This window comes from Colias croceus, chromosome Z, assembly GCF_905220415.1.
Source record: "Colias croceus chromosome Z, ilColCroc2.1".
In the NCBI taxonomy this organism is placed as follows: domain Eukaryota; kingdom Metazoa; phylum Arthropoda; class Insecta; order Lepidoptera; family Pieridae; genus Colias; species Colias croceus.
This window is the reverse complement of record NC_059568.1, coordinates 5,830,030-5,954,868: the sequence shown is the minus strand read 5'-3', so window position 1 is coordinate 5,954,868 and position 124,839 is coordinate 5,830,030. Positions and strand designations below refer to the sequence as shown.

Below are 124,839 nucleotides of genomic sequence, written 5' to 3'. Positions count from 1 at the left end.
AGTGCGTAAGGGCACTAAGGAATCTTAGCAAACAACAGCGACAAAAAGTAAACAATAACAATAAGTAATAATAACACAATATCACATAAAGTATCAATATAAAAATGCAACTTGTATACAAAGCTGACGGACTCGTACAGATTGATTGACGCGATTGACAAACGATCACAAGATGGGCGTCGATTATGGGCATTTTATGCTACTGAATATTGTTTTCAGTATTTTGGGTAATTGTTGGTTTATTAGAGTAATAGATTAATTAAATTTTACTAAAAATGTTTTTGAATTTTATTTTAAACCCCGATTTTATATGAAATAGTGAAAAATAGTAACTTAGGCACGTTTTTTGGTCCAGAACGTTACCTAAGAATATTTTGCTTTTGAAATTAAACTAAAGTTAGAATTGGGTTTTTTTGGCATGTAGTAGCTTAATAATTGTCTTGTCTAGCAAATGAACATAAACTCTAGTTAAAAACGAAATAATTACTTATTGTAACTTGTAACAAATTGTCATGACCGTTACTTTTACGAAATTGAAATACTTAACTTTTATTTTATTAATGAAATAACTAGGGGCAAATCTAGAATTACAATACCAATCAGTACTTGAGAGTGCATTTGTTTCGAAATTATATAAAAAAATATTAATTTTTTTTCACAAAATAAAGAAAAACTATCAAAACTCTTCAATATTTCAGGGGACAGTCACGTATATCTGACCAATCAGTAACGGTCCTGACATAGTAAAGTTGAGGACATACTGGGACTAATTAAGAATGACTACTTAAAGCTCTTACTTGATGTAGTTTTGTAGCTAGCATATTTATCTCATAGTTGACATGCAATTTGTTTTAAATCTAAATTCAGAACAAAAGCAAATTTATAAACCTCAAGTTAAATTTGGCAGGTGGCTAATAAGCAGAGCAATTTTATAGTAAGTACTAAAAATTCTCTCAGTGTATCCATAATATTATGTTTACGCTGTCCTGTTCGTTACTTTTTTGGTCCAGCTAATACGTTACCTACCAGCCATTTGGGGACGAAAAGGACGTAACGGTCGCACATCTTTTCTTAGATTTTTAATCATTTATGTTAAGATAATTGAATATCTTTAATCTATATATAAAACCACAAATAATGTCACCATGTGAAACTACCTTTGTTTTAACATTAACATTACAAAATCGTTCTAGAATCGTGAAACATTTACCGCTCAGTACCTATGAGGTGAAAACTTTGCAAAACGACCGTTACCGCCTCAGAGCAATAAACCTATTATTGCTCTTAGGTTACCGCTCACAACACTGTCAAAAATGAACGCTAAAATGTCTGACACTTCAAATGGCTTCTGACATAGCTCGTGTTCGATTTGGTGTTGCTATTTGTATAAAAAAATTGTGGAAGGTAGAACAAAAACCGAACGAAATTATTGAGCATTTACGGTAACAGTGCAGGACATGTCCAGTTAACAGATACCAAGGGGACACGATTAAAACTAATTTAAAATAATATACATAATTGTATTAAAATGTATTATGAGTTTATTACACTTGAAAACTACAACGAAATAACAATAATTTAAACGTTTGCAGTAAGTAATAAATAGCGAAATTGCTGAGAAATTGTTAAATAAAGATCACATTTCGAAAAGGGGACAGTACTGCAATCCGTAAGATGTCAGTTTTCAGGATTAAATTTTGGAACTTTGGTTTAATTTTCTCATAATATAGTAAAATTAAAACAAGAAATCTTAAGTCATCCTAAACTATTTAAAATTAATTCAACACTTCTAAATCATAAAATCCTGAGTTTATTGCAATTTTTATGTGTGGGACATCCCGTGAATTGGATTGTAGACATTTTGGCGAAAATGCCCTTATATGATTTTCCAACTCTATAATTTTTCAACGTTCGATTTGATGTACACGAATTGCGTAGGTATTATTTTTTTGTGTTATTTTATTTTATTTTTCGTTATATTAAACTAAACAATACTGTTTTTGTTTTAGTAGCGATGTTTAATTTTTATATTTTTGGTATTAATGCCGCCTAAAAATAAAAATATTATGCATTAAAATAATTATTTTTGCTATTTAAACATAAAATACGTAATTCGGAACACAATGAAGTGTCACAGAAATCATCCTAGCTGAAAAGGACTATAGGTACCTATATACTAAAAATAAATATCTATAAGTAAATATTTTGTTATAACTAGCTTTACGCCCGCGGTATCACTAGCGTTTTCAAAGAAAAACCCGCCTAGTTCCCGTTCCCTTGGGATTTCCGGAATAAAAACCTATCCTATTTGTTAAACCAAGTTACCTTTATAATTATGTGTGCTAAATTTCATTGTAATCGGTACAGTAGATAGTATACGATAGAATATAATAACCACGAACATTACATTAATATCATTGTTTTTATTATTCTTGATCTTGACTGACGGCTATAGGTACCTATGTAATAGTTTTTTACCCGACTACGGCAAAGCAAAAGGAGGGTTATGATTTTGACAGGCTATGTATGTATGTATGTATGTATGTATGTTCATCTGTTCCCTCGTAACGTCTTAACTACTTATCAGAATTTGACAAATGACATATCATTAGAAGCGTCTTAATTGTCCGCTGGTTTTAGGCTATATGGGGTTTCACAAAATCTAATGTGGCGTCCTCTATCGGACAAAACATACAAAGTAAAAAAATAAAGTTAAGATAAATATCCCGTGTTTGGTATCATTTGAAAGCGCTTTCCTTGTACATTTTGAATATATATATATTACTAGCATTTGCTCGTGACTTTACCTGTATTCATGGGCTGATTGCATATAATTCACATCTTTTCGTCCATAGCTTCTTTATTAGTTCATCAGTTTAACTTTTGTTAATATTATGCCCCCAAATACACTTTAACACCAAAATAGTACAAATAATATAAAGTGAAAAAACTAAAACCCAACTACGACAATAACCGGCGCTGAAAAAGTATAAAACAAGATTTCAGAATACTGAACTGAACAAAGTTGCTAATGTAGTTGCAAGTAAATGGACACAGTAGACTCAACCAAGATGCCTTCGTTGTAAATTGACAATAATGTCATACAATACTATTCTGAAGTATGCAATATTCCACTATGTAAAGATAAATTTTCATGTTTGGAAAGGCGTAGTCACACGTTGTTGAAGTGCTACGGTAGATAGGTATATTAGGTATGTAACGTGTGACTACGCCTTTCCAAACATGAAAATTTATCTTTACATAGTGGAATATTGCATACTTCAGAATAGTATTGTATGACATTATTGTCAATTTACAACGAAGGCATCTTGGTTGAGTCTACTGTGTCCATTTACTTGCAACTACATTAGCAACTTTGTTCAGTTCAGTATTCTGAAATCTTGTTTTATACTTTTTCAGCGCCGGTTATTGTCGTAGTTGGGTTTTAGTTTTTTCACTTTATATTATACAATAGTGAACCACTAGTGAACTTGCTTTATCGTGTTACCGAATTGTATGGAGGCTCCGTGCGATGTGGCAGAAATGTGATAGCACGTAAAATCAAATGCATACTACACATTATGATGGTTCATTAGATATCGTGTTTCTCATTTGAAAATTGATTAAAGGTTTTGTTGTTTACTGGCTAGCTACAAATTCCGGTATAATGCAAATTATTAGTTCATTAATTATAAATTTATTAGTTATTTATTGATATCTAATTTTACCTACGTGAGTAGTGCGCTGTGCGGCGTTGTTTTTTTTATGAGTGATAGGCCTTATTACGAGCAATAATTCTATGCTAGTGACAAGCCGCACTTTTGCGTTTTTAGGGAGAAAAAAATAAAAACGAAAATCTGAAAAAAATATATTTCTCGGTATTCGGAGGTAGTTTTCCAAAAATAAAAACTGGATAATATGCGCCCAAAGATGCTTTATAAGTCTATATTTATTTAAAATAAATATCTTAGACAGTTACGATTTCAGAATACATTTCAATATTTAACATGAAAAATTCACCTAAACTTTGCCATTTTTTCAAAAAAAAAGTAGGTATAAGAAATTGACACGTGGGTGTTCTACTCTTACATTTTAAATACATCCCTTGATCGATAAATACAATAAACAGCACAGGGAAATTTTTTTGATCTAATGAAACACAGTGCGCTCGTCTAACCCCCTTAGCCAGCGTTTCGCGCGCTATGGAACTTTAAGTATTCCAAAAAAAACTAAGTCTAAAATATGGTACTAGATCCCACCGCAGGTTTAGTGCTACTTAACTTTACACAAATCGCAGGATTAGTGTGATCACTAATAGAACTACCTAAAGGCTAAATGAAATTTAAATGTGGCCAACCGAAATTACACCCGCTTCGACGTCCACCAGCTTTGAAATACAAAATAATTCATCGGTATCCCTAGTAAACAGTTCAGTGGTAGCAAATCCGAAAAACCTACGTATTGAAATCGGTTAAAAACTTAGTTTTAACCATCAGTTCTAGTTCCTCTTGCATAGAGTTTCAAATAATATCTATAGGTACTATTAATAGGTATTATAAAGATTAAAGCTGAAGAGTTTGTTTGTTTGTTTGAACGCGCTTATCTAAGGAACTACAGCTGCGCTCCGCGAAATCACCCACTTGGCTGCGCTCCTAGGTCATCACGCTATGACCAACAGCTGTTGGTCATAGCGTGATGATAATTTATAGCCTACAGCCTTCCTCGAAGAATGGGCTATCTAACACCGAAAGAATTTTTCAAATCGGACCAGTAGTTCCGGAGATTAGCGCGTTCAAGTTTAGTGATCATCGACGCCCACATGCACCCACAATACCAGGGGTATGTCACAGTATGAAATATTGTAATACTGTGGGTATCGCGAGTGTGTTGCCGGCCGGAAGGTACCTAATTATTATCCCAAGTTATAAGCAATTATATTTCTTTTGGAAGAATAAGGATAAAGAATAGTTAAAATAAAATATTGCGTGACGTGAAAAAGTTGAAATTTATAATACATAGTGATTCAATCAAAATTTTAGTTTACAATTTAAAGGCAATTCATTAATTTACAATTCAACCTACCCCATAGGTACCTATGCGGATTATAAATAGAATTAGTACCTACTTATAATTTACAAAAAACACTTAGAAATTTGGTATAGAGATATTTTGATACCCGAGAAAGGACATAGGCTACTTTTTATCCCGGGAAATAGGATAGGTTTTATTCCGACAATCCCACGGGAACGGGAACTACCTATGCGGGTTTTTCTTTGACTGCGCGGGCGAAGCCGCAGGCAGAAAGCTAGTACTATATAATAGGCATGACGAAAGATTTTGAAATCCTCTTCCATAATGTGTGTATACGTTTACTATACAAGAAAAACCCTATATTTCGGTAATATACTTAAATTTAACGAAGATAAAAGCCATTTTTCAAAAAAATATTTATAAACTGTGCCAAAACAGCTCGCAGGTGTCATGGCGTAGGTGTGACGTCACTATTTAGTAAATACGTAATTATTTGTACGCATTGCGAAGAAAATTAAATAAATATTTATTTAATATGTGTTATAGAAACGAATTTCAAAGTTTATAAGTGGTGTGCAGTATTGCAGTGTGAATCCACATAAAAATAATGCTCAAAAATGTGTTAGTAATTATTTCAAGCGAGAAAATAATAAGAAATGATTGTATAAAGTGGGCGCGGAGAACCCCGAAACCACGTATTGTGAATTCGCAAGAAAGAAAGAAGTCGATAAAGCATTCGTGAAACAAAAGAAAATAAATAAAAATGCGTATTCTCAACATATTCATAACAACAAAATACATCTGACGTGAGTTGTTTATTTAAACGTGACGTCAAGCGTGTTTTAGTCAAAATGGCCAACTGCAGAATTTTAATGTTTTATTTTATTGATAATCTCATTAATCTTAATGTTTTTTAGATTTTTAAGTCACTATATTTTATTTATTTAGTATACATTTTCCCTTGAAAACACTAATATTATGATCATTTATGGATACTGTCGTCATGCCTATTGCTTTATAGATAGTTTCGGTGATTCGGTCATTGCACGCTAAAATTTATAAACCAATTTTACTATAATAATGTGTTTCTTGATTACTTTTATGAATTTTTAATGAAATTGATAATGAACACATAGATATCATGTAGTTCATAACAATCTTTATCAATATAGATCAATATCTATCGGGAAAAATTAAGGTAGTATCGCGTATAAAGTGAAAGAAAAATAACAAACAGTAGGTAAACGGAAATCTAGGAGTTCGATACCTCAGCGATCATTGAAAAATTGGGCTAAAAGGAAAGAAAACATGCTACGAATTGAGTTTCGCCGTCGTTTTTTTAGATCATCAGTTACTGTAGGTAGTTACCTACTCTTAAATATCAATAGACCTACTTTTTTTTTAATAGAACAAATACAAAAGCTGATGAGCTTTACTGAAAATATCAATTAATAAAATTATATTCTTTTTATATTAGTACCTAAGTAGGTACCTAATTTATTAATATGTAAATACATTATATAGTTTATGATGATATTCTATACAAAAAAACTCAATTAAAACAATTTTAACCGGGGGCCCTTGTAAGTGGGAGCGAAAATGAAAAAAAAAAAAAAATTTTTTTGGAACAACGTTGTAGCTAGGTTTAGGTAGGTACCTACGGGCTACGTACCTTCAATCATAATCACATGATAATGCAATATTGTAATAACTAATAACAGATATTGTAGTAACACAATTTTACATCAAAATGTATGTTGTTGACAATTATTATTTGATAGCCAGGGCTATTATCACAATATACACTACTTATATATCTGTCAACTGTGCTATTATTTTCAGCGTACAGCTATGTCAAAGACAAAATCTATTCACTTAATTAACTCACATGATATTATTATCTCACATGAGCCGATATTAATTTTCGAATGTCGAAATAGACGATAATATATTTGAAATAATTACCTATTTGTTCGAATTATAAGCCCCATATGCAATTTACATGCCCATGTTTTGTTGGGCTGTCATAATATAGGTAAATGTATATAACTCATATACACGTAGGATGAAATTAGGACATTATGTCACCAATTGGGAAAAATATTGTTTCACTACTTACATTATTTTCCAAGAATCCGTTATTTGTTATGGCAATACCTACATAAATATCAGAAATTATTTTATTGGACGAAGTTTGTTTGTATCATGTTTTCTTATTTAAATCTTATTGATGGCTTCTGGTTTTGGTTCTCATTGATGGTACTTCCTATAAAATGTTCAAGAAAGCATATCGATTTACTACGCCACATTCAACAAATTTGGTAGAAATAAAGTTTCGTTTAAATGTACTTAGATAAAAATAAAACACACAGTGCACTAATATATTATACCTACTTAGAGAAAACTTTTGGTAGACTCCAATAAATTGATGGATGAGGAACATTGGATATGTTTTAGATTTAAGAAAAAGATCTATTTTTATTAAAAAAAGAAGTTCATACGATTTGCAGATTTCGCAAAGCATTATCTACAGAATCAGGAAAAGATTATACCGAAGCTACAAAAATTATGAAGAACTAATATTAATTGTTACAAAAATTAATGTAATAAGTACCTAAACGTACCTTCATGTAAACAGGACCAATACTTACACGTTATGAAAGTAAATGATCGGACAATAATAAAATATCTTTTATAGAAGAACAAAGAATTCATACCTAACATGTTATTAATAGAATTATGGGAGTAAAAATGCAGGAGTTGAAAAAGATAGAAGCAATGTGAAACTAATTGAAAATAGAAGAGGGAAGAAGGCTGATTGGTAATCTTCATTGGTACTCAAAAGAGGAAGGCCATAAATAAGTTGATCAATCATGTAGTACCTAATCATGACTGATGATAAAGACACAGGTAAAAGAAAGTTATATTATTCCTTTGTTGAATAGGAAGAGAATGTTCCACGATTTTCACTAACGAGTGTAGAACTGCCTTAATTTTTTCTCTGACTAATGACTAAACATATTTTGTATTTGATGATGAAATACACCATACTATTAGATAAGGAATTGTTGTGATTTAAGGGGAGGCTCCCTAAATTTTATTCTGAAGCTGTCACACATACAATCAAAATGGAACTTTAGTATATGATTTATTGGGTCTTTTTCTTTCCATGTACAAGACAGTTACGTAATTGTAAAATTTTCACTCGATTCATTTTTTATTCAAAAATTATGCCTTTTTTAAGGATTACTAAATTTTTTAGAAATTTACTTGGACTTTATGTCTAAAATAAATCTTAACAGTATGAAAATATAGTTTACTATCCAATCCCAAGATATTTTTTCTCTAGATCAATTATTACTTTAGTCATAAACGAAATAAGAATTGAGACTTACGAGATTTAGTTTCGAGCTCGAACGCGATCAAAGAGCGCACACTCATTAAGGTTGTGTAATGTGTTAGCGTCTAGCACCGTAGCGGTCTAACCGATCTCTCAGTGCCAAAAAATATGTGAGGGAGCCTCCTCTTAAATAGAATAACGTTTATTGTTGAGGTAAGTATAGAGTAGGAACATCTCAGCCTATTAATATTGTTTTATTATGTGTTAGAGGAGACACAGCTATTCTCAAAGTGCCGGCGGTGTTACGTTACAATAAAATAAAAGCCTTTAGTTGGCATAGTTTTTTACATTTTAATAATTCAATAATAGCTAACAATATGAATATATTTAGCATCAGCTAAATAAAGGTATTCTGATATGAATGTAGTTAATTTTGTGTTGGTCTGGATAAATAGTTGTCATAGCTGGGAAATATCCAATATAACACCTATGGTTAACATTGGAATTCGGATTGTAGATAAAAGCTCGACCTCTATTAATGCAGACAATGGGCAAATTTCAATTTAATTCAAATTTCAGCACATTTTGAATTAATTGTAAAGGAAGTCCAAAATGCAGATTTTGTTATTGGAACACAAAAGTCATTAAATCAATATACCTAATGAGAAAAGTGAAAACTGAATACCTAGGTATTATATCTTTAACTGTGCTGTGTGTTTGAAATATTAGAACTACTATCAACATGTGGTAGGAAAAATAAAACCCCAAATACTTATTTATTTATTAGGTATGTCATTGACTCGTTGGTTGCTTTATAGAAGAAATATATCAAAACCAATCAATCATCCGGCTTTTCTTAAAAAAGTATAGGAACACCCAAGAAATTCTATTTATTCATCACGAAGCTGGTGCGGAATATTCAAGATATACCTAATTAATAGCTCAAACTTTGGGATTGCGCTGTGAGTTGTAGCATGGATAACTTCTTAAAGAAAGGTTGAATCTTGTAAGACATCTGTAACAACGGCGAGCACTATAAGGGAGGCGACTTGTATCACCAAACCAAATTTCGTGGCTATTGCAATACGGCTCCTCCTTTCTCCGCTATTGGTTTCACGCGGGTAAGCTCCGCCAATGACGCCTCGGCTTTCCCCACTCGACGACAAATTATTAAGATTACGTATTTCTTAATCAACAAAACTCTGTATTTCCACACGATTAACATGATAAAAAGCAGCTCACGTATGCCCATGGATAAGCTCTACAATATGCTCGTGACAAGATTTTCTTTTTTTGACATTTTCGTTAATATGAAGGATATAAGTAGCTGAGGCGGCACAAGTTCGGTTCCATGTCCACGCTGAAGAGTCGTTAGTTTGTGTCGACGGCGCCACGCTTCAGTCGTATCGCCGAGCGCTTTTCACGGCTAGAGCTCGGCGCGCTTACACGTCCGCTCGTCCTACGTACACGAAACGCGTTCAAAAGTTTTGCCGCGTTCAAGTGAAAACAATTTCTTTTGACATTTAATCCGGACATGGACATTTCTGAAACCCTTTGTGTTAGAGCTGTGTTTGAGTGAATAAGGATTTTTTTGTTTATTTTTATCGGACTACGGCAGAGGATTTCACTGAGTTTCCCAGGAATCGTTCGAGCTAGGTAAGGAGAAACTTTCTCTTGCGCTTCAAATTTTATAAGCTTCTTACTGTTACAAGTGGCTGCTAGTTTATTTTAGTATCTAGGAATTTATTTGGCTAAAATTAGAGAAACTTTGTTTTCTTAGATACCTTTAAACATATATAGAGTTTTCATTTTATTATCTTTATTTAAGCTTTTCTATTAAATATACATTATACAAGCAAGCCCTTTGGTTTAATATTACATACCTATTGAATAAATTTACTTTATAATTACCTATCACAAAGGTCGTCTTGTCTTTATATTATATTGTAATTATGTTAGTGGGTTAAGCGATTTATATGTGTGTATGTTATTTCGTCGACTTGCATATTCTTCACAACTACGTATTGTCGTACAGTCACCGTTTTTTTTCCTTACGTTTCACTTGAGTAAGAATTTTTTGACATAACTAATCTAGCATAATGTATAGCGTCATGTTACAATGAATGAAATACCGGCAATAATAAAGTTTGTTGACCTTTCATAAAATCTTTTCTTTTGAAATCATTTTGTTTGAAAAGTTGGAAGAATTTAGGGGCGCTGTATATTTACCTAAGCCATCATAAAATAGGTACATACCTATAAATGTTTAATTTTAAAAATAAAGTTACTATATAGAACAGTTAAAAAAATACATATAGGTAGGTAGGTAGCTAACAATTGAAATTTTTTGGTTTCAGCCATTCTTAAAAATGGTAGATACCTACTAGTTACCATTCAAACATTCACACAATTACATTTAAAATAAGATATTGAGAAAAGGAGAATTTTTACTGGACGAAAAAAATTAGATATAAAAAATTAGCGGATATAGACAAAAGAAAAATATATTTATTTGCCAATATGCGGATTACAAAGGTTCATATTTATACGACATGAATACTGCAATAGGTTTGTAGCACTATAAAAAAAGTTAGTTTTAGTTTTCTGTCGTCATATCATTAAGAAATCTTAATTGTATGTATCAGTAACAACTACTTAATACCTACAACATCACGGATAATTCAGTATCGAGGATTCGTTACTTGAAATTAAACAAGTGATAACTGCGTTAAAAACAACCGACTTCAAACTTGCACTTGCAAAATTTACAAATACCTACAGACAAAAATGCTCATAAAATAAAAACTACTGGGCCTATCCGAATAAAATTTTTATGGGACCAATTCGACACCATCCCGCATCGAACAAAAAAAGAATCACGTAAATCGGTTCAGAAACCTCGGAGTAATCGGTGTACATACATAAAAAAAAAAAAAAAAAAAATACCGGCCGAATTGATAACCTCCTCCTTTTTTTTTTGAAGTTGGTTAAAAAGGAAATTGTTACATTGTTACAAAAAGCCTTCCACAATAAATAATAAGTATTATTTTACTTATAATTCTTGGAGTAAAATGTTGTAAGACTTGCAATAATTAGCGATACTTACTCCAAAGTAGTTATAATAAGTTTTCTGATCGATAAAATTGCAACCTATAGGTATGCAAAATATTTTTGATCCGATCCCAGAAATTTCAATGGAAGCGTACACTTTTAATATATTTCATTTCAACGTTGTTTGCACAGAAGATTTATATTTACTTTTTTGAGAAAATACAGGAAATACATTTAGTACATTTATATAAAGTAGGTCGTTGATGTATTGTACATGCAACTTGTAGGAAATAATAGTGAAACGTGAGGATTTGTGCAATCAAATATATTCTCAACTATCTTCCGGCCGCTTTATAACACTTATACAGAAAAATTACATCAGTTTTATACCTATATTGTAATGCAAAATTATAAACTATTTCAAAATTTATTATATTGTATGAAATAGTTTATTATTAATTATTTTATAATTAGTTACCTATTGAGTATTGTTTATTTGATTCTTTTGGAAGATATAGAGTAAGCAAAATTTAAAATAACATGAGTTTGTATCTGCTTAGAATTCTTATTGTAATTTAAAATATACACAACTAGCTTACCGCCCGGCCCGCGGCTTCGCCCGCTTTGTCTAAAACCTAATAAATTATATACTAAAACCTTCTAGTACGAGATCCGGCTGCAGGATTAGTGCGTTCATCGGTTTTTTGCTGAAAACCGAATTTTTATGTATATTTATAATTAGGAGAATATATATCGACTAGGTTGCCAGTCAAAATTTGGCCGCAAGCATGTTTAATTAAAATTTTTCTAATCGATTTTTGGGAAAAAAATTCGTTCACTTGTTTTTTGAATAAAATGTTAGTCTACATCACGGCAAATGATATAAAGATTCAAAAAAATCACGGTTGCCGCTTTTCACCTGGCCGCAACATCTTGGCAGCCTGGTGCAAACAGGTATGATTTCGATTAATTTTTACGTTCATAACGAACATTTATGAATCATATATCAAATTAAAGCTAATTTTTTTCTATTTTTTATCATATATGGTTGCCTAATTAAATCCGGCCGCAAATAAGGGTTGCCGGCTGTTAAAAATTATAAATATTTACGCCTATAGTACACCGACGCATTCTTTTTATGTATATTTAAAATTAAGAGAATATATATCGACTAGGTTGCCAGTCAAAATTTGGCCGCAAGCATGTTTAATTAAAATTTTTCTAATCGATTTTTGGGAAAAAAATTCGTTCACTTGTTTTTTGAATAAAATGTAGTCTACATCACGGCAAATGATATAAAGATTCAAAAAAATCACGGTTGCCGCTTTTCACCTGGCCGCAACATCTTGGCAGCCTGGTGCAAACAGGTATGATTTCGATTCATTTTTACGTTCATAACGTACATTTATGAATCATATATCAAATTAAAGCTAATTTTTTTCTATTTATTATCATATATGGTTGCCTAATTAAATCCGGCCGCAAATAAGGGTTGCCGGCTGTTAAAAATTATAAATATTTACGCCTATTAGTACACCGACGCATTCGCGTGCGACAGCGAAACAACGAGAAAAAGAGAGGATCGGCTGTTAATTATATTAAATAAAAAATAAAAAGGACGATATATTTTCTTTCACTCAACCTTAAATATTCAACATCTCTTTTAAGCTCAGGGTTCATGAAAACAAAAAAATAAAAGTTTATAGAAAAGATGCAAGAAGCAATTTTACGGCACTTACTGTTCGCTTTTCGGTAGCTTTAATTCTAGCGCTTTCGCAACGCAATTTGCTTGACTTGGCGGGGCCCTTCCCATTTATTTATTTACTCACTAACATTTTTGCTTATATGTTTTATATTAGCAATATATAGTATTAAAATAATTTCGACTCATAACCTGAAATATTTTTTTATAAATTTGGTACATTCAATTTCTTTAAAATGAAATGTCTTTCCCCTTTCACAACTCGTAGCAGCAAGGTAGCAGCGGTGAGCGGATTGAATAGATGCAGATGCTGTCTGGATTACCTTTAACTAAATTCTCTTTGAGCATAATACGGCTGTAAATGAGTTTAGAGTTTCTGAAAAATACGTTAGTCAAACATCCGTTGAGACAATTATCGGATTTTGTGAAGACTTACGACATTTGGATAAATGTCTGCTATAGAAAACACATTTTTAATGTAACATTTCAGTTCGAATAATATGTTCGGATCTCGTATTTTACAGCTGAATTATTTTTGTTCGTTATAACAATTAAAATGTAGTTGTTAGTTAGGTAAAGTATTAACTCCTACCTGCAGTTAAATATGTTCAAGTAATAATTGCTAAGTAGGTAGTGTAACGTAAGCGCGCGGGCGATCAAGTTCTCAGTTTATTATACCAATTAGCCAGGGAAAATATAAAAACAATTTTTCGCTATTAATATTGCGATAAATTATAATCGATAGAAATATAATATAAACGTGCAAGTGGCGCGTGTAGGTAATATTGTTTTGTAGTGACATACCATTAATATAAGCCGGTTTAGATTTTCAAAGATTATTATTTACTAGCTCACCCGCAGCTTAACCCGCATAGTTCCCGTTCCCGTGGGATTTCCGGGACAAAACCTATCCTATTTCCCGGGGTAAAAAGTAGCCTATGTCCTTTCTCGGGTATCAAAATATCTCTATACCAAATTTCATGCAAATTGGTTCAGTAGTTATGGCGTGATTGAGTAACAGACAGACAGACAGAGTTACTTTCGCGTTATAATAGATAATATTAGTATGGATAGTATACAACCTATGGATTACTCTAGTATCAAAGGGCTTAATTATTGATGTTTTTACCTAATCCCATTTCTACAACTATCTATTAATCTGATTTATGGAAGTTCATTGTTATTAGATTTTTTACATCTACGTTAATAGATAATAAATATTTAAAAATGATGAGTTTTAGGTACTATGAAATGTTTTCATTTATGCTTATTATTATGGATTTAGTATTAATTAATCTATAGTTAGAAATAAGGACAAGGGCTTTTCCAATAATAATCATAAATAAAAAATGACTAAAATAATTGAAAGTTTTAATTAAAACAATGATTTCAATATTTCCTACTACTTCTGAATAGAATGTCAACAAAAGATTGAATATTATATTATGCTAATACATAATACCCATATGCACATTCACTATTCAAAAAGTTGAACACCACTTTGAATGTGATTCGCAAAATATGGCTATAAAACAAATGAATATGAAATATCACACGGTTAAATACACGGGAAATAATGATTTCGACGAATGTTTACATAATTTAAAATCAAAATTGCCCTTTCTACTTGACAGTCCACAGCGATTCAATAATATAAACTGCAGGCAGGCTGTCGAAAACACGCCTGATTAAAACATTTTTGTGATTCTCATGTTGCTTCTATCTAAATAATATCACGTTAGTTAAAAAACATTGGACCTACCGACAACTTAATAAGGATACTTTTTAATCCATACTAATATTATAAATGCGAAAGTAACTCTGTCTGTCTGTCTGTCTGTTACTCAATCACGCCTTAACTACTGAACCAATTTGCATGGAATTTGGTATAGAGATATTTTGATATCCGAGAAAGGACAAAGGATAGGTTTTATCCCGAAAATCCCACGGGAACGGGAACTATGCGGGTTTTTCTTTGACTGCGCGGGCGATGCCGCGGGTGGAATGCTAGTAAGAAATATATATCTGTAAGGCATAATTCAAATTGCCATAATATTAATTGGTACCATTTTTCTGACAATTATGACGATAAAAATATACTCGTAAATTGGAATCGTTTATAAGGTATTTCCTGGAAATTTATCTTGAAGGGATTCAATATGTAAGTATATTTTATATCGCAAAAGCAAATTGATGAAGCGGAAAGTTTATTTTATTACATACTAGCTTTCCGCCCGCGGCTTCGCCCACTTTGTCTAAAACCTAATAAATTATATACTAAAACCTTCCTCTTGAATCACTCTATCTATTAAAAAAAACCGCATCAAAATCCGTTGCGTAGTTTTAAAGATTTAAGCATACAATGGGACATAGGGACATAGGGACAGAGAAAGCGACTTTGTTTTATATGTAGTGGTTAAATGTATCTATTTTCCTAGAAATACGATGTTTTATTCATATTATATCCATTATGGATTACCAACTGCATATATTGTAGTCATTCCTAGTCATTCAAGTTTGTTTTTAATTAAAAAATATTATAATATATAGATATAGTTGTGCATATTTTGAAAATAATATGCACTATAGTATAATATATTTATGGTAAATTCACATTTCACATTCACAATTCACATTTACTTCACCTATACTTCAAATTTTCGTACCAAACGCACGAGGGATCCCATACTGGCTATTTTTTGTATTGGATTTATGGAAGTTTAAAAGCTAATCCGTTCACCATTAGGGTATGCCACCCGCAACGGTATCTATAGCGTAGGTTGTACATTAACACCGTCGCACTCGACAATCACCGTGGCTCTACAAGCTTACTAGATGGAACATCTCATAAGTAGCCCGTGAAATTTCATAGAATGCATTTTTTAATATTACATTCAATGATAAGTTAAAAAAATAAATTTATACCATGATTAATTTTTTAATGACATAATATTATATTGTATATTAATATTTATATATTTTTTAGTCAAAAGCTGTTTATGTAGGAGGGAAAATTCATTTTCATATGTATTACAACATTTACAACAACTCATTTGCACTGTAGATAGTTAAGCTTTTCGCCGAATGGCATGCGTTAGGAATATTATTTAGGTAATTTGAGTACCCATGAATGAAAGTAGATAGTATAAGTATGTGAATCAACCCTAATTAGTATAACATATGTAAATGTGATTAGAGAGATTAAATTTTGAAAGCATAATAACTGGAAATCAAGTTGACTACTTAAAGTACTAGTAATATGCGATATTTGCGATGGAAAGATGCCCAGAAATTGTATCTATGATAATCAATACGTCTCTCAGGTCGTACCTATAGGTTTTTGTTATTTATTTATACATATATTTTATTTTATTACCTACTATCATACATATGGATCTGTAGACTGGATATTATTACGATAGCGTCATCAAAATTTGCACCAAATCTGACCAGAATTAAAAAAAAAACACATAGTTGGTTACCTACCCCATACCGTGTGTATGAATGGTTTACCAACTCTATTAAAGTTATACTATCTCTATTCGACTATTTGTAAAAAAAGCATCATACAGTCGAATCATCAATCATCATTTTTTTTTGTGAAAAATCGTTGCCGAATTGAGTCTACCTTTTTTGAAGTCGCCTGATAACAAAAAGACGAACGTTATTTTTGCAAAAAAATATGCATGTTCGTTTTTACAAAAAAACGCCTTACAGTGGTTGATCCACCCTTTCAGAATTCACTTAATATTGAAATAGAGGTGTAAGTTTACAAAAAAATACATAGGTACTACGAAATGGACATGGACACAAAAAAAACAGTCGAGTTTAAAATCTCCCTTTTTTGGAGTCGACTACCATTTAGCAACAAAAAGTCGGATTATATTCTTATACCTATATAGGTATGTATATTTCGTTTAAACAAAAACGACGTGTTAATAAGTCGCTTAACAAAAATACCCTTGTTGGCAGAGCCAGTAGCCGATGGCGCGCGGTCGCCCGGCGACTGTCCGCTGAACGTGCGAGCAGGCAGTACGATGAACGACATATCAGCGAGCTCGTACGCAGCTGATTCCCGCAGGATGCAGCTCTTCTCGCACCCACATGTTGGCCATCGAGTAAGTACTTACTATTTCTAGGTTTCGAGAACCTTGCAGAAATACCTATGTAGTACTGGGAACTATTTGTTATGCCGAGGAGTAGGTATCTGATCCGATTATTCAAGCGAAATCATGCATGATATATTCATATTCTCCTGGGAAGGAGCGGTTAAGTACTCGGAGTGCTTCTTCGTTTGAGTACACCTATTCGTAGACATATAACAACAGACAACTACTTGATGCATTTCCCAAGCTAGGAAAACAGACCTGAGCTTTAAAATTTTTAAAGAAGTATTAAAGACTGTTTATTTGAATACGCGGATCATTGAAGTAAGTATTGTAATATTATTTTAGAATGTGTATCTGTTTGTGTTTTAATTTTTTTTTTCAAAAAAAGCACAGACTTTCCCTACCACCTTTAAAAGTAATAAATAATCAAAAATTAATTCGAACCTCGCCTCTCTGGTAGGTAGTTGTTTCCTTTTTGCAGTATTTACATTTTGAAGTTATTATTCTTATCTAAGCGGATAATTGATGTAACAATTTAAAAATAATAAAAAGCCGTTATTGAGTTAAGTGGTTGAAGATAGAGAAATAAGATATCTTACATTTTAATATAAAATCGATATTCTATTTACGTTTATTGCACGTGGGCGTTAAATAAGAAGTTCATATTCAAAGCGCCTTCACTTCCAAAGCACTATTTTGTAAAATTACGTTTACTCAAAGATCCATTTTGATCCAAGTTATCGTTGTACAAAGTAAATTAAAACATGCTACTTGTCTGGTGAAGTTTTCGGGAACGTCGCTTGATTCGCATGTAGCTGAAACCGCGGGAAACAGCTAGGTATAAATTAATTGTAATCTGACAATGGACTGTTACATGTTGGTTACATGTGACTGAGCTAGCGCTGGCTATGGCGCATGTGCATAATGCACTAAAAACTTTTTGCCTGAAAATATCTGCGTTCCTTTTTGGTATAATAAATTCTATCAATGCTGGATTAATTAATTGAATTGATTTGGTTTCAAGGTACTGAAAACTTACTAAAATGTATAATAACCTTTTTAATCCTTATTTTTAACTAGCTTTCCGCCCGCGGCTTCGCCCGCGTTTTAAAGAAAAACCCGTTCCCGTAGGATTTCCGGGATAAAACCTATCCTATGTCCTTTCTCGGGTATCAAAATATCTCTATAACAAATTTCATGCAAATTGGTTCAGTAGTTAAGGCGTGATTGAGTAACAGACAGAGTTACTTTCGCATTTATAATATTAGTATGGATTTGTTTGTTTAGTGTCTTTTTACAAAATATAATTACATAAGGTCGGATTTCAAGGTTAGATATTTTATTTATATTTATGAAAAAACATACTAATCTATATATATTTGAATCACTGAGTGTATCGCAATGGTAATAATAAATAATTAGTATACTTCCATGTTTTTAGATGTAAGAATAACAAATATTATTATGACAATAATATTTACTTTAAAATTTAAAATAACTTTTTGATTAGACACAAAAATAATAAGTCAATAGTTTAAGCAGCTAATTTGTAGCTAATTGGTCCTGAGAAACAGTACTTTAGGATTATTTTTTTCTTGACCTACCTTTTAAACTTTAAAGAACTTACATGCCTTCCTACTGGTTGCCTGGAAGAGATCTCTACTAAATGATAAGGCCTCTAAATACACTAAACTGTTTCTGATTTTTTATTATTTGTCATTTAATAGGTAACTGTTTCTTTAATAACAAATGTCTGAAACCACTACTAGGCTCATCAATGGCAAAAGTTAATCAATTTTAATGTCGAACTCGCTATTATAAGCATTATAAGCATCATACCTTAATAATTAATGATTAAGATCAAAAATCTAATATCATTAATCACGATGATGATCAGGAAGACTGACTTTTATTAATTTTTAATATAATAATAGTTGACTTTTTTCTAAAAATTACAATCCATATACCTATATATAATAAATTGAAAACGTTTCCTCAGAGTGTGAGGTATATAATTTCATAAAATATGTGTACATATAGACATACAACCTCTCGACAGTATACGGATCATATTATATTAACCTTTTATACGCCATGTCTAGAAATATTGTACGTATATTGTATAATGCATTATGCAACTATTTGCAACCCGGTAATATTATTTTACACTTTTGCATAAAGCATTGTTTGCATTTATTTTCTTCATGCTCAATTATTACATTTCCTTTAAGTAGATACATGGCCGTAACGTAGGCGTAAAGCGTATTAAAAATTATTTGCAAATAATGTTTACAAAACAGTATAAAACCTCCCCATAAATAAGTTTAAAATTCGATGCGAAGACTATAATATCTACCTAATAGCAACCCACATAAAATCTATCTATAGGGACTAAATTAATTATTAACAAAATATAATAATAGTTCAGGATACATCGCCCATTTTTGCAAGTGACTACTATCAAGCTAATTTTCCGTTTGTAGCTTTATTTTGATGAGACGCCCAATAATTTCGTGTACGAAGGTCTCGATTGTGGTAGCTAACAGAGATAACAAGGATAAAAATTTTTGATTTGATGGTTCTCAAATATTTATTACTAACTGAATTTTTTTTTTGTTCAATCTCAAGATAATTACCTAAATTATTCGAAAAAATATTTGTCCTACAAAATCTATGGTTGGTTCAAAGAGTCCCCCTTTCCAAAGTGTATCGATAACGAGGTCATCATAAATGATTACTAACAAGCTGATATTTTTGTTTTCACTAAGTTAATGTTTATATAATTCAACAGACATATTGTCCTACAAATTGTGTAATAAATATTTGAGAACCATCAAATCAAAAATTTTTATCCTTGTTATCTCTGTTAGCTACCACAATCGAGAGTTTCGTACACGAAATTATTCGGTGTCTCATCAAAATAAAGCTACAAACGGAAAATCAGCTTGATAGTAGTCACTTGCAAAAATGGGCGATGTATCCTGAACTATAAGACTTGCATTTTCCTGAAATTCTAAGTAGTGATGTCAACGTAAACTCTTCGAGGGTTTCGTAATTCTGCAATAAGACACCGATAATTGCCTTTGTACATATTTCAATGGAACAATTAACGATCAACCGATATTTACTGAAGTGGGGGCGCAAACTTAAAGATGCCGGCCGGTATGTCGCGGCTTTCAATTCTATATACCTACATATATTTTTTTCCAATTGTTTCTTTAACAACAGAAACTACAAAAGTTGCTTTTTAAGTTCTCAAAATAGTAAACTACAGGTAGTTAAATGAAATAAAAAATAAATACTACAGTATAGACTGTAGTATTTATTTTTAAAATTGACGTTTTTGCTCTGGCAAGTAACTATAGACTTGCCAGAGCAAAAACGTCAATTTTAAAACCCATAGAATACCTACAAATAGGTACACTTAAATACAATAAACAAATGAAAACTTAGCCGTGACAATTAACATTCATAAAAATGTTAAGAAAATTTCCATTAAGATGAAAATAACATCAGAAAACTCGACACAAGTGGATGATATTAATGAGGCAAACATCTTGGAATCTGCACAAATCTACTTATGACTAAACAGCTTACGTAGGCACGCTCCTAAGAGGTAGAATTCTTATTTTCACAGCAAGGATCACCTGTTCCGATTTGTATTTTCTATTTATGCTTTGCACGCTTTATAAGTATTAAATCGAGTATCTGAAATGAAGTTTTCCGTTCGATATGCACATGATTAAATCCTGAACTAGACCCATCACGGTTTCGCACGGGCTAAGCCATTTACGAGGCTTAAAAGGGGATATAAACTATCTGTGCGCAAAATAAACGTACAAATTTCCAGGCACATATTAATAATAATAGTATAATGCTAGGTAGGTACTACACAACGTCGTTGTATTTCACAAAGTTTTCCAATGCGAATAACAAATGTTTGGTGATGGAAAGAGCACATGTTTTCATTTACACTATAACAACTTAAGATATTTTGATAAATGAAAACATGAGACACATTGTTGAGAATTTCCAAAAATCTCTGGTATTTAGAATTGAGATTTAACTAATAGTTATAATGAAATAAGTTTCTTATGCCCTGCATGACTATATGCCATGTGTTTATACAAAAATATTAATTTCAGAGAATATCGCTACTTTGCAACTTATGATACTGAAATTGCAAAAAGTATAAAGTTACAAATGTGATCTCGAATTGGACACACATATAAAAAAGATGAATGGATGAAAATTCTGATCATTTTTTAATTTAATAATCCATTATATCATATTTTAAAGTCGAAGATCTTTATCGAAATATATTTCGTACATAGGTAAACATTAGAACATAAGAGCCGAAGTGAAGCGACAGCAGCTTTCTTATTATTATTAGAATAGTATTATCGCCAATCACTATAGCTTCTATATTGAAGAAGAGTGATTATCGCATACATGTATTTGATATTCAGAGCGCGGTAAATGTATGACAACTTTAATAATAATACAACCGCTATGACGTTTCGTGGTCCGAAGCTATCAGCATGAACTTTTGTTATCAAGTGACTTCGTCACTGAAAATTACATCACCGACCTTGTTTATTTGACTTTGCTTGCAAATAACAACGAAAGTATGTATTAAAAATAATTATTTATATGAGTGAAGTGATTTTTATCCTAATCAAATGAGTGTGTCAATGTTTTTATTAGATAATAATATTGTGATGTATATTTTTTATTCGGTTGCTGATTATTATTTTTACATTATGTAAGCAAGTTATAAACTAAGTATATACTTATACAAGAAATGGCGGACGAATACTGTTAAATATATAAGTACTTATAGATATAAATTAAGATATGAACCTGAAAAACATAGCCCGTTAAAATAAAAATTTGTTGCAACGGATTTAAATCATCATCAATATAATATTTTTTATGAAGCAAAGACGCTAGTATTCAAATAATTTGCATAAATCTCCAAAACGAATTCGCTTAATATAAACATATCTTTTCACACATTCGACAGATATCAGAAGCAGTATCGGCAAAATCAAACACGTTATTAAAAACACGTTGAATTTATTACAATCATATAATTATATGGATTTGTTTGAAAACCTATCTATCACCTTAAACTTTGATTATTTATGTTTAATAGATGTGAAATTATAAAAATCTTTCCAAATTTCAGAAAATGCAGTTCGTATGCAGGTATTTTTTTTATTTTGTCATGGTTAGGCTTATGCGCTAAGTGTGTAGGTATATCATTTTCAAATAACAGTATTATAAGGTTGTTTCGCCAAATATTCGTTTTATAGATTTGTTTCATGAAAAAAAAAAACTTTTTGGTCTAAAGAATAAAGAAGGAAAATTTAAATATTTCGCGACACATATGTAGTAGAAACATAACAATAATTTGTGATAAATCCATAAAAATAGCAGTAGGTTATTAAAGATTTTGATTCGCGGGTTAAGAGGGACGTGACAGGTCAAACACTGATTACGGTATACTTGAGTTCATATATCGCCTTGTTATTATCAGGGTTTAGAGAAAAATCTTAACAATAATACCGTCCACGCCTTTTATACGCTTGATTGTAATAAATAAGTATCATACCATGTCTTATTAAGAATATATATTTTTTTTACAACAGTTAAAATGAAATGTTATATTCTGGAGGCGAGACAGACACAGGCCCAATTAAAAATTATCTGTAATTAGCACTTTGTTTTGTGCATTCGTTTTAATTATTGTTGACCTATCGATTTGGAAACTGTTATGTTGTGAAGATAATTGCTTCGTTTCAAACATTTATAGTTTATTTATGTATTTGCAGATTCTTTGTCTGCATTTGAAGTTATCACAGTAATATAAAGACGGTAGTCGATCATTTCTATTTATATGTATATGAAAAAAGAAGTGTGCATTTAGGACCTATAAAATGAGTAGGTACACTAGCTGACTCTATAATATTATGATGCCACCGATCTGCCACGAATTCAGTTTGGACTTGGCGTTCATAATGTAGGCATTTAAATTATTATATTACAGTTGATAATTAAGTAACGGTAATATGAAAAACCCCTTGACACTGGCACCAATATGAAAATTCAAATGATTAAGTGAAGAATTACTTTATCAGTCGACCGTGACACAAGTTCATCTTGAGACGAAATAGATCGTTAATAAGATATCAGCTATTTACGACTTAAAGTGATTAAAAAATTAAATGATGAAATAAAGAGCAAAACAATATCAATAAATTTATCTATATTATATAAACGTAAATAATAAATAGAATAAATATAGACATAGTTATTAATAATATTTATGAACATCAAATGCTTTATATCCCATCGCTTATTCTAACCTCAATTGTTGCAATAGGTACCTTTAGCGATAACAAACTAAGAATATTGTTGACAAACAATGGATTTGTATTTTATCATAAAAATATTACAACTACGAGACGATTATTAAATGTTCGACGTACAAATATAAACACTTGAGTTTATTTTTATCGTAGCCAATCAACACGTCACGAATATGGTAAAATGTTGGTCAAAGGCAGCCTTTGTTCGAACGGAACTAAGCTGGTGTCGATTTGATAAAATATAGCTTCTGTATAAGAAAAAATTAAAGTATGTTCTGCAAGTCGCGCTGCGTTTGCATAATACGAACTTATGTTTGAGCGATGCAGGGCTACCAAAATTGAGATTTTAACAAGTTTTAGTTATTGAAACTAATACCCAATACCTAATGTTCGATTGTTATTTACAATATCCACAATTATAGTGTATGTATAAATTTCCAGTTAAAACGAAACCAAAATTATCGAATGTTACTCATTAACGCATGCCACTCTCTAAATTTCTATTCGTGTTTAAAAATGTAACTGAATCAGCTTTGAAGCTCATTCATGCAAACGTAACACATATAAGTACCTAGTTAGAGATGCTTTCGGTATTAGTAAGGATTACTGCCACTGAAGACGAGAGAGCTTTGCTATACTTGGATGACAAGCAATTAGTATATTATATACATTTATGATTTTAACTTTAAATTTGCCTACTATTTAAATTAAATTTCAGTTAATAAGTACCTATTCGTCTTTAAATCTATATTTAAATAGAGTAACGCCGATAAGATTACATTGTTTATTCTTTTAATTTATATGACCAATCTTTATGTAGGTACACTTTTTTCATATTATACTTTATAACATTAAATACAATGCAAAACATACCTACAACAGTACAAAAATATTATCAACGCGAGAAACAATCAATATTTTATAATTTTAATATTATTAGTTATAAACAAAAAAAATGAATGTAAAGGCAGCCCTAGTTTGTGTAACTCAGCTGGCCAGAGCACGCGGCCGGGCGACTCAAATGGCTCCCTGTAATTCGAGCCGTTCTGTGACAAATGTGAAAAGTATTGCATTTTTTTAAGTGTGCCGTGCTCGACTGCCGTCAGAGCCGGTCTCCCGTTTCATGATTGCTCACCATATAATTCGTCGTCTGCAATTTGTAACACTGGTCAACAATGATTTGGTTGCCCTGGATATGAAAGTGGTTTCGAATAATTTAATGCATATTATACATAAAACTGTTAATGGTTTTGGTAGATTGGCTCTAGTTTTTTTAAATCCTTATTTTCTTATTAGACTCTAAAACGCAGCATGAAATAGAAGGTGTATTTGTTTAACATCATTTATTTATTAGTTTTTACTTATTGTTTTGTTTATGTTTTTGATTAATTAAAATGGATATGAAAATAGAGAAAAATCATTAAAACTTATGAAATAGTACAAGAAAATATATTTTATAAGCTTCTCTTCTATAGTTATTTTAGGGACAATCGTTTCTTAAGGACCATCAGCAATCATCAGTTGACGATCCCATGTACCCTGATACCTTTATTCCATAATTTTTAGTTATTTTTGGATGCGTTCTGCCTGTTTCTTAAAGAAATTTCCCAGATTTACTGGAAATATATCCAGGAGACTGTGGGGAAAGTATACCTTGATGTTCGTATCTTCGCTCATAAAATATTGAGTTTTTCAACACCTGTTGCGCAATTGCTATATAATTTGGTCCTTTAAATTTACCTTAAATTTACTAATACTATGCCTCTCCATAGTTCACATTCAATTAATTTTGTTAATTTTTCATCTTTTATCAATTTTCGACACGTCCGTCCTGTAGGGCCGTCGGGTATTCTTCTTATACTTCTAGATTCCCTCAAAGGCCTAAATTCCCATTTTTATTAATTATTCCCAATGCATTTGCTTTGCTTGATCCCATTAATAAAAACATCAAGGGAATTTGGTGTATCCACTTTGCTGACCATTGTGCTACTCGGTTTTTTCAACTCAATACAAACCGAACCGTTGTTGTTCATTAAAATGATTTTTTTAGATAAACTATTAATTATCCTCATATTCTATAGTCAGTTTTATAGAATAGGGTTATGTCTGAGCGAAGAAATGTGCAGAAAACGTAATTCACCAAAAAAATAAACACTTGTTAGCAACCCGTACTCTAAATAGCCGTAAGAAAATTAAACATATGAAAATCCACATTTAAAAAAAACTAGAGCCAATTGAATAATTTTAATGACTACATTCGCAAACTGGGTAGTTGAATTATATAAATCTGTAGAAATATCCAGGGCAACAACAAAAATTTTTTTTTTGTTGAGCTGTGTAATCGATAATCATTTTGTTTAGTTGTGATTTTATTTTAACAGCCTGTGTAGCGAAATTATATTCGCCAGGTATATACCTAGCATTTGAGGTGCCACTGCAGATGGAGAGCCCTTGTATCTTGTCTATGAATAGCATTATGTTTCTACTAAAAACTGGAGAATGGAAGCTTATTACCTAGTTTACGTATACTAATTGCTAAGTGCTACATTGTGAAAGTTATATTAATTTAATCCCGACTATTATTTTACAAATGAACATAAATTTATTAACTAACTAGCTGCTCCACGCGGTTTCACCCCCGTTGCTCCACTCCTGTTGGCCGTAGCGTGATGATATATAGCCTATAACCTTCCTCGATAAATGGGCTATCTAACACCGAAAGAATTTTTCAAATCGGACCAGTAGTTCCAGAGATTAGCGCGTTCAAACAAACAAACATACATACAAACAAACAAACAAACTCTCTCAACTCATCGGTACTTTAATGTAACGTTATCCGTGCATATTGGATAGATTTTAGAATTGGCCAACATCTATTTTTCATACCCCTAAATGATAAGAGTAAGGCAGAACATAGTGTGACGGGACAGTAAATTGTTGGTCAACATATAAAAAATAGATACTTTTCTGACTGTAGGTAGTATTATTCATTAGATGTTTTCAATTGAGACAGATAAACTTTCTTTTGGTATAAGGTCCTGATACTGTATAACCATAGAAATGTAAATAACAAGACATGTTATTTAGATTTCTATGTGTAGTTATAACCAATAACCATAGTGCCATTATTTAATTTTCATATATCAATATTACGAGCAAATAAACTAACATTGAACTAAAAATTGTGAATTACTCCGCAACAATTTTTCTATTAACCAAATAAACGCCGAAAAAAAAATAACCATAAAAATCAGAAGAGGAACTGCGGAATTTTAATATTTCTGTTTACAAATTGCACAAATTTACTAAAATATTTAATATAGTTTAACCGAACAATGGATGCGAAATCCTTTAATGGATTGGATTATTGTTCTTGATACACAAGAAGAGTGTTTTTCCGCGATGTCGTTTCTATTTAGTTGTGCTTTCTCAGCTTATAGTTCTCCATAAATAAAAATATTGGAATAAAAATGCGAAAAGTGTAAAGGTGTAAGACATTGACAAGAAGTCAATTGAGAATTTGCCCTAGGTTAGCTACTATTATGTATTCTGTGCCCTAGGGTTAAACCTACTCGTAGACTAGTTTTAATAATTATTATATCAATAATTACATTAGTAAATATACTCCTGCAGATTGATGGAACTTAAGAATAAAATTTCTTACTTGGATTCTTAACTAAAACATTATTAATTTTCTATCTAGTATTCCAGTTCAGTTACAAACCTATCATTTTAAAGTACTTTACAATAAGCAATAATAAATAATCACATTTTAAAAATAAACAGCTGCCAAACGTAAATTGTATTGTTAACATTATCAAACCTAGCTCCATTCAATTTTCTGATGCAAATGAACTGCAACTTTAATAAGGTTTATCTGTAAAAACAACTTCAATTAAGTTTGATTTTGTAGTTCCAGAGTTCATTTGAAATAATTATGGTCATGTTATAAAGCATAATATTTCGGTTTATAATGGTTACTTAGTTTTTAAACCGTTGTTCCCAATTATGTTCGACGGAAGGCTCTCAATTCTTTCACAGTTTACTCAAGTCTTGCGTATTTTTTCTTTAATAAGTTCTTTACTGTATAAAATATGTTGGAACCTACCTAGTTCACAGTAGAAATATAAGACTCCGGAACAGTCTGGCTCTGGTTTGGCTCTTTAAAATTCATCGCTTTTTATTGACTGTTGAAAAAGTTTAAGTATAAAATATAAAAGTGATAGGTAACATGAAACGTAGAGGTTTTGTTGGTAAAACATGTATAAATGAAAATAAATTTGATACTGTTATTTTGTTGTTATTACATAGATAACTACTTACATTTAAGCTGATGTATGATAAACATTTTGGTTACCTTTAAACTCAAACATTAAGATACTCAATTACTTATTTCAAGAGTATTTTTGAATAGTCACAATACATACCGGCATAGCTTCGCTGATTCGTTGAAATAATACCCAATGCAAGTACTTATCGATAGAATAGCGTCTGTCTTTTAACTTATCGCTACTTCCCGAAAAACCCCGAGGCGAAAGGGTTGAAAGGAAATAATTAGAAATGTTTGATTTTTATTTTATAAAACAACAGACGTGTTTTTTTAACGAGGATGACTGGCTCTTTCGCGAACTGAAGAAATAGTACTTGGATGTAAATACAGTATAAATGTACGCCTTTACCTTTCAAAAATATTCTTCTTAGACTTACGATGATAGTGTTTCAGAAGCAGAACTATTTTATGATTAAATTTATGTAGTACCTACCTACTTGCGATTGTTGCAAATATTGTATCTTACTGAGTAATATGTGCAAGATAACCCCAATGAAGCGTTTAAAATAAAACTATTAATGGTTATTTACGATTAAAATAAATAGATTTTGGGCACGATATTCCATCAAAATTGTCTTTATATTTTAAACTAAATTTTTTAAGCTTCCACCTCCTTAGAAATGTTCGGTAGGCGCCAGTGAAAGCTTTCTCACAAATCAGAATAAATTAGTCTTTAAGCCTAAGCTAGCTCGGTTTGAAACCTTGGAGCGCACGTGTGTTCGAACACATTAATGTTTGTGCAATTGTTCGGAATATTCACAGATCGTGGGTGGCCTGCCACATTTTTACATACATACAAGCAAGCAACTTTTATTTGAACTTGTGCAACCGAAATTCGATCTTACGAGGTGCTGTACAGGGTCAAAAAAGTGGTCGCCTTTTGTAGGCTTTGCTATTCAGCAGCTAATTTGACCGTTTCAAGTGCCTACACTGCACAATGGACCTATTTCACGAGCGGGTTGACTTTGTAGCGTATCTTACTTTTTAATACGAGCGAATATTTGATGCGGATAGTGGATATACAATAAGTTTACATAGTACATTTTTGTACAATTATTACTACCTACTTATTTTTTCTAAAATTAAATAGCCAAATAGGTAGAAAAATTGTAAAGTCGCGCAATGATATGTTCCTGCACACGTTATTTGTATCTTTTTTTATTTACATTTTACTGCGTTAGTTGGAAAACAAACATGAGTTTTATAAATTGTTAGCAATAAAACGATCATATTTTCGACCAAATGTTGTTTTTTCATTAAATACTACCAAAACCAGTGAAAATAAATAAGAGATTAAAAAATGGATTAAAATGAAACTGAAACAAGTGATAACTGCGTTAAAAACAACCGACTTCAAACTTGCACTTGCAAAATTTACAAATACCTACAGACAAAAATGCTCATAAAATAAAAACTACTGGGCCTATCCGAATAAAATTTTTATGGGACCAATTCGACACCATCCCGCATCGAACAAAAAAAGAATCACGTAAATCGGTTCAGAAACCTCGGAGTAATCGGTGTACATACATAAAAAAAAAAAAAATATATACCGGCCGAATTGATAACCTCCTCCTTTTTTTTGAAGTCGGTTAAAAATGAGAATGTCATTGAATATTAATAGTTAGTATTTTAGTTACATTATATGTAATTATGAAGTAATTGTTAACTTCGACAAACAACATCCTATACCGTTGTGATGTCAGATATTATACAATACCTACTATTGTATCAACTATCAACTATTTCATGTTTTATTTGGATGTTCATTTATTTTGTTGGATAATATTAACTACCCATAATGAATACACAAGCATTGAATTAAACTCATATTAATATGTGCCTCGGCTATCCGGAATTCAGTGTAGTTTTGTAATATAATAATAACATGTAAAGCATGGTAACAAATTAGAATTAATATTATTCTATTTTATATTCAGGAGAGGAACGTACGTACACTGAAATTAAAAATATGTTTAAAATGATATTTAAAAGAGTGTGAATATAAGTCTTGAACTGGACGGAATTCTCAAATTCTCGATTTGAGATTGTGGGCTTCGAAACATCCCATTAATTACATTGCTATTTTGGTTTAATCCTACCCCGCGAGCGTCTCCACGGTGCGAACATTTTTCATACAAAGTGTTTTAATTTACTTTATTCGAAACACTATTTGGAATCCGTTTATTGTATTTAAAGGCTTTGTTCTAACTGTTCACTGACGTTCATTCGCACGACTCTAATTTATGCATACTAATTAAAATTTATTGTAATAATTATTATTGTCAAATTTTACATTCGACAATAATTCGAAGTGAAATTAACTTTTCTATTAATATTTGAAATGTTATATAAACGAATCACTTGTAGATATAATAATTCATATAAAATCTTTGTCTCGAATGTGTATTTAGAATATGTTAAAACAATTATAACTCTTACAATTACAACGAACCAAAATGATAACTCTTAATTATTTTCAAATACTCTACATCTAATAAAATATGAGATGAAAAATAATAATTAATTGTTGTTTATGTCAATTCGTTTCTCAAATTTGAATTGAATTAAAAAGTCCCCATGCGAAAATTCTAAGTCATGATTAATAATCCGTTGTCGCTGGACATCCGCAATTAATTCCGCTTGTTTATATAGTAAAGAACATTTGTTTATAAACTTTGTCCCGAAACTAATATATAACTTTAAGTAAATATTAAAATTTTTGAACCTTGCCGGTCTGACAGCGAGAAATGTCTATGTGATTCGGTTAGGTATAACATTGTTATCATAACAATATTTACATAACACCATCAAACATTATTAGAAAGTCGTTCCTTGACCAATATTTCTTTATATATAGAAAGAGAAATGACCTGCCAGCGACATATCGCGTTAATACACCAATTCAAAAATTTTTCGGGCGAGAATTTTTCGAGTGTCACGGTGCAGCAAATAAATATCGGCCGTGAATCGAAGAAATGAATCGATCTCGCTCACATGTACATGATTCCGAAATTTTATCTCTCTCTCCCTAATAGCCGCCTGACAAACATGTATCAGCGGTTAATAGGTGCGCTGCAGCAGCTGTTGCGAACAAATCAGATCGGATATAACTGCCACTGTCAAAAAGCTAATACGCCGGCGTGCATTACAAGACGCAGCGGAGACGCTTTCTCATTATTGTTGTTTTTGTGCTCCATTAATATCGTATGTAAACTATATTCATAAATCAAAATTAAAATTTCATATTGACTGTTTAGTGAATTAAGATAAAATTATACAATATTTAAACTTAATTTATCAAACAAAAATATAAAAATTATATATGTACATATTTTATCTGCTTCAATCTTGTGTATAATTTTATCGTCACAATAATTTTTCACACATGCGCAAGTAGGCACAATATAGTTTGAGCGCTTCTAATTATATACGCACCAAGATATTTTTGTTCCGTAATCGCGTCGTTCTCATTGTTTAGACCAAACTTACAAACGTAGCTCAAGGAGGGTAGACTGTTCATTCAAGATTGGAAAAAGCATCCTACGTATTTAAAAATAGATATTGTCGAGTATTTATTTGCTATCTCTTCGAGATTCGATTTAATATTAACATTAGAAAAATATCGTATGCACGTGTTTATTCGATGGCTAATTTCTCCAAAGGCTTAAGGATCGTGTCGACTTAATGCAGCTAATACGAACGCGTGTGTTCAGATTTAAATGAGATAAACATTATTGCATGAATAAGAGCGTCGCGTCGTTCACTTTTTATGGGAATAATTTCTAGCTCTAAGGCCCACCTCAAAGCATATCTCGAATGCATTTAATATTACAGAGAACACAAATGTACTCTGTGGTTTGCAGGTATTAATTCACGGAAAGCATTTCATTCAATTTTAATTAACGACAATAGAGTTCGTTTTATAAAAATGTGGATGTCTCACTGCAACAATTGGCAATCTACGTTCAACGGAAACCTTTGATCAGATTAATATCTGCGCCGAGTGCTATTGATTTCGATACTCCGATAATTTGCTTCCTGTATCTTTTTTGGCCTGCACTTACGAACTCTATTCTTTTTCAACGCCGTGCCGAGCGTAGATTTCCCATGCAATTCGATATTGGCTGAAAAGCGAATGTACAATTTCCGTCTTACTTGTGAGGCAATTCGGTTGATAAATGTTCAAAAAATTCAAAAATCCTACACCTGTGTTAGATTAGTATCATGCTCGAGAGGCAATTGGCGGTCAATCAACGCGAAATGTTTGTCAGAACGTTGTGCTGTGTTTTTAAGCATTGTTTTTTTTTATTGTAGGAGCTTTCGATTCACGCTGTTTCTACACATGAGCTGCTCAAGCCAAAAGAAGAGCCTTCTTACAGCCTGGCTTCGCCGGAACATTGCTCCGTGAGCCTTTCCCATGCAGGTTAGTAGTATTTCATATTAATAATTAATTACTAATGTATAAGTGTAATTTTTACACACATATATTATATTATAGTAGTAGAGGAAAGTTTTAGTGGCTTTATTGTTTTTAAAATATTACCATCGTTCGTTTTATTATAGGTATTCATTTAAGTTTTTTTTTCATTAATGGAGGTAGGTATTAAAATATTTATTCATGAATATAGCCTACCTCACTTTCATTACACTAAATACAGTTATATTAGAATTAAAAAAAAAACGTAGGAAATCGTCATAATAAACCATGAAAAAAAGTGTAGCTAATTAGACAAACGATATAAACATCACCGAAATAGAATCCTTTTAACAAAGTGAGAGTGAAATTACATAATCACTTATTAAATGCGATAAAAAGCGGAGTAGGCATCGATACCGGCACGTGCCGTCAAGATGGGGCTGATTCTGCTAAGATTGAGTTACCAATACTGGGGTTAATAGAGCATTCGACGATAGATATTTAATTACACTACTGAGGTAACTAAATGGAGAATAGAAAACAACCGGCCAAGTGCGAGTCGGGCTCGCGCACAAAGGGTTCCGTAGCAGCAAATATAATAAATTACAGTTAAATCAACCTATCTCAAAAACTATAAGAGATACTTTGATCAAACCAAAAATCGTTGAAAGAGTTAATTAGCATGCATCACCTCTATTTTTTTTAGAATTTTATACCCCGTAGTTATAAAAATAGAGGGGGGGGGACATACTTTTTACGACTTTGAGAGCTGATATCTCAAAAACCGTTCACTTTAAGAAAAATGTTTTTTAGAAAACTTTATATCATTTTAAAAGACCTTTCCATTGATACCCCACACGGGTATGTACATCGAAAAAAAAAATTTCATCCCTCAGTTACATGTATGGGGGGCCCCACCCCCAATTCTTTTTTTTACTATTTAGTGTCATATTTTTGTAGCGGTTCATACAACACATATTCCCATCAAATTTCATCACTGTAGTACTTATAGTTTCCGAGTAAATCGGCTGTGACAGACGGACAGACGGACATGACGAAACTATAAGGGTTCCGTTTTTGCCATTTTGGCTACGGAACCCTAAAAACGCAAATTTTCCTCAATACGTACTTATGATTTAATACCCTATTGAATATATTATATTGTATTATTTATATAAGAAAGATATTTTCGTAATTGATTTTAAGAAAATGAGTTAGTTTATCACTACGTTCTACGGAGGCGTTTATTTATTTATTTATTAGGCGTTTCTTTTTGGTTGAATAATATATTTAGCATTATTTATATTGATTTCCTTATTTTTCCACTTGCGTAGTAAATAAACAAACCAATTGACGTCTGATTCTTCACTAGGTAAGTGCGTTTTTTATTGTTTGAAATATAGTTTAGTTAAGTTTCTTTATATTTTAATTTACTTGGGTTAAAATGGATTAATTATACCGTGGCGGGTGTTTTAATGTTATTTTGATAAATTAAAGATGCTCAAAGGTTAATTATAGATTGAAGATAAAAATATGTTTTGTTTAACCTTTAATACTAATAGAAAGTTGCTATCAATTATTATTAACAAGTTTAGATCTAAGTTTGTTAAAATAATGTTGTAATATATGTATTTACCTACTTCAAATATATGTATAAAATTTCTCCCTAAAACGAACCTACCATGTATAAACAAACATAACAAATCAACCAAAACTAAGAACACTATACTTTCTCACTTCTTTATAAGTTTTACAAGAAAATAGTTGACTAGCTTAAAGCTGTCGCGTTTAGTTTACGGCCGCTATTGTTCAATAGGAACGGTTTCGATTCGACTTCGATATTAAGTGTCAAGCTGCCGGAAACTCATTGATAGATTTAATCGTACTGGAAATAATTTGAGATTTGATTCGAGTACTGAATTGCGGAGTTAATGCCGTCCGGTCTTGGGCACTAAAAACTTCGTGCTATTTTCAGGAAGCCCGGATCCTGAGCAGCATTTACGTCATGTGGCTATTGTTCTGTGATAGGTTGCTTTAAATATGTATTTGCATATTTGCATTGTTCTTACCCACATATTATATTCGTGTTAAATAGTTTTTGATGTGACACCTCTAAAGATGAGAACAGCTTTAAAGCTTCTTCTTAATTATATCTACAATGTAGCTATTTATTAATAATTTTTCCTGTACCATCACTTTAATTTTTACTAAATTTTTTTCGATCGTAAATGGACACATCGTAAAGGAGATAGAACACAGGCCAAAGATAACTATTTCGTTTCTAAGACCTTACACAGACACATTATTTGTTCCTATGAAACATCATTTGCTAAAATACTGGATATCTTACATACTTTCTCCAACACATATTGCACATTTTGCTTTTCATAAATTTTGTAGATAAATCGTATACTGAACACAACTGTTATATTATTATAAATAATAATACCTACTATTTTTTTAATTAACTTACAAAACATCGCCATTAGTTTCAATAATAAAAATACATTAACAAGAAAGCCATTCAATATGTAATGTTCTGATATTCTGGAGATCAGAATAAGAGTAAAAAACATGCATTGTTCCGTTGCAAATAGAATGCTCTCTACGGTTTTATCTGTTAATGAAATATTTGATAAGCTAGCAGCTTGTTAAAAAAGTTAAATCAAGAGAATCAGGTATGCAGATTAGTACTTTGTTGCTAGAATAATAAAAGCTATTATTTTATGTAGCGCATTAGAGTAAGTACCTATGTTGTATTTTTGGCTTGTAATAATTAAGAATTTATTTACTGTAGTCATATTTTAATACAGAATAACTCACGTCACTGGATATTATTTTCCGATTTTCAAAGATAGATGTAACATGAATATTTTTGATAGTTTATTTCCTTTTTATGTAAGTATTTCGTCTTATACTAGAGGGTTTTTCTACCGTTTCGTGCAAAACACGTGTCAGTGATGATTAAACCAAAACTAAATAAGGCTTAGACACAAAATATTTTTTAAATTCTATATATGATCCATATGTATATTTGCCACTGAAAAAAAATTATTTCAGTTACGTAAAAAAAAAGATATACTTAAAATACCTGCCTAAATATCATTACCTTCTCTTGTCAGAAAGCGATTTTTGGTAGTTGTAAGCAAATAAAATAAATATTATGTACATTTCTGTGTTATTATAAATTTGTTTGTATAAAGTAATAATCCAGCCATAAAAATATGTGAATAAAAATCCGCTAACGGTTGCTATTTACATTTGCTGTGATAAATTACGTTTAACCAAAAAAATTACTCATTACCATCAATTGAATAAAAATTAAAAAGAATCAACCTGTACGAACGCACTAACGATATTCCCTGCCTCACTCCCCTTTTTGCGATCCTTACTTCGTCGATCAGTAAACACGAAACAGAGTGGACGCTTGCAGTTCATAGATAAATCAACAAAATATACGAGATTTTTGGTCGTGGTAAGTTTTTTTTTCATTACCATTAGAGATATTTTTTGATAAAGAGTAATTATTTTGTTTGTATTGTGGATGATTATATGATAATATTTAGGTCTTAACATCTTTTGAATATTAATTCCAATCATTTTACTTTTATTAAACGAGCAAATCAAAAAAATGTGGTAGGATATCATTACCATTCCTTTCATTACCATAATTTACCATCTCCTATTCAGAAAATGGTAATGATCATAAAATAATGGTAATGACGATAAGTTTACAATGTCAAAATGAACATAGTAGTTAGATGTAGGTATTTTTTGTCCCAATGATCGTTATATTACAAAATTAATATGGAACCATTAAAAACATCCTTTTTTAATGGATAATGCTTTATTTTTAGTCTTATTTACAGATAAGACGATGGCTAGGACTAAGTCGAAAAAAACACGAGAAGAAAAGTTAGTTGAAGGATTTTCCGGAACTCAAATCTATTACTTGGAATTATTTAGAAGCAGGACGCGGTAAGGGGGCACCGGATGGTGCTGGAGCCGTTTTAAAGAGGACTGCAGATCAAATTGTGCGGCTGGGTAGATGTAGATAGCCTAGAATAATTTTGGACAAGTGTAGAGAGCAAAGTAAAAAATGTAAAATTTATATATGTATCAGAGCGTGACCTAGCTGAAAAACAAATTCCATCCGTGGTTCAGCCATTTCATGGAAAGATGTCAGTACATCAAGTCTTGTAGTCCAATAACTATCTAATGACATTAAGAGCTCTTAGCTGCTGTTTCTGTGAAAATGGAGAAATATGCTCACATGGATACCATCTCGGATTTATGAACTTTACAGAGCCGATCCTCATTAAAAGGTGTCAGGTGAAAGGTAGAGATTGTAACTATACAGGTGTCAGATAAAATTTTTGAAGAGGATTCAGAAGAAGAGTTATTTAGCATTAAAGAATCGAAGAAGAATTCCAATTACTATTTTGGTGAAGCATCTACTGTAATTATTCGAAAGATAAAAGAGAAAAAAAAAACCACTAAAGCAAACATTTGTGAGAAACTTTTTCGATGAATCTTCAGATGAAGAAGAGAGCATATCATAATAATATAAAGATGACTTAATATGATTGTTAATAATTGTATGTTTTTGATTATTCTAATAATAGATAATTGCTCAAATTTTCAAGCACTTTGGGCTGCTTTCATGGTAGTAATTTAAGACTGTATTTAAAATTCCTAATAGATTTAAGTTCTCTAAGATAGAAGTTATGTAGTTAGATAATTTTGTGATTGTAACTTTTAAGACTGATTAATTGATAAAGTGGTGCTATATTTTTTTAGTTAAACGTAATATGTTGATGTTAGTTCTTTCGTATTTAAATAAGTGTTTATTTTTTATAAAATAGATAAATTACAAAGGTTCGTTTTATTCACATTGTCATTACCAATTAAATTTATTCATTACCATTGTCCTTTATATCATTACCAAATTTGTTTACTCATTACCATACTTATTAATAATCTTTCAAAGCCCATATCATTGTCAAATTGATGTATAATTAATTGATATTCACATACCTAGTTTGTTTTTCATGTATCTATCCAATGATACTAACAAAAACAAATTCTATTTTTTTCTCGCAAATAATGTCAATCTGCACGAAACGATAGAAATACCCTAGAACTAGAAGGCCTAGTTAGTGCCCTCATCTTTACAGTTAAGATGTTGTATGGATAAGGAATCAATGGAAGCGTATTTTTTTTATTTCCTGTCATCTACAACCAAGATATAGTCGCGTAATAAATTCCAGCACAATGTCTTTGTTTACGTTTCGTCCGCCATCTAAGGTATTCGCCGTGACATCATCTGCTATATTCATATGCAAACGACTCATTTCTTTCTCTTAACTTATTAAATCTGCAATGAGTTTAATTGGCCTAAAATCGTTTCTTAGAAATGCTAGGTCTTTATAAGGTGTAGTTTCATTTTTGGAGTCTATCTCTTTATAGTAGGTAGTCAAAAGCAGATTAACTGCTTACAAATTGTTGAAGTTATTTTGTTATGGGTTAATATATAATGTTATGGGATAGTATATAATATCAAGTATAGGTATTAGGTATATTAGGTGCTTTAACAGTAAAACTTTGTAGGTGCCCAGTGGTGCCCAGCGTGATCTATCAGGACGTTGACATTTTGAATTTTTTACAGCATTTATTACTCAGAAATTAATTATATAATATCACTTTTTTGATGTCAATTGGTTGTCAATTACTTATAAGTATATCCTTAAGTATATCATTATTGTATTCGTTATAACCGAATAAATAAACCTATGAAATAATATCTACCATTAATGGATATCAGGGATAGAAATTATTTGTATAAGGCTTAACACAAAAATCCGTACCTAGCAATACCTATCAGAAAATTTGGTTTTATTTATTAATTCCACGAATCGGATTTTATTGGACACAAGGAAAAATAACAGCAACGATTTTACAAGCATTAATAAACACATCGCCAACCGCACTTTTAATCAACATAATCGAGATGGAACCATCGCTTTTCATTCCCGTATCGAATCGAATACAAATAGGAGCGTTTGAATCGATATAGAGCGTAGTTTACACCTAAATCAATTAGATATAAAAAGAAATCGATTAGCTGTAACAGCGATATTTCATTTACGACGACATTATCACGCTCTTATGGCTTTTCAACGTATAAATATGCGGAAAAATATTATATTTGCTACGGTACCGTGCATTCGCTATTTAGTGAATGTTAATGTGTATTTGACGTTGTTTACAAGCGGAGTATTGAGGGTACAAGTTTCATATTAACTTACCGACTACCTTTTTTTTTTTTTTTTTTTTTTTATAGTGGGGAAATCTTCCAAAGATACCCACGGCCCCCGGGGAAGGAGCCGTGGGTTATGTCGGATTCTTACCGACTAAAACCCCACTGTGTTCCGTCGAGCCGCTTTAATGATGGGGCCGCGGGTATTGATTAGAATTCTTCCGCGACCCCTTCGGCGGCAGAACTTACCGACTACCTACCGTAAACTTGCAAATGGTTTAGGTACACTTTAAGTTCTCACTATTTTTGGATAGTTGCACGTTTATCATCATACCTACATAATATCTTCTTTTTATATGCGTTTTTTAATGAAAACGTAAATATTTTTCGGTATAAAAGCCGAATCGCTACTTCCTTTGTGGCGGCTATATCATGACCCCTGTAAATAAGTATTGCTTTAAATCTCACACACGTGTAGCCAATAAAACTCGGGCACAGATACGCTTGATTGGTTCTGAAACTGCTATGGACTCTGAAAATTGCATTCCCTGTGTGGGATGGTTCCATACCATGTAAATGATTGTGAGGTCAAAAAGAAATATTGACGGAAAAAGAATTCGGTTCTGAAGCTATAGTCCAGTCATTTGGTTCAAAAAATGGGTTTTCCTGGAAAGCTTTTAGGTAGTTTCGAACGTGGCCGATGTTATAGATTTTGAGGTGCTCTTTTCGACTGTCCAGTATCCACTGTCACTTCATATCTTCGCCGCATGCGCCGTCCTATTATAAAAAATGGCGTGGTACAGCGCAAGTTTTGACATTTAAGGAGGTAAATATCTACCTTCATAAAATTACGGCGGAGATATTTTTTTTAATAATTTACCAACCTTATTGCAATCTTATTTATAAACAATTGGTATAATTAGTTTTTAGGTAAGTACTAAGTATAAAACTACTTATAGGTATTCTTTGTACAATTTTCTGTAATTATATGTTCTGTGTAACTTAACTATCAGTACTAATGAATGAAAATTCAGGTAAAAATTCAGCATCAGCAAATTCTATAGCAATTCTTTTGCAGTTCGTGCTAGGATGCTATGGAATGAGACTAGATGTTCGATAAGCTCAACTTTAGGCAATTTAAAAAATCACCTCAAGGCACTATCTATCACTTTCTTGATCCTTCCTCCATTTCATCGCTGTTCCCCTTTTCTTTTCTCCTCTTACGCTGTAGGTATTAATTTATTCAAAGTTATTTATTTTAGGTATTTAATATGTAGATATTATCTGATTTATTATATTCTTATTTTATATATATAATTAAAGCTATAAGTATACGTAATAAAATTTATTTTTCCCAACGCAACAATTTTTGCTCTCCCACCTCCTTTAAATTTGTTTCCCTGTTCAAATTAATGGTAGTCCGTAGTAGTCTGGAAGAGATCGCTGCCTAGCGAATAGCGATAAGGCCGCCATTTGTATATACTTGCATCTGTTTGTCTTTTTCTGTGTTTTATGTACCTAAATCTTGTGTGTGTGCAATAAAGAATTATCTATCTATCTATCTAAAAAGGTGTCAAAGAGGTTACCAGGGACATTATCAGCGGCCTCCAACTTAGAAATAACAAAGAAATCAGTTTAAAATTTAATGTCACATGACACCACGTGTCGTAAAAACTTGAAAGCAAAAACGCATTGTCACGTGTTATATAATAACTCTAACAAAATATAACCAAGGACTGTGTTTACGCTGAATCACAAGATTTAGCGCTTATCTGAGCACACTATCAGGGCTTATCACAGCACTAGAGGGCACTCGGTTCTCGATTCTCGAATTTAACACGTCACTCGGTTATGTCCTATTAACCTCTGCGATGCAAACCGTAGTTCATTGGATAGCAATAAAAATATCATATTAATAGCTTATGTATGTAAGGTATTGCGATTATACGGGTTTACTGATTATTATTACTACACATACATGATACATAGATATAATAGAGTTGGTACCTACCACTTTGTATTTTTGCTTCGTTATTTTATGTATTATAAGTAGGTACGTATGTATGTATTCATATTATAAGTAGGTAAGTGTTTTCACGCATAAACTACTGGACCGATTTTAAAAATTCTTTCACCATTAGAAAGCTGCATCTTCACTGAGCAACATAGGCTATATTGCATTTACAAAATAGAGATCCTTACCAAAAATGCAATAATGTAACCAAAGTTGTAAAAAAATCCTTAATAAAAATTCTGTCATCGCGTGCGCTGCGGATTCTATTGAAGATACCTAGAACAAAAAAAATTTCTACGGTAAGTATTACCTATAGAATGGATCAATATCTACAAGAAAGTACCTACGCGATACCATATTAATATGTCCATCTTCAGTAGTTATGTTACTACAACAACTTTTTTACGTTTTCAAAGTAAATAGAAAAGCCGACGACAGTAGGTAATCAAACCATGTTATCCATACACATATTATATTAATCCTTATGCCATGAAATGATGTTTTAATAGACTGTTTAAATACCAGCAAAATACTTTTTAAATTAAAAAAATTGGGTATTCCATTCAAAAGATATAACGAATTTTTAAAAGTGTCAATCTACAGAAAATAGTAGGTATACTGTTTAATACAATGAGCAGGCGTAGTGCGGGACGGGGTGAAGGTGATTTTCATGTGATTAAAAATAAAACCTATAGTCCGACCTACTTATATAATATATAGAATTTTCACTGTCAAGATATCACTATCTATGCGGGTGAAACCGCAGGGCATTGCTAGTCACTACATCACTACATAGTATAAAACAAAGTCGCTTTCTCTGTCCCTATGTCTCTATTTCCCTATGTCCCTTTGTACGCTTAGGTAAATCTTTAAAACTACGCAACGGATTTAGATGTGTTTTTTTTTAATAGAGAGTGATTCAAGAGGAAGGTTTTAGGATATAATTTATTAGGTTTTAGACAAAGCGGGCGAAGCCGCGAGCGGTAAGCTAGTAATATTATAAAACGAAATCGCTTTCTCTGTCCCCTATATCCCTAAAACTACGCAACGGATTGTGACGGTCTTTTTAATAGATAGAGTGATTTTTGAGGAAGGTTAGTTAGTATATAATTTACTGGGTTTATACAAAGCGGGAAAAACCGCGGGTGGGTCCGCTAGTGAAAAGATAAAATGTACATATTAACCCTGGCTATTTTTATAACAAGTATTTTTAATATAAAAATGTTTCCTGCAGATTTTATTCCTTATTCATAATTAAGTTATCTTCGTTAATATATTATTATGTACAAATACGAAATCCTGCTTACACTACAACTCATTTATTACCTAGGTATACTTATATAGTATAGAGAGATATTATAATCCTATAGAGTGTATAGGATTATAATACCCAAACCAAGAATATAATGTATCTCAATATTATAAGTCATCTCCGCAATATAACCGTACATAATATAGATACAGTGTCATTCCATTGGCTGGTCTCAGCGAAGGTTCCGCCTATTTTACCCTTTTCTTAGGTAATTGTGAGTCACGCGACCGCGGTTAACTTAAGAAAAAACCTTATACGCGACAAGCCAAAATAACCCGTCTTGCACACTCAATACGGTCGCGTTCACCCTACACGTTTCATAGATGTATTATCTAACATTTTGTTCTTACGTATGCAATGCTTAAGACCACTTAAGACCTTACTTTATTGAAGTTTATTGTTGAACAGAACAATTACCTTTTGTATTAGTTCAGCACATTATCACGGCTCTATCACCGGTTTCAAATTCTGGATACCGAACCGATTATTGAGCTCTTAATAACTCTTTGTTTGCTTATCGGCGTCGGATGTGTAACTCTAGATTCTTAAGAACTTACCTATAAAAATATACCGTGATTTAATAGAAGATTCTCGCTACAAGAGCTACTTCAATGTTTGCAGTAATTTTACCAACCTTAGACATTCTTAAACATTTAAAGAATTAACAATTAGATTAAAATTAAATGTCTCTACACCTTAGATCATTAAGTAATGATATAAGCTCTACATCGTAGATAATAGAAGGAAGATATTTATCAATAAAACTCTTTTACTTTTGTAGTTAATTACATTCATACCTATAAAAATCTTTTTTAAAAGATTGGATAATCTAAATGGTCAAATGAATAATGTAACTACAATTAAATATATTTGTTTACTACAAAAACACCGTTCCCTCTTAACCAGTTGTTTGATAATAGTGCCCCGAGGAGATCTTTGATTTATATAAGTACCTACCTACCTATAGCGAGTTGTTAATTGAACGGAAAGATTATGTTTCCCTCCTCTAGGCATTTAGATCTTGTCCCTTTTACGTTATTACGATTACATGAAACAAACTTGAAAATCACGTCTCATTTTCCCTTAATTATATCGTAACATAATATGACCAATTTGTGTTTTTTTTCCTGAGCACCAATGTCTTAATTGTAACTCTTTAATTTATTCTTATTTTTGATAGATAAAAAAATACACTCACAAAATATATTAAGTATATCTAAATCATTTGGAATCGACTAATTAAACTAAGTAGGTTAATATTATACTAGTATGATTTTATATTGTGTAAAATTGCGTGCCTTAGTGATGAGTGTAAGGTTTTCTACTAGAATACCAAATACATAATATCTACTAGAATACCTACTTATAAAATATAGGTAGGTAGGTACTCCAACCTTCGATTGTTAAGATGTTACGTCATGCTCAAAAACTCTAGTTAACCGATTATTTGGAAATTTGTTGAAGCCCGACAGACAGCCGAGAACAGCGATGTAGCGGGTATTTCCTTCGTAGATAGATAGCCTCAATACAACAACGTTTCTTAAAGTAAACAAGACGCGGGCGTCGTAAGCAACAGGTTGAGATCGTGTTCACGTATCAAACTAAAACCATTTCTCTTAATTTAGGCACATAATATTATAATAGTGCTCTTATTTGTAAATAATATATATTACGGTGGTATAAATCTCAATAATTAGGTTACGCGAATCTGCATAACGCTCTAAAAATAGTTGCAATATGGCACTAAAAAACTACAAGTCCTAACAATTGCTCACATTCAATGTTATCAACGACACTGCAGGTAAGTGGTGCGCAATAAAAATCTTTCATAATCGTACGAAATAAGAGAAAACGTCGATCATTGTAAGTTTAGTTGCTCAACGACTTTGGTAATTCGCACCACACTCGAACTAACGTTTCACAATTGTTATTTGTTATTAATTTCACGAACGATACGGCTTTTAATGTTTTATAAATACGATGCATTGTTCTATATGCGACACAATGCAGTGCTGTTCACAGCGTCGAACACGATATTCTTGCCGCCGCCTGACGCATTCTTTACATGCAATTACACGATATATTCCATTTTAACACCTTTAATTTATTGACACTTTATACAGATTACAGATGTATCTCTATTGTGATTTTTTGGAACCAAACATTGTAAAGTTTGCATTTTATCTACTGGTTTTACTAGAAATTGTCACACAAATAGGTAAATAATCAATACATAGAATTACCCTAATATTTAATTTAATAAATCGTTATTTTGATATTCTAGGAATTCCCACACGAATAAATAATCAATACATAGAATTACACTAACAATTTGTTCAATGCTATTTTGTAAAATATATTAATTCTATTACTGAAGAAAAAAACAAACATTTAAATGGCTGCTCCAAAATAAACATCATTTGCAGTATTATTTTAACGTAAAATCCCTTTGACAACTTCAATTATATTGCCAGTGATGCGATGTGCGTTAATTTTTAACTTAATTCTTGCTGAAATATTCTATTTGTGCATCGTTAAAGTGAAATATTTAAGACTATCAGATCACAGATGTTATAATATCTGCCTCATTAAATGTATCTGAACGCACATCGCCATGTTATGATAGTAAAATTTTTACTAGCACAACATGTTACATGGCGATTGGCGTTACATACAATAATTATTTACCTAGACAAATATTTTTACTGTAAAGATATTTGTCTAGGTAAATAATAATTGTATCCTTAACAATTTCACGTGCTATTATCATAATAAACCTGTACTATTCATTACATCAAATCAATCAGCACGAACATGATATAATTTTAATTATTAATTATAGGTACTATTAAATTCTCTAATATTTCCATACAAAAAGGAAATACACAAATAATAATTAATTAATCTACGCCACTCATCAGCTCATTATATCGCCGTATTACCATTGTAATCTTTTTTGAACATACACAATTGCAGGACATCAATACACCCATCATATTCTATAAACGCGAACGTTTACGATATGAATTTTCAGTCCCATTTTATAGTTTATCCAATAACAAGCACATTCAAGTGACCCTTTCACGTAACATTTCTGATTAAACGTGTATTTAGCTAGTTTATTACATTTACGTCGAGCATTATTTGGTGGATTACAATCGTTCGACACTTAATCCGTTTCAACAATAGTGCGAACATTAGTTTTTCATATATATATGTGGGATTAATATTAGCGGTGGTGTATTTTAGTAGCCACGAGTGCGCATTGTTTAGTTTTATCCACTACCTACAACGAAACGATGGATTCTTAGAAACCCGTATTCGGAGGCACGTTCGCGATTGCTGAGACTTGCGACTAGGGTTACCAGATGCTAAATTGGAAAGTCCTGACGTAGCCTCATTTCGAATGAATTTCATACCCTAGCAGATATTCCATTTTTTATTCTCACGTGCTCATGATCATGACTCAATTTGCAGTCAATTAACAGAAGTTAAGTATGAATTTGATGCAATATATTAAAGTATTGATTCCTTGGATAAATCCATTGTACTTAAAATAATACTTTACCGTGTGGATGCTGATTCTGCTATAAACATATTATGCTAATTAATATATTATGTTAATATCATGATTTATAAAAAAAAATATCCGTGATTGTCATTAGGTATGTCTGCTTGTCGCGGGATTTTTTTTTGTTTCTTTTAAAAGCAACAGCTACCTATACAAAAATAATGCTCACAATTTACTCAGATTGAAATAGAATTCATCTTTAATAAGAAACGCTCTATATAAAACATAAATGATAATCCTATTATGAAACATTTGTATTTTGCCGTAAACTGAGCCACTCCAATATAAATATTTTTACTTATTTCCTTCTGTGAAAATATCATTATCCCATGTAAGTATAAAGTTTTTCTTGTGTATTAGAATTCAAGAGAAAAATTGCATGCAATTATTATAGGTACTATGCAACAAAATTCACGTCGTGTATAAACATAGATAGAAACGTTGAAAATTTCCATGTAATTTTTAAAGGAAATGTGTCTGTGGATGAAAATAAGTTAGCCTATGCAGCTGGTACCTAAGAATTTCGACAAAATAAAGTATGCGACTTAAATCGATTTACATGAAATATGAGTAAGGATTATAATATCTTCTTAGCTAATTCGTCAGCAACCAGCATCCGTTATGATTTTTTTGTTAACATTATTTATTGGTATTTTCATTTAATTAAATTAAAAATAACGGAACGATTTTAATCACGTTATCCTCTGGGGTAACGGGCTGTAAGTAGGTACTAATTTATTTGCAACATAAACTTCACTCCACTATTTTTATGAACAAACAAAAAAAGTATTATTGGTGGAAGCGTTAATGAGCTAACAGTTGTAATAATGACGCTTTCATAATATAATATACTCTGTTTGTTTGATTTTCTTAGACAAGAGACCTGAGAGGCCAGTCCCCTGCAACCACTATGAGAGAGTCAACACTCCCTTGCTGTCCCGAGTCAAAACTATGCCGACTGTAGCTACATCGCTGCCAGAAACTATAAGGTAATTAGCTTTTTATTTATTACAATCCTATGTGACGTCGGACAAAAATATATACCCTTTGACCTGATGGTGTTCACCGCATTTGTTTTATTTCAGTAAACCTAAAAAAAAGAGCTGTCACGCAAATTAATAAAACATATTTTATTGGTTACTTCTATTTTTATAATTGGCTTCGTACCATATTTTATTCTGTATGTGAAGGTACTACCTACATAGTTACCATTGCAGTATTTTATGAATAATTTATTTGAACCTAAAATGAAATCGTTTTTTACTGTTTACTCAGTTATGCGTGAAATATTTTCCTATAGTAAATAATCAAAGAGCGTAATATTGGTAAGGCATAAAAAATTTCAATATCTCGAGCATGTTCATCAATATTGGGCACAAAGGGACTGATAAACAAACGCTGCACTGCATATAACCACAAAAGATCCATGAAATGACTGAATTCTTTGGTTTGCATGACATTTGATGTTTCGAAATCCCTGATTGCACAGTGCACAGTGCACACTGCGGTACAATCTGGTCAAGTCTTTTTTATTATAACTTTTGAATACCTTGTCATTTCAGTATAGTACAGTATATACTTCTCTTTAATATTAATTGTACCTAAATATTAAACTGTGTCCTTTTATGTCTAGAGGAAGCATAGAAAGTGGGTTTTTAGTGACTCTTGTCTTAATTTTTTTTTCATGCAGCGAAATTATAACGAGCGAAATATTTTATTTTATTGTAACTAATTTGTACTTAACCAAACGCGAAGCGCGAATTTACATTTCTAAATTATAAAAATTATTTTGGTAAAATAAATAAAAATAAATGTTATGTGTACCTATAATATTATGTTTCAGTTCTTTAAAAGCTAGTAAAGTGCTATTACGTCCTCCGGTATGAAACCAGTCGAGATGGAATCTAGTCTAGTATCTCCTAGTTATTTTTTAGACAACGCTCTATCAATGGTCCTCTCGATTCCAATAAAATATTTTTCGATACAAACAAATACAAGTTTTGTATACGTACGTCACTTTAATAAAGTCAAAAAGTCGTCAGTCATTTTTCTTTTTTACAAGAGCTTTTAACGGGATCGTATTTCAACCGATCTATCATTTTTCGAAAAATATATTTTTTGACTGGGCACAATAACTTTGATTTAAGATACAATATTTTTCGATCTATTTCTATCTGCTATTTTCTAACGAGTAGGTACCATATGCGTTTGGTATGTTATCTGTATTCTCAATAATTATTATAGTAAGTAAGCTATTATATATTGTGGGCATATTTATCTTTAACGTTTTGTTCGCAGTACGGAACCCAAGCCGGAGCCGGCATCGAGCTCGAGCTCAGGGAACTCGGCGAACTCGACTCCCACGTCCGAGGCCACTAAGCCGCCATACTCCTACGTGGCTCTGATCACCATGGCCATACAGAACAGTGAGACTAAGAAGGCGACATTGAGCGAGATCTACGCCTATATTACCAAGGAGTTTCCCTACTTCCAAAAGAACAAGAAGGGCTGGCAGAACTCGATCCGCCACAACCTGAGCCTCAACGAGTGCTTTATCAAGGTACCTCGCGAGGGCGGTGGCGAGCGTAAGGGCAACCACTGGATGCTCGGTAAGTTTCTCAGCGTTTGCGACGGTTTGTTAGAGGGGCCCTTCGTATCGTTGCGAATGTTACAGCTGTGCAATTGGCTTGCGCTGCGACGAGACTGTGTGTTGTGAGAAAGCAATTGTTTTAGATCCGCAATGCGGGGACATGTTCGAGAACGGGAACTTCAGGCGACGCCGTCGTATGAAGAGGCCTTTCCGTGGGCCACCATACGCGAAGGGGCTGTATGCTGAGGGCTTCCACGGCGGGGCCATGGGACAAGCGCACGTGCAGTCGCTGTCTATCTCGGCTAACTACTTCGGCCCCGGGACATACTCCTCGTCGTATCCGCCTTTTGATCCGTAAGTTTTATTTTTATTGCGATTATATTTTTTAAATTGATATTACATATTTTTAATTAATGATATTATTGTATAATTGAATTATCCATACAAATATTATAAATGCGAAAGTAACTCTGTCTGTCTGTCTGTTACTGAATCACGGCTAAACTACTGAACCAATTTGCATGAAATTTGGTATGGAGATATTTTGATACCCAAAAAAGGACATAGGCTACTTTTTATTGCGAAATATGTACCAAGGGCGAAGCCGGGGCGGACCGCTAGTTTATTATACATATAATTGAATATAAGTATAAAGTTTGAATTTTTGTTATTGTCAACGGACTAAAATTTGGTATAATTCTGACAATTTGAATGAGGTTATTGTTGAAAATAATTATATTAATGTATTATTGTTTTATTATCGTTTCGGCTTAAATTAAAGCTAAAGATAGAAAAGGAAACAAATAATTATGTAACAGAGATAAAATATTTATACTTTATCATTTTTTGCGTAGAAATATGCAAAATCACGTTGAGGGTCAATCGTATAGTTGCTCTACATTCTCAAATATCAAAGTCCCCTTTGTAGTTAATGTGCCATAACAATATTTTTACACATTTTATTTTTTATATAAATCTACTGACATACCTTTTATAAAAGAATAATTGCATAAAGAGAACATCACCTTTTGTAAATAAAGAAGAATTGTTTTTCTTTGCATTAGAAATTGGAAAACAATTTCAAAAACGACATATTATAAGTAATTTATAGTAGTAGATCTACATAGTAATATTAATCTACCATATTACAAACACAATATAATCTTATTAAAATATTTTTATAAATAGCTCAACTTATTATCGGAAAAATGCATAAATTGAAATCAACGTGATCAGGAGATCCTCAACAACAATAGCTCAACAAAATATGAAAACGTTTCTATAAATAAAACTACAAGTAGGAAAACAATGCATGAAACATAATAATGTTATATTAAATTTTAATGCATTAATAGCTTGATGCAATATTATTTCAATATTTTAACGTATCTTTTCAGCGCTGATCAATAGGGTTCGTGAGTGGGTAGACAGCTTGATATAAGCTATAAATATAATAAAATACCTTTTTTATACCCTTGTTTGCAAAACTTGTAAATTTGTGTAAACAAATACAATGCTCAAGCATTTTATTAAGATAATTACCCACGGAGAAATTTCCTGTTTCATTTTACTTGAGCACCTATTAACGTTTGGATACTTGACGGCGAACGTGGTCTCGGTCTGACTGAAATGTTACATGCTAATAAATTACGTTTGATATCCGTTAAAAAGTCGTAAGTTTCTAGATGTGTATAATAAAAAACTAACTTTAGCCTATAGGTACTCTTATTTCTTATATCTCTAATACTTAAAGTCATTTCATTACATGGGTGAATAATTAATAAAAACCCGACACCAATATCATTTGTTATCTTGCTGGTCAAAATGGATTTGAGACGCTATTTCGTATACTGAATAATGTTTAAAAACAATAAAAAATAAATTTAGTAATAAAATAGAATTTAATTACGTATAAAAGTCACTATAGTGTACTATACTTATTGTTCCTAATACTTTTATCTCTACCGTTTATTCAATGAATGTTGAGCTAGTCTTGGGTACGGATACGAACTCATACAGTACTCATTACGTCATATACACGAACTGTGACATACAATAAAATTAATTAATTAATTACAATAAATATTTACGTTTCGCATTCTAAAGTTTACAAAACAAACGCTTATATATTACGGAATTTTGTAAACTATTCTTATTTCTACTTCCCACGAGTTTCCGTCTTGCAGTATTTGATAACTAAGTGATATGCGGATTTGCTTTGTTTATATTTTTTGCAATTTTTCTATCGTACATCAAAGCAAATTGTTGGAGAGTTACGTAACACATTTGATCTTTTTGCGTATAAAAGTTACATCGCGCAAGCACGTTCAAAAGGAAAAAGTATTTTAAAATTTTATATTGTACTTCTCAAACTGTAAGCGAGAAACATTTTCAGTGGATGAGTTAGTTAGTACCCAATATAATTACTGTATATTAGGATTTACATAAGAATATTTCAAAGAGACTGTCATATTTAAAGGGTTATTTTTATTGTAGGTATTTGAGGATTTTTATTATCCCTGTGATTTTCTTGCATAAACCGCAAGGGTAAAAATAATAAAGTAATGAGTTTTATCACAATAACTGTGGTCTCACATGTATTTGCTTGTTATTTTGTAAAGTGGGATGATATTACGATTTAAGGTCAAGAGGTGGCCCGGTAACCGATTACTATAAACTACTAGTTGAAGTAATAATAAACATGAATTCTCCCCCTTAAGATTAATATGTTTTCAATGTTTTTTAACCGACGCTAATGGTTATCAGATAATTTTTAATGTAGTTTTAATTAGAAAATAGAAATTACCATCATACAAGCAGAATACTAATTGGCCGTTATTAAACTAATCTATTGAAATAAATGAGAGCTAACAGATATATCTGACGTCATTAAATTTAATGCAACGTAGGGTGTAACGGAAATAGCGTGCGTAAATAACAACAATATTTGTTGCATCGCTAAAATATAGTATGTTGCGTTATACATAGTGAATTTCCTCGCGTCATATTTCTTATCGACGTGATCTTTGCTGAACTTAAAAAACATTATAATCGTATACGTGTTTTCCTTAACGTTTTGCAGTTTCACTAATATTATGTATTATTATTTCACTTATATTAAACTGTGACAAATTTTTAAGGTCTTTGGGTAAATAAGACTCTTTTCATACAAGTTTGTAAAAATGTATTCCTGTTCAACGTAAAAACAAGCCATCCCATTACTCCCATCTAGGTAATGACGTCATAATAATTAATATTATATTATGCTTCTATATAAATTTAATATAGAGTTATACCTAAAATGATAAATCACACAAATTGTTGCGGCCAGAGCTTTTTCACCGAAATCAATGTTGCAGCAAATACCACATGGTTTACGCGAATTTTTGCTAATATACATACCATAGTTTTATTTATTTAATATCATAGATTTTTGTTGGTGTATGCTTTGAACGTTTCAAAATATGCGGCACCGGATGAAAAATACCGTGGATAGTTGTTCTTTTTTTTGAAGTTGATATTAAAAAAATGCCTTGTATGTTTAGCGATACCAAACAACTGGCCATTCGGAATTGTATATTATAACAAGCACTGCCGCGCGGTTTCACTCGCGGACGAACTCGCGGGTAAAATCATGTCATTTCTACAGATCACGTGATTGTGATATTTTATAACAGTAAATTTCATACAAATCCGTTTCATTCATCGATCCAACAGTTTAGTATGATATTCTATGAAAAACTACATGGAAATTGTATGCCCACCATATATAAGGGTTCATACGCACTATGCAGGATGCGGTTGCGAATGCGGCCAGCCAGACGGCTACCCGCAATGCGGCTACCCGCATAGTGCGGTTGAAGAACCGTTGCGATTTGCGGTCATGTCGATCCATTTCAAAGATGGGAATGGAAGAAGTTGCAGCAATTTACTACATTTACACACGTTACGTATAGAAGAAAAGCAAAGAAAGAAGTACTGGGTGCATCCTTATTTGCAAACACGAGATGAGAGCAAGCATTTTGCAACCACGTGCACACACTCACTCAATGGCGGGCAGCCGCAGACTGAACCGCACAGTGCGTATAGCAACCGTCCGGCTGGCCGTCTCTCGGGCCGCAGCTCTCCGAGCAACCGGGGCGGTCTGCGGGTAGCCGCATCGCAGTGCGCATAGAAATGAATATTACGTACATAATTGTGCTTGCGGTCAGCCGGACGGCTACCCGCAACGCGGCTACCCGCATAGTGCGTATGAACCCTTAGAGTAATTATGTTCATTGGTCATTTCTAGTAATAGTGTTATTTGTTTAATGTTTGTCACAAAATGTTTATATAACCATTTCGAGAAATATAATTTACGTATGGTAAATTATTTTGATTTTCACATTCCACAATATCAACTTTCCATGTTGAAAAAAAGAGTAAGTAAAATAAAATAGTAGTAGAGTTGAAAGTTTAACGAAGTTGTGTCTGATATATTTTTATTATTAAAATGGTCGGAATATTTCCTAATTATTATTATACCTAATGGCTAAGTATATGAATTAAACGTTACATTGAGCTGCATAGATAGTACCTAAATGGGAATAGTATACCTACAAGAACTCGTTAAAACTTCACCAATATCGTTAAAACTTATTCATGGTAAACATTTGTTTAGCATCAAATAAAATTAATCACATGTTCAGAAGTTGCTACCAACACTGCATGTTCAAAAGTTGATAACATATTAAAAATTCTCACCAGAAAAGCGTCATTTAAACCTTCCAGTATAAAAAATAAAAGAAAAAAAGATAAAGATAAGGTATCTCAACAGAAGTTGGTTGGGCCAGCCATCCTCAAGCCTCGGGTACGGCGGCGGGTGTCCCCCGCACTCGAACATTCAACACCAGCCGTCACCATTCGGCTCCTACATTACACAGCAGTTGCAGGAACAGGTAAGTTTTTTATTGTAAACTATAGCTGTGTTTAACACAATCGGGAAAAAATAATAAGCTTTCTGGTAAAATATTTTTTTTGAAGAGTAGTTTTTAAATTCAATTGTTACAGTGAAAATACGATGTCTCCCTAAAACTAAAAGATAAATATTTTGGTCTTCTCTCCTAAAAGCTTGTCATTCTTTGTCCACTTTCTATTAGAGTTCTAAAATAGATTAATATTTTCATTCTTTTTCCTTAATGTATTTATCAAATAATCATTTTATCAGATTTCAATCCACCGAGCGGTAAACTTGTTTTTCCTGTTTCCCGCTAATGCTAACTATAATTACAACAGACTAATTACGAGCTTCATATATTTTATAACAGCTAGTTGGATTCAGCAACTTTGGTATGCGGGTAAAAGTATTCAGCCAATTTGTTACTCCGTGGTCCGTGGATACTTGAAATATGTATCCCCGTACTAATTACCAAAGTTAACTATCTCCTTGGTACAGTGGTTAAAGCGTGAGCATAGAACCGAGGGGACCAAAAATCGATTTTCGGTGCGGACGGAGAAGAAAGTATTGCTCTAGCAGGACACTGAAGGCATAATATTATGTAAATAACGAAAATCGATCGACGAAACAGATGTTTATTGCATCTGATGCATACTTCTCCCACGCGTTCACGGGACCTCGTTATAATTACTAAATGTAATTAAGATTCAATTCTCTAAGTCTTTTACGTGTAAACTTAGCGTGTAAGAGGGAAAAATAAGTTTATAATATATTCTCAAATCTTTAATATTATTTATATCTAATACTAGCTGCTCCGCGCGGTTTCACCCCCGTGGCTCCACTCCTGCTGCCCGTAGCGTGATGAAATATAGCCTATAACCTTCCTCGATAAATGGGCTATCTAACACCTAAAGAATTTTTTAAATTGGACCAGTAGTTCCCGAGATTAGTGCGTTCAAACAAACAAACAAACAAACAAACTCTTCAGCTTTATAATATTAGTATAGATTAATGGGACCTTTGATTTAAAAAATTAAATACGGTAACTTCCCAATAAATTAAACAATACGATTAAATTAATATGTTATTACTAAAATTGTAAAACTTAATAATCACTAGCTTTCTAAAATAATAACATCACCTTGTAAATTCTTAGAATTAATTATTATCAAGAATAGTATAAAATAACTAATTAATATGAAACAGCGAAATGAAAATACCTTTATTTTATTTTTCTGCAAAACAAATACCTTTTACTCGAGTGTAAATAACTTTTTACTTCAATATTCTCAGTAAAAACTAAAATAGCAGTAATCAAGTTAAAGGGGGAAATTGGAAATTTTCATAGAAGACCCTTTTCCTGTAAATTTCGATTCCTCATAAATCGTGTTACAATAAATATATCAGTTGCGTGAACTAGCTTCGTTAAGATCATTAAATAGGTACTTATGACATGAAATAAAAATTAAATTTCACTAAAAAGTAAATTAGTAGTATCTATTAATTTGCAAAGTTGCAGTTTTACATCATGTCAATTTTTTTCACAGAAGCGATATATTAGCACAATTAATCGAAATAAAATAAACTAAGGAATGAAATAATTTTTATTCAAAATTTAAACATACCATTAAAAAGCACGGTACTATTTTCAATTCTCATAAACACATACCGATTCGAACGTTAAATCTTGGTCAGATGAAATTGATTTATCCATCGCACAGTGGGCGTAAGTCCATGAACACCGGTGACAAAGTTAATCACGATGATGTTCATTAGACACGCTTGATGCCTTTATTGAATTCTATACTTTATCGAAATAAAAGGTACGTCAGATCTATCCATTTTCAGTTTCATTATCGCGTGATTTGCGGTGCTCTCAACTTATTATACTTACGTATTCAATTGAATTTTATAACGTTGATGATTTATTAACCCAAAAGATAATCGCGTGAGCTTTTATAGAGGATATCATTTGACGTTCAATATTGGAAAAAGCTCATCCATGCATAATTGGATATGACGTGTCATGATGCTGGACTACTTCATACTTGTCGTAAACTAGGTATTAGTATCTACCTAGGTGTTAATCGTCACGCCACCTCACTTAATACAAATTCGTAATCCCTTGTTCCCACGATTACACTGTTCATACACTTATTATGTTAAGGTTTATTTACGTATGTTAATTCCATTGAACTACCAATTATTACGCATTAAATCACGTATAAAATTGCGATCATACATCATTAAAAAGTGCATCAGTGAATCTCTTTGGATATGACCAATAATAATTTTCTGGGACGCTGCGATCGTCGGTTTTTGATAATCAAGCGTATCAATTACAAATGGGTTAACGTCGAGCGACGAACGTTAGTTTTGTTATTGTTAAAACCGCTCGTATTATCAAGCATGCAGCATCGTGCAAAAATCGCTGACTGTGTATAGGTTATTTGTATCATTCCAGACACGCTGATGTAAGGTCTACGTGTAAGCGGACACTTAATAACCTTAATTGCGTTTGGTCAACGTCGGATTTACTTTGCATGCAAAATACTTCCGCATTATTCTGTGTAAACAATTATCTTATCAAAATACATTACGCGTTGAGAGCTGATATAAAAAGCGTATTGATGAAAAATGTTTATATTTCAAGGCAGGAACGAGGTACAATAAGCTTTTATACATATATCAAAAATCTCGTTTTACATGTACCTATCAATGAGTAAAGCCTGTGATAAATTTAAAGAGCGGCGTTGTTGTGAAATACAATTGTGATGCGGGGAATATTCTTCTCCCCGTAAGTTCTGTTAAATTAAAAATATCATCTTATAATAAAATTAAAAGCATATAATATTCGGATAGGATCTGTGTATCGTAATAATATTATTCAGTGATAATGCTAGTGGGTAATTTCGAAGCCTTCAGAATAAAGTAGTCATTGTTTTTTTTTTTAATGTAAAGAATTTTTACTTTAAAGTTATGATGAGATATACCAATTAATTATTGAAGATATCGTATTGAGCGTACAAATATTTTTAAATAAATTTAATTATTAATCCCGTACTCTTCGTGTCAAAGTGACGACGGAAATAAGCCTTTGATGACTGGCATCTGGCATACTATTTGAGAGTGTGAAAATAATAAATAATTCATTGTTTTTTATAGGATTTGCATCCAAAGAATATTCCTTTTAATATTTTCATTCAAAATTATTATCACTAATAAGCACATTAATTTTGAGAAATTGGTAAAATATTCAGCATTTCTTATCTCAATATATATGAACAAAAACTAACATTTTTTAGCTTACTTTTATAATAATCAAATCTCCCAGTAGCGATTTTCTTTCGACAAAATTTGGATACAATACATCGTAAGGTTCAGGTTAATACTACATAATTATTAGGAATTGGGAAAAAAATTGTGTTTATAATGTCTAGCTTTAACCCTTATTCAAACGCGAGCCTGTGGAGGAGTTAACAATAAGACAAGTGATAACTGCGTTAAAAACAACCGACTTCAAACTTGCACTTGCAAAATTTACAAATACCTACAGACAAAAATGCTCATAAAATAAAAACTACTGGGCCTATTCGAATAAAATTTTTATGGGACCAATTCGACACCATCCCGCATCGAAAAAAAAAAATATACCGGCCGAATTGATAACCTCCTCCTTTTTTTTGAAGTCGGTTAAAAAAGTAAGACACGTTCCTGGGTAATTTTGGGTCGTAGATTTCAAAAATACACCAAAAAGAGGGGTTAGTGGGGGGGAAGTAACCTTTTTTTTGGGAAGTATATATCCCGTCATCTGTTCTCTCTTGAGGTTGGAAAGGTGGGAACCTTGTGGGAACTATAGCACCAAGTGTCCATGTATGACACCAATATTTTAAAACACTAGCTAGTTGCCCTGACTCCACTTGTGAATTAAATTTTATCGTAAAAAATTATATAGATCATATTTTTTAATAAAGCAGGTGAAAGTACTCATCAATGCAAGTTTCTTTTACTAAGGGAAGAATTTGGGAATTGAAAAATGTATGAATTAAACATGGCATTTTTCTAAAACAAAATAAAAGCAATAGGTAAATACTAATGTATCGAGTTAAGATGTCTAATTATCTAATCAGGAAATAACCAATAATAATAAATAAGTTGCTTATACCAACTAAAAAAGATTTTTTAGACACACGGATTTTATCGTGTGTGCAGTTTTATTCGTCACTGAACACTGGGATGATATCTTCCCACTTATAAACTTAATTTCAATCGACTCTACCAAAGTATAAACGAAAAATTCTGGGCATATTTTACGTTTCACGCAACCGTAATATAGTCTAGTTTACAAAGCTAAAATCTACTCTACATCTACTTATCTAATTTTTTTTCAGCACTACACAAAAATCTAAAAAATAACGGTAGTTTTCGGCGGCAAAATCACGTCAACTGACTTTAACGTGTGTTTACCATGACATGTAATAATTCTCTGAAAAGTGTTTCCATGAAAAAAAGTTCTCTGAAATGTTAAGATTGCGTAGAAAAATATTACACTGCATTTGGTTTAAGCATATAAAAATAAAACACGATTTACTTCAATCTGAAACGTGGGAAGTATAGCTCCCAGAGTTTTAATAAGGGTATTATTATCTAGGCATATTATGCAATAGGTATACACAAACATTTGTCTTGTCAATGTAATGTAATCATGTAATGCGTATGATCCAATTTTTATGACGTTTTTATAATGTAAACTATGTAAACGTTAACTGAAAACTTGATACGGGCGGCCTAATGACGCATTAGCATTCGATTGGAAGGATATGAAACATTGTAAACGTTGCAGAAGACAGATTGAATTCTGAATCTGCCTATTTGCCTTTTTCATTATCAGTCAGCAGAAAATATAAATGTAGGTTGTAAAACAGCAAGTTATGCTCTAAAGGAGTTTAATGGCGTGCTAGTAGTGTTTCATTACAGATTAAAATTTTAGTACCGTATCAATAACCGATAAAAGTGCTTACTTGCAAATTGATGTATTTGCTATCGAACTCGATTTCTCTATGCATGTAGTTTAGACGATTACAAACGTAAAAATTCCTGTTCTATAAATATTCAGAATTTCCAATTTTACAATTCCAGAATTTACAAGTCCTGACGGTTTGTATTTTTTGGGGTTTTCCAGAATTGTTATGGTGTAAACCTGAAGTTGTTCTAGTCATTTCCTAAAATCACAAGATACACCAACCGAACGTTCAACAAGTTGGAATCCTGAAACTAAACTGTAAACTACATTAATTATAAACGAGTTCTAAAAAGTATAAAATTGATTTTTTAAGGTATAAGGTATTTTATGAGGTAAATTCAACCAGATAACTGATTTTTTTGTTAAAAATTTGTTCCAAGGGATTAAAAAGCACTTTTTGAATAGATAGAGATACTCCAATTTTTTGGTCTTTCGAATATTCGAGTGTATAGAGACTATATGTGCTAAATGAGTATATGTGCTAAATATTTTTTTTATTATTCCAGCTGAGCCCACTGCAGCCCATCCCGATATCAATGAACACACCGTATTCGATGGGATTTCCAAATTTTGGTAAGTAATCATATATATTCCGATTCATTGTATTCTTAATTGCCTTAAACTTATTTATTTATAAGAGAAAGCACGAAAATCATAATAAATAGTCCTACTTTGTAGTTTATAGTGAATAAAAGAAATCAAGCAGTGAGATTTAAGGCCTGAATCGGGTAGGGTTCCCTTTTAATACCGTAAATTAACTCTAGTTATAACCGTTTTTCTTCTTAGATTCTTAATGTACATATCTAAAAAAAATGTATATTAAAGTTTCGAATATGATAAAGAGCATGGTTGATTTAATTTGTTTATTTTACAATCAGGTTTTTTGGAAAAAAAAAATCATGAACTGAGGTCGATTTTTGGACTTTAAACCAAAACGCTAAGTCAATATAACGTCAATTATTGTAGTGTTTTTACAGTGTGTTTATGAAATTGAAACACAGGGCATGGTTGTTTTAAATTTTGAATCAATATCCAAATATCTTTTTAAATAATTTTTATACGTACTTTTACTACGGTAGATTTGCACCGGTCCCCCGATCCCGCTTTGTAAATCGTCTCCAAGGTCGCTAGCCCCTATTAACGCCTTAAAAGGAAAAGGAATATCTCAGACGTTCATTGTTTTAGTTGCAACTAAATCCAGTTTATTAAATTTATTAGAGATGGAATGCAACGTGTGGTTGACCTATATCCCTAGAAAAAGAAATACGTTGTTCAACTACAACATTGTCGGTAATATTGTGGTAATATGAACTTGTCGTCTTGGAAACAAAGCGGCATTGCAATTTCCCCACATCAGCTACACAATTCAATTGAGCTATTGAAGTAGAGATGAATAATAGTAAGTTACAATGGAAACTAAAAGCTGACAAGTCTTAAGATCTTTCTCGTTTATTTCATAAGAACTGGAAGTCGTGTCAAGTGTTACTTCTTTAAAAAATGAAAACATTTCTATTGAGTTAATTTTTTTTTGTTAACTTATACCTGTTTATATTAGAAGCGTAGTTTAGGTACTACCTAATTTATAAATTCTCAATTAATCTTAATACATTTTTTTTCCTTTAAATAAGTAAGTTTTTACAAGGTAATGCAGATTCGATAAAATGACGGTTACTATGTATAAGCGGATTAAATTAAATACTTTATTAATAAGATTCTTCTGTAGTCTCGGATTTTCACTCCATAAACGATAAATGAGGGAAGCTTTTATCCTTAACCTTACTTTTTTAAACTGCCCTCTCTCGATACTTTAAAAAGATTAACAAAGTTTTGTGTTCTTTTTATAACCCCATTAAAATCAAAGCATCTAAAGAAGGAAATATTTTTATTATCCAAACGGGCATTGTGAACAAATTTGCAAATCATAACATTCATCGTGATAGGATAATACAATTATGTATTAGTTTATGAAAAACCCGCAGATCCCGTTCCCATGGTATTTTCGGGATAAAACCTATCCTTTGTGTTAATCCAAGTTACCCTGTATATGTGTGCTAAATTGCATTGTAATCGACTGAGTGGTATTTGCGTAAAAGAGTAACAAACATACATACACATACATCCATCCTCACAAACTTTCGCATTTATAATATATATTATTAGTAGAATTGTTAAAATACTATTGTTAAATTTCACTCTTAACGTCGTTTTATTGTTAAGAAAAAGCTGTTAAATAGTATAGGTAGGTAAGTAAGTTAGTATTCGTTTTGTTAAAAATTGTAAGTACAAATAAATCGCGGACAATACATAGGTACCTTATATTGAAAATAAAAAAAATAGTTAAATGGATTTTTTTTCTATTAGATAAAGTATACAAGTGATAACTGCGTTAAAAACAACCGACTTCAAACTTGCACTTGCAAAATTTACAAATACCTACAGACAAAAATGCTCATAAAATAAAAACTACTGGGCCTATCCGAATAAAATTTTTATGGGACCAATTCGACACCATCCCGCATCGAACAAATAAAGAATCACGTAAATCGGTTCAGAAACCTCGGAGTAATCGGTGTACATACATAAAAAAAAAAAAAAAAAAATATACCGGCCGAATTGATAACCTCCTCCTTTTTTTTGAAGTCGGTTAAAAAGTAGGTAATTTACAAATATTTTTGCTAAAAGTTACTTCTACATACATCCAGGTATCATAAACTAAATATTTAATAAAAAAAATTGCAAAAAATGAACAAAAAATGTGAAATATTTCAGATTCGCCGCCAAACCCGGCCCCGTCTTATTCAACTGACGGTCACTCGGTGTCGCACCACGATATCGCTGAAGCTTCTCACTATTGGGCAACAGGTAATTGTTTTTAGTTTTATTTGGGTTTTATTGTTTTACTAGTAATCAAAATTTGGTCATAACTATAAACAAATGAGATGATTGTACTGTCAAAAGCATGGTAGAGGTGTTATTTTTATTAAATAACTTTTGCCAGAGCTTTACCTCGCGTAAAATTTGCGGTAATACTGTTCCAATTTCCTGTTTAAGAACACAGAAGAGAACTTAATTTGCTATATCATCGTTTGTATCATATAGCACAAATTTCCATCATCTATCAAGGCGTATATTGCGTTGGTAACACTTAGTCTGCGTATCTACCAATTTTTAGCTTCCAACATTTAAAACTGCGAAAAGTCACGTGAAAAGTCGCAAGACAAACTATAAGAAACGATTTAAAAACGCAAGCATTTTGCACCTATGCTCTACATTAATTTTGGATGTGCCAAATTTTACGTTCTTCTTTCTTTTTGGTAGAGGAGAATCATATCATATTATTCTAATTAATTATGTCTAAATATTTATAAAAAAAGTTCAAAATTTTTGCTACTTATGAAGTTCTTAGAAATTTCATGCTGCACACTAACGCCACAATAGTTGGCCTATGAGTATGTATGTAATGAAGTGGAAAAAAAAGCCATATTAAATCAGAAGCAATTGTCGACTCTAAATCTATATTATTTCCATCATTGCATAAGCATTTGGGTATTTTTAAACAATCTTTAAAGGCTCTTCTTCCGCTTGTAAGCTCCAGACTCATTACCTACTTCATCACTATATTTTATTTCTTGAAAAAAATATTTTAAAGCTTTCGAAGTCGAACAAAAAACTCTTTTTTCTTTCCACTATAGTATTAGTAAGATGTTACTTATTTTAATACTAATAATACATTTAAAAACTCTGATCTTATGAATTTCTGAAAACTCAAAATGTATTCACAATTCTACCAAATAAGCTTCTCTTATCAGCGCCATCTAGTAGAACTTTCTTTGACGAAAGGAAAACATTTTGAAACCGTGCGCAGTTCATAGCTTTTCCGAAGTATGACTCTGATGACAAATTTTTTCATAGGACTAAACCTTGGACTAAACAAAATACAAAATAACGAATATCGAATTTTGAACTATTGATATTAAACGGAGGAAACATTTTCAGTGTTATAAAAAACAGGACATAATTATATTATAAAGATTGAAATAATTATAACTTAACTATTCAGAAAAAGACACCTCTTAATCCCGAAAAGATTGTAAAAGTAGAACATTAAAATCTATAAATAATTAAAATTAATATAATTATATAATGAATCTTCATTTTGTGTTAGTTCAAAGTGTTTTTTTTTTTATATTATATTATCATCTGAAAAAAAAAACACTTTTTGATAATCTGTCATCATCCAAATTACAGGACACTGAATAAATCCTACTAATAAATTCAAAAGTTTGTGAAGATTATATTTGCTTCTTCTATTTCAAAGATTTGTATTAAAATTTACACTAACAGGCCATCAGAATAACACATGAGCCAAACAACACTTTACCCGTTAGTAATATAATGAAAAAACAATTTCAGATTCAAACGCGAGCCATTCACGAACATACGAGCACAGCAGTGTGCGACCCGCCTCACACGATGAAGGCATTGATGTGGCAGAGTCTGCTGCTCGCTACCTGTTCTGGTCTGATGGTGAGTGGGGAATATTTAAAGATAGGAGCTATTGTGTCATTACAAAAGTTATTGCATAGCTTCTATCGCGGGCCTTGAGCGCGGGGACCGAATCGAGAAATTCCGTAACGAAAAAACCTCACGCTCCCCACTCCGACGGGCGGAGGTGTGGCTTGAAGGCATAACATGCAATGGCCTTACCGCAGCAGTCGCCGAGTGCCACACATCTTTTTTTATTTTTAAAAGACGACAGCTCACTATTTGCTCATGTCTGATGGAAAGTAGGGAATAAAAGACCGCTCTAAAAGAAGTCGGCTCACTATTTGCTCTGGTCATCAGACCATCAGGTGAGTGGGATATATTTAAAGATATAAGCCATTTTGTAGATCCAAATGCTTTTCTTAAGAAGTCCGCTCGCTACTTGCTCTGGTCTGATTGTGAGTGGGGAATGTCTGGTCTTTTAAAACCTGCAAAAAAAGCCACAAAGCTTGTTGTTTGAGCTGGAGTGATGATGAGGCAAATATTTAAAGATAGAAGAGAAGCAACTATTGTGTAGGTACAAATTTCTGTCTAATCTAGTTCTAAAAAAACTGTTGCTCGCTATTTGCTCTGGTCAGGTGAAGTGTGGAATATAATATAGTAATATATAAGAATCAAAATAGGATTCAAAATACTGATGTTCCCATACGGGCCAGTGGTCTAAAGCTATAAGACCTCTAGTTGAATAAATAGTTGAGTTTGACTTCTTAGCTAGACTCCACGGAAATTCAATATGAAACTTACGGACAAGCAGTTCAGCTACATACTTTATTTCCGAATCCAGAACCACTTGGTTGTACGCTTCACGCTTTAGTCACTTTAACAAGGAGTTTAAACCAGATTCCGTTGCTCGTTCTGTGCTCTGGTCTAATGGTAAGTAGTTATATAATTAATTTAGTGGGTACTTGCTTGGTGGTATCAGGATTGAAACTTGTGCTTTAGCGAGAACCAAACTGGGCTGAGTGACAATCAAAAAATTATCTAGTCATTAAGAGGGGTTAGGCGGCTAGTGAAAATTCAGCTATTCACGTCTTAGGTGAGGGGTGAGTGGGTCCGCGTTTAGTATAGAATCAACATGCTCGAAACTAAAAATCGTAAGAGCCATTCACATTTTTATCAAAAAGTGAATAAAAATATTTAGTATTTTCTAAATCTAAAACAGGCACAAAGTCGAGAAAATACCTTGTGACTTTATACGAATTATTATCGTAAAATGCGGTTGTAATGAGCATTTATATGATATTTTAGAGGTAACTTTAGGATTTTTTTTATCGAGCAAAATTTTCCAATCATGTTTTGGAAACAGTCATCGCATCACACATACGTTCTGTAATACATATTAGAAAGTTCAGTGCAAAAAAACTTCAATATTTTCAATTATAGCTCATATAATAGAAAACAGTCCATTTTGCCGTTTTCACCTACCAAGGGTCGTTAAAAATATGTTTTAAAGAGAAGTAAAGTGGCCTAAAACTAATTACTAGTTTGCTTTGAACTGCGACTATGCACGAACAAATTTGTATCTTCATTAGGTAAATCTTCAAAACAGATAGAGACGATAGGCCCAACAACTAAATTATTTATAGAATGACACTCAGGCCGTTTTTGCACTCGCGGCCTCAATTGATTATTAGCTTCAACTAGTGTATTCACTTGTGGTAATATAGCATAAAAATATGCTTTTTTTAGACCATAATTTCTGTCTGAACTGAATTTTATACCGATCAGATTTTTACATAACATACAAAAATACTGGTGGTTTGGGACTTATAGCTTGATTAAAAAGTGTTCAGACAATGCCTAGTCTATAATCGAGCAAATAATTAAGTTCTCAAATGAAATACATAGTATCCAACAATTGGAAAAGCAAAATATCATAGAAACTGGCATAATCAGGAAACAAAAAAATAGACTTGTGACATCTGCGATCCACACTTGTCGAGCGTGGTGGATTATGAAATAATATAACATCATAGGAGGCCTGCCCCCCTAGCCAAGTGGCTTTCTGTTAGCGTAGCGTTCAATAGAATAGACTACGAATGTATGAGATTGACGTAAGCTGTAGATACGTTTATCTATAGCTTACGTCAATCTCATACAGAAATCCACTTGGCTAGGGGGGCTGGGTCCTTACTTATAGTGGAAATAAAACTGATATTGATAACATTCATATCCCGCTCTTTAAAATTTCATGCAAATGGTTATCAAATTAAACTGAAATATTACATAGACCATATCACTCACATCACATACATAGGAAATGTAAGTGCTCAAAGAAGTCCTTAGTTCTAGTCCAGACCAAATAGTTTATATCTAAAAGAATAGAATCAGAAATAATCTAGATAATAAATTTTCCCAGCGCCAATTTTCACATCCAAATCCAATAAGCAATTTTATGTGAAAGAAAAGTATTCTAAAACATTAATTAACTTAAACCTACATTTGTACCCGCAAACTTAATTTATTAGTTAATTCAATTAGTAGCACAGAGATTCGTAGGATAAAAAAGGAAGGAAATTTTCAGTACTGTTTAGCGTTTGCTTTTCCGACCGTCGTAGAGATGGCGCATTTTTAAAGTATAAACAGTAAATATCCATACTTATATTATAAATGCGAAAGAATCTCTGTCTGTTACTCAATCACGCCTAAACTACTGAACCAATTTTCATGAAATTTAGTATGGAGATATTTTGATACCCGAGAATAGGCTACTTTTTCCCGGGAAAATGACGCAATACCGGAAATCTCACGGGAACGGAAACTATGCGGGTTTTTCTTTGACTTCGCGGGCGAAGCCGCGGGCGGAAACCATAATAATAAGTTTTTTCCAGTTTAAAAAAAAAACAAGGCTCTACAAAAACATTCGCTCTTTTTTGAAGTGAAACTTCTTTATCGGGGTTGGAAAAAAATTTACTGTAACATTTTTTCGTTACGCGTGACATTTTTCCGTTACGCGCCATCTTTTTCTTATCCCTACCACGCGTCATTCGACGTATTTCTGTAAAATTGCATGTAGTAAATATTTTTTTTTTAATAAGGTCATAAAGAAGTTTCACTCCTTACGTGTGTACACTAGTACACGCACACATTTTTTTTTTGTTATTTGAACACTATTTTTTCTTATATCTTTTGTTTTATATTTTAAATAATAATATTAAAGGCGTGGTCATAATATTATGTAAGTCTCTACCACATCTCTACATATCTTCTTCGTTAGCGCAACTGGACATTACTATGTTCTGAAACCGTATTAAACACGGTCTGGTTAAATTCCTTACAAGTCTTTAATATTGGCGAAACTGATGTAAAATGTAAAACAGAATTTTCTGTACAAAATTATTAGATAAACTTTCCATGGAGACATTAAGAAGCTTAGAGAGATATTGTTTTACTGTGTTATTGTCCAGGTTCCATTTTATGTATATTATTCACGCATTTGAGCACAACGTCCAGTATACATATTTATTATGAACTTAGTTTATTATGTTTAATAATTATAAATTTATGTTTTAAGTATGTTTATTGTGTTTATTTGTTATACATTTATGTTTAAGTCTTTAAGAGCTTCGTCAATCTCCTTTTTGTGTACGAGAGTAAGTAGCTGTTCTTACAAAAAAAAATATGTATGTTGTTTTGATACACAAATATTATAGTTGTAAAACTTTTTAACTTACACTTTAAGTCTCCTTTATACCAATAGTCTTTGTTACGAACCTCTCAGAAAGTTCAAAGTTAATATTTTGCAGGCGCAAAGTTTTGATGGACTGATTTACACTTAAGGAGGTTACGTCATGCAACTAATTTCACTGTTTACTGTTTCTTTATAGTTTGCATTAAAATGTTAAGCCATTAGCATATGAACATTGAGGAGACATGAATTCGTTGATGTGTTTCTATGTAGAGTTACTATTCACTTCACAGTGCAATCATTTCTTTGCCAAATTTGATAAAAGTTGTTCAAAATTTTAAAGCGATAATTTATGGATAACTATTATTAGGATATTTTGTAAATTTGTCTCCATTTCTCTGTATAGGCTACGTGCTTCTGGACCTCGCTAGACCGATACGTTTATCATGCCTCCGTTCGGTTGGCTAGAATATTATTTATTAATTTACCCTTCCAGATATGAATCATATGTGTTGGAATATTCAACAAGGCAAATAGGTCGAACCACAATTATACATAATATAGGAACGAACTAAACCGCTAGTTTCAAATTTAGCTCAATATATTAATTATCTATAATCTATAAGATTATGCATTCATTGATATTTTTAAGAAGCGCTTTCTCATCATATTGCATTTTCATACAGTCAGGTTACAGTATTGTAGCTTTCCGTCCGAATCTTCGGTTCATACTAATGATTTCCAGACCCAAAAATCATAAAAATAAGCATAAACATACCTATTATAGCATTTATAATGATACATGCAAATTATGTTTCTTACCATCATCATAATCAATGGCCGGTGGCCCATATTTTTATATAATTTGTATGAGGGTTAGACAATAATTAAGTTTGAATAGTAGATGTAACTTGATGTAAGTATACCAAAAGTATATAATTTGGCGCTTGAATATGGCGGATTATGACGATGTGGTACAGGTGCATACAAATTGTAAAACAATTTAACTTTTTGCTCCTACGGCTAGTTCCGAACTTTTTAATCCCAGCTCAAGCTTTTAATGAATTCGGAATTAAACTACCACTGCTCTATAATAAGATTATATTGAGAAAAATATATCTATTGTGATTACTTAATACTTGTTGCGAAGCCACGTGAAAATAATAAAAATATACCTGATTTCTTTTGTTCCAGTGGGAAAAGATGACAATTCCCTGAACTTTGCTCCCGGCGACACATAAATGCCCAAATGAAGAAAAATCGGAGGGAAATATACAGAAGGAGAAACACTGATTGCATTGAACCTAATACATCCCACCGATCACTTGCGGATCAACTGCAGCAAGTAATTGATTATAAGAAAATCTCAATTGTTTTATCATAAGTACTTAGATGTTTTACAGGCCATTTTCAATTGTAGTCATTCCAATTGTTCATTGTTTCTTAGCTCATGTCATATAGACATGTGATCATGATAAAATTGCTCCCATGAACATCTGGGATAATTCTGTGTTGTGTCAACATTTTTGCCACAGAATTAAAAAATCAATTCAATATGCTAAATAATTCTTCAAAGATAATTTTCTCAAAAAATCATGACACCCCTTTCAGATCATCTAATTGAAAATGGCCGCACTTATTTTGATGTTCGTAGCTCGTTCGTGTTGTTACCAAATGCAGTGTAATTCAGCCATCTTAATGTGTAGAACTAGTTGTAGGCGTGTATCCAATAGTTGTCGTGTTTCATGTTTGTGATACAGAACTCCTTCAACATTCGTTTATAATTTTTATTTTCCAATAATTAATTAATATGTTCACTTTTGGTTAGTTATGATTTCGTTCTAGTGGCAATCACATCGAAGTGTGACGAAATAGTTACTGGACTTAAATCGGAAGCTATACAATTTACAAATTGTAAATGTGACTAGATTACTTGTAATTTATTATATCTAATTTAATTTAATTGTATAGAATAATATAAACCTTATAATATCTCGGCAAAACTGAGTCAATTACGTGTCAATAAAATTCTGTCCAATTTCCATTTTCGTAGCTTTTCTGACTGATATTAAATTTTGTAAGTTTGGACAGACTATCCAATGGATTTTTTTTACTTTATTTTCTAGGTTTCCGATTCAGTCATTCAAATTTAAAATGTGTCATTAATTGATATAGATCTGAAATAATATAGTTACCAGAATATCGTAATAATATATAGGTATTATCGTATACCGCGCAAAGGCATAATAGGAATCATAGAGATCAATGTCAGTGGAATAAACAGCAGCTGATTCATTTGTAAGTGAAGTGGTTGCAATTGATATGATTGAACTTTACCCAACGAGTAGTCTGTCCAAATGTTACAATCTTCTAGAACTTTTAGACGTATTTAAAATGTGAAATTCACAGGGTATTATAAGTAATCGATCGTAACGAAATTATTATCTATATGCGGCGGACTGAATTAGTGATTTCCCCTTCTCATAAAATATTCTTATTTTACTGTAAGATGTATTCAATAAGTTATAATCGAGATAATATTTTTCGATTTCTATTCAAATTTAACAAAATCTATCACTTATCACTACACCCTTATTCTCTAAGTAAAAATATTTTCGGGAATCTTTGAAAGTCGGGAATCGTGGTCCAAGTTAACATTGAAGTTAAGGATTAAGATCTTAGTATTGTTCGTAGGGCTTCTAGCCTCTTAGGGGATCTGTTGATTGTAGGAGCAGCGTTAATTATGGTGACTAAATTATATATATACTTACGGTATATTATTGATATATTGAAACAGATTAAACTTAAATGTAAAAAATCAAATGATTCACCGATAACAATCGAAAATTTGACAAGTATTTCGATCTATTGCCACGTTTTATATTTTTGCCAATAAATTTTATTTTTATGTTTTTCATACGTAGCTAAACGGCGCATCGTATATTATTTTCAAAGATTGAAGAACTGATTTTCTGTCCATTCGTTGGTACTTGCTCAAGCAAGTTGCTCTATTGTGTAGGTAATTAATAATTGTCTAATTGTGTCTAATAAATCGATGTTTATGTATAATCTGTCATTATAAACTTTATCGTGTGAACCCGTTTAGTACAATATGTCTGTCATTTCATAATTATACCTATATTATCCAAATTGTCGTAAGCTATATAGATATAAATAGATATAACGATATTTATAAGAGCCGCTTTATTCTTTAGTTAACGCTAATTTAAGTGTGAATTCTATTATTGTAAATAATCGGTAGGAATAAGCTTTTGTCATTGGTCAATGGGTCACTTTCGAGACGAGTATGCTTAAACCAAATTACTATTCTGTACCTGATGGAGGGAAAAATCTGTTGTGAAAGGAATTATAATACGAGAATTCCTTTTATTCGTATACACGCTAATTCCGTGAAACAATTTATGAGTAAATTCAGCACTTTTACGCCGGTCATTTGGCAAGAATTTAAATTTTCGATGTTCGTATTAAGTATAGGGGCAAGTTGGTTGGATATTGTTATAAGTTTAATCTATTGTTTTTTATATTTTTTATTGTTCGTCTGTGTTTGATTATGTTATTACGTCTGCGTCATTTAAAATGTTTTAATCGAGATTGATTTTTTTGTATGATTCTAATTTTAATCGCCAATATTCCGTCAATTTCAATCCAATTCTTTAAGTTAGTTGTTAAATTCCTTAAATTTAAACCATAGTACGTGTAAAGTAGATATGTTTCGTAGGTGCTGTAGTTATAATATCTTTCTCAGGTGTCAGAATCTCGAAATTTAAATGTGTTTAAATATTTTGATCTAATATTAATGTAACAGTTATAATAATAATATATTACTATAGCTGAAAAACCAATTTATATGTGTTAGTAGAGAATCGATGTGTTGAATGATTTTTCCTCATTGTAAGCATAAGCAATGGCTTTACATTGATTCATTTATGATATGTTACTTTGTTTTTATGTTTAAATCTTTTATTGTTAGTCTGTTGAACAGATTGATTTAAAATATTCAATAAAAATTAAATAAATTGAAATTCAATTGTTTGAATTGTTACTTATTTCCTAAGGTAAGTGTACATTAAAGGATGTTTATGTTAAACTAGGAAAATGCTTGATAGTAAGCGCCAATGAAAACTCACAGAGGCTTTCCAAATATGGGAGTCCGTAAGAATTTTCAAATATTAAAGGTACCTACGCGCGTATACGTATTGTAGTCTTTTTTCTTTTGCTTGGTATGCGTATTTAAATCACAACAAGAGAATGAAAGAATATCTATAATCATATGAAAAATAAATATTCGATTAGCTATCCTGTATTGTATATGAAATTATCGATCAACTACCAGTAAAGTTAAAAATTTATAAAAGGACTTATCTTGATACATAATATATAAAAATTACGCGTCTCTTTGTTTGTCCGCGATGGATACCAAAACTACTGAACCGATTTAAAATTTGATTTTCACCCCGCGTGAATTTTAATCTGACTTAAAAGTTAGGATACATTTCAGTTTATAGTCGCAAAATTATTTTACTGCAAACTATTTAATAGACATTATTATCCGCTTATTACGGACATAATATTATAGCGACAACTACTGATTGGATTGAGTAAGTACTCATTAGAATATAAGGTCAGGTGGGGTAAGAGGGTCATTGGGGGAAGAGGGCCTAAAGACCATAACTAGTAAACCGAAACGTTTATGACTATGTACTTTCCGTCGGTAAAACAGTGAAGGCGAATTAGTTTGAGCGGTTTTGACTAGATGTCGCTACGTAGCACAGACGTCACAAAAAATGTAAACAAATGTGACAGTTGCGAATACGACTTACACCAAGTTGGCGCGTTTTTTTGCGAACCCATATTTTGTTGATAAAATAGTGCTAGAAATATTTTAAATACAGTGATACACGGAAAAAACTGTAAGTATTTCTTTTATTAATCATTTTAGTTAAGAAACAACTAATTATGTGAGTTTATTTTGCTTGAAAATCCTAGCCTCCAAAAACAATAGCTGGGGTAAGAGGCTCACTATTGACGGTGAAAGAGGAACATACGTTTCTCTTCCCCCGTGTCAGGGGTGACCAACATTTTGATTAATTTTTTAGTATAATTTATAATTTATAGCCTGTGTTGTCGGTCTTTTAGTTTTTGAAACCATATTATTATTATCACAAACAAATAAAAATTTAAATATTTTTGAAGTGAAACTTCTTTATCGGGGTTGGACAAAAATTTAGTGTAACATTTTTACGTTACGCCGTACGCGTGACATTTTTGCGTTACGCCGTACGCGTGACATTTTTGCGTTACGCCATACTCGTGACATTTTTAAGGTCATAAAGAAGTTTCACTTCTTACGTGTGTACTCTAGTACACGCATACATTTTTTTTATTATATTATACCTATATAGATAAATAAAATTTCATGCGATTTGTATACGTCTCTTTCTCTTTAATTGTAATAAGTATTGACTTCTTGTTGTTTGACTGTTGCAGGAATATAAGATAAAACATGCCGCGAAAATATATAAGAAAATCTAATAGAAGCAGTTACGATAATGATAAATTAAATGAGGCTGTGAAGTGGGAGATTATTTCCCACATGTATGTTCATGGATATAGGGAAATAATATCCCAAAAAAACCTATAAGCTACCCAATATTTTACTTTTTAATACTCAAGTGTTTAATCTCGATATAACCCCGTACTGATGTATTAAAATAAACTTGTTTGAAGTCATGGCCGATTAAGGGTTAAAGACTGAATCGCAATGTTGATCTCATATCACATAGTTTATATGATTAAATAAAAATAGCAGTCTAACTTGTCGACTTCTTTTTAGTTTGCCACCCCTGATCGAACCTGTATGTCCCTCTTACCCCGAATTGATGTATTCATGTTTTTTATTCCAAATTATACCTTATTTCATCGACATTAAGATCTAATATTGACCAAAGACATTCTACCTACAAATTAACGAACATTTAGTAACGAATATTTTAATTCAAACTCCAATCTTAGGAAATACAATGACTGTCCCTCTTACCCCTTGTAAGGGGGAAGAGGAACGATTACTCAATCTTGACATTAATGTCAATATCTTCGTAAGAACTGTTATTAGAGTAATGACATTTAGCCTACGGGAAGCTAATACATAAAGGTAAGTTCTGTGTGTTTCAAACATCTTAAAAAGCTATAAATGTTGTTCCTAGCAGTCAAAATATTTTACTGAAAATGAAATATGTTCCTCTTACCCCACCTGACCCTACCCTCATGTTAAAAAAATCTTATCACATCGTAAAGAACTACTAGGTATTAGGGTTGCAAAGGTGTTATATAATTTTGTTTTTTTCTATTATGAAATGAATTATTTGCAGCAATCAAGCTAGTCGAAGATAATCATATAACAGAAAACCCTATCAGATAACATATTATGATCTGCTATTCTTGGTCATTAATTAATTTTAAGATTTCAGAATTAGGTATGAAGGCATGTCACATGTATTCAGCTATGTTAATTTGATCTAAAATTTCCTACAATTTCTAAGTGTTTCTCTCGATTTCTTCCGAGACTTTTTCACTATTTTATTGCCATAAGATAACAAAAACGGAAATACTTAAAATTAAAAATGTAAATAAAAGACGGACATTTAAAATCCTTTATTAGAAATTTTGACACCGAAATGTTACAAAATTCAGCTAAATTTTGTTCCAAAGTACATTTATGCAATTACACATATAATATTATAGTAATACATGCTTAAGAATTATCACTACAAAGGATAGCTTGAAGAAATTTTCTGGTTGCTCGGACATTTTTAAGCATAGAACAGGTTCCTGAAATAATACTATGTGTAACTATCTTAATTAGTATTGGGAGGATCATTTTAAATCTGCAGGATGTTATAGTGGTGGCCGCTTTTGCAGTGTAGTATTTTAAAACCATCTCATCCCAATACAATTTGACTATTCTATTAATGTTTCCACATTGATTAATCTAATAACATTCACTTAAATACTAGATAATTAAACACAAGGATATGTGGATAAACATTAAACACATACTTCATGATATTTGAATATAATTGAATATAATAATAATGTTTCTTCTACACTACCATTACTCCTGACATGGAAAAATCTTCTCCGTAAATTTCCTCTCTCTTTAAATACCCTCGTTTCCATTATAATAGATACTAATAATAGATAATAATTTATATAATTTGAATTTGAAAGAATATATTATGTATAATTGTCTTCGTCATATGGTTACCCGTTACCTATATCTGCTATTTGACTGAATGACTAGCGCGTTCATTGAATGACAATATTCGATTGAATAATTAGGCTGAACGTTGATTTAACATACGTCACTCAACGTCCAATTATTAAGTGGATTGTAAAATTAGTGGATGTCGAAAGTGCCCTTTGAATAGAGCGGATTATCGTCCGGCATATTGTTAAATGACTAGCGCGTTAATTATATAGAACTCTACATTTTAAGCAGTTAGTCATCAATTTTGTGTTTGTCTACGACTGATTCAGCAAATAAATACAAGATCGTATGCATCCATCTCGCGGAAAACAAGCGAATGAAGTGTGTGATGAGCCCTCTTCACAATGGGCAGCGTTGGACGAGTAGAGGCAATCAGGATAGTGTAAAGCTGTAAAGGGTCTACATGCCTTATGATCGGCCGTCATAATCATCATTTGGGCCAACGTTGTCCACTGTGAAGAGAGCCCATCATGATATACCATTACAATTAAATAGTTCGTATAGCTTTTAAAGTGGACTCTACATTAGCTCAGTCAATGTCCAATATGTTTGCAGTAACTATACTCACTCAGATGCAGGACCGAAGATAAGTTTAAAATAATAATAAAAAAAAAGCAATAAAACCTAGGATACCTAATATGTGAAAAATCTCAAGAAATAATTGTGTTAAGAGTGGTACTTCCTCCAGTACGCAGTACAACGGGAACTTCGTTGTATGTCCGTCTCCAGGCTGTGTCTCTTAGGCCTGTTTTTATTTGTTGTGTGTCCGTCTCCAGGCTGTGTCTCTTAGGCCTTTTTTATTTGTTGCATGTTATTTGGGATTTTTTTTCTGTGCGTTTGATTAAACATCATTTTCCGTCCTTTCTTTTTTTCATAAACTTAAACGTAAAAATAATACGCCAACTTAACGTAATTTTTGAGTGATTTTTGACAAACACATTTCTGACTAACTGCGTGCTTATGTAGAGTTTACGGATAGGAAAAGAAACAAATTTTCTGTGCATTTCTAAACGCCATATGGTCCCGAAGAGAGATTCTTTCGGTACTGACAGATATATTTTATAATACATAATATACATTTTAAGAAAATATAAATATATTTTGTGAGAGGAATATGAGATGTAACTGACTCGGCTAAGGAGCCATTCGATTAAGTGATATAAAAGTACAAATGATAGTAGATTTATATTTCTTAGAAAAACATCTTGATTGCGGACAAGAGTAACTCCTCGATCAGAGTGTTTTGTTATTATTAAAGACATATTCACTAATATGTTTCTTATCAAAATTTATAGGTTAATTTCAATTTTAAATACAAGATATGTAATACTTTTCCAAAAGACTTTTTAAAATCCACGAAATATAAAGGATTACGTTTGTTTGAGATAGTATATATTTTTCTTTCGCATTAAACAATGTACAAGATTGTATATTTAAAATTTTTCAAAAGTTGGGTTATGTTACATTTCATAGATATTTGTATATAAACTTAAATAAAAAGATTATTATAAGTAATATAAAACATTCAGAATATATTAATATACTAATAAATATTATTATATAAATATAAATAAATATGAAAACGCCCTCCTTTAAATATATACCTATAAATTGAAATACATAACAAGATATATTGACTACTAATAATTCATAAATTATTACAGCTAAATATAATAATTGATGTCGTTAGAACCGACTTAAATACTAAGACCCAATTCCATCAACAAATTAATTCGTTTGCAAGATCTAATAATAAACTGTACGTATGAGTGTAACCATACAAAAAGGCCGTATAAAACGACTGTTCTCATTCAAAATTTGATTTTTGTCGATGGAATTTAGGCCAAACTACAACTTACAATTTTACAAACATCTTATACATTTAATAAGTTGAAAATGTAAGATTAAATCTATTCTCGAATTCTCACACTGAACTGAGTCGTTCTGTTATAGTGACACAGAATCCAACTCAAGGTCTTACAATCATCTTAAAATTGTGTCTACTTTGAGAATTCGGCTGCTAATGATAAAATAGCTAATAATGTATTAAATAACATTATAATTAAGTACAATAATAAATTTAGCTAAAGGCCAGCAAGGATAGAAAAAATAAATGGATATCCAAATTATTTCTATCCAAACTGTAACCACAGTAACGCTGATCTACACCAGGTAAGCAAAGTGTACACTCCCAAATATTTTTATTAATACTTTGTTAATGAGATGGGGTTCTGTTCCATGACCGACATTTCATTCCTATTATACTGTCAATACTCTAATTCAATTTATCTACTTTATTATCAAAATATTACAGTCAATTTCAATTTTTATAAAAAACAATAAAAAAGGTATAGCTTCATCAATTTTTTTGTTGGTTTATGAAATTTTATTTCAAATTATAAGCTTTCTTAGTGTCTAAATGTATACCAAAATAAAGGAAATTTTGTAAAAAAAAATAATTTTGAAAATATTGATATCAATCTCTTTATATCTATCCACTAACCATATTATCACTTTCATTTCTTTCACTTTGGATTGTCTTTTTTCTTTAAGCGTAACGATTTACTTCGCGGTTCTGGTGTAATGTGGAGTAGCCCTGGTGTACGGTCAACGCAAAGGGAATGGCCGCGCTCCCGGATCGGATGGTTGGTGTACAGCATGGAGACGTATTGTGTGGAGCTCGAGGGGACCTCGCGGTAGCTGGCTGCGTCGCATACTTTGATAACGTCGCTGCGCAATTCTGACGTTGAATCATCAGAATTAGACTCTTCGTCATCCGTTTCTATTATTCTGAAATAACGTAAGCTATATTTTATTGTTGTTAGTTGTAAATCGATGAGGTATTTATATTCGCTGAGCAAATATACCTAATGTCTAATTAAAAAAAAATCGCAACATTACCTGGCCTCTATTTTGTTCAGCCGCTGCTTTAGTTTGGCTTGCTCTTGACCAACATCAGCTAATAGTCCTTGTAATCGGTTGTTTAAAAGATCGACAGTGGCTTCCAGTTTGCGAACGTTCTCTTCGATGCTGAGTTGAGTGGTCTTTGCGTTTTCAAAAATAGATTCGTCGAGCAAGCCATCCTATAACAAATAAATTTCATAATTAGATATAAATTTTAATAATTTTCGTTTGATTTCAATACAATTAGCTACATTTTTTTATATTTAAGTATAAATAAAAACTAACCTTGCGCAATAGTTGACATCCGCGCTTGGTCAGAGTTGCCCTAGCGTCAGGATAATCAGCTAGAGCTTCCCACAGATCCCTTTTGGCCAGACAGAATAGATCGGAATATCCTAAAGCCCGTACATTAGCTGTTCGCCTGTTCCCAGTTCTGTTGCCAGCAATATCAAGGACGCTCACTTCTCCAAACACCGAGCCCGCCCCTAATGTTGCCAAAACAGTCTGACCATCATCGGCTACTACTTGCAATCTCCCGCTCTTCACAATATACATCTCTTTGCCGACGTCTCCCTTCCTGCATATGTAATCTCCGGGACTAAAGACTTGAAGTTTTAATTTGAGAACTAAAGCCTCCAGCAATCCTGGTTCGCAATCTTGAAAAATTTGCACTTTACGCAATGTGTCCAAATGCACGCGAATAGCTATTTCAGCTTTCAACTTATCAGGCAAAGATGACAGAACATGTTCTTCATCCAATGCACCACTTTCTGCCCACGTATAAGCAAACCACCTGATGACTCTGGCTTCTAGCTCGCCGCTCACTTTACGAAACGCCATGTATTGTTTGACTCCATCCATTTTGTTTTGGAATTCCACTCTTGCCACATTCATGTTAGAGATCATGGAGCCAATGTTGCCGACAATCGTAGCGAAAATCAAAACACCAGCCAAAAAATCGAGGACAACAAAAATGTATTCAACGTCAACTTCTGGTTGGGGCGTTTCTCCAATGGTGGTGAGCGTTAAGGTAGACCAATAGAAGCTATAAATGTATTGATGAGCTAGAGTTTCATTGCGTGATCCTGTTATGTTATAGACCCAATTATCGTTACCGAAACCGATGGCATAACTAATTGCAAAATATAAGCAAGCATTCCAATGGATAAGTACTAATATCGCCATTACGACCTGGAAGGAAACAGAAAATTCTGTAAAACAAAAATAGATTTTAGTAAATTCTTTGACTTAGGTGTAATTTTCAAGGTTACTGTAGTCATATAACCTTGCAAATCCTGAAAGCGTTCGGAAAGCTCGTGGCGGTTTCGGTACGATCAAACCACTCCCACATTCGAGGCAGTCGGAACAGTCGATTGAGTCGTACAATAACAGGGCACGGCAAACGGTCCTGGAACAGCCAATATTGACACTCAGTAATAACTAAGGTAAAGAATGTGTTTGGTTTGAATGTTTCTGTGTTGTCCTATTTTATTGGTGTAAGCTTGTAGTACGCACTCGTGTAGCAATATATCATTAGTTGATAGCGTTTGCATATTGAGTTACGTAGTTTCGGAGCTTAAACGATTTCGGGTGACGATTTTGCCATCGGATTTTGATTATAGTATGACCTTAGTTCATTTTCTATTATAGCTGTTATGAAATGTATTTATTCGTCTGAAGTAAAATTATATTCTTAACAAACTTTCCATCAACTTTAAATATTGGTTAGTTGCGTATTCATGAGTGTGTATGTAAGTGACATAAAATTGTGATGAAATTAGCAACTTTACAAAGCATTATTGGAATTAAAATATTTAAGCAATTTATGTATATACTTCGACAAACAAATTGTTTTTAAAATTATGTATGCTATCAAAATATAATATTTTCCTTCCACTGGCCTTCAAGGCTGACATTGACTTAGCAATTTTGAGTACGTTGGTGTTATAGGTACAAAGAGTTAATAAGAGTTGTGTAATTTAAATGTTACTAACGAAATCGCAGAGTCCAGGCGACCACCAGTAGTACGCTATATCGGTTGGAATCAAGGAAATGAAATCATAGGGCCACCAGTCTGATTTCATGTAATTGCGGCGTAGCTTCGCAGCGTTTTTTACCATAATTCCTTGTTCCAAATAGCCTGAAAATGTATTCATTTGTAAAAGTGCTAAAACTAGGCAAAGGTCTTAAAGGAAAACTGGAAAATATAATTTTAATTAAAACGCAATAGAAATACATAGCAATATAAACAAACAATAGAATCGTTCGCTGCAATAAAAATATCTGATAATTAATGTTCAATTCTGAACAGTAAACATTTTATTGGCTTCATATCTCATTTCGCATCTCAACGAATAAAAATTAATGTAAATTCTTTTACAAGGCGGGCGCAAAGCAATACTGTCCCGAGCAATGCAATATTTACGCGGAAAAAGCAACTAGGCAGGGTCGAATGTTTGCCTACACGTTAGCTAAATTTGATGACGCAAGGCGCGCCCTGGCGTGCGCCCGCGTGTGGGTGCCAAATTGTTGATTTGCGATAGTCAAAGCGACTCTCCTTCGACTTCAAGTGAGATTTACATTCACAAAAGTTCAAGTCTATGTTTTACTTTTTTGCTCATGGTCATTTTTTATAATAATTACAATAGTGTAAACGACAGTTTAATAATGATTGCATTGCATACATTTAATTGCTGATATATATCTATTCAATTCGCTGCATCGTACAGTGCACACAAGTAATGTACCATTGCATTGCATATTATTATTAATTCTTAAAGCTAATTATTGATGTGGGGTTACAAAATACACTTACCTTCGTGCATGTGGACGACGGTGTCAATAAGATAAATAATATCGCAAAGGTAGTCCAGAGCGAACCAGGAAGGAATGGATGACTTATCGAGTTCCCAAAAAACAGCGCGGCCAATAACAAAAACTACGTTGTAGAGGATAGCCAGCGACACCACGGCTAGCCACTAAACGAAAAGAAAGTTAAGGTTATTTTTGTAGCCTCAAGTAGCTACGCATCTTAAATATCAATCAACTATGACATCCATTCAAAAGCATAGCTTTACATCGCTGAGAGCTTGCAGAGGATATGTAATAATTAAATTGCATAAGACTTTACGATGTAGGTCAAGCCAGTATTGTTAGTGTTACAGAAGAACAGATAAAGTTTAAAGTATTCGATGGTGACTGTGGATGTGAGACTGAATTGTTACGGCTACAATAAATAATAGTTTAATAGTGTTTATCAAAATCCCAAAAAAATATATCAGTAAAATTTACTTTATAGAATATAATACACATGTAAAATAAGTTTATCACCCGTGGCACTATGAGTAGAGTTTTGTATTAGAGCAATCTAATCATCTTTTATGAAAATCTTGATTCTCATATTCAGTTCTCATATTCAGCCAGTAATGCAAAATATATTAAAAAAAAATATTAATTTTTTTTTTTGTTTTGCTCCATTCTACCCATTAGTGCCGTGAGTAATAAACAATTATAATTCATAATTACCAGGTAGCAGGTACGCGCAACAAGTTAGGTATGTACCTATACAAATAACAATAATTAAATAACATTAGAATATTAAAATGGATATAATAATATAAATTTTCTGTTAATATCTAAAAGAAATCCTATGATGTATAAGTGTCGTGCTCGCAAAGATCTACTAGTTAAAAAAGGTTAAATAGATATTAATTAATTAACTACTCAGATAGCAAGATGGATTACAAATCACTTTAACTCGACTAGCTCTAATCCTAGCGACTTGCAAAAAGATTTCTGCATTTTAGCATTTAATTTGAAACTCTGACAATAGACACTATAAGTAGGTATCGAGTTACAAGTTGCAAGCCATTTTCTTTGGGATTAAGTTTGATGAAATTGTAGCAGGTTAAGCGATGAATGCAGAAAGCCATTCTATTAGTGTGTTGCAGTATTGTGATTATCAATATGAGGTGAAGACCACACTCGTATATAAGATCATTGATGGAAATTGGATACACATACATTTTCATTCTCTAAAACATAAATATACCTAAATTCAAAACTTGTATATGTATAAATTTTTCATAATTTTATCATAACATTTGAGCTTATGGGCGCCGATAATTGCCTATAAAGGTACCTATGAAACAGCATCAATAGCGTATTTGCACAGCTTTAGCTGATTAGTATGTTTGTGTAATTAGTGCTTCGTAAATAAATGTTGCATTGTGACGCCTCTTACATTACATCTGGCTCTAAACGTGCTCTCTATGTGAATTATTATTTACAAGTACAGCAAGTGTTGAGGTTCAGCTTCGATTGAATTTGTTATTCACATTCTGCAGGTTACCTATTTATACTGTATATTTACATTATAGTGAGCAGGGAGGGTAGGGTCGACACCCAGCCTCACGCCGCAAAGCCAGCGGCAGCCGTCGTCATCGGATTGATCATCGTTATCATAGAACTCCTGAGCAGAGAATTTATCCAAGAACCAATCAGTTGGCTTGGAGTGGGGGTTTTTGATCGGGATCCCCAACGCGCGGTAAATGGCGTTCAGCACACGACGCCACCAGCTGGTACCGGGCTCCATTTTCTTGCGAATCTGCTGCAAGTAGAATCATTAGTAAAAATCGATAGTTTCAGTATAAACCTTGACACTTATTCTTAATATTTGAAGACAAATTATTAGCACAGTTTTCAACTTGCGTAGTTGATAAAAAATAATATAGAATAAGGTGTTTTCTTCTAGGTATGGTTTATCTTAACGTATCTAAATGAATAATTCGTGCGGATCCGTGAAATTTTTAATAACCCAGGGGGAGTATGAAAACTTCTACACATACATTTTTCATATAAAATCGACAACAACCCATATTGACAGAATACTGACGACCAAGCTTCAAGTTGAGTTATAGTCACAAGGCTCGCATTGCACATATTCAGTGACCGAAAGTATTTTTCGATAAAAACCATAATGCATTTTCGGCAGGTATTTTTACAGCGTATTCATTGATATATTGCATACGTCAAAATTTATAAAGAAACCTATTAAATTTTATATGTTTGTCTAGCAACTTTGGTTACTATTGTGTTTCATAAGGTATAGAAATAGAAGCAAAGATAAAACTTGGCTATAGAAATTTCCATGAAATACTCAATAAGTTCCCATACGAATTAGGGCAAACGATTCCACGTGTCCCCATTGAAAAACACCGAGCGTCAGAATTCATTACAACGATTCGCGGAGTGTTGCCTAACAGTTACTACACAGGGTACAACGTAATGGGCTTGTAGAATAGAAATTAGCACGAACCTTACCTTTATAATATTATTTATATACTTAGCTTTGTATAATTTGGAAATTCTTCAGACTAGCTTTAATACGTTGAAGTCCTTTTTTTAGTCCAAATAAATTTTTAACTTATGATCGTAAGTCGGCGTTATAAAAGGCGAATACACATTCTAATAACTAGGATATAAGTTAGCATCGCTGACATAAACACAGAGCGGTCAAGCCGTTTGCAGACGTTTACGATGACAATAACCGTAGCTATTTAATCATCCGGCAATGAAATAATACATGTATCATATAAGAGCATGTTTCTTATGGGTTTTCGGTAATACGCTATTACGGGCGTCTATATTGCGAGCTAATATTCCTATGAATTGCTATGAAATATATTATGTTAGATAAACGTTGTTTTTGTGCTACTTACCTATATTACAAAATATTGAGAAAAGAGTTTATGCAACATTTTTTGATAGTCTATAATATATAGTAAACATATTCATATATTATTATTCATATAAAGTACTTATACAGTAAAATAAAGATGTGGATAAATCAAAAATGTATCCTTATTTTAATTGGTACCTCATTGAATTGATATTATGTTATTATATACTTGGGTTGCCTGGTAGAGATCGCTACCTAGCGATAAGGCCGCCCTTTGCTGTTTCTGTAGTCTTGTCTTTGTTATATGTGTTTATGTATTTCTTTAATGCAATAAAGTATAATAAATAAATAAATACTATATATTATTTTCAATATCACATTAATCACATGTTATTCATAATATAATTATAATATATTAATATCTACTGTCCATATTCCTCACGCAATAAAAACAACCCAGTATAATTTATAAATAGCCTCTTCGCTTTAAAGGGATAAGGATTATTTTCCTTAATATTTCGTAACAGATTCTTATTGTTACCGAATAGCATTGGAGACATCGTATTATGGTGTTCACGGCGTCGTGTACTATGAATTTAAATCAGGCACAAAATGACTTGGGTCAGTGAAATTACAAAGTTGACATCGATATTCATGCGATTTGCTCGTGATTTGATAACATGGCCAATTCCAATACCTACTCGATCAAATGCAAGCAATTGTTTACGAAGTAACTATTCTCTAATCTGTGCAATTGTAGCTATAGGTACGATTCCAATCATTTTCAGGATGAAAAATCCGATGCATGTTTCGTTTTAAGCCAGAATTAATGCTTTCGTATGACCTGTTTTACATTCATTGATAATTTTGATTAAACAACCCTGTTTATTTATTACCGATGAAGTTTATTTATCGATTTTATTATTCATACCTAAAGGTATTTAATAACATCAGAAATGTATATTTCGTAATTAAATTAGGTAACATGATATTAATAATTTTATATCTACACTCTACAGACAAATAAGTTTGGAAACAACAAAATATTAACAAATATGTTGTTTGCTAAAAGTATTCGAAAGGTACACAGAATGATATATAAAAGGAATTGTAAAGATGCAACGTGTGCAGCAAAAATATATCAGTTTCCGATTCTAAAGGGAAACGGCAGCTTTTAATTATTTTTTGTCTAATTACAAGTTTCTCTATGTAAATAAATGTATTTCTCTCATTAACAACGTTTTATACTAATGCAGCGCCTTTTGTTGTTTGTAAACAGTCGACGAGTTCGAATAAACACACTCAGTTGCAAAAAGATCCACTAGAATAGGTGATTCATTGAAATTACTACAAATACAAGTCGGTAAGGGTTTCTAGTTTCCTATGAATGTTAGAAGGCATCGCCTTTGGCCAATGAGACTCTCTTTGAGTGCAGTGTCGTTATTGTTCGAATGTTTCTAGAACTTTCCATAATTACAATCGATTCCATTGCAATTATTCCGTTACCACGTTTCCAATTATTTATATTTATCCTTTGTTGATAAATCGAAAGGTGAAGAGAAAATTGAAATTTTAATATAGTTAATTAATTTCTATCTTTGCGTAACGACCAGTATTTATAAAAAAGTCATGGTTTTCCTATAACTTGATTCATTTGTAGGAGGAAATCAAATTATGATAACATAGAGAATTACATTATGGGGATATGTAAAATCAAACATGTTTAATTATATTAATGGCAGTGACCTTATGGCGTAGACGTCCAGAGGAAATTCTCAATTTCCAATTGCTATATTGTGACGAGCCTACAAGAAATGGCCATAAAATAACTACGTATACTGAACACATATAACACAAAGAACGTGAGTACGTTAAAAATTCGACAGCTAACAATGAGAAAGGAAAACATTGAACAAAATTAGGCGGTGTCATATTGGACGCTAAGTTTTTTCCTATTGAATGCTCAAGAGCGAAATATATTCGTAAATCGGCTTGACTTTACCACACACAATCCAGTTGCCGACAGACATTTCAAGTCAGAACTAGAATAATATTCTACAGAGAATCTGCACTAATATTGTAAAAGCAGAAAGATTTTTTTTTTATGTTTGTAATGGATAAACTTAAGAACTATTAACTTTGAAATAGAACGTTTTACGTAACTTTATATTTTTTCATCCCGGTAAAAGTCAAGCGAAGTTGTGGTGAATGGCTAGTCTTTAATAAAACTGCTAGAAATCGTCTCTGACCTTGCTTGATTTATAAGGCAGTAGTTTCGATAGCCTGAGGCTCATATCTCATAACAATATAAATTGCATTTTTGTCGTTAAAGAAATTCTAATTAAGATATCCTAAGAGTCCCCTTTTTATCACTTTACTATAACATTTATAAGTCAAGTCTTCCATAATTTATTATCAGTGTGTGTCAAATAAATACGTAATAAAAATTCATACACACACAGTAATGACATCAGAACAGTGCATGGAGGGTTTTATTAGTTATGACAAAGTATTTAACGATTGGAAATACGTTTAATGTTTAAAAAGTGTCTCATTAGCCGGCGACAACGGAGCGCGTGTGAGTGCTAATTAACAAGCGTAAACATTTCGCGAGTTAAATAGTGTCAATTGTAAAAATTATAAAACCTACAACGATACAAAATTGCCTGCGCTTTTTGATGATTAAAAAAAAAAGAGAACTGGCCATGTACATGATTAAAAAAAAGAAAAAAGACATACGCCTCCACATACGCCTCGGATTCGTCGTGATTTGATAGAATTTGAATAGAGAACCTCCACCGGACGTCGGTGAAGAACTTTTATTAACGAAAATGAAAAAATTTTACTTTATTAATTGCACTATTTTAACATAATATGAAGTATGGAATATTCATATTTGTAGATGAAAATAAGCGCGAAAATCGGTACTGTTTGAAGGCACACTTCCGCGTTCCGATGAGACTAGTTCCGATTGCGCTAGTTAAACTTTTAAACTTTTTTATCGACACTATTTTTCCATTGAAAAATGATTGTTTTATATTAATAAAAGTCGCTAGTTTATAGTTGCTTTTTATGAGTATGTGTTGCTCATACTGAGCAGTACATACTTAACATAATGAAGAGAAGTAGAAACATTTCAAAATAAACGAAAATTCACGTAGGTATCAATATTTTCCTTCATAAATAATTATTAATTAAAATAAAACACATTTTTCATTAAAAATGAAGCTGTTGAAAAGATCCAAATTTAATTTAACCTGCTGAAAAATACTTGTTACAATATTTAGGAAATGCTTAATAACGTTTTAAACCCAGAAGGTAATGACTAGAATAAATGGTTTAATTCCTGCTTTTTCTTGAAAATAGACCGTAATGCAAGAAGCTCTTGAAGAGCGATGAATGGTTAACACGAATAGTCATTTGTTGTGTCATTAAAAGGCACAATAATTAACCTCTCGCCTGTGCCTGTAGCAAGGAACTTATATATTGATTCTGCGAACGCATTTGGCCGTCGCAAATTTGATTATGATTAATTACTTGGGATTAACAGCACAACTCGTGTTACAGCGTAATTATCTGTTCGTTTTGGTGCGTGCCATAAAAAGAGGCTTTTTTCAAGGGAAAGATATTCTAATTTATATGCAAAAAATTCCGAGTTTCAATGAATAGACATAGAGAATAACTAAACTAACATTTAATATATTCATTTCACACGTCTTATATTTTATGCAGATTTAATAAAAGATATATGAAACTAATACTTATTTGTCGATTTTCCGCTATTTAAACCTATTTTAAACCAAATAACAGATGCAACTTACCCCTTCCGTTCCGCTACCTAGACGAATTTTATGAATTGTAAAAACAGGGCTCATATTCCAACCGCAGACGAAAACGCAACGTTTTATTTCACTGTCTCTATATCATTTACCCTCCACATGTACACCGCATACGAGTCCTCAAAAGAAATGAAGTCATTAAGACTCGTCGACAAATAGTACAGATCTGTATCAAAGTAATTGTTAGAAGGCTGGGTCACGATACCGCTCCGCCACGAACTTCAATTAAAGGAATTTAGTTAACACAAGTAATAGCTCGCACGAGGCTGATGAGACTCAATTAATTAAGAGATCGATATCATGGAATACGCTCAGGGAGTGCACGAGTCCAGGGCTTCGCCCGCCTCCGCGGTTGAAAAGTGAATGATCGTCAAGACCACGCTAAATGTGGAGGCGATTCGCGTTCAAGGCACTCATCGAAACAATGGCCCATGAACGTTACCGACTTCCCCGTGTCACGTATACGCCTTGACTTCCGTTGTAAACCGTGATTGCTCTGCGGTTGTAATAGGCCTTATTGCCCCTTTTAAACCAATGCATTAGGCTGATCAAGATGTTACAACTTTGACAGTGGCCTTACAATTTTATTCAGTCGCTTTCAGAACTTTACAAACTGCGCGCATAATATAATTTAATCGTTTAATTGTTAAGGAGTTTTAAACTTTGAAGAGTATTAATGCATTTGAAGTTCAACAGGAATACTACATTTCTAAGCATATTTGATAAGATTCGTCTTAAACCTAAGGTTTAAATGTCCAAGTTTCTTAGAACTAAAGTCAAATTGATCAACAGACCCAACTCCGGATGTTTCGTGCAGTGGCAGCTCTAGCGAGGTAGTTCGTCTCTTCATAATTATTATTATCCTTTGAAATCCACATTAACTGTTCGAGTTATCTAAAATTCTTGATCCAATTGCAAAGTGAAGTATTTTGAGCTTATAAAGTAGAGATTTGAGAAGTAACAGATGGATACTTTTAGACAGAAGATACAATAAAGTATAATGTTCGCACGTGCTTTATTTTTGTTTAAGACAATTTTACTAGTGACGTCACATATTCCATTGGTATTCATTATAAAAACTATTTTATAATACTTATTATTATTGTGTAATTTGCCTAGACTATCGTATTTTGAAAATTAAAAATTATTAAATGTGAAATAATAAAGAAGGAAGCCGCGTAGCTGGTGGTCAAGTTCGTTTAGATTTCCTGAGGACAAAAATATGATGTTACTTACCTCTTTATTCTTCAAACCTTCACTGCAATCTGCTTGTCTTATAAAAATAAAAATAATATAATTATACTACATAATATTAACGCAACTCCTCCGCTTCAAAAGTCGGCTTCCACTCTATGAAGATAAAAAAATAGGGATTTAGAGGAAAAGGCACAAGAAAAAAATCTGAAAATTTCATGTCGATGTCTATTGGCTAATTAAATAAAAAGACTTGCATAAATATAGCGCTGCAGATTTGTTTTTGTTTAGGCTTCTGCAATTTAAAAACTCATATATTAAAATATTACATAAGTCGTATTGAAAAGTCCTGGATCAATATTTGTAAATTTAATAGGTATATGTAGGTATATATGCCTTTTCTCAAACTCAACTATAAACATAATAAAATTATTTTTCTTCTTTTTTGATGTTTATGTACAAAATTTATTACAACACTTCCCTGTTTGGATTTAATATCGTTTTCCGCGCGTCATAAGAGGGAAAAATTGTCAGTTCAAGGACGGTTATCATCTCGAGACTTGTAACTTTGCAGACTTTTCAATTTTCATAATATACTTTAGCATCAAAAACAAAATTAAATACTTTGAAGTTAATGTAAACGGAACAAAATATGTAATATACATTACAATTTAGATGTATCCACTCCAAGTTAAAAGGAAATCCTGATGCAGATACTTGTAATATTCTGTTTCTATTGCATTGAATAAGTTTGTCCCCAAAGAGGATTGAACCGGCATATTCCGATTGCAACTTCAAAGCCCAATCTTTGAAAGCGGCACAAATATAATGGAGATATTATACAAATTGTGAGTGCCTATAAAATGGACGTTAAATAGTTTTCAATGTGAAGAAATATTGAAGAAGACTTAAAAACTCAGTTCTTAAGTTTTTGTTGTCGGAGTAAACTGAAGCTCGCTTTGAAAGTTGCGCGAAAGTTGAAGTCCGTGTATTTTCGAACTCGATCCTACCTCGAGCGTCGGGTAGGCGCCCTCCTCCAGGCGCACGTCCGCGCGGGGCCGCGTCACGCGCAGCGGGGTGGTCGGCAGACTCAGTGACTTCTTGGTCGCGTACTTGCTGGGCTTCTGCTCCTGCATGCGCGGCCCGGTGGCCGACGGGCCCGGGTACGGCCCCGTGTACCTGCCAGACGAACTCGGAAGCATAAACACTTTGCCCTCTCGACATCTAAACGAGCACAAAAAAAGAGAAAGAAAAACTAATTAATAGCATGCCTGTTTACGCATTCCCATTCGCTCCCGTGCTCCGACTCGGGTCCAATCGCTATGGAAAATAAAAGTAACTATGAATACCACATCAAATAGCAAACTACGAGCAAAGGTTTCTCTACGAACTACGGAAAGAAAATAATACATCTTAATTTTATAGGATCAAAGGTTCTACGACGAACAAACAATCTGCAAGTTACGAAACATTTGTTGCTCTAAAGCACTATGCGACAAGCATTCGATTTACAGTCTACTCAAATAAAGCAGAAATCATAAAAGGAAAACAATCAGCTTTAAAATAAAGTTGGTATCAAAGGTTTCCAATGATGTGCATACAATCTACACGAGATGCACAAAACTTTCTTTGTTGTTTTGTTGCGACTTTAAAGAACTAATGATGATAAGAATGTTTTCTTTTCATAATCAGCCTCGGTCATAACATCAATGTGACCACTTGATAATGTGAATTAATAAAAAAAAATATTATTACAGGAATTACTATCTACCCATTAAAAGTTAGTACAAACAGCGGATAATTAATAGTAAATTGAAATTCAAAAATAATTTAAAAATTCTTTGAAACGCTTTTCAATGTGGGCTGAGTTAACACTTGCATAATTTAATATAATAAATGCATACGTAAATTGAAATGAGTGGTGATGTACCTATGAATCTTGCACGTATCATTGACGATGTCGTCAGTAGTGCGCCGGGGCCGGTCCGGAAGGTGCGGGTCCCCGCGAGACGCTGCCACTATATACGCCCACATATTCATCAGGGCTTTATGCCCGGCTTCGACTGGTCTACGAAAAAAAAAGAAAATATTTGAGTTGCAATTCGAATATCAAGACGCCGTCCCCAGAGCTCCTGCTAATATTATGCGTGGGTGTTTTAATTTTGTGCTGCATTCACCAAACCGACAGAATAATCATTGGAATAATCTACAAAAATACATCCAATAAGCTTATGCATCCTCTCGGGGGTATAAATCGTGATTAACGTTACATATTGCTATAGATTACGGCTGTCTGTAAGATATTTATTCCGATGGGACTTTAAACCGATGTATTTTTCTTTGAAGAAATATCGAGTCGATGCAAATAGATCAGAAACGTTATTACACATTAATTGAATTATTGGTCATTATGATCAATTCGCTAACCCACTTGTTATTGAAGAGAGAAAAAGGGTTAGTTTATTTATAAATTAAGGTATTCATTCATGAGTATACTGAAGGGGACGTATGATGTTGTAATTGATAAATAATGTTATGACATGAAAGGAGCCGAAGCCATTAATGTTCCCAATCAATTTATTTTATTTATTTCTGTACGAGCTTAATAAAATTGATGCAAAGGAAAGAGGCTTGAGATAAGAAGCCGCAAAACTTATAACAATTGTAAGGCCTATGATTTCATTTGTAACGAATTGACTTCGAAGTGGGAATATAAAAATGCATTTACTAGAAACATGGTTCTTGTGTCTTCGCAGGCCTTAGATTGAATTGGGACATAGAAAATGCTTGCCGGATTCGCCTGGAAAATTGGAAATAGCTTTCCTTGGCGTTACATTTTACAAAGTTAAATTGACTGTAGGTAAACGTAAAGAGCGGGGTCTCTTGGCCAGCGAAGGGGACATATTTCTGCAAGTTTTCTTTATTGTAGTTCTCACTCGCTGGCCATCCATTTTTAGCCTGCTGAACTAGAAATGATATTCGAAACTCCAGCGTGATCGTTGCATATGGCGTTCGAAGGCTTATAAGTAGAATTTCCTTCAATTCCTACAACATATTTTGTAAACATTATACTTATTCGCAAAATTATTTTGCCATGTTCAATATTCAGGCCAATGGTCGGCTTCATCAATTTTCAGTTTACATTTTGAATATAAGCCCAATTTATTTCGGTGTATCAACTGTGACGACAATTTTATTAAAAATAAAATAAAATAAACAATAACTTTATATTTTATAGAATACAACTTAAAATTAAAAGAGAGTAGACATAGACGTCGGTGCTAGATCATGATTTTAGACCTCCATTTTATACAGGTAAAACATTCTGCTGCGCAAATATTATGTCATCCACCGAACGAATGGTCAGAAAGGATCAATTAAAACGACATTAACGCAATTAAGTAAACCCTTTACAATATAAAATGCACTTAATTAGTTGGTAAAAGTCCATTCCCGAAAATTTCGTGTAATGGAAAATGGTTAAACATCAGCTTGTCGTGTTGATAGGTGCCTTGAAAACCAATATGTGTGGGCATAAAATGATGAAAGTTTTAAAAGCTGCTCTGTTTAACAAATGTATTCCATGTTTTCAGTATTGACGCCGTAAACAATATCCAAGTAAGTACGCTTTGTACTTCGGTGTCTAAAGTTTCGGGGCTGCTCCGTGACGTAGGAAATATTCCTCGCTTGTTGAATATAGTGTTACTACAGTGCACTCGGCTTTATAAACTACGCCATGGAAATTCATTTGTTTGTTTGAACAATGTTTTAAAAAATAGTGTTTAGTTTTTATTATGAGTGATTTTTGATAAAAATATTTGCCTGCCCGATTGACTAAGCGTTGAAAAGATATTAAATAATTATTTAAAATTAGGAAAGAAGTCTGGTGAAAAATTTGTAGAAGTTATAATAATTAAAAATTATCATAATATATTCATATTATTTAAGTCATATTGAGATACGAAATGAAATTTGAAATATAAAACTGTAAGTCATCTCGGATAATTCCTAGAAATGTATACTAAAAATGGTTGTTTGAAGATAAAATAAAAGGAAAGTATGCACGAATGAAGAAGGACGTCTTTCTCAGGTAAGTGAACAAGATGACAAGAGTGCTTTGCTTACCTTAGACTTAGATAATAAAATGGCTTGCAGCGGAGAAGTGGTTTATAGGTAAAGGTCTCCACTAATAAATTGAACTGAAGTTCAAGGAATCGAGATACAGCAACATATACAATTTGTTTAAGATCAAAACCGGAGGATTATGACGTCACCAAATCCACATAATGATAATCAAAATTATACCGAAAATAGTTGCCAATAATTATTGTAGTCGGCATTGACCAATGTGGTGACCCCAGTCTGCAGTGGCAATGTTAATTGGATGTCGAGAATACTATTTTTACCTCGTGGCTTATGTGGTCTTCTACCCACGTCTATTCCAATAATAGATATAAATAGATACATTTGTCAATGTCTGTCCAAAAATGTGTCCGTAAATATTTGGAAGCCGTATTAAAAGGAATTAAATTACTTAAGAGGGGTTAGCTAAAATTCAGATTTCGTAGCTATTCGCGCCTGAGGTGAGGGGTGAGGGGGTCCGCGTTTAATATGGAATCAACGTGCTCGAAACTAAAAATTGTAAGCGCCATTAATTATTATCAAAACGTGAATGAAAATATTTAGAATTTTCTAAATCTAAAACAGTCACCAAATCGAGAAGGCACAGGCTATGTTTTTTTATTATTATTTTATACGAATTATTATCGTAAAATACGGTTGTAATGAGCATTTATATGATATTTTAGAGGTAACTTCAAGTTTTTTGTATCCAGCAAAATTTTTCCAATCGTGTTTTGGAAACAGTCATCTCATTACACATGCGTTCTGTAATACATATTAGAAAATTCAGTGCGAAAAAACTTCAATATTTTCAATAATAGCTCATAGATGACAGACAGTATCGACAATAAAAAAAAGTCCAATTTGCCGTTTTCACCTACTAAGGGCCCTTAAATCATTTACTGCTACTACCTTTTTGTAATAGGTATTTATTTTGCTACATAAACGTATTTCTAAGAATGATTATTTAAATTTTAAATCAAATTAGTGGAGACAAATACAATAAACTTAATAAAAACGTAAAACTCCGTAATAAACCCAATAAAAGATCTAACTAAAACGACTTTCATTAATTTATTAAGTAAGATTTATGTTTAAAGATTTAATTGAAAGAATTAAAGCTGTCCGCCGGGTCAATCAATAGCTGAAACACAAATTATACAACTTACTCAACTGTAGATATAGATAACTTAACTTACTTGCAAATAGAAATAATTCAAAACAAGTACCAATTACCAAAAAGCCTACAAATACTTCGGGGATGTACAAAAAGCGTTATAGTGGTACCTTCGCGTCTATATAATGACGTCACAATTTTATTGGACGAAGGTCAAGGGAACAGTAATAGGGACATAATTTCATAAATCTGCTACAAAAATTAGATCACAAGTCGAACACACGTGACATACATTAATATTCCACTCTCGTCCATTGAAATTGTGAGGGCTTTGTAAGGACTGTCGTATTGATTATCACGTAAACAGTCGTTTTAGTGAGCTGCATTTTATGGGAGTGTCACTATTCAATGCCACTATTGAAGATGTACGGCAAAATGCTTGTAATTGTGGCAATATTTGCCTTTATGTTACCTATTTTACGAGGCGTGTTTCTATTTCTATTTCTGTAAAGCTAGTCCATCTATAAGAATGGTAAGAAAGTGTTTGATTTATCGTAATGTTTTGCATGGAAAAATTCTTTTGTGTAAATTACACGTGTCAGCGCAACAAAATGTAAGCCACTTGAGCACCGTGCGACTCCTGACGATTACACTTGAATGTGTTGCATTCACGTCGCATTTGCAATGAATAGAATGACATTTATTACATTCCCTCTACATGCTCTATATATTTTTTACTACCTAACTATGTATAAATGGATGGAAACTTCCATTCAGGAAAACTATATATAACTGTATCACTACATAGTATAAAACAAAGTCGCTTTCTCTGTCCCTATATGTCCCTTTGTATGCTTAAATACTTAAAACTACGCAACGGATTTTGATGCGGTTTTTATTAATAGATAGAGTGATTCAAGAGGAAGGTTTAAGTATATAATTTATTAGGTTTTAGATAAAGCGAAGCCGCGGGCGGTAAGCTAGTAGCATTATATAATATAGTTCCTTGTTATTGTAAGGGATCAAGTGAGCACAGAAGGCGACGCTGTCAAAGATGTCAACCAGCTTACAGCCGTATTCATGAACATTAGTGTGACGGCGCGGACGCATCATGTCGCTTTGAATTAAGCGACCTCGTTCGCCTGTAAGATCATGGTAATGTCTTGTGAATATGTACGTCTTATATTTGGTTAGTATTTTCGTAAACAACTTGAAATACCTATTTAAATTATATTTTCATTTTGTATTTGTGTCGCAAATTGTATGTTATATTTTTACTCATTTGTTTCATAGCATTAAAATTTAATGAGAATATTAATTAGTTGTTCATGAATAAATACAACTTAAGTATGGTTTGAATTTGTCTACGTATAACCTCCTCTGTTTTCTATAAAGCGTCTTATAAATTATGAGTAAACACATTCTATTAATAATTATTAGAATGTGCTTCCTATTATTGTATCCACTATTTCAGGGAAAATCCGCCCAAAAGCCGTACATGTACCTGAGTCCTGAACTTGACTGTATTCGGTTCGGGTTCACACTAGGCAAATAGTTTTACCAATAAAACCAACATACATCACGTACCACCATGATCCGCAGAACAAACAAGCGCTCATGCGTTAACGATTTGTGTACTAAATAGTAAACATGTCATATTACATACACCCTATAGATACCTCCCGCCCTATGTGTACTATGCTTGATGGAAATTATAGTTTTACATAATACGATTATTACGTAACAATACTTAAATAATAAAAATCAACGTTTAAAATTGTTTACTAGATATTTTTAAGAAAAATAACTAACAACTGATACGTCAATGAATCTAGCAGACCAGAAATTACTACACAGGACATCCTGTGTAGTAATTTCGATAAATAATAATTCCATATTATCTCATCTTCATCGAAGTTTCCTTCCAATTTCCAAGAAGACACTGTCTTGTCTCAAACGCTATCGACGGAAATATTGTCTTCATTTGAAGCATTATTTTTAAAGTGAAACTTTTATTACATCGTCTCAAACTTTTTGGTCTGTGTAGCGCATGTCGCGTGACGCACGATACGTACGATAATTATCGTACAAATACGATAATTTTTAGTTAAATGTCTATAGTGTGAAAAAAAGTTTCACTTTTACCGTGGTTTCATAAAACCACACAACAGTTGTTTTTAATTAACTACTTTTTTCTTAACTTTTTGTGTCCACTCTGTGTACTATCCCCATATTAACAAAGATATTATGGCTCATCATTTCATTATTGGCTTCTGAAAAAGTGTAGAAATTTTTCACTCCCGTGAGGGTTGTAGAGGGCAGTAATGAGTATTAAACAAGAACATGCATATTGTTCGTTAGTTTGCGACGTAAAAATTAGTTCGAAACAAGTTACCGGGCATATTAATTAGCCACTGGTTAGATTTTTTAGAAAAAATTTTGTATTCATATAACTTTGTTATATTATGAAATTAATAAGAGTTTATTAAAGAAAATTATTTTTCTTTTTCTTCGCATAGAATATAAAAGCAAACAGCCTGTGTGCGGAGCACACATCTGAGCAGTAAAACTTCTTTGGCAAGATTCAAAAAATAGGTATCTTAGTAGATACCTATTTTTTGAATCTCTAAACGCACCTAAATAATATCACTTAAATTAAAATAACTCTGTGTGTTGTGCTTTAAAAATCTTATTTTCCACCAAATCTCTAACAATCAAATATCTTTAACTACCATAAAGAAAAATGCACATCCTAATTTCTACAGTGTTTTACAGCAAACACTGCATTAAACTGCATATACATATAACAATAGATTAACGACGGTCGAAGCATCAGTGGAATTACATGTAGATAAACTACTTTATACTTATGCATATACTTTATACTTATATTTGTATTTATAAACAATAATTGTGTGTGGGTTCAGAACAATACTTGCAAAATTAAGAGCTTGCATCACAAACTGTTCCTAGCGTTGGTTCCTAGATAACCATTGTCAATCTTACAAGTTCGTAATTTGTAGGTGAAGTTGTCGGAAATTGTAAGCCGAATAGACAATACCATAGTTATGCGTTTGTGCTTCAAAGCGCCCTGTATTTGTCTAGAAGTCTAGTTTGGCATACATTGTCTCATGTTGGTATCGTAATTTCAGTTTATTGTTGCGCAATTTTCAATGGATTAAAATGCTTTGATATATAACTTGGTGGAAAAGCTACAAGGAGAAGTTTAATGGTGTATTTCGTATTATTCAATATTTTTTTGGAAAAATTTAAGTTTCACTGCAAATTTACTAAAAATCCTATGCGTAATGCGATACTGAAACTGTATCAAATTTAATTTCAGTATCGCACCGAAATCCCCTTTCCAGCTTCGATAACATGAATGTATTGTTAGTTAGTAATTAATACCATAAAGTGCAGGTTTTTATTGTGGAAGCATTTATTTTAGTACAATTACCAATTATTATAAACTAATGTTGCCATAATCGATTAAATACATTTAATAACGACACGATATAATGCATAATTATCTTTTCATCATCCCATATGATAATGACTGAATGAATAGCAATAACATGGCTCATATTAATCCTTAAATTAATTTCGACATCACGCACTCAAAAACGCATTCGAGTATTGTAAATTAATACATCTGAAATCCTATAAATCGTCCATTACGAAATTCCAATAAATGAGTATTTACATTAGGCTTTTCGTGTCTGCGGACTAAAGCTCATTGTACAATGTACAGGATACGTCAAAGAGAATTATTTTGACGAATGTATTGTATGGGCGAGCTGCAAAAAATTTAATTAAGCGCGCTTACAGCTCTGACCTTTGATATATTTTTAGTTTCGTTTTCAATGTCGAGATAATCTTATATTCCATTTCATTTAAAATCTCTTCATAATCTTTGAAATTGAAATCTTCCAATAAATTTTCCGTGTAAAGTGAAAGAAGCGCGGCGTGACATTCAACAAGTTGCATTGAATAGGTCGCTTGCAACGCTCCCGGCGCGGCGAGGTCCATATAGATAAATATTATTTCATTTTACTTTTTTCAGATTCAAGTTCAGCTTTCAAATATTCGAATATCTGCACGAGTTGTTGTTAATGAAAATTTTCCCCTTCAATATTACAGCTAACAGCATTACACGTGGACAGGCAATATACGCTTATTGCTTTTCCAATTGTTAAACTCGAGTCAAGGTTTTAAAGTCCAGACTAGTTTCCAGGTAAGGCATTTTGATAAAAGTTTCGCGAGTACTTGTCTCAGATGATTTTAGTACGGTGGCACGTGTAAACATTACAATTGTCGACATAAACTATCGAAACGTTCTGGAAACTAGACGTACCGCACACAATCCGTCGCGTCGCTAACTTAACGAGGTGGTGAGGAGCCCTTAAATTGCAATCGTTAATTAATAGGTATAAGCTTGAGGTTCTAACACGAGATATTTGATTAATTAATACTTAACGAGCTTTTGAATCAGTGAGCGTAATATGCATTTGTTATCTAATCGCGTTTTACTCGGTTTACCTCTTCATCTTATTTATATTTAAGAAATATAAATTATTAATATAATAATCGTAGTTAATTTTATTAATGACTCAATACATTTATTGCGATGTAAATTTTATAAAGTATCAATTAAAGCAACGAATACACGAGTATATATTTTGTGGTAACCGTTGACTGGATACAGAATTTCATGTTTTCGCTTTAAATAAATAAATCAATAGCCTATCCTACCTTGATTAATTAATAATATGATTCATACGTAGCAAAACTAAGATGGTGGTCAAATTTAAAAAGATATTTCGCTGCAAATATTATGTTAAATTATAGCTTCTTCGATCTTACGAATTAGTTTCAGTTAGAAACACAAGAGTCAGTCCTGTAAAAGTCAATAGAGAGATTGAAGGTTTTCAAGTCAGAAAAAGTGAGGCTAAAGGATTTGGTTCGGATCACTCTCAGTCAAGTAATACAATTACGTGCCGGCGTCATGGGGAAGCGTGTATTTCGCACTTGACCAGGGACGGCCTGATCAATATTCCCTGCTGAATTTTAAATTCTTTTTAGATTTTTTGTTTTTAGCTGTTTTTCCCTTCAAATTGATAGACAGCGATATTCCAATTTTTTATCCATGTAACTTAATTTATTTCTGAAACACTTTTGAGTCACCATTTTTAATAGCAGCATGCAGCATGGTAAGAAAAAATTGGTAATTTCGTCATATTATTAACTCCTTTAATCAGGTCAAGTAAAAACGTTATACGTTTTTCATTAAATTACTAGGCACAAAATTAATCTAAATATTTCTGACAATTATTAATTCATTATTTATGTATAATTTTATAATCGTGGCTTTAATTTAGAATTTTCGTTAGTTACTTTTACTGTAGACTGTAGAGGCACACTACAATTGATCGGGGAAATTCACAACAATATGGAGCTAATCAAAATACATATCTAATTTTGGCCAACAATCTATAATGTATTTACAAAGGAATTTGCTTTATCTACATAGGTTGATTGACAATGACAGTCGGAAGTTCAGCTCAAGAAGCTTATATCTAATACACTGGAGATTGCACTATGACCATTGACTTGTCACAAGAAAATATAACCTTGAATGACGTCAGTGTTGTTTTTTGTCTCTTTCTGTGGGTGACCACACTGGTTTCTATATTCAGGATTTTTCGAAATAGAAAAAACTAAAAATCATGGTCTTTAAATAATAACGACATATATTTTTAACAGTATTAATTATATTATAATATTACTGGCCATACTTTATAGGTACATACAATTTTAATTGGTATAGAATGATAGTTTTAAATAACTCTTGGCTACAAAGCCTGGATATGAACCGATATATAGCATTAACTTTGTAAATAGAGGAAAGTTGTGTTTTGCATCAGATGCTGTTTACCAAATTGTAAGCTACTCAGATCTTCTTTTTAAACGCGTTGCTTCGACGGGTCAATTTCAAGCCAAAATCATCAAAGAAAAACTGTTTATAATAAACGCCTTGCACAAATTTCAGCTAACTTTACAAAGTTTATTTTTCAAAAGGTATTTTTTTCTGGGTCGTAATCCTCAGTAATTTTACCCTTGATGGGCACATATATTTCTTTTTATTTTACTTTTTGGAAAGCTGAAATACCTAAAACAAAAAATATGAGGTAAGTTAAAAAAGTATAAAGGAGAATGCCCATTTTTGGTATAGGTTTTTCTCATGCATCAAGATAAAAATAATATTAAAAAAAATCTCGGCAATTTAGAGGCCTTCTTACCATCGGAAAATATATTTTGAACAGGGAATGTTTTGTAAAATCTAATAAGACATGTAATTGTTTAGATCCGTTACCATAGATTTAGTATCCATTACCGCTTACATCTGAACATAGTGTTGCCATAGTAAATATTTAAGTGTATTAATATCGATTATTGTTTTCATTGAATTACAAAAAAATCAATTAACATAAAATCATTCTTTATGGTGTTGTTTATACACTGTAGGTTATTTTAACATAGATAGTGAAGTAAAATACTTGATTCCATGCAAAAAATGTTTCCTTCATTTGTCTTACGCATTATAAACGTGAATGATACATATGTAACAACTGGTGATGAACCTTTTTAATAAATAAAAAAATAATAAAAAAGATGAGTCTGTCATATCAAACGTCACATCACATTGTGTTGATTGATTTTACTCTCCACTTTAATTGTGTTTTATTATCGAATTGTGTGAAAGTAAGCAAAAGACATTTTATCTTTGCTGATTTGTCAACGACAGGACGTTTTTACAATAAAGTGCCAATACTGTAATTGCGCTAGTAACTCAGCCCCCGGAATCACAGACACAATAGAAAATCTATTGTGTCGTGGTCCGATCGGGCCGCTCGGGGCTCAATGGGCTAGCGCAATTACGCTGACGACAGGACGTTTTATTTTAGAGGTGTTTATACTTTTTTCCAGCCTGTGTTACTCTTTACTTAGCCTGTGTTAATTCTTATTTAGAAATTATTTATTCCTGAAAATGGCTAACACCTCGAGTGAGCGAAAACGATGCATAAATTGTTCTTTCTTGATACCGAGAAACATGACGAGGCATCACTTGGAAGAAGCGTCGAATTCAATGCTCAGTTTATTACGATCATGGATAGCCCCTACTCAGGTGAGCAGACATTGTTTAGTTGCTTGAATTGTACATATTTACTTATTGTTTCAAATAGGTTTTTCATTTAATTTCTTCTAAAGTCCGTAATAAAATGTCATTATTGCCCTAGGGATTAAAGTGCCACTTTATTCCCTAGAGCTTAGAGTATTTGTTTTAGATGGAGTTTACTTGACATATAATACGAATTTTAAATGCAGGTGATGTTTATAAGAATTTTATTATTACTAGAAAGAAATCCAACAGAAGTTCCAACCCTTTGTTGTGTTAACATAATATTTACTGTATTAAATTATTAAACAGAATGTACTTTATTCCAATAATATTTTTGCAGGTTTCTTCAGAAAACATCATTTGTAATGAATGTTTTGAATTACTTCAAAATCGAGCAAACACAACAAGTGAAGGAAGCATTTTACCGTTGCCTGCTTTTGGACATAGAAGAGTCTGTCTTCCTTGTGGAAATTCCATTCTACGATCAAGGACATATCCTGTTCGACATGATCGTGAAGAGAGAAATGTTTTAATTCGTTTTGTTCCACAACACCTTGTATATATTTTTGAGTTTATATAAAGTGCCTTAGTAAGTTTTTGTCTAATAGAAAGTATATCTTATAATTATTCTTAAACTCTTTAAGGTCTCAAGAATGGATCGTGTATGTGCTGCATGTTGGAGGTCAGCAACAAGAGAAGTACAAAGGCAGCAACAGCGTGACTCAAATCGCCCCACTCTGGCTGACACTGAATTAAGTGGTGATTCTGTTGTTCCTGTGCCACCTCCTCTGCCACCAACAACCCCAGAAATTGTTCAACCAGTGATACCAAAAATAATTTCATCATTGTATAGACGTGCTGCTAACACTCCAAGTCACTGTATATTTGTTGATTGTTTTGAACCTGAACGCCTACTTATACCATCTACTATCAAAGACCTAATATTGTTTAATTATAAGTTTTACATACCATCGGGTGCACGCATTTGTCGTCACCATTTAAATCATGGTTCTTGGGACCAGTTAACTTCTCAATTGAGAGATTTTACTAGTAAACAATTTGATAATATTATGACTATGATGCAGCGAGCTGCCAACCATAGATTTGATTTTTCAAATATTACATTGATGCCTCCTCACTTATGCCATTATTGGCTTGGTATGAATCTTGAACAGTTTCATGAATTACTAAATTGTATACCCAATCTAGCAGAACAAGTACCAAACGCTACTATAGCATTATGCATTTATTTAGTTAAATTAAGAACAGGTGACAGCAACAACAGATTAGCCACTCTTTTCAATAAACCTAGAGCTACATTGGAACGTTTGATTACTCAAGCTAGAAATTGCTTTATTAATGATTTTGTCCCATTGTACTTAGGATTTAATCATATGACTATACAAGATGTTGCTTCTCGGAATAGGATTATTCCAGAAGGATTTTTTGGTAATCCCCATTTACCTGCAGAAATTAAACCTGCAATTGTTATTTGTGATGCTACCTATATTTTTGTGCAAAGTAGTTCCAATTATTTATACCAAAAACAAACATATAGTTTACAAAAACTAGATAACTTAGTAAAACCATTCTTGATTGTATGCTGCGATGGTCATATTGTGGAATGTCTTGGTCCTTACAAGGCCACTACTAACGATGCTACAATCACTAGTTTAAACTTAAATAACGAGGATTCTGGTTTTGGTCAATTTTTCAGAAGGGGCGATATTTTTATTCTTGATAGAGGATTTCGAGATGTTGTGAGTGAACTTCAAGACCATGGTTTTGTCGCCTATATGCCTGAGTCTCTCCTTGATAATGAACACCAATTAACAACCCTGCAAGCAAATCGGTCTCGTTTGGTAACTATGTGTCGTTGGGTTGTAGAAGTAGTTAATGGTCGTGTGAAAAGGGATTATAGACTTTTTCGGGATGTTTTCAATAATAGAGCTGCTATGCACCTCAAAGATGATTTTAGAATTGCTTGTGCCTTGTTAAATAAGTTTCATGTTACCGTAAATGACCCACCAGAGGCTTTTGAATATGTGAGTATTGCTAAAAATAGACTTTCACTTGAAAATCATTTGGCAGTGTACGTGGAAAGTGAAAATGTCAATAGAAGGAGAGCGAGATTTCAACAGGTTGATAGCGAACATCCTCATTTAACTACATTTCCACAACTTACAATAACTGATCTTAAACGGCTTGCTTTAGGCACATATCAACTGAAACAAGCTAGGTCATACTTTGGAGAGCATGTTCGTCAATCTGGCATTTATTGGGTTCAGGTAAATAATGAAATTGATGATGATGTTCCTCTGATGTTAGGTCTGAATAACTATTTATTAAGGGGTAGGATTAAGTCCAGACATGTAAATAGTCGTAAGTATTACACTTATTTATTAATAAGTAGAGATGATGCTGTAAGAAATACTCTAGAAGCTATAACAGGTTATTGTTGCAGCTGTCTCGTTGGTAGGCGAACAGTAGGATGTTGTGCACACGTAATGACAGTGGTTTGGTACCTAAGCTGGGCTCGTTACAATGATGTAACTGCTCCGGCTCCATATTTAGATAATTTTTTTTATGAAAATGACGAATGATGTTTGCCTTAAGTCCGGCATTCACTACACGCACCGCGAGCCGAGCCCCGAGCTGTACCAATCCGTGGACAAACCCGTCATCGCCCACACACTACACGAGCGCTGAGTTGTAGTCCAGTCGACTGTGAACATTGGTGAGCCTTGCACGTATCTACCCTACCAAGGTACCGATGCTTTCAAAACGCAAAAAAGTGGCTCTAGTAGTCGGTGCAATACTTTTTACGCAGAACAAAAATAAAAAGCGCGTGTGGGCAAAGGAATGGCTGAAACAACAAAAAAAATATACACATATGAAATTGCTGCAATGCATTCAGTCCTGTGAACCACCTGATTTTGTTAATTACTTTAGAATGAAATACGAAACCTTCATGGAATTATTAAATTAGTGACGGATTGGTGCGCCTGTGAATGGTACCCTTTACGTTAAATTGGTCTACCACTAGATCTATTTTTTTGTAATATCTGTCTACTTGAAGCTACTCCCATTATGTAAACCGAATAAAACAATCTATATGAGCTCTATTGGCATTTTATTAATCTATATTTAGGTTTTCTTGAAATCCATCTCAGGAAGATTTCTGGTGCCTACCTAGTTTGTCTGAAAGCATAAGCTCTACGCATAGATTAAATATGTTAAACGAAAAATAACCTTCGGACGATAAAACACTACCTAAATCACACATAAACCTAACTAAATCGGGGTTATTTAAGTTTTGAGGTTATTTCACATTTTTCTCAATATCTTGAAAACCCCTGTTTTTATCCCAAAAAAATCAATTGGTAAAAATCTTTTGAATATCGAAGAACCCTCCAAAACCACTCTGGCATTGACGCAACACTATACTGCGGTCCATACTTTCATGGGCATTCTCCTTTCAATGTAAAAACGAACAATCTTATAACTACATGTGAGTGCAATACCGATGTCGAGTGTTGTTTCATTACTAGTAAAAATCTTGAAAATGGTGTTCTAAATTTCATCATAATATTGTTATTACAATATATTCTCTTCACTATCCATAAAAACTCGTCATCATGGTTACCTTACTTGTTAATTTTGTTTATTGAAAACTTGTTGAAAAATGATAAAGTATTGGGAAAATAACAAATTTAACATGACTGCTTTCTAAAATGATGCAAAATTTTACAATTTTTGCCATTGAAATGATTCTAAACAGGTAAATGCAGGAGTATTGAGGAATATTGTAAATAACGTAAATATACACTTGCCTGTGAAATTCTATGCCAGAATTTGGTGTCCAAACACTTCTGCAATTTTTCTCAATGCAATACATTATTTATATTCGGAAAATATTTATTAAATACGCAACAGTATCTATTAACTTGAATATTCGAAGCGACGCAATTTTTTTGACACTTATGCCATATTGTCAAAGTGAGAGTTGCTACAATTTTATTATGGTAACTACCCATAATCAGGGAGTATCGTTTTTTAATAATTGGTCCAGATACTTATTTTATTTAGCATAAATAATAATTGTCTCATCCAACAATGCTTCTGAATGACGTTGTTGGCAATTTATCAACAAACTCATGTACAAAAACTAACCTTTTGCACAGAATATTACGGCATACACAGTAGCCTTGGGAAAACTTCGTATTAACAGTGGCAATACCAAGTTAGGTGTGAAAGTGATAAAACACAACAATTTTCTTGTTACACGTCAAATGTTCATGCCGAAATCTCCAGTGTATAAGATATAAGCTTCTTGGTTCAGCTATATTGTAAGTTTATAGAAGTTATAATGAGTTAGTATTCATTGATTCTATATAAGTATTATTTAGAATCAACGAATACTAACGTAAAGTTAGAAAAGTTTGACATACCATTCTAACAATTTGCTAGAGTGCAACGAAATAAATTGGGAAACGTAACTGTTTTGTACAAAAAAGATTTTTTGGGTCATTTCAGTGTATATGGGTCACGATATACCTTTGTTTGCAGATTATATGGTTATTAAAAGTTCGTGCCGATCAATATTCAGAAGCGTGATATTGCTATAGATTTTTCGTGAAAAAGAGAAATTAAAAGAACGCTAATAGGAATACGTACTTGACTCAAACTGCAGTGGAGGCGCGCTATTTAGTCTTTGAGGGGTGTCGTTATCAGACCCGATTTCAAAGTAGCTTATTTTTCTCATGTAAATGATAAAACATGAGTTTTCACACTTTGAATTATTATATTCTACTTTCAAAGTATTGTATTATGTATATTGAATTCATGTGTACTTGTCAAATTGTATAGGATATTTTTTACTCTTTAAAGAAATTAAGAAAATTGGTAAAAATAATAAAAATATTGAAATGGGTTCATTGTTTTGAAACAAACGCTCGCCTTTCTATTCTTCTCTTCTATCAATAGGAAAAATGTTACCAAGTTAAAAGTAAATGAAGCGTTGTTTTCTGACTTCGTAGCGTTCAGAATTTCAATAAGGAATCTATAAAAAAGTTATATACATCCATCGGAACGGAAAATTTTAGATATTACTAGCTTTGCCCGCGGCTCTGCCTGCTTTTAAGATTAACGCTTAATAAATTATAATTAGAACTTAATAAATTATAATATACTAAAACCTTTATCGAGAACCACTCTATCTATTAAATCCGTTGCGTAGTTGTAAAGAATTAAACATACATAAGGATAAAGGGAAATAGAAAGCGACTTTGTTTTATATGTATTGTATGTAGTGATTTCAAATTTTAAGAAAAAGTCGGTATACACTTCAACAGGTAAAGGTAAGGTAGTGTAAAAGTAGGTATTTTATTTTATAACTTGCTGTTAAATTTTTTTGCAATCATTATTTTGTTCAATTCAACTTTCCGAAACTTAATAATGATTTTTAGATCTTAGGGAAATCTGATAATATAAAATAAACTGTTAGGACCTTTTTGTATAACATTGTTATTTAAAGGTTAATATTTTTTATTCCCGGTTATTATAGATAGACGCACGTGTCGTGAAAACAACGCACCAATTCCATAAAAAAATAATCTTTGACTATTTTTCCAGCCATGACCAGAATTGAAGGGAATATTAAAAACCTCTTAAGGGGGAAGGTCGTAAGTCGCTCGGCATTTTAATGTGAATCCAATTTTATTATTCCATGAGGCGGTTAGGTAGTACAGGCTCCATTGGTTATTTTTAGGGAAGCCAATTTTTTTACAGGTATCTGGGGCATTATGGATGTTCTGTATGAATTTTGTAAAATATACCGAAATTGAACCAAAGAAGCGGCTAAATGGATCGCGATATGCCGATGCACAGACCTTTGTAACTGAATGTCATTTTTCATCGAATTAAAGGTTACGTTAGTGCTTTATAATTTCATATTCCATTGTGCTTCCCACACATTGGCCTTTCAGGACAGAAATGAATTGCATAAGCTTTACATCAAAATTTGGAAACTTCGAACTAAAATATAATTGTATGACATTATACAACAAAAGGTGTTGTTTATAGAACGGCTTATCAAACAAATATTTTAGTGAATGAAAATTTACTAAATGCTCATGTTTATTTCTATCCAGTTAATGAAATATTCGCTGTTTTAGCTCATGTTAGTTCACTTTGATGATTGTGAAGCAGTATTTACCAAAGCTCCAAACAGAATGTATCCGGATTTCATTACACATCGGTTATTTCACTCAAAATCAAATTCCAAAATATCTATAATGACGTTGACCGACTAGTAATTTCGAAATGTCTATCTAAAATTGATGAACCGTATGTAATAAAGGGCAAAGCTCCACCACGGGTGATATGCGAAACGGCGAACATTTCCAATTTGCGGACGAAATGTAAAAATGATAGACACGAGTATCGAGATTGCAAGACTGCGCGATGCACCAACTTTACCAGTTTAAGTTTGAGCACATTACATCTGGGCGGATATTAGGTCGCTCCGGATATGAGCTCCCCTTTATAGTAAAGACACACATCCGTTTCGATTTCAATACTCCATTCCCTCACTCGTATGCATTACACGTCTTATTATCTTGTTTGCTTTCAGTGAGCCGCTGAATAATGTACTTATGTGCCTATTGCAATGCGCCTAAATTAACTATCCGTCAATAATCATCCCGTATGCACTTGATGAGATTCGTTATACCATGGTGACATGCAGTGAAAGGCAATTAGGACGATGTATATTGTATATACTATGTAGAGTTGAATGAACAGATTATTAAATGATATGAAGTAGTAGCGAGATATTGGGCGGGAGGTTTGTATCCAATAGCAACGAAAATTCAGGGTAGTTTTATGAAGATGCAATTTAAATATTTTGCGTTGTGATTGCTTTGCTCTAAAGCAGTTCCTAAAATATGCAATTCGTTTGATCTTTAGCTTTTAGAAATCTAGTCAACAAATTTTGGCCAAGCCTTTACATGACAAGTTCACGGGCGTCGTTTGACTTTGAACCAAGTGCCACGTGTACTCTTTTTCTATCTCATCAAAAAATATGACGAAAAACCTTTTGCTCCCGAATTTTAAGCCACTTTGCTAAAGCTACAACAATAAACAAAGTTCCAATATTATCTACGCGAATAGAGCTTATTACATGGACTATACTATGATATTTGAATTCCCATTTTAAACAGCAATATTTTAATTGAATACGCCGACGCGAGTGGGCAGATTCATTGATAGCGTATGAACTACAAAGCTTGTGAAATGCTCGCTCGCAAAAAGGGATTGTAAATAAAATAATGAGAATTAATTAGTTAGGAAAAATTATTCTCGTATTACAACAGACAACAATATAAATTCTTGGCTGTTTATAAAGCACAAATATCCATCTAATAAGTTTTGTCCGTGAAGCACGAGTAAGAAGATATCTCGAGTTATTTATAGCTGATATTATAAAAATAGAAGTTAAATGAGACGTGATCTATTTATTTATTCTTTTAAGGAATTAGTTGTCCCGTTAATCTTATATTTTAAACGAAAATGCATTTTGCATGAAAAGCATTTTAGTACCTACTTAAGAAGAATTAGTAAGTCAATATCTTTTGCCTATTGCGCCGCAAATAAGCTCTCAATCTTTCTTTCTTTTTTACCACTTAACTTTTCGCAATATATTTTAGAAGTAAGCAATAAAATCACTCAAGCTAAGATGTCTCAATTCTTAAACGTTGGCATTGTTTACTTTGGGAGTGCACCTTCAGTTTTATTGCATTGTTGACGACGATCTGAAGCATCCGACTATTTCATAGAAGCTACATTTACATTCTTATATTTCTTATTTGAATTGAATGGAAATAAATAATTCACATTACTTGCAATATTAATCGAGTACCTAATGTTCGTGATGTTATTGCATGCAATTCACAAAATTTCTTTTGTAAATTTTCCTGCTCATAATATGAATTTATTTATTTGACATATTACGTTTAAAAGAAGCCTTTTTGTAATTTCGGAGTAATTAATAAAATATAATTACTCTTTGCCTTTTGTGTCATTTAACGGTGCTTTATTTTACGTGATAAATTTTCTGCTGTTTTCGGATATGCGTGGGCTCAATTTCGATTTACGTGTGAAGTCATTCGATAAGCAACAGTTTATTTATATATAGCGAAGTTTGGACTATTTTTCTTTTCTTAATATCATGTTCCAACTGCGAGTGTGGTCAGAGCCAGCGCGGATTGACAGAATATATCGAGTAAAATCAATGAAAGAAAAACGTAGTTTTAATAATATAAGTCGTTATTTGTTTTTTATTTGACACGTTTTATGTGTTTTGTATCTTTATGATAAGTATTATTTGTTATATTAATTATATATTTGACCAAATTTCAGTGGCAAACCATGGGTGATATTTATTTTTTGATTTGAAGATAAAATGCTTAGTTAGTGATAACATTTTTTTAATAAAATAATTTAATATAATTAAAATCATTAAAGGAAATAATTAAACGTTGGTATATTTATATTTTACAAATACACAAGATAAACTTAAAATCTCATTTGTATGCCAGCCCCTTGTTAGCAATAGCTAACATTGCATTCCTTTAGCGTCGCTTTGTGATATTTTTATTAAAATTATCGCTTATGAAAAAGTATATTTCTCTTTGAAACGATTTGTTTGTGTACACAATAATATCTCTCGAATGGCAATATTAATATTGTTAATATTGGCTTATCGGTATAATCTTACCAATAAAATATTTTACAACTTTTTATTCGTAAACTAGGTATTTTTTATTATATCTTTTTAAAAAGTTGCATACACTTCGGATAATAATAAAACATATTGGAGAAAATATAATATACAATTCAGTGGATTTGAGCATTTTTATTAATTTTATTTAAGTTGTTACGAGCATTGTAGGCATATTGTATATTGTATAATCACGGTTCAATTAGGTTGATGAACAAGTTTCTATTTGAGGAAAATAATATTTTTATGTACAATCAATGGTAGGTATTATGGAGTCTAATTGACTATAATTCGTTGAGCCGAAAGTAAGTTTGTTTATTTATATTTTTGTCAATCGTTGTGGTGATTTTGAGAAACCTAAGGAAAATATCTCAGGTATTTATCAAATATAATTTTATATAAATTATGATTTAATACTGAAGATACTATAAAATGATTAGCTGATAATTGACTGAAACTTGCAAGTGTATTTATTCCTCGGTAATGTTGTAGGTTAACTTTAAGATAATGATGAAGACTATGAGATTACGAAGACATAAGATTATTATACCTACTCTACTGTATCAACTATCGTTTGTATTTGTTTTTTGTTTGTAACATTTCAAACGACAACTACTTACTAAATCAACGTCTATTTTATCCAATATTTATTTGGTTTCTATACTTATAAAAATTAAAAATAGCGTAAACTCCAGAAGACGTCTTTTTTCAAGCCGTTATTTGATTTCCCTCGGCCGCTCGCCGACTGACGTTCCGGATAAAAATCTGTAATCCATTTACAAACAGTTGTTGGTTTCCGATTGAGGTAAAAATATATTAATTGAGCTGATTCTTCTGCCCTGGTTGCCTGGAAGAGATCACTACTAAGTGATAAGGCCGCCAAATACACTAAACTGCTCCTTGCTTTTATTTTTGTATGTAATATGTATCATTCAAATGCTTTTTCTATTCTTTAAAATTTTAAACAACTCAATATAGTTCATTATCATCAATCTCTTACAGAGCGGGAAAGCAGTGATACATTATTCAATTTTAAAATACAATACGTGTTCTATGAATTTCATAAATTGATGATAGATCTCGCCACGTGTAAGTTTTTATGAACATAACTTATTTTCCGTTTCATAATTAATTAATTTTCCAATACAGTTTATGCATATTTAAGATTAAGCTTCATTAGATTTATCTTCGAGTTAAAACGTGCAAGACGTGATAAAATGGAGATTACCCACCACATCGTTTCCTTTTTTTTTCTTAAATTTTTATTATTATTTATTATATCCACGCTCAAATTCTAATTATTTCTTTCTTATGGGTTACAATGGGTTTAATTTTTTTGTAAGTTTTTATTTATATGGTGTTAACTATACATATTATTATGCATGTATTTAAAGTTTTCAGTGAATTAATTGTACCCTAAACATGTGACATGAACTATTAACAACAATGAAGCAAGATATTCGGAACAAGTTTTGGAAGCGGACATGTGTCCTGAACACATTGACAGGTTATTATCCAGTATTCAAATTAATGCAGACCATTATTGCTTTAATATATCTCACTAATATTATAAATGCGAAAGTTTGTGAGGATGTGTGTGAGTGTGTTTGTTACTCTTTCACGCAAATACTACTGAACCGATTACAATGAAATTTAGCACACATATAGAGTGTAACTTGGATTAACACATAGAATAGGTTTTATCCCGGAAATCCCACGGGAACGGGAACTATGCGGGATTTTATTTGAAAACGCGGGCGAAGCTGCGGGCGGAAATCTAATCTATCATATTTTAGTACAAACCTTTTAGTAATTTAGCGATTTTAATAAATATTTTTTTTTATAATATTAGTAGGATAATTATTCACCTATTCATAGGTAATAAAAGAGATTAAAATATGACTTACAAGAATCTTGCATAACTTTTACAAGCCACTACGACTACGACAATCATAGTAGAGCAAATTTAACTTCCTTCAATCTTAGATTATTCCGATGCAAACTTTTCAAATCTTGCTAGTAAGTGGTAAGTGCATAGATAAGAAATCTTCAATTTTCTGCCTTCGTGTACTGAGCTTACATACAATTTACCATGATCTTATTTATAGACCTGAGACTGCTCTTTTTTGAACTTGTTGGATTTGTGTGCAATTTTCGAAATTCAGTCCAAAAAGGTAAGTACTTTACTATAATTGTAAATGTAATGATGGTCAGTTAAGTAGTGTATGTAAACTAAACACAAACTCAATCATAATATTATGTTTATTCTATTAGACTTTTAGCAACGCATTTGAATCGTCATACCTGTATACTTACGTATTTTTTTAAGAAAATTAATTCACAATTTTAGACTTTTTAACCGACTTCAAAAAAAAGGAGGAGGTTATCAATTCGGCCGGTATATTTTTTTTTTTTTTTTTTTTTTATGTATGTACACCGATTACTCCGAGGTTTCTGAACCGATTTACGTGATTCTTTTTTTGTTCGATGCGGGATGGTGTCGAATTGGTCCCATAAAAATTTTATTCGGCTAGGCCCAGTAGTTTTTATTTTATGAGCATTTTTGTCTGTACTCGATGACTTAATTGGAATGTAGCAAGTAACTTTGATTCACTTCCCGATAACCGATTGAGCTGAAATTTTGTATACGTATGTAAATTGGATAGCGATGAAACATTATCATGACATAGAGCTGATTTGATGATGAAATCGGAAGGTGGCCATAGGAACTCAGTAATATATTGACTCAACTTTATCGAGTTTGAGCTCGTTTGATTCGTGTTGAAAATTACACTAAAAAGTATTAAATAAAATTAACTGCGTTAAAAACAACCGACTTCAAAAACGGAAAAGTAAAAAATAAAAAAGATTTGATATTATTAATTACTACATATTATTTAGATGTGCTATTTATTAAATAGGTTTGAAGTCGGTGCCAAACACTAAGCACTTAGTATTAAGCCCGTGCACCGACATCAAACCTATTTAATAAATAGCACATCTAAATAATATGTAGTAATTAATAATATCAAATCTTTTTTATTTTTTACTTTTCCGTTTTTGAAGTCGGTTGTTTTTAACGCAGTTAATTTTTCATTATATTACCTCTATTTTAAATATAAAACCTTCTTAAATACACAATATTTTTATGATGCTCTGAAAGTTTGCTCCATACATTCAAGTTTTATGACATGAAAGCGGTAAGTTGTTGACCTCTCCCGTAGTAAATTAGCAAATTCTTATAGTAAAATCGCTTTTATTTATATTTACCTAAACACTGTATTATGTTAGGTACCCTTGCACTAGCTGTATTCACTATTAAATTTCAATATAATATAATAATATAAGTATGAAAATTTAATTTCATATAACTTATAATGAAACTATATTATGTAAATAATTTAATCACGTTAATGGTTGCTTTATACCTAGAATATTATAAAGCTCAATACGTGGTTCTCTTTAATTTATAATTAGGTTTGCCTTTATAGACCTCTGCTTCCTATACGAGGGAAAAATTAATTATTGTGGCTGAAGCATTAAATCGTTAATACTAATAACTACCTTTTGAGTTGTAAAAGTCTTATTACGCCATTTTATTTTTTGGATTATTTTTAATTCTTATATGAATAGATAATATAATAAGAAAATTTATATCACTGTGATGCATCCACTATAACCTTATTAAGACAAACTTTGTAAAACATAGTTCTATAATTTCGTTGAAATACGCATAATAATTTTTCCATATGAGTTAATTCCTAGTTCCTTCCTAACTTCAACAAGCCCAGTTACAACAGCTATAGTTTATTGTAGAAGAACTATTCGCTGTAAATGGGGATCAGGTTAATCCATTCTTGATAATTTCCAGGTATCCTATATGTTATTTTAAAATGAAATATATTACACGTAATTGCAGATTTTAGAAACTGTGTTGAAGAGAAACCGGTTATCGATTTATTTCTTTTCGATTTTCTTCAGTTTAAGGTACTAACCGAACAATGTTTGATTTAAACATTGTAATATGATATGATGATTAGTCGGGAGTCGAGACCTTTTCAAGCCGTTGTTAACAAAATTTACCGGAAGGTTCTTACTTCGTAGGTAGCGGATATTGTTTAGCACTTTTTGGTAACGGAAAATTTAAGTTTCCGTCATGACGTCAACATGTTAATATTATGAAATTTGAAATTTTCATACTAAAATTCAACGTTAAGTTTTCACTTCTTGATAGTTACTTTACTTTATTTTTGTTTTGAAGTGAAACTTCTTTATCGGGGTTGGAAAAAAAGTAGTGCAACATTTTTTCGTTACGCGTGACATTTTTCCGTTACGCGCCATCTTTTTCTTGTCCCTATCACGCGTGATTCGACTTATTTCTGTATAGTTCCATATAGTAAATTATTTTTGAAAAATAAGGTCATAAAGAAGTTTCACTTCTTACTTGTGTACACTAGTACACACACACATTTTTTTTATTTGTCTATCACCTGTAGCTATCTTGCTTTTATCGATCTACATACATACTACTCTTTGTAGTTAAAAAATTATTTCCTTTTTTTAAATGTGATTTTAGCGATTTACCCAGTTACATTTGCGTCAGCACGTTTACCAGATTATAATTTCTTTAAAATAATATTTAGTTTTAATATATAATAATTTAGTTTTCTTTTTATGTGACTTTAGGTACGCGGTTAAAAGGTGTCGACGACTATTTTCGGCATAAATACAGAGGTTTTTAATTATTAGAATTGAGATAAATTATAATCAAAGTTTTACTATAGTTATGTCTTTTTTTAATGTTGGGAGTTTAATGATGTAACGAACCTGAATGCTTTCTCATTTTTTTTCTTTGTTAAATATAAATAAAATATTGTTACTTGTTATCTTTAAACTGCACTAGAACGTAAATAAAGAAGCTTTAATTATGGGAGGATTTTTTTGTATAATCTATGGCGCATTAATATATGGTGTAATTATTTCTGTTCACTCATACGTGGGCAGTTGAAAAAATGACGCGAAAAGACAGATCCCTGCGTTCTCTGAACTTTGACTTTTTTGTAATGAACATACGTACATACCTATGACATTTCTTTATTGCATATACAAGGACTAAATTGTTAAGCTCGCTCTACCTTTTTGTTTTATCTAACTAAATTTATTTTACGAAAATTCTCTTATTTGAACCAGTTTGCACTTTGCTCCGAAAATGCTCTACCGATGTTTTTTGTGTAATGGATAAATTTTGAGAATAGGATGTTGACTATTTTTTTTTTAATAACTTCTGTAACTGTTTATATTTTTTTAGTAAAAATGGCGTTCGAACACAACAACGTTAAAAAATTAAATTGTCACAATAAATTTTTACACGTTTAGTCGGCAATTTGGCTTAAAGCAATATTCGTAATAACAAAAAAAAAATGTAGTTTTTTCGATAGTCAAGTCCGAAAAGATAATCCAGGATACAGCAATATTGATATTGCAAGATCTCTTTGTCTTTAGAGCCTTTCAATTTTTGCGTAATTGAAATTGTTAGGTAGGGGCTTGAAATAAAACATTTATTTTTGTACTTAGACGCTTGTAAGGAAAAAGTGGGTAGTTTTAAAACACAGTTTTAAAATAGGAATTGGTATGTTAGTTTCGTATTTGGATATATTGTTTTGTACTAGTTGTTCACCCCGGCTCCGTCCGGGTAGGCGTATTATTGTAAGTTTTCAGATTTTTATAATACCTATCTCAAAGAAACCCATTAAAATCCCTTTAGGCAGACTTGAGTAACTTATAAGTGCTGCAACTTCGAAAAAAAATGATTTTTCATACAGCGAAATATGGATAGATTAAAAAAGTGTTAATTCCATTTCCATTATTTGTATGAAAAGTTTTCTCGACATTGACATTAAAAGCAAAATATTTGTTACCATTAGTTAATCCATCCACACAGCGAGATTTATCAGTGATTATAGGATTAAAAAATAATGCTCTTATACTAAAAACTTTGTAGTTAAGTAATAGAAAACATTTTTAAATAATAACTCTCTTGTTCAACCGTGACATTGAATTTTGTTATATTTAGATTTGAATGTTCAATTTAAAAATCCTTTGAAATATTTAACTGATTATTTATTTTTTGACAAAACCATGTTATTATGAATCTGTAACAACAATCAGGCAGATTGCCAAATTTTCTCCAGTATGGTTTAAGATAAAAATAAATAAATTAAAATAACCACTGGTACGTTGCAGCAGCAATATGCGCTTACGCACGTATATTTTCAGACTATTTATTGTTTCAATATATTTTCCCATAATAGGTTTATTATTGAAATTCTAATAATAATATAGGTTTAATTTTAAGCCAACCGTATATTAAATGTCTTATACAAAATTAGATATAATGTCTATACATCGAAGAGTCAGATGGTATTTGGTAAGGCAAAATGCATACATCATCCAGGAACCGCAAAGCTCTTGCTCGCTAACGATATCTCTCCAGCCGTTCAATGGTTCCCATGCACGAGGGAACACATAATCCACCCGTGAACAAGCCCGCAGTGCTCACTACTATCCTCTTAGCGCAAATCCCCAAATTTGTATGGACGTGCAGAACTCTGTTGTTTCAAACGACTACCGAATTTAACTGACTGGAGTTTTACGTGAAATTAAGGACGGTTGTTTTTCCGGATTCCACGCGAGTTAAATTGTGTCTTTATGATGCATAAGCATGTGCTTAAAAGATTTAAGGGTGGTTTTTTTGTTTGAAGTCAAAATTCAGAAGGATTTTCTTATTTTAGTCGTACTTTTTAAGACTGAGGAGTATAAGGAAGCATATATTAATAAAATAATGAAAACACATGTTTTCTATTTGCGAAATATGTAAGTGAAAATTTAATATAGCCATTAAAAAGGTTCACAAGAGATTTTTATTTAAAAAATATTCGTCCATTTATAGGAAGCATAAAATTAAACACGTGTCACGTTTGAAACAGGATGGCTAATATGAAGTTAATTTTCCTAGAAAATTGTCAGTCAGGTTTTCTTTTACATCTTTTTCCAGTTTCTAAACGCTAAAAATTAAAAGCTATTCTCGAAAATGAATAATTAAAAGTGTAAAAAATATAATTTACAAAGGACCACTATTTCCGCGAAGAAGTGCATATTAAATTTTGCTCTGACATAAAATAAGACGGCTCGTGAAATGCAAATAAGATAAAATGAAAAAAGTAAGTGACATGAACAGGGCGATGCCGAGTCTACAGCCGCTAAGCTCGCTCAGACGTAATATCGAATTATAAGGATTCTGCGGCAAAATCAAACGGCTCCATTGCATTTTCTTGGTATTAATTATTATCATAGATGTAACAATGGTGCAAGTAACTTCGTTACGGGAAAACATTTGTTGCACTTTTCGTAATATAAATTATTTAACAGGTTTCCCCGAAGTTTGTTTTGATTGGAGTTAAAGTTACATTGAGTTCATAATTTCAATGCTACATTTAAGTTGAAACGATACTTTCTATTAGTTGTTGGTTTGCCTTTACTTAGTGTTCGGGTTATTTTAAGTCCAGGTTTGCAATTATAAGGCTTGATGAAATTATTAGAGGATATTTTTTCAGTTAGATGATAAAGGTTAAAAAAAATTGTATAACTAGCTGTTCGCCTGGGCTCCACCCAGACTAGCAGAATTGTTTTTTAAGTTTATGATTTTATAAAGCAGTAAAAAAAAATATACCTTTTTAAAAATCAATAACGAATATACATTAATTTCTTTCATTTTAAAAGTTCTCGGATATGTTATGCGATTCTTATAAAGTTTGAAAATAATAATTACAAAATTAAGCCAATCAAGTTATTTTTTTTTATGCCGCTCGTAGGTACAATAATTTTAACGCATTCTCTGTTATGAATCGGCTAAATCGCGACTTTTTAAATTTATTTAAATAAACGAAGTTATAATTTTAGCTATGGATTGAAATATGTATACGAAATTGAATTAGTACATGCATTTTCATTATAAATTTTATAATTTAGAACAAATTCTTTATAATAAAATGATTATTAATAAAGAGTAAGATTTCTTGATTTATTGATGATGTTCTTATTATAACAAAACATAGTGATGCGCATGAGTTCTAAAATGTTTTTGGCAAATGTGAACATTTTAATGAACATCACATAAGTGAAACTCTAGCGAGCGAATCGAGGCAAATTTAGAAAAGTTAGTTTTAAAATTGAGAGAAGTCTAGCAAAAGTTCTTAATTAGTTGTACAAGCAGTAGTACATTTTTGTTCGCTTCCCGAAACTTTCACTAGAATTCTGTACAAATAATGAGTCCCTTAATATTGTGAATGTTCTATATTAAAATGTGTAGAAATCTTAATGACTGCGTTGGTATAAGTAAATGGTAATTTACTTCATACATTCTTTGCTCGTTTTAAATTTATTTTACTACAAGCGTTTAATTTATTTTTAATAACGTTTTTAGTATACATTAATTAACTTCAAGAAGTTACGCTCAAAATATTATATTTTGCAGATAGTGATGTAAGCTAACTCCTTCCAAATTTCTAAGTCCCGTTTATTATAAACGAACCAATGAAAAAAAAAAACTAAAATTTAAAAATTGTTTTTAATTAAGTTTACGGAAAAGTATTAAATTTTCGCAATGCAACCTTAAGTCATGTCATGTAAATTTCTTTCCCCGATTGTCTTAAAAGAGTTCAATCCATATTAGTGAACTATTCGGTCTTTCTTGTAGCAGTTAAAAATTATTTCCGGTTTTCATAAACTATCGCAGTCTGTTAATACAATTGCCTAATCTGCGGTTTCCATTTAATCCATGATCGACGTTCAATGCGGGTTATTGAGACGATTGCGTTGTCACTATCACTCGGCATACGTTACAGATAGCATTAAATTCCTTCATTATCTGTAGATTCCATCACATTAAGAAAGTAATTAATTAATTCCTATGACTGAAGTACATCTTGTTCGAAAGTTCTGTTTAATTATGATTAAATTTATTTCATTTAACTCTATGTTCATTTTTTAATGCAAAATCCGAATTCCGAAATACCATTGCAAAAGCTAAAAAATGCTCTTATTATTGGTAAAAGTTTCAAAGATCGCAATACATTTCACAAAAGTATGACAAGTAGCAGTCGTCACAAAAAATTGTGTAAAAAATAGTGCATACAAAAGTATGCACTTCTTCAAGTTGACAGTGAGGAAGCATTACAACGTCTAGTTGAATTGTTTTTGAATACTCTAGTAGCTTGAAGATCAAGTAATTAAACTCAGTATCCATCAGAGTCACTTACAGTCAAGTGAAAATTCTTTTCAATTATTGTTCTACAATCTCGACGATGTTCACTACCGTTGAAGTTTTATGTTCCTTGTTATAATTTTATCTAATATTTTAAAATATCATATTTTAAATTTAAATTTATTAAGGCTGACCTTTAAAGATCACCCCTTGCATTTGCATCCCAGCTCCCACTACCACCTTTCAATTCCACCGCCCTCCCCCCGACACCACACTTTGCCTCCATACAAACTTTCATCCCCCCCCACCCTCTTGTAACAGCCCTGCCTCCTTGCTGGCTTTCAATAACCCCCCTCTACTTTAAACCAAAGCCCACCCACTTACTGGTATTCAATACTTCCCTCCCCACTCGAACCACTGCTCTACCCCCTTACAGGATTTCAATGCCTCCCTCCCCCTTCAAACCACTGCCCCGCCCCCTTACTGGGTTGCAATGCCTCCCTCCCCCTACAAAACACTGCCCTGCCCCCTTACTTGATTTCAATGCCTCCCTCCCCCTTTAAACTGTAGCCCTGCCCCCTAACTGGATTTCAATGCCACCCTCCCACCTTGTAACCATGACCCTGCCACCTTATTTACACGTGTTCCCCCCCTTTTTATGCTGCCCGTGAGTTAAAAGCAACAGGATAAGAAACACAGGGCGTTACCAAATCGCGTACAAAAATAACGGCCGATACAAATTATAAGCCAAATAATTTCAAATTTTTTAATCATTAACGGTCACACGTTCGCTATGTCTGTCTACATTCGCTCGCGTCCCGATTTTATTCTTTGTGTAAGTTATCCTTACATTCAAATCTATTATTAGCTTCTTAATTGGAGGTAATGAGTACATAAGTATCCCCCAGTAGGGGGTGGAAGGCTAAAAGAGCGAAGCAGTGTCGAGTATCGCGCAACCGGCGCCTACGCGAGTTGCATACCCCGGGAGGTGCAGGTGGTGGGGGGCGGTTGGTTGGAGGACGTGGAGATCCTGGATTGTGTGGGGTTCGGGAGACAATGAAAAAATTTCTACCTGTATTCGGTATGGCTCCGCCCCATTGGTTCGGGCTCTGACGTCCATTTTGGTACGCCACCCCGCGCGTCACCCCCCGCGCCCTATACTCTAACTCCTTTGCTGGAGATTAACAAGATTGCTATCCGAAACAATTTTTAGCACTTTTGCATGCCCGGCCAGGTACTTCATCAAGTTAAACCGTTCTCATTATCTTGTTTACGTGAAAAATGTAAAAGCTAGTCTTCTTCGTATGAAAACAATTTATCGCTCGGTTAAAGTTATTACCGAGAGCAATTTAGTTTTTCAATATTGTCTTACTTCGCAAAAATTGCAAATAGGTACTTGAAATAATTAATCCCTTGTTTCCTAAGCTTTAATGTAATCTCTTACACCGTATGCAAATTGCTTCAATAAATTATATCGTATTCAATTTAGACATGAAAGGTAAAACTTTTTATAAATCCTTTCTGTTGCATACAAATATTTTTTCGCAGCGGTTTTTTAGGATAGTTGTTTTGATTCAATTACATCAGTGCGCTATGAAAGGGATTGTAAGGATTAAAAATTATAAAATGCCTACGGATTGGAGTGAATTGGAAATCCATTTGATACAGTTAAAGCCCCCAGCTGAGGTAATTTCACTTAATTGTCAGCTCAATTCTTTCGGAGTGACAGAGATAGCGATGCTAGACAACTATTAAGTAATTAACCGACGTAATACACTTGCAAGCTTACTTCAGCTCTGAGGGCTCCTTCGCCAATCACTTTAAGAACCTAGTTATTAACTTTATAGGTCTCTTAAAAGTTACGCATTATTTTTTTCAAGAAAAAGAAATTAAAACATTTTTTTAAATTTAAAAATCTGACAAGAAAAATAATATTCCATAAAGAAAAATAACGAAACTTTCTTAACTTACAACTCTAATTTTTTTTACCGTAAATCTATTTTATACAATAAATTAAAATCCATTAAAAAATTCGCCAGAAAATTATATAAAAAATTACACGGTTCAAAAAGTTTACGAAATTTCAAAAATTCTTACCTGGGCGACGTTTTAGCGCGTACAATCGACACAGGCGAAAACACAAACTGAGAGTTTTGAGTGAACCCGGGTGCTGACGAGACGTCGTCAACGAACCGCGACCGGAGAGCTTCTGACGCTGCGGCCCCACTCGCAGGGCTTTAAGTCTAGCGGCTGTAATGGCCGGCGCCGAACTCCCACTTGTTTCGAAGTATAAAGATGTGTTTGATTTTCGAGAACTTAATTACGTTACGTCCGCCCCAAACGCCCAATATACCTGTAAACGAACTAGGAATTTGTTCATTCGGATTTCCTCGCACGTTTGTTGAACTTGACACTGACTGACCCGGAAACTAATATGGAACGAATTAAATGATTTGTTACGGTTGATAATAATTAGTTGTTTTAGGTATTTTTGCATTAATTTAAATGTTTTTAATTAAGAAATAAGCTGTTTATAGGTATATTTACTGTACTCAAAGCGTGATTTATTGAATGAATGCTGAAAATTTTAAAATTAATCTCTGCAAGAATGTTCAGCCGTCGGAAGCGTACATACAAGAATTAAAATGCGAAAAAATTGATTTTCCTGCTTTCAAATAGCCTGGATACTTGGAAAGTGATATTCAAAATAAATATAGATACTATTGAATACAGCCTTTACGTTTTTGATTAAAAAAGTTTGAATAAAACTATTTTTATTCTAAAAGGAATTCTGACCTGATTTTCAGTTTTTTAATTCTTTTGTAACAGTTTAAATTTTGTACTAAGCTTCCTAAAAAAGGTTCTTCGATAATCATGTTATTAAGCATAAGTACGACACCAAAAATAAGGAATAGTTTACAATAGCTAATGGTCTTCAGTTCTTAACATTGTTAACATCTCTTTTGGCCTACAATCTCAAGTTATTCATCATTTTGACTAGTTATTTATTACGTCAGCAGTTATTGTTGATTTTTAATGACAATTTATAAATATTTAACACTGTGTTAAGACCGTTTTTATGAAGTGGATTGCACCTCGAGCTACTTCGAAATTTTCTGCATTGGAATTTTTATACAGGTAACTTTTATTTACTCTATTTTCAAGCGATGGAAAGCATTCATCGGAGGATACCTTAGTTTTTGTGTTTTTTAAATTCTAGATAACAAATAGCACGAGATTTATCCAATATCGTCAGTTTTTCGCTTCAGGCCGTAATATTGGCTGAAAAAGCTTACATTTGAAACGAAAAATATTTGTTTCAATAGTACGATTAAGATAGTTGTTACTTAATTTCAATAAGTCTTCTTATCGAACTTCTAAAATAGGGAGAAGTTATTACTTCAATTTTATGTTTTAACTGTGTCATATCTCATACTTTTTGGCCAAAAAAATTTTGATGAACTGTTTTAGCAGTGAAAACTTCTTCATCCGCTTTGAGATGTTTTTATTCTATGAAATTACAAATATAAATAAAATAAATTTTCAGTTATATCCGCAATCTATACGATTGCTTACTTTTGTAAAAATAAAATAAAATATAGATATTACTTTTCTTTTCTATCGTCAGTTCCTGTGAGTGGTTCCTTTTTATCTGAAAGCCGGCATTTGCTTCATGTTTTTCGTTTTAAATTCGCATCATAATATTTTAAAATCGAACGCTTTTTAAGTTATAATTGGTAATCCATGCTTATTTATCTTTGTCTGCATCTTACAAGAAATTAGTTCTTTTAAAACAGTTTGTTACTATTATTAAAAAAAACTAAAAGAGCCTAAGTTTTGGTTAATAAGCGGCTGCAATTTGTCACCTCTTTCACTTGGAAGCTGAAGTGCTTTGTATGTCTTTATTTGTTTATTTAATAATAGATATTTTCGTGCAATTCACTTTTTTTCCTTTATCTGTAGAAATTAGCAGTTTTTGTTTGCAGGGTATGAGTACTGTTATAAGTTGATGTTCTCCCAAGAACTTTACTCTGGTAGGGCTTTGTAGTAAGAGTGCGAAGCTCTGTTAAGCGAATTAAAAAAAAAGATGAAGGTTCTTTATACAATTGTACGTTATTTTTAATGTATAAACCGAAATTGACGATTAAATATTTTATTTGTCTGAACCTTGCTTACTTCATGTTGATCGATTTAAATTCGATTCAAATCTAACGAATGATTTTCAGTGATCGTTGGTAGATAACCCGTGCTCTGTGCCCGTGCTTAATTAACTTTGTCTACATCTCTACTTGAAGTCAGTTTACTATGCATATATTTTTATATATTTTTTATTCATATTAACTGTTAAATGTAGTAAAAAGTGTGTAAGTTGGATAAATAATTAGTAGAATAAGTCCAAATAGCGGTGAAGATTCTTCGCCATTTTCTGATGCGGTTTTGCATTAATGAAATGATATTAAAATGGTACGATGCAACTCATTAATGTGCCTTTGCAATAGGACTTAGCAGATTAATACATTCCTAGTAGGTAATGCGACTCCCGTAATCCTACATCTAAAGCGAGGCTGAGATGTGTATTCAGAATTGATTAGTACGTTCTAGAACTATTTGCAATGTAACAGCTAGTGTATACATACAGTTGAAGTTTTTCATTATTTTCTCTCAGTTTATTGAGAGGCGGTATATTGAATGCAATGGCATGTATGACGCTGTGCTTAAGAATTTTATTAATATCGCAAATAAGATATCGGTACTGACCGTCTCGCGAGTTTAAAATAACTTTGTCTTATTATATTATCTTTTATGCTTGATTAAAATAACGTAAGAAATAGGAGTTTTATGAAACTTGGTGGTATTAGAAAATGTTGAGTAAAACAGAGGGTATCAGAGTTAAATGCAATGTAATTAGATAAGCTAGTTAATGGATATGTATAAAATAATTAACATATTTAAATAAAAAAAGGTGTTTGAGTTTGAAGAAAACAGATGTTTTTAAGAAAAAATAAATGCAATTGGTTAAGTAATGCATTATACAGATATAGATAAACAGAGTAAAACTAAAAAGGGGCGAAGGAAAGAGGTTTTTTTGAGATAAATTAAATGTAATAATTTGAATGCAATCGCTAGGCTCATATTATGCGTCGGGCTGCGATCGGCGACACAGCGTCGCGTTTGTTTGCGACGCCGCTAAAACAAAGGTACCACTTCTATTATGTGAACCACGTACTTAACATCGTAAATTAAAGTGACAGTGTAAGTAATATTTACGACGTTATTGTGCACAATCCTTTTGTTCGTCAGTTAATGGAATCCCTGTCAACGGTGTTCAGTGTTCACGTCAGATAATTATTGGCAAGTTTTGTAAAATTTCATGTTGATCAGACTTGCATTAGCGTCGCATAGTACTAATTGTAGGTATGTATATATTATGTTGATTAAAAATACAGATTCTAAGATAGGTATTAGTAATATGTAGCTTAAAAAATAGCATGTTTTGTGAGATTTTTCTTTTTTTAATCGATCTTTAGTCCTATTATCCCATTAAAAATATCAGGTTATCCATATCGTACTTTTTTGCATACTTCCTTTTGCTCTTGCTAATTTCAATGCAATTTTAGGAAACTTTTATTCGCTTCATATTACGATTTTTCGAGTTTATTAAAGTCGGAAGCACATCTTCGTAGACGGAGACCTTCTGTAGAGGCCTACGGGCGGTGAATTCACTTACCACCAGGAAAACCACGTGTTCTTACGCCCACTATCGTATCTAAAAAGATGTGCCTAAAGGCAAGTGTAACTTTTATAATTTTTCTTTGCAACGAACTTAGTTGGAAATTAAGTAAATTAAGTTTGCATCTAATGCATTATATCTATAACACTTGTTATTCAATATTCAGAGTGAGGACTGTTGAATAAAAACCGATAAAAACTCAAAACCCCTTTGTAACAATAATAGCTTGACCAGCACGTGCCAATCGCGACTATTTTTTTCTGCACCATTTCAAAATCTCTATGTAGCTATATAAAATTCTCGTTTCACAGTGTTTTAACTAACACTATGGTAACCCGAAGCGAAACGGCTGAACCGATTCTCATGAAATTTTATATACCTATTGGATATATCAGAAAATCAACAGAAACCAACATCTATTTTTCATAAAGTGACAAGAGTATGACCAACGTTCGCCGGGACAGCTAGTAGTAGGTACTATAGATACAATAATTATAGTATCTACCTATTATAGAACCTGCAACACAGAACATTTCGAATACTTCCTTATCACTATTATCACGTAATTTAAGCGACAATCATCGAATAAATATCGTGGTAGTGGCATGCAATTTAGGAGTACTTTCCGATAAAGAGGGGATGAAATCCAATCAAGCCTAGGAACGATTTGCTGGATTAAATTTCCTGTGCAATAAAATGTATTAATGGCGGTTCCATCTTTGTAAAAATAGTTATGATAATGTGGTCTGCTGTTTTTATATTACGTATACTTCCTTATATTGTATTATTTGATATAAACAAAAAGTCAAGTTAAATTATTTTTACCTTATTTTAACCCTAATTTTAGAAATAAATCCATGGAACAATTAGCAGTATAATCTCTGCAAATCGCGAGAAAAAAAGATCTCCCGCCCTATTTAAGTTTTTCCAGATAATCATTAGCGAAGTATTGTTTATTAATTCTATATTTATTTATTTTTTATCCGTTTTCGCAAAATTAGCATATCCACGTTTCGTTTCCATGGCGACGCAATTAACGTAATCCTCAATACAGCATGGCGAAGATTATCCCTTATTATTACTAGCTTTTAGCTCGCGGTTTTCGTCGCGGATTTACTCGTGTGCAATTCAATTTATTAAGTGGATGAATTGTTACAATACATGCAGCCACTATAAGCGGCTTTTCGGGATACAGTTGAATTTAGTCAGTTCACTGTTTCCTCGACAATGGGAGGCAAAACCTGGGGCTTTTTCCGGGCATCGTTGGATATGCGTAAACCTATTTTCTACTGTTAAAAAAGCTGTTTGAAACACACGTTTAATTGGCATGGAATCTTCTCATGACTTATTTATGCCGAGGTTGTCACATTCTTATCATAACAGTAACGGAGTAAATAACGAGCAGAACTTTTCCTATTCATTTGATTTAACCTTTCATCTACTAATTGCAAAAATAAAACAAATGAAATTTAATTAATTACAATAACAAAGGACATTCTAAATTC

General features: G+C 32.3%; 4 protein-coding genes across 4 annotated transcripts; 2 read left to right on the top strand and 2 right to left on the bottom strand.

The window, feature by feature from the left end:
• The first annotated feature begins 9,727 nt into the window (after window positions 1-9,727).
• LOC123705324 (forkhead box protein L2-like) lies at window positions 9,728-70,286 on the top strand. The gene is made up of 11 exons (XM_045654065.1): window positions 9,728-10,027; window positions 17,097-17,242; window positions 32,255-32,363; window positions 46,388-46,502; window positions 47,812-48,122; window positions 48,247-48,457; window positions 52,920-53,040; window positions 58,569-58,635; window positions 60,832-60,924; window positions 62,476-62,589; window positions 67,430-70,286. The coding sequence occupies exons 2-11, from the start codon at window positions 17,162-17,164 to the stop codon at window positions 67,474-67,476; spliced, it is 1,269 nt and encodes a 422-aa protein (XP_045510021.1). The 5' UTR covers window positions 9,728-10,027; window positions 17,097-17,161; the 3' UTR covers window positions 67,477-70,286.
• A 4,836-nt stretch (window positions 70,287-75,122) lies between these two features.
• Window positions 75,123-86,280, bottom strand: LOC123705309 (cyclic nucleotide-gated cation channel subunit A-like). The gene is made up of 8 exons (XM_045654044.1): window positions 85,929-86,280; window positions 80,800-81,036; window positions 79,243-79,405; window positions 78,422-78,567; window positions 77,713-77,835; window positions 76,713-77,618; window positions 76,425-76,606; window positions 75,123-76,313 (listed from the first exon to the last, which is right to left on the bottom strand). Exons 1-8 carry the CDS (start codon window positions 85,980-85,982, stop codon window positions 76,049-76,051), a joined length of 2,076 nt encoding a protein of 691 aa, XP_045510000.1. The 5' UTR covers window positions 85,983-86,280; the 3' UTR covers window positions 75,123-76,048.
• Window positions 86,281-88,063: 1,783 nt separating this feature from the next.
• On the bottom strand, window positions 88,064-119,772 carry LOC123705466. Its single transcript, XM_045654246.1, has 3 exons — window positions 119,701-119,772; window positions 89,071-89,208; window positions 88,064-88,364 (listed from the first exon to the last, which is right to left on the bottom strand). Exons 2-3 carry the CDS (start codon window positions 89,178-89,180, stop codon window positions 88,064-88,066), a joined length of 411 nt encoding a protein of 136 aa, XP_045510202.1. The 5' UTR covers window positions 89,181-89,208; window positions 119,701-119,772.
• On the top strand, window positions 98,679-102,684 carry LOC123705308. Its single transcript, XM_045654043.1, has 3 exons — window positions 98,679-99,565; window positions 99,900-100,115; window positions 100,204-102,684. The coding sequence occupies exons 1-3, from the start codon at window positions 99,428-99,430 to the stop codon at window positions 102,160-102,162; spliced, it is 2,313 nt and encodes a 770-aa protein (XP_045509999.1). The 5' UTR covers window positions 98,679-99,427; the 3' UTR covers window positions 102,163-102,684.
• Window positions 119,773-124,839: the final 5,067 nt, after the last annotated feature.

Coding starts and splice junctions, on each gene's coding strand:
- LOC123705324 (XM_045654065.1), top strand. CDS start 17,162: ATGAACGACATATCAGCGAGCTCGTACGCAGCTGATTCCCGCAGGATG. Junction 46,503..47,811: donor TCGCTGCCAGAAACTATAAG/GTAATTAGCTTT, acceptor TTTTGTTCGCAG/TACGGAACCCAAGCCGGAGC. Junction 62,590..67,429: donor CTACCTGTTCTGGTCTGATG/GTGAGTGGGGAA, acceptor CTTTTGTTCCAG/TGGGAAAAGATGACAATTCC.
- LOC123705309 (XM_045654044.1), bottom strand. CDS start 85,982: ATGAGCCCTGTTTTTACAATTCATAAAATTCGTCTAGGTAGCGGAACG. Junction 77,836..78,421: donor CGCCTGGACTCTGCGATTTC/GTTAGTAACATT, acceptor TGGCTGTTCCAG/GACCGTTTGCCGTGCCCTGT. Junction 76,314..76,424: donor CTGAACAAAATAGAGGCCAG/GTAATGTTGCGA, acceptor ACGTTATTTCAG/AATAATAGAAACGGATGACG.
- LOC123705466 (XM_045654246.1), bottom strand. CDS start 89,180: ATGAATATGTGGGCGTATATAGTGGCAGCGTCTCGCGGGGACCCGCAC. Junction 88,365..89,070: donor GATACGTGCAAGATTCATAG/GTACATCACCAC, acceptor GTGCTCGTTTAG/ATGTCGAGAGGGCAAAGTGT.
- LOC123705308 (XM_045654043.1), top strand. CDS start 99,428: ATGGCTAACACCTCGAGTGAGCGAAAACGATGCATAAATTGTTCTTTC. Junction 99,566..99,899: donor CATGGATAGCCCCTACTCAG/GTGAGCAGACAT, acceptor ATATTTTTGCAG/GTTTCTTCAGAAAACATCAT. Junction 100,116..100,203: donor GTTTTGTTCCACAACACCTT/GTATATATTTTT, acceptor AAACTCTTTAAG/GTCTCAAGAATGGATCGTGT.